Source organism: Scatophagus argus, chromosome 18 (genome assembly GCF_020382885.2).
Source record: "Scatophagus argus isolate fScaArg1 chromosome 18, fScaArg1.pri, whole genome shotgun sequence".
NCBI lineage: Eukaryota > Metazoa > Chordata > Actinopteri > Scatophagidae > Scatophagus > Scatophagus argus.
In genome coordinates this window covers 8,708,572-8,842,784 of record NC_058510.1, presented here as the reverse complement: position 1 = coordinate 8,842,784, position 134,213 = coordinate 8,708,572, and the positions used below count along the sequence as shown (strand labels likewise).

General features: G+C 41.0%; 8 protein-coding genes across 15 annotated transcripts; 4 read left to right on the top strand and 4 right to left on the bottom strand.

The window, feature by feature from the left end:
- Window positions 1-37,585: 37,585 nt before the first annotated feature.
- On the bottom strand, window positions 37,586-43,562 carry adcyap1a (adenylate cyclase activating polypeptide 1a). Of its 5 annotated transcripts, XM_046372056.1 has the most exons (7): window positions 43,099-43,548; window positions 42,791-42,895; window positions 42,024-42,158; window positions 41,224-41,328; window positions 40,284-40,418; window positions 39,629-39,749; window positions 37,586-38,048 (listed from the first exon to the last, which is right to left on the bottom strand). In XM_046372056.1, the coding sequence occupies exons 2-7, from the start codon at window positions 42,886-42,888 to the stop codon at window positions 38,040-38,042; spliced, it is 603 nt and encodes a 200-aa protein (XP_046228012.1). In that variant the 5' UTR covers window positions 42,889-42,895; window positions 43,099-43,548; the 3' UTR covers window positions 37,586-38,039. The 5 variants fall into 5 exon arrangements, with proteins under 5 accessions (XP_046228012.1, XP_046228011.1, XP_046228013.1 ...); XM_046372055.1 differs by lacking the exon at window positions 37,586-38,048 and having other exon boundaries at window positions 38,720-39,749; window positions 43,099-43,553; XM_046372057.1 differs by lacking the exons at window positions 37,586-38,048; window positions 41,224-41,328 and having other exon boundaries at window positions 38,720-39,749; window positions 43,099-43,558.
- A 6,069-nt stretch (window positions 43,563-49,631) lies between these two features.
- LOC124049365 (tyrosine-protein kinase yes-like) lies at window positions 49,632-69,149 on the top strand. 2 transcript variants are annotated; one of them, XM_046370898.1, is made up of 12 exons: window positions 49,632-50,166; window positions 58,502-58,812; window positions 60,473-60,572; window positions 61,083-61,181; window positions 61,387-61,490; window positions 62,163-62,312; window positions 62,849-63,004; window positions 63,491-63,670; window positions 64,506-64,582; window positions 64,850-65,003; window positions 66,228-66,359; window positions 67,499-69,149. In XM_046370898.1, exons 2-12 carry the CDS (start codon window positions 58,515-58,517, stop codon window positions 67,705-67,707), a joined length of 1,659 nt encoding a protein of 552 aa, XP_046226854.1. In that variant the 5' UTR covers window positions 49,632-50,166; window positions 58,502-58,514; the 3' UTR covers window positions 67,708-69,149. The 2 variants fall into 2 exon arrangements, with proteins under 2 accessions (XP_046226854.1, XP_046226852.1); XM_046370896.1 differs by having other exon boundaries at window positions 49,633-50,166; window positions 58,506-58,812.
- Window positions 69,150-69,237: 88 nt separating this feature from the next.
- enosf1 (enolase superfamily member 1) lies at window positions 69,238-74,845 on the top strand. Of its 3 annotated transcripts, XM_046370900.1 has the most exons (16): window positions 69,238-69,412; window positions 69,515-69,617; window positions 70,168-70,283; window positions 70,774-70,860; window positions 70,951-70,977; window positions 71,075-71,147; window positions 71,261-71,299; window positions 71,492-71,574; window positions 71,659-71,781; window positions 71,859-71,993; window positions 72,380-72,421; window positions 72,499-72,628; window positions 73,100-73,199; window positions 73,288-73,369; window positions 73,500-73,606; window positions 74,008-74,845. In XM_046370900.1, exons 1-15 carry the CDS (start codon window positions 69,332-69,334, stop codon window positions 73,590-73,592), a joined length of 1,314 nt encoding a protein of 437 aa, XP_046226856.1. In that variant the 5' UTR covers window positions 69,238-69,331; the 3' UTR covers window positions 73,593-73,606; window positions 74,008-74,845. The 3 variants fall into 3 exon arrangements, with proteins under 3 accessions (XP_046226856.1, XP_046226855.1, XP_046226857.1); XM_046370899.1 differs by lacking the exon at window positions 74,008-74,845 and having other exon boundaries at window positions 73,500-73,915; XM_046370901.1 differs by lacking the exons at window positions 69,515-69,617; window positions 74,008-74,845 and having other exon boundaries at window positions 69,272-69,412; window positions 73,500-73,915.
- On the bottom strand, window positions 73,679-77,201 carry tyms (thymidylate synthetase). The gene is made up of 7 exons (XM_046370902.1): window positions 76,867-77,201; window positions 75,967-76,040; window positions 75,412-75,586; window positions 74,697-74,798; window positions 74,397-74,572; window positions 74,219-74,290; window positions 73,679-74,137 (listed from the first exon to the last, which is right to left on the bottom strand). The coding sequence occupies exons 1-7, from the start codon at window positions 77,102-77,104 to the stop codon at window positions 74,000-74,002; spliced, it is 975 nt and encodes a 324-aa protein (XP_046226858.1). The 5' UTR covers window positions 77,105-77,201; the 3' UTR covers window positions 73,679-73,999.
- A 1,373-nt stretch (window positions 77,202-78,574) lies between these two features.
- On the bottom strand, window positions 78,575-81,747 carry LOC124049983 (clusterin-like protein 1). Its single transcript, XM_046372145.1, has 7 exons — window positions 81,654-81,747; window positions 81,403-81,551; window positions 80,684-80,854; window positions 80,119-80,566; window positions 79,900-80,028; window positions 79,189-79,403; window positions 78,575-78,784 (listed from the first exon to the last, which is right to left on the bottom strand). The coding sequence occupies exons 1-7, from the start codon at window positions 81,742-81,744 to the stop codon at window positions 78,575-78,577; spliced, it is 1,413 nt and encodes a 470-aa protein (XP_046228101.1). The 5' UTR covers window positions 81,745-81,747.
- Window positions 81,748-86,384: 4,637 nt separating this feature from the next.
- On the top strand, window positions 86,385-120,146 carry LOC124049563 (collectin-12-like). The gene is made up of 10 exons (XM_046371351.1): window positions 86,385-86,717; window positions 87,729-87,779; window positions 110,711-110,833; window positions 115,594-115,680; window positions 115,788-116,831; window positions 117,221-117,718; window positions 118,059-118,195; window positions 118,322-118,431; window positions 118,996-119,141; window positions 119,238-120,146. The coding sequence occupies exons 1-10, from the start codon at window positions 86,711-86,713 to the stop codon at window positions 119,255-119,257; spliced, it is 2,223 nt and encodes a 740-aa protein (XP_046227307.1). The 5' UTR covers window positions 86,385-86,710; the 3' UTR covers window positions 119,258-120,146.
- A 135-nt stretch (window positions 120,147-120,281) lies between these two features.
- On the bottom strand, window positions 120,282-128,476 carry hacd1 (3-hydroxyacyl-CoA dehydratase 1). Its single transcript, XM_046371352.1, has 7 exons — window positions 128,148-128,476; window positions 125,068-125,185; window positions 124,524-124,542; window positions 124,322-124,410; window positions 123,977-124,098; window positions 121,912-122,090; window positions 120,282-121,690 (listed from the first exon to the last, which is right to left on the bottom strand). Exons 1-7 carry the CDS (start codon window positions 128,264-128,266, stop codon window positions 121,608-121,610), a joined length of 729 nt encoding a protein of 242 aa, XP_046227308.1. The 5' UTR covers window positions 128,267-128,476; the 3' UTR covers window positions 120,282-121,607.
- Window positions 128,477-129,908: 1,432 nt separating this feature from the next.
- On the top strand, window positions 129,909-133,911 carry LOC124049565 (transmembrane protein 236-like). Its single transcript, XM_046371353.1, has 4 exons — window positions 129,909-130,390; window positions 130,650-130,722; window positions 131,442-131,565; window positions 132,254-133,911. The coding sequence occupies exons 1-4, from the start codon at window positions 130,119-130,121 to the stop codon at window positions 132,958-132,960; spliced, it is 1,176 nt and encodes a 391-aa protein (XP_046227309.1). The 5' UTR covers window positions 129,909-130,118; the 3' UTR covers window positions 132,961-133,911.
- Window positions 133,912-134,213: the final 302 nt, after the last annotated feature.

The window sequence follows — 134,213 nt, the reverse complement described above, 5'->3', positions numbered from 1 at the left end:
AGCAGATGTGGTGAGAGATATTGCTTTTCATAGTAGGTTCTGACTTGTCATCCGAAGATTAGTGACATTAGCTGTTATTATGTGGTGTTTGAGATATTCTTGTCTTACCTGGGGCCATCTAGTGTAATATCACAGGTCTGTCATTAAACTAAGATGTGCCGGCACTGCAGTCTCTGAGATTACATGGTAAAAACATGGTCTTAAGTGAACAACAGCCACATCTCAATTTCAAGACCAGCAAAAAGTGACTTTGAGAACTACTAGTGAACATACTACTACTACCTATTAGCATCAGCATGTTAGTAAGGGTTTTTTTCCCAGTATTTTCTCATGCTTTGAGTAATATGAGAAACCGTAAAACCATAAGAGCTTCACAGGACATAGCAAAGATCAGAAGGTCAGGCAAAATGTCACTCACTGCTAGGAGACTGAATCAGGCATCATGGCGCACAAAAGCTTAAAATGTTGGACAAAATATTCTTAAAAGTTCCTGCTCTTTATATGCTAACATTATCAATATTGTTGACTCTTGCTACAGGTGTTTTCAGCTAGCAGTTACTGCTGCTGCTTCCAGTTGCTTTTAATGTAAAAGCAGCGACAATCGCATCATATTGCTGCCCATTTCCTCTATATTAATTCACTCAATTCAAATCCATAGCAGAAGAATTTTCTATAAAGAACCTCTTCAAAGAAAATTCTCCTTTTGCATTTTGGTTGAATAAAAACTTCTGAACTGAGTATAATTTAAAACTTTTTCACTCAAGCAAATACAAAGTAAAGACGCCACAAACATTTTCTTATCATTGGTGTCAAGAGGGCTTAGCTTAAATTTCTTTTATTATAAAAGAGGGCAAAAGGAAGGAAAAGGCACTTTATTTGATTTATTTCACAATAAGCCCTCCATTAAAAAAGGATGGATGTGTTTTAAAAAAAAAACAACTCCTTGATTGGTGCAACAATTGTGCTATTAACTCTGATTATGAAGATATTTATAATGACAATGGAGTAGAATAACAAATGATTACACTGTATCAGAGGGAAAGATAAAAGCAATGTATTTATGTAAGCATGTAATTTGGTTGTAGGGAGTTTCAGAGTAAAAGGATTTCACTGCAACTCTGATCTGGATAATTGAATAAAAGGTAGCTAGATAGATCGTTGGGATTCATATGTTGCTATTGCGCAACACTGCTTTATTGTCAGTGCAAAAGCTGAGTGCAAAACCTTAAATTAGCTAAAAATAATGGAAGTCATTTTTTAGACAAATATCTTAAATATGATGATTCTCGCAAGTATACTTTTCCACAGTATATATTTTCCTCAGTCAGAATACTTCCTTATTAATGTTATCAACTGGGGTTAAGGTAGCATGTGTGTAAAAATGGAGTATGAAAGTTTAAAGATGAATGCTAAACATGTCTAAAACATCAGCATCCTGAAACACCCCACAACCTTCCTTCCTGGTGAACACTTAATTAGCATTTAATATTTTGTTTCTTCATTCATCATTTTGTACACAGTAGATGCTTATAATCCATACGTGCCTACTCTTGCTTGTCTAAAGCTTGCGGTATTTGCACCTCTGCTGCAAAGCATCAGCAAGGAATCAAGAAAGTTTATCTAATTCATAATACAGCAGTTTGTGACAGTTGAATATTTTGAAAAGACATGCTGTGATGGATTATAGCTTCTCTTTTTTGATGTAATGCTCTGAATTCAGTCCCTCCTTACAGAAGTTCCCTCCCTAACACCCTCTCCTAACCAGAAATGTGCTGAGTTACACATGAGCTTCCCAACACCATTAGAGGAACTAATGGTGTTGGGCAGGCACTTCTGCACTGGCTTCGGCACTCAACTGCTGTGGCTGCTCCTTGGCTTCAAGCCTGCAGCGTCCAGCTCTGTGTGAAGGCGTGGATTTGAAGCAAGCACTGAGAGGAAAGTGGGAGGAGTATTGCTGGAGTCATGTTTGTTTTGGGACAGTACAAATAATCGTGAGTTACCTGCCTTGCGAGCCATGATGTTACCTGGATTGACCTTTTCCCCTGCAGGTGACAGGATGCAGGTCAGCGGGGGAGCACAGCGGTGGGTCCGTGATTAGACCAGATCAGAACTGCAGGGTTTGGTGTTCTCTGTACTGCTGTCACACACATCAAACAGTCAGGTGTCCCCATCAGGTATGAAGGAGCAGCATGACGCAGTGAGACTGGAGGTGGAGAGTGACTCAAAGCTTCACCCCTCCATTTCTCCTGTGTCTCCACTGCCCCTTTGACCTCTAGGCTTGTTTACATCCTATACTGTGTGTGTGTGTGTGTAGGTGAGTAGGCGTGTAGGCAGATACAGGTGTATGTGACAACCAGGGGAAGGTGCTGGTGAAAAGTGAATCAGTGTAAATGAATTAACCCTGAGCAGCTCTCACACTAGCAGAAAAACAAATTTACACCTCTTTCACAATGACCCGGTTGCATAATTCAACTTCTGAAAGACTTGGGGATAGCGAATCGCGATAGTGGAGAATTTTCAGCAGCACTTTCACTGCTGCAATTTACATAACTCCAGACACTTTCTACAGAATGTACTATTAATATTACAGGCGAGATTCATGAAGCATAATTAAAATCTGAACAGGAAGCTTTTACACATCTTATTCAATACTGGAGGACAGGAAAGGCTTTACTGTTACACAATGAAGAGAATCCCATTAAAAAACAACATCAGTACACTACTTACTATTGAGCTTCCAAACAATGCGTCATTAGAGCAAATTATGTTGAAATTTATGTTGAAATGGACCAATGGCAGACAAAATGCTAAAAACAAAAATGTTGCTCCAGTGAAGGTACTGAACATAACATAAAACACAGAAGGTGGTGTCCATGCTAATTCAATGTCATCTGCATGTGAAGACACAGGAGCACATCTAAAACAGACTTATTCATACATAGCGTTTGACCACATCTAAAGCAAAGACCTTTAAAGTGGAAACAGAAAACTTTTTTTACATAATCATATTGCTATAAAGTCAAGACTGATCACACAGTCAGTCTGAGAAAACAAAGCACACTGAAGCATGTCTGGCATTATGCAACCAAAACAGGAGTATGATTTGTTTACCGCAGCAGATGGCCCAGATAACAGCGGAACGACTGGAGTATCTGTAGAAACTCTATGGTGCAAAAGTAAAAGAACCACACTCACAGCAGGCAGTGAAGGTGAAAAAGGACAGGAAGTAAAACAAGAGTAAAAAGGCTGGGATTTAACTGCTCTGCAAGCGGTTAGTTTTGCACTAAGTCTATAATCAGCCATAATTTTCTGGTGTTTCCTTCAACAGTCACCAACCCTGATTTGGCGCAAAGACCAAATAGCGTTTTCTACTTCTGCATCCTATTTGGGTATCTCAGTACTATGAGGTGTGTGCAGGAGGTGATGATCAAGTAAGTGGGGAGCATCAGGAAAGGCTGAGGAAGGACTACTGCTGCTCTGGAATGAGAGGAGGTGTTAGACCTGTCAGGCAGGAATAATGTGCAGACAATGAGGAGGAACCCATGACAGAATGTCCGATATTCCCTTGAGAGTTTTTCTCAAAGCACAAAGTCTGGGACTACAATAAAAAAACTAAAATATTACATTCAACTCTCACACACAGAAAGAATATCCTGCAAAGAGTCTCGGAGCCAGGCGAGTCCATTTTCTGTCTGAATCAATATTGTAATGATAGTCTCACCCAGGTCCCAAAAGGAAGATGTTCTCTCTCTGAACGGTCTAACTTCAGTCTGCCCTCATGTTACAAGCCAGGGTGTTTTCTGGCTCTTTTTTTTATCTTTTGTTTAATATGATTATGGGAGGGAGGGAGAGTATGCCTTTTTTGTATAACAATAATCTCGCAGAGGGTGAAAAGAATGAAAATACAATATTATTGACTATTCAGATGGCATTTGAATGGAAATCTCAGCACATTGTGTTCTGCAGGCGGAGTGAAGGGAGTTTCATTTTCATTCCCTTCAAGAGTCCATCAGGAGTTTTCCTCTGCTTGTGTGCATGTGTGGGTGTGTCCCCGAGTGTGTCTCAGCATCTTCTGGCCAGCAGAGAGCTCATGTGTTGCACTGCAATCGTGAGACGGTCACTGGAACATCTGCTCTCACAGTGTTAAGTCGTGAGGTTTTAAGCCTCCGGTCTCTTGCTGCATCATCGTGGGCTGCAGCCGTGCCAGATAATGAGAATATGTTGTTTTCAACTAGCTGAGATAAATGACTTAATGCTCCATCTAATGCTGAATAAAAAATGAACATTTGTCAGAGGTCCGCTGGCCGAGAGGTGCGGGGAGGTGATTAAAGACGTCATCTGGGAGGGGCAAAACACATCGGGTGGCTCAGACAGTGTTCACAGAAAGGCTCGTCCAAGCTGCTGTCAGGTGAGAAACAACTGATTGATTCTCTATTATAGAGAAAAATGATAGCATTTACAGAGAAGTGAGTTTGATATGTTGCTCTGACTCACTGGCACTAGAGAAATGGATAAAAATAACAACAGATAGATAGATAGATATTTTGTTATTTTAACATATTTAACAGTCAAAGGAGGAAGTAATCCAAAATACACACACTTGTGGAAGTGAGCATCAACATACTGAATATATAAGATGTAGAGTTCACTCACTGCAAACTTTATACTTTGAGTATAATGCCAGTAATGCTAACCCACAATGACATTTGCGTTGTTTGGTATTTACCCTGTAACGGATACAAATTGAAAGGTAGCAAAGCACAATAAAATTAAATTAAATTAAAACTACTGATTTAAAAAAAAAACACTCAAAAAAGTACAAGTACACTAAAAGCAATGAATAAACAGTAATATGAATGAATGTAATCCATTACTTCCACTTCCGCTGGAACAGCCCATCTGCGCTTGAAGTATACCTCTTGGTAGCTCTGCTCACATGCGTCCACCTGAGGCCCTGAGTCTATATGACATGGGTGAGGGGATGACATGACGAGATGGTAGTCCAGACAAGCATGCTGCCCGGTGATGTGTGGTACACCCTCTCCCTGTTCTCATTATCCTCTCTCTGGGTGTTAAGGAGGAGTGGAGATGGGAGGGGGGAAGGGGGGAGGGTGGTGGTGGTGGTGGTGGTGGTGGAGACTGGCTAGCTAACCCAACATCCCCCGTGGACAGGGAACAGATGGGACCCAACTCCCTCCACACAAATCACTGCCAAAGAAGCTTCGGCCTGCTCCTGTGACCATTTCAAAATGACATCCACTGTTTACTCAAACAAGAGGAGAGTCCAGGGATGAGGGAGTGCAGGGAGTATTGAGAGGTTGCAATTAGCTAATTAAGGTGTTAAAAAGAAAACTGAATTCTTCTCACTTTAAATGACAGGAAATATATGCTATAATGATTTCCAAAAGAGGCCAAAATTTGACACATTTGTGGAAACAGTGTCTAAACTCTGGGTGGGTGTTTCCCATGGCAAGGCTTCACTGACATTTGAGAATCTGCAAGCAGATGCACAATATCTGTGGTGCGCTGCAAACTGGAGCAAGTCATAGTCCCATAACTTTGGTATAACTAGATGCTACTTTTGCTTTTTTATATATTTACAACAGTTTTTCAGGCAGTTTTTTTTCCTTTTTCCAAAGCCCACATAACACACAGCTGTAATTTAAACAGTCTGACATTAAACACATATTGGGGAGGACACATATTGTGATGTTAAGTTTGCATTCCACTTATTAAATGGAAGCTAGCATGGCAGGCTAACTGGCTTGAACTCTGAATGTGGAAGCCAGCCTAGCTTGATTGTGATGATTTTCATTGTGTTTATTTCATAATTTTATTTTTGTTATTTTTATTGCTTGAAAAGTAAAGGAAGGAGAGGGTGGTGATTGGTGAATAAGTGTACTATCCTACCACCAGTCCGTCACTTGTAAAACACTTTGAACTGAAATTTGAAAAGCTGCTATATAAATAAAGTTTGTTTTATTGATTAATTCAGGTGTTACTTTTTATTCTTGTCTCAACACCTGCTGAGTCATTGGCACTAGGCAATACTGTGTTCTTCCTACATTATAAAAAAGAGGAGCCTTTAGCTAGCATTAGCTTGTCTCTCTTTCATACGTCTCAGTGTGGTGATGATGATGGACTGTGAAAACTCACAGCAACAGGTAGTCCTTTTATTGCGGAAGTCCCATCACTGATTTCAGTTCTTTTGCCCTGAGACAAAAAAATGTAGGCCTTGGCATTCTGATGAATATTTGATAGTAATTATCAGTGGGGAAAAAAACAAAAGCCCACACCCTAATGGAAAACAGAAGTGATTAAGATTGTCATTCATCCAGGTGATGGTCCTTCTTGATATCACCCACCCTCCTGCCAGAGGCCTGGGATACCTGGGTAATGTAGTCATCCACGAGGGACATAATTAGAGAGCTGCCACCTATACTTCCTCTCCTCTGTACTCCTCCAGATCTAGACAGGCCTCATTAGAGAGAGCCTGTCTGTGTGTGGGAAAAAGAAGTAAATTAATCTACAGTGGAAATCTGACACTAATTAGTATTTTTGGCCAAAACGCTTTAAAGGTCCACAGAGACAATAGCAATGAATCACAGAATACATTTTAATTGTGCTCGTTAAATGCAGAAAACAAAAACACATCAAAACATAGCAATTGGATTTTAATGAACATCTATTAACAGGACAAAATAGCCACAACAGTGAAACACTCCCAGTCTCTTGGGGATTCAGGGGAAGACGAAGAGGTGAGTGTAAGTGTGTCTGCTTTGTCCATCACTAATACCTCAAACGTGTGTTTTCTCTGTATGTGTGTGCGTGTGTGTGTGTGTGTGTGTGTGTGTGTGTGTGTGTGTGTGGAGGCTGGAGGAGGAAGGATGTTTACTTGTACCTGTACCTGTACAAATTAGTTGATGCAATGACAACGGCAATAACATCAAAGAGGCGGATATTTTAATACTTTTCTAATTATTTTTGGAGGATATCTAATCTGAAGCTTCTTGCAGTAGGTTTGCATTAAAACAATAAATCTCAGTGAGAGTGAGAACAGTGAGATTAATAAACAAAAAAAAAAATCATAAACTGAACAAAGCAATCAACGGAACATACAGTACTGTGCAAAGATGCTGTAAACTAAGAATGCTGTCAAAAATATAAATAATAATTGTCTATTTTTATCAATTTACAAAATGCAAAGTGAGCAAACAAAAAAGAAGAAGAAAATCTAAATCAAATCAATATTTGTTGTTAGTACCATTTGTCTTTGACTTTACTGTAAAGCTATATTGAATTTGATAAATATGCATTAAATTTCAGACATTCAGATGTTTAAATGCACCACATGGTCAGGAGGGAGCACAAAGGAGAAATCAAGAGCAAACTATAAGAACAACCGGAGCAGGAATGAGAGCCTGGTTAATTAACACTCTAAATTTAGCTTCAGCTCACACTGCAATTGTCAGTAACATAAACGCTCGAACAACGTGAATGAACCATAAACTCATTGAAGAAGAAGAAAAAGTGCACTAAAAAAGTGGTCTTGAATGTTGTGAAGTGCTTAATGGCACATTCACCTTTTTTTTTTTCCTACGAACAAGAACAGCTGTTTCTTTCTGTTGTGGCATCTGGAGGATTAGGAGGTGACACAGAGAAAGCACTCATCATGCCGAAGAGAGCGGAGAAGTATGACAGGGTTTGAGAAAGAGATGAAGACATTCGCATTTGACCTGACAGCATGTTCAAATGGGGTTGATTGTGGTCAATCTGAGAGACAGCTACATCTGAAAATTTGTATGTGACAAGATTTTCAGTTAAAGGTTTCTGTCCACACTGATATTTGCGACCAATTATTTAGCTTTTTTGTCTTGGTTTGAAAACAGCAACGTTGCGCATCACAAGCAACATCTGGTAAGGAGTAGGACGGACAGAGCCAGATGTTGTCCCCTTCTGACCACTGAGAGTTCGTCTCTGCATCTTGACAGAAAAATGTCACAAAATAGTGATTAGCACTATGCTGATCAAACCACAACCTAAGGACAGAATGGTTTGCCCCTGATTCATATCAGGCCTTTGTTGCTTCATTATTATTCCTCTTTTTCTCCATTATTGTCTCTATGGGGCTCCGCCTCCCCAAATATAACTACTCTGTGATTCTGAAGTCGTCTGACAAAATCATCATACACATTAATCGTATGCTGTCTTAACTTTATTTTGAAAAAGCCTGGTTCCCTTGTTCATGACAAAACATGATGTTGGTGTTCACAGAGTCATCTGCTCTTTTAATCCTTTAACCAGACAAGAATGCTGATATTTTTTGGAAAAAAATAATGGACTGTTGGACTGTGATTATGGAAAACGAGCTACAGTTTAAGTATGGTTAAGGACTGACTAATAAAACACTCGTGGTTATGATCAGTAACCAGGCAAATAATAACTACTGGTGTGTGACAACTCCAACAATATTCCAAGTACTTCCAAAGGATTCTTGGGTTGAATCTGCAGAATGTTATCCAAAAGCTGAGTTTTTGTGGTTGCATGTGCTTTAAAACTGCATGGAGCACAGCAATACATCAAAGAACATATGAACAACGTTCAGCTGAATGGGGAGCATTTTCATTGTAAAAGTAAGCAAACAGTGTGTCTTTTCTGCCACACTTTTGTTGTTTGCCATTCAGTATGTGTTATATCACAGCATATGTATGTAAGCTCCTGTGTGTGTGCGTGCAGTGCTATCTAAGCTACACCATATTGCTTGCGACATTTGCGTTTTCCACCTACTCACCACCACATGGAGAGAAAGGCAACAAATGCATGCAGGAGTGTGAATGTTGATATGAGCAATTAAACACGTTAGGCTTACAAGACTTCTCCACATCAAGCAGGATGAATGGGAAACAAAGTGTAAATGTGAACTCTCTTTGGGGGGTTGGGGCTGTAAAGCTAAAGAGTAGTTATTTGAACATGATTAGAAGGAACATGGAGTATTTGGAGAGGTTAATATAAGTATAATTCTCTCTTTACAATTGAAAATAAATAGCAGAATCTGAAATCAAATAAATGAAAAAATCTTCCCGCGCATGATTCACACCCAAAGACTTAATTTTTAAATTCTAGTTGACATCCTGAGGTTGTAAAAGATAACAATCATATCACCATCTTTGGATGTGAATATGAGTGTGATATAACTTCATTGAACATTTGGAATAAGCACATATGCATCATTATGAAGTGTTGGAACATGAGGTGTTTTTTCTCCATTAAGATCTTTTTGAAATGTCTTTTTGAAATGAAAGGAAAACAAATGTGAAAATAAGAAAAACAGACCCACTCAGTGCAGACTCATTTATTTCAAGTTTTTCAAGTTTTGTGTCTCACTGGCCATAATCAACATGCTCAGGTCATTCAGCACGGAGTCTTCTGCTTGTTAACGACAGACTGGAACATGACAAAAAACAACAAATAAGTTTCTTTGGATGGTAGAAACTGAGACTACCTACAAATTGCTGATAAAGCAGCACATATGATATTAACAGCTTTGTTTTGCAACACAGAGATGCATTTATTTTATTTTATTTTTTATTTATTTATTTTATGTCAAGATCTTTATTGCATTGACTGGCGACCAGTCCAGGGTGAACCCCGCCTCTCGCCCGTAGTCAGCTGGGATAGGGTCCAGCTCCCCCGCGACCCTGACGGATAAGCGGTATAAGAAATGGATAGATGGATGGATTTTTATTGCTAGATTTTCTCAGATATAATGAATGAATGTAATAAACATGCTAAATTAGATTGGAAGTAAGTGGAGAACCAGTTTGAGCATCCTCTGACCTGATGGCACCATCTGCACAACAGCATTTGATTGCAAAAGAATTCATATGACTGTTTCCTAATCTGCAGCCACTGTGGCAAATATTGGTCAAGCTAACTGAAACTGCACAGGTGAAGGGCAGTTTTTGTCGGTGCTTTTTGGTTAAATTTGGTTGGCTGTGATAAGAGGTGTGCTCTGTTGCTGGTCCCGTAAACACACCCAACAGTACTGTCCTGGTGTACAGTGCTGTTTAACCACAGGAAGTCGGCAGATACAATAGAGTTTTATGTGCCATTAAGTAATCTGTAATTCTGTAAAAAAAATGTGTTGGGCTTTAGAAACTAAATATTTAAATTGACATTGATGGTCAGTGGAGATAACAAAACTCTAGTTCCTTATGAGTTAATGGCCCACTCTGTGTTGTATGGACATGGCTGTCTTTTATTCCCTACAGGTCTTGAAGGCTTCTAAGATGGTGATTTAGTCAATGACCTTAAATGTTCAGTCATGCAAGTTCTGCTTTTCCTCCCCTCATAGAGATGGAAGGAAAGCTCCGTCTCGCTGTTCTCACGCTTTATGGTGGACTTTGATTTATAGTGTACTTTTAGTTTTTTGAATCTTATTAATGAAACCATCAGCATCTTTGGGGGCAACACCCTGCAGTAAGTTATGGATTTCAGCTGGTCTGGCATGAAACTGTGCTACTGAAATGAATAGCATTTTTGAAAAGGGAGTCAACACAGCGAACAAACTACAGAGACGGCTGCCTGCTGTGTTGCTTTTCAACAGGATGTGATGAAAAGCTCATCTTGAACAACAATTATCTACAGATTTTTAATCCCCACGCTTTCGTGAATCACAATTCAATCTCTTTTAATCAAATCCTCATATTTCTTGCTTCTCGATACACTTCAGTCATCACGTGCCCAAGTATCAAAACACTAAATTGCTTTTTCTTTGAGAGACTCGTATGGACAATCAACGAGGTCTGGCGAGCGCTGCCTCTCACAGGCTTGACCGGGGGGCATGCTCATACATGCATACGGTGGGATTATGAAATTTGAGATGGTCCATCTTTGGAGCACACACTGGAGAGGCTTGTAAGAGGGATATTCACGCACATGCACGGGCTGCCACATGGTCAGTGAGTGAATGTTTATGAATCAGAGCCATGAGCATTTTTAAGAAAAGAAAGTAGCGAGTCTGTGTCAACACATGCTCCCACTCCTATACGGTATGCATCGCTGTTGAGAGTTAACTTGGCCATTTGCTGAGTGTTTTTATTCACAAGGCTGAGAAGAGGACCCAATCTTTATTTAAAACTACATGAAAGCATTGAGTATACAGTATCTTGTAATCCAACAGCTTCCTAAAAGATGAAGCAGCAAATCAGCACATTGAGCTACACAGTAGAGTCATTAAAACGTCATCATGGTGGTGAGTGTAATTAAAAACAGCCAGGCTTAATCACGTCCCTGTGTGGGTCCTGACATCCCGTCCCATTCAAAGCTGCAAACAACTCAAAAGATTTGCAATTTAGCGTTACAAAAATCTTTAAAAAGTTGTCGCTACACTAAAATTGGACAAGTTTTGCTGGGGTTTTTTTGGAGTTTTTTAGAGATCCGAATATACCGTAATTTCCGGACTATTGAGCGCACCTGAACATAAGCCGCACCCACTAAATTTAAAAAGAGAAAAGAACTTGTACATATATAGGCCACAATTGTCTATAAGCCGAAGGTGTCCAAGTTGTCAGTTGCTCTCAATGTCACTTTCGTCTTGAGGCAAAATCCATAAATTAGCCGCATAATTGCTTAAACCGCAGGGTTCAAAGCGTGTGAAAAAAGTAGTGGCTTATAGTCTGGAAATTACGGTAATTCACCTGCATGTAAGTTCTCATACATCTATTACAAAGGCTCCTTTTCTGAAATTCTGTAGGGGCTGCTATCAAACCAATCTACCACACTCTAACCTGAGACCCATATCAGACATGTGTGCCAGTTGTCGAAAATTTCTCACTATAGCAAGGGTGTCAACGAGGCCAAAAGTCTTTAGGGGGCACTACAGACCCAGCATACCAAGCCCAATTATGGGTGCATGGTTTTGTGAAAGGCTTCAAACACGTGTGGAGATTTCTAATTAATGGAGAAAATCCAACATGGCAACTAATTTCATGAACATCAAAGCTACATCAAATCACTTTTTCCCAATCACTGCAGAACTTTGCAAGCTAGTTGCGATGTGTGCCAGTATTCTTAAGTTTTCGATTATGCAGTGATGAAAAAGTCAAAAAGTAATAATCTCTACGAATACACGAGGTTCCTTGCACCCCCTGTGCCATGGACCTTTGGGTGCTGGCACCCTCTGTGCTCAGACCCTAATAAAACTCCCTTCAGCCTCCCAGCTGCTACCAGGTACTCAAACAAAGAGCTGCAGAGGCTGCTTCACTTTCTCTGCAGGTTTCCCCACTAGAAGGTCAGCTGCGTTCACTTTCAGCCTGTACTCAGACTACAGCTCAGCTTCTTATCCTTTGGCCTGACTCTGTCCTCTGCTTCCACAACGTGTCAGCAATCAATGACAGCTCTGATACTCTCCACACTCTCATACATTCATTATGACTACGGCGAGCCAGGAGAATAAAAATCTTTCTCCCTGCTTACAAAACACCAGTGACAATATTTGAAATACCTTGTGGGTGCAGTAGTGTTACTGACCTAACAGAAACATATCGGATCTCGGAGACAGGAAAGTGGTTGACAAAAACAAGTGTACATTTGTTTAAAGCTGCTGTCATGATATTTCAATACTAACAACAGATCAAACAACAATGCCATGTGAAAGAGCTCGCCTACAGTGACGAACCCACTAATTATCACCCAATTCAACAGTTCCCCTCAGCTCTACTGAGTGTTTCAGCATCTCTCTATTCACTGTTTTCTAGCTGTTTTCTTTCTAGCTTGCAGCTTAACTGTTTTTGATTCACTCTCAGCACTCAGAACAGTCTTGTGGACACAGCTGTTTTAAACAAAAGGCTCTGACAGAGGAAAAATATGGCCGACAGGGGGGCCGACTGCAGTGGATTAAGAAAAATTATGATTATGTGTAGGCTTATGAAACAATTAATCAACTTTTCACTTGGTTTATTACTTCAGAAAAGAGTTTCCTAATGAGTTTGTGGTCTCAGTTGCTAGTTTCAAGCATGTTTACAGCATGACATGTTCTCAGATTCTCAGTCAGATCCAGACAGGATAGAGGTGTAGCAGTGCATATCCTCCTCAGCTCCACCCTAACATCCAAACATGGTCACCTCATGGCTCCAAAATCCAAGAGGCAATGGCCATAATGGCAAACAGGCTTACACTTGATTTGAATATTAAACGAAGGAGACTGTTCAAGCTCTTTAAGATAATGTGGTTAATTGATGTAAATTAACATGATTACATATATATATTCTGTTTTCTCTCTATTTTCAAGTTTATCACATTTACAGCATAATTTAATAGAGATGTAATTGCTTTAGAGGACCACAGAAAAAAAGCAAAACAAAAAAAATTAAAAAAAAACAGATAAGAAGAGACGAGAAACTAGAGAAGAGAGCATACACTAAAAGTAGCAGAAAGACTAATAAAATCAACACATGGGAAGACACATATGATTTCATTAGAACACTGAGCAAAGTAAAGATTTTAATCAATAAAAGTGTATTATGTATTTGATGTTCGAACTATTCCAAATAAATCAGAGAGAAAAATCCAATAAAGGCTTTGCAGAAAGAATTACTTTAATAAAGGCTTTAAAGGACTGACAGTGTGTGAGTTAGCATCCACTCCCAGTGAGACATTTGGAACTTACTATGCACTTTAATATGAGTCAATACTTCCATCCCCAATTACTTTTAGCTGGAGGTATTGGATAAAACAATTACTCTTTTGACAGCATCTGAACATCACTCAGCCCACAAGACCAGCAGAAATCAATGCTGTGACGCTCATGTTTCATGACACATGGTAAATAAGTCACTCACCCCACTTATTAAGCATTTATAAAGCTTTCTCTAAGTGACCACACACGATTATATTGAGCTGAGCACGACTGACAACCATTTCCAGTGACAGATATTTAATTGTCTACTGAAAAAGTCGTTATGTTATCATGAGGCACCAATTACAATCTTTTGGACAACTTCATGAAGATGATAATGAACAGGGACTTGCACTCATTGTTGAGTTCTAAAACTGTGAATTAAGTCAAAAGAATATGAAAAACAAGTCTTTACCACTAAATTATACCAAAACCACATCCTTGAAGAAGGAAAATGGCTTCAGACCTCCTGAATGACAAGGAAATATATTTGCGTCGATGTAAAGTGAGAGGCACGTGTGAGCCCTAATGCATTAAGTTTAATAGAAAAGCGTTTCATAGCCTCGCAGCACAGTTTTACAGGATGTCACATGTTGGAGGTGAAGTGACGACAACAGGGTTTGAATTTATTCACGTCATCACAGCATAATCACACTGCATATCATATCATGCAGAAAGAACACAAAGACCCCACCCAAGTCCTGAGCAGTGAAACGATGGCTTTTGATATGGAAATCAAACTGCTAATTTGGTCATACATTTTACTCCTGAGAGATTATTCCCTCTCCATGACTATTCAGTGGTCACGTCAAATGGATGAAATATTTAATGAATATTGACATTTCTGGCATGAAACTCTTTCATCTCCTTCTATGTAAATGCCAGAGGCAGCAATGACAAGGTGCTCTTTTATCATTAGTATTATTATTATTACAGAGTATTACCATATATGTGGATGTGGGTGATGGACTTGTTTTAGATCAGATAAAGTGTTTAAATCAAGAAATGTCAGCCAAAGTGCTCGTAGAAATGTACCTTCCTAATATGGAAACTGTCAACACGCCCTGTAGTCAGTATATTTCACTGTGACACTAATAGCAGCAATTAAATTTATATCACAGCTGTTATCCGCACTTTGTTTGCCTAATTTAGCTCTAAAGAATATTCTACAAACATGAGGACACTTTCAAATTTCCTGTTTGTAATAAATGAACAATATGCAGCATGTGTGCCTTGTTTGAGAGTCACCGAAGACCCAATAAACTTTGAGGATGTGTTTGCATATTTGATCACCTCGACAAACACACGGCTTTCCCAGCAATGGAAATTATGTTGGTACATTATTCACATGCTGTACCTAAAGCTGCTCCGATCAACATTTTTTCATATTAACAATGACGTTCAGTCTCATTATTCCCGTCAACCGGCAGTTGAAGATAGTGGAGCTTATAGCCGCATAAGAGTGAGATCTTTCACTGATGAGCCGGTAGAGCAAACACAGACCTGAAAGGAGAGTTAAAGTTGTACATAAATTCCTTTAGGCGTCTGAATAATGATCCTTAACGAATGCCAACATTGTTATGTATTTGCTGTAAATAAGCAGCAAGTAGCTAATCCATTATTCTCTCTCAAAAACAATTTTATAAAGAGCTGCTGTCCAGATGTCTGATCTGTAGCTTCTGTTTGTCTAACTTCTCAATGCAATGTTGCATGTAGGGAACTACTGTAGCAACATTTCATAAAGACTTACTGCTGCAGTTAAGGCTCTGAGTATCATTTTCATCCACTACTGTGCAGCTGTTTTCACACTCATTAATGAAAGTGGAAATTTCCTCTGCGATCACTGAAAGTCTCATTTCGAGAGGCGAAGCCTGTGATCGTGATCTGTGACTTTACAACTAATTTGGAAGTCAATCCTGGTCACATATTTATTTGTTGACATGTGTGATGTGGAAAGCTGAAGACTCCAGTGCACAAACACTGGGAGTGGACATTACAGTGAAGTAGGAGACATCTTAGGTCCAACAGTTAAACTTGTGAAATGAAAAATGTTTCATTTTTAAGGTGCCATTTTTAAGGATTTTAATATGATAATGACACTTATTTTATGCAAAAACCAAAATACCCACATTAGTGAATTTTTGCACGCCTTAGCATATGTGTGGAGGGGATCTTTATTCATGATAAATTACAGGGAACGTGTTTCACTCACTCATCTGAAAAGAATCATTAGGAAGACATTCGTGTGTGGAGTTTCTTCTTCTAACCGCTGTGGTCTAACAGTGACCACTGCACCAAGTCGCTGATGGACTGGTGATTGTCATTAGCTGTGTGAGTGCTCCCTCGCTGCACAGAGAGTGCCTCTGTAGTGCGCCCATACTTAACCTTTTTGGAGTCATTATAGGCAAATAGAGACTAATTTTGATCTCATAGCTAATGTCTCATATGAAATATTCAAGGTGCTGAGGCGTTGCCAATTAGCCAAGCTGTGGGCGGTCAATGATGCTGCTAAGACTGCATTCAGTGTGGATATGTGACCACCGTACTGTCATGGCCAACTGTAAGGCCGGTGTGTGTCCCTGTCAGGGTGGTGGGAAGGAGCACATGGGAAGTACATGATCAAAGGTGCTGTTATTCAGTTAATTTAATAACATGTCGGTTCCATTTTGTCCTGTGGTACTGAAGGATGCAGCAAAGTGTTTAGGATCATAAAAAGTTTATATTTTCTTTTAGGTACAGTCCAGTATGAAAAAAGGAGATTTTAGCAGTTGAGAAAATAATTTTATCACAGAGATTTTATCTTTATTAAATAAAATGAAAAAGTTAGCTAGTCCCCAACTGTACTAACTATAAACCAACCAGTGTTCTGGTTGGTTTATCTATAAACTGGTGTACTGTTGCCCCTCTTTTGCGGTTTAGGCAGTTACTGTGTGAGCATTTTATTACATATTTGTTTAAATTTACACTCCATCTCCATAACATCGACCAACATATTAAAGAGATTAATATTAGATATAACAGAATTTAAAGATAAGCTACAAGTGTAACAACAACCTCAGGGCACTTACCATTTCAGTTTTTATTGTGTTTGAGTGGCGCACATTACCAAACAAACATGTAACTGATTACTGCACCACACTGACAGGAGGAGAGCCTTGGGTCAACAAATAACAAAATGTTAGATAAATAATTATGATAGAGAGCATTTGCTTTCAATTATAACACATTTCAGAAAAGGTGCGTGAAGCTGCAGGTTTTCATGTCCCTACAATAAGGACACTTCGGCTCTGATGCCACGGTCAAAAGGAGTAACAATGTCCTTCTGAATTCCACAGAAGTCTCACTTGTCGTTGATTAAGAAAAGTGTCTCATCTTCCCACCGCATCCCTGAACTCTCCTCAGCTGGCGGAGGGTGGAGCAGGTAACTCTTCGTGACAGCTGAGGCTGAGGGAGTAGTAACGGTGACTTTGACGTGAGGAAATATCGTGCCACTGCTGAGATTAAACAGCAGCTTAATCAACGGGGAGCTGGTCTCATGAATTAGGTATGAGGGGCGTTCTCCCAACAACTCCCTTCAAAGCACTCAAGGAGGAGCACAAACAAGTTTAAAATATGCAGGTGGAGGTCAGATTATCGGAGGGATTGGAGACAACGTCATCAAGATTTAGTCTACAAGCTGTAGCTGTAACGTGATGTGGGCACTCATTGCTAAGAGGCTGGGGAAACTGTAAAAATTAATACATTTTAGTTGAATAAAGACGTTTTCTTCTTTCTTCCAAGTTCAAGGCAACGTTATGAATTGTGCTTCCCATTTTACCGGTAGGATTTCAGAATTTTTCTTTTTAATGGACCGACCTGCAAAATCTGAATATAATCAACAATCAAGCCAAACAGTGCACAATAAAGGCATATCTGAAGACGACATTTTTTTTTTTTCCTCAGCAATTAAGCTGCTGCATGTAAAAAGGTGGGGTGAGAAAACAGTTTGGTCCATGGCAGCTTTTGGGTCTGAATCTCCTGCTTTGTGACAGAATATCTGCATTACTGGTTTCACAGAGGCGGGCTGAGGTCGGAGATGTGTGTGAGAACACAGGCTTTAGAGATCTGTGAAGATAATGAAAGCGAGTATGTATTTGATCCCCATTTAGAGTACTGCCTAAGCTGTTAAGTCATTCAATAATAGGCGTCACACATGGGTGTTACGGGTGTCAGAGAAACATGAGTCCATCACCCACACTTTTTCCTGAGGTCATCTATATATATATACACCATTTGATGAAATGAAACTGAGTTGACCTTTTTGGTGAAGTTAGATCGATTGAATGGCCGTCCAACCAATCACAGCCATCTGTGTCAGAGTTATCATAAAAAGGAATGATTAGACAACATTTAATAAAATAATAACTTGTATTTTAATTATTACTTAATGTATTTTGTAATTTGTTGATTAATCGGTGTATTGTACACGTTTAATGTGACCCACTTCCCACTGGCACCTCTCCTGTCCCGGCAAGATGAAAACAGAAATCCAATCGAGGCGTTTAAAAAATAAATAAATAAAAAGGTGATAAAGTCTTAAGCCTGACAGCCATAGTTTAAGGGTGTGGGGGAAAATCCAGATAAGAGTTTCAATCTTTCTGCTAGTGTGTCTAAATGTATCTCCACGGTTCAGTTGAAGAGGAAGAGTCCTTAAACCTTTGCAAGCCTTTTAAATTCTTTTTGTGTCATATTAAGGATTTACTAATATTTCGTGTATGTTCTCAAAAATGCTTTCATTTTGGTGAAAAGTAGCTCAGCGTTTCCATGGAAACGCTTCAACACTGATGCTGAGGGAGGTTGTGTGTTTCTTCTTCTCAGCACACAACAGGTTCATTGTGACAAAAACTAACAAGAAGAATGTTCATTATCAACTACAAATTGAAGAGCTTGGACATGAAATGAGACATCCTCTTTTAAAAAATAAAATGTAACATGTAAACATTTATTTTCCTAAATTCTCAGATTTTTATTTGTTTCCTTTCTTACTTCTATTCTATAATGGCACACATGTGTTTGATGGATAAACTGGCACATTGTTTCTGGATAAAGCTATGTTTTGCGGTCTGCGAGCATCGGAAGCAAAGTTCATTTTACCTTCACTGTATTTACAGTAGAAGTCTCAAAAGGACTTTAAAAGGCTTTAAAAGAATCAAGTTAGCACAAACATTTTTGTAATCTAGATGAAATAAACCTTTAATTTCCCCCTGAAATGCAGCCTCCTTAAAGATGTGTCCAACAATACTGGCAACAGTATGGAAATTGAAAATTGAAAAGAAATTATTATTATTATTACTACTATACCATGTACATATCAGATGACAGCCCACTCTACCTCCCAAGCCACTGCAACAATAATTTGTGTATCCACCCCCAGATGTGCTCCAAAATATGATGAGTTCTTCTTTGGACCATGCTGATCCCCTTACACCAAGTTTCAGAAAAACACCAAGCCAACAGGACTCCAAAATACATAGATATACATATATAATACATCCAAAACTGCCTTTCTTTCCAAGATCAAGAATGATCAAGAAAAGACCTACAGCAAGTATAGGGTCTGCAGTTCTGACGTTTTTTTTGGTCTTATTTTAAAAATGATTAAAATCCATTATATATTAAATATTAAGTTTAAAACACTTGCTCTGTTATTGACCTACATAAAAAGATAATATCTTGTCTTTTCAGTAAATCAGTGTCCAACTCTTCTTGAATTCTCAATGTGTTGGAAGATGCTTGTTCTCCCAAAATGAATCTGTAGATTTGTTTTAGTTTTCCGTTTCCACTTCCTGAGATGCATCCTGTTCATTTTTACTTTCTCAGCCTTTGATCCAATGCACTGATTTTGTAACGGAAATGCAGGGGTGCCAGCTGTGGTGCAGGAAGCATCAAAGGCCCCTCAGAGGAACAGGACTTTCGAGTCACCTGTCCACATCTGAGGTTATATCCTCCAGGTCCATCTCGCTGCAGCACCTGGATCGTCCTGCTCAGTCCGACCTGGGGGTCTGTCGCTGTGTGATGTACTTCAGTGATCCATTCATATCTGCTGAGAACCTTGTTTCTGAATCACACAGTGCATGCACATCGACTTTTCTCATTCACTACAATACTCAGCAAAGGGCTGACCTTGAGTTTCTATTGATTTGGGCTGAATCATATTTATATACAATTTCAGTTGTGCTTGGTTCATTCTTTTGCTGCTGTTGGTATTCAGAGTTTAATGAATAGTGTTTCATTATAAGGAAGACGGATAGCACCAACAGCAGCAGCATGGAAGTTCAGACTTTAAATAAGTCTGTGGTTTGCTATCAACAGTCGGGCCTCTAGGTTTCTGGATTTTTTCTTGTTATTTAATTATGGATGTTCTCCTGTGGAAATATCAGGTGTTATTTATCTGGCAGGTAGGTGCGCTCTCTGTTGATGTTGATCAGATTGGGAACAGAACAACGAGGGAATTCACTGCAGCTCCAGCCTTGATCAGAGAGCTCAGCTGTTGCTTTTTAATCACCACTAAACAAACCAGAGCTCCATCTCAGTGATCGCCCAACTTAATTTAAAGGCTCTGGATGCCACCAGTTTGTTTATAATCAGTCCCTCCTGCTCACATTAATTACTTCTACTCCAAAGTCTCTTCGCATTGTTCTCTGCCACCTAATTTTCTCTTGCATGGTTTGGCAAGCATGAAGTTGACTCAAGATGTCCCGTTTTTATATTTTATCCGGTCTGTCCACATTTGTTCCGATAACTCATGAAGCAGTGTCTGTACTAGGGTACCCAGTGCCGACTCCTCATGGAAAATATTTCTGACAGAAGTAAAGGACACGCAGCCCAAGTTTCAGGTGTGATGTAGAAAATTAACAGGGGATGAACAAATGAGCAAGAACGAAAAAGAAAATTCATTCCCAACTATTTTGATAATCAGTCATTTTTCAAGCCAAGTTACCCTTCTATTGTATAACGATTTTTAAAGTATTAAACCAAACAAAAGGTACAATTCACGCATTAATTTTGACCAAATATATACTGCACCTGTACTTTAAGCTACTTTATCCATTTTAAAGCAGTTGTCTGTGTCTTCAAGCCCTGCAGTCACAGATAGACAAACCTCATCGCCACCTCCCACACACACCTTTTCATTTTATACTGCCACAGTGTTTTCAGTAGTTGTTGCCTCAATACATCCATTCAGCTGAGATGAATAATAGTGAAAGCACAGTGCTATAAAGCACAACATTCTTCAGTGGTCAGATCAATAGAGGGTGGTCGGCCTTGACTGAATGAATGAGCATGTGTGGGTTTAGCGCGATGATGCTGTCATTACATCAGTAAATGGATGTTAATTGACTGTGCAGCGTCTTCTGTTCTTTTAAAGACCGGTCTTGATTGAAATCATTGCAATCTACTTCTGCACTAATTGGTAGTTTCTAATGTCTTCTTTGTGTTACATGTTGTATCTCATGGCCACAAAGAAGAGGTTAGCAAACTTGGAAAAAGACAGGAATAGTAATAATGGATATTAAAAATGTATGAGCAGATAGGTTTACTTCTAAACTCTAGTGAGATGCTCTTTAACACAAATATTAATATTTATCCCTTAAAGACACTCGAGTTATTTCACATTATGTGATGTCTCTATATATATAATTTATATATATATACATATATATATAATTTATTTTGCAGTTCATTACTATGTTGGCTCATGCTGCAGATTTTAAATGAAAAGATTATAGCTATATGCTAATTGGCATTCATCCGTAAGCAACAGCACATCCTTTGTAGAGCCGGACTGGTCACCTATTCTCCCATGAGGCCATTGTGCTACGCTCGCTGCAAGATTAAGTAGCAGGATGAAGTAGCGAGCTGCTAATGAGCTGGAAAATGTGGCAGGTGGACACAGCTTAATGAAACAAAATACTTGACCATCGAAGGCATTAATGATCACGAGGGAAATGTTTTGTTGCATTTTAATGTGACTGCTAATGATGTTTAACTGTTTCTGTCAGTTTACATTCCAAATATTCAAAGAAATTATATTTTCTTGTTTGTTCTCAGTGTTTATCTTCATTGAAAATTTTAGTCAAACTGGGGGATATGATCTACTGATTGTAACACTAAGTGTGACTGTTAATGTAACAATCAGAAATCAATCAAAGTAGACAAATGGCTCTTAAAAAACACTGAATGTTTCAACAGAATCTCTATTGGGAGGCTGGTTTCTTCATTAACTGCTAAATCAAGCTTTTTAAAACAAGTTTAATGGTAAGATGTAGGGCAGTTTTTGTATTTTATCTCCAGGCTCGAGTACAAGAATCTGAAGAAACATGATGATGATCTATTAATTAAAGATGGTGACGTTTGAACTTTTGTGAACAGACCAGGCTGACATCCAACAAGTATTCCTCTTCACACATAACGAGACACCATGCATCTTCCAGCAGAGCCTTTTTTAAGACCAAATAAAATAATTTGTGCCTCAAGAAAAGTTATGCATCAACAGGATTCATATTGGCATCTTACAGCACTAAAGAAACTCATTATGATGTTTTTTATTCTTATCTGCTGTTTTTCATGTAAAACTAAAACAGAAAAGACAAATAATTTGCAGCCCTTATGTCTTCTTGAGCTTAGTTTTTGTTAATAATTACACATTTGCATGAAAAAGCTGCAAACAAAATGCAGTCATAAGATTATCTGGTGTCTTGTCATCTCTGGGAATTACAAGTTCAGTCTAAACTGGCAATCCTGTCTCATAGTGACTGAGTGTGTTTGGGATAAATGATGAAATAATGCAAAAGTGAGGTTTTAAGGAAGAAACAGCCTTAGCAGATTTATTGATTGTGATGAAATAAGGCTACACTAGATGAAATACGGTACAAGGATTAAAGTAACATCAGATTTCATGACTTAAAAATCAATACTTTTCCACCTTAATAGGAGGAATTTAAGAAGATATGTAAAAATTGAGAAAAATGCCCTGAGACACCAGAGGGTTAAAGAGCAAAAGAAAACTGAGCATATTCCATGGAAAATGTATGAAGCATTAAATCGTAATACATTCTCTCGCCATACAATGTAACAGTGCATACATGATGCAAGACTTGAGAATATCACATCCGTGGTTGTGCGTCTACAGTGTGAGGAGTTGTGCACAGCCTGAGAGCTGCACATACAGAGGGCATAATATTGTTCTCATAACGGTTTTCCTGTCAGGTTTTTATTATATCCTGCATGTATTGCTGCATAGTCGATATTAGAGGTTTGAGGTTACTCATCCAGAGAGGCTTTGCATTTTTAAATCTTATCTGAAAGCAGAGAAAATATGTAATTTTTCCCCTTTATAATTTGTCATGTAGAGTAGCATCACTACAGTTTGTTTCCTGATCTTTGGCTTCTTGCAGTTACCAAACATTTAATGATCTCAGTCACAGTGAGTTGATTGAGGATGACAGGCTCTGTGGAAACTGGTGACAATGAGGGAAACTACAGACTTCAAACACACACACACACACACACACATACACACATGACTCAGTGAGATCCTTGTTGCCCAGCAGGGAGGCTGTAGGGAGAGTTGATCTGTTCTGCTCTGCCTCCAGAAAATGCCAGCAGGTCAAAGCCGAACAGCTCTGAAAGCTCATGTGTGCTGTGTGCATTGCAAAAGAATGTACGTTACATACTTGTAGTGACAGTGCAGACGTGAATACAGGCTGCAGCCGAGCGCTGTGGACAGATTGCTGTGATTTCGATGTGTGGAAATGCTGCCTTCCCTCTCGCTGATCTCTGCACTTTCATGCAATCCCGGGAGTCAAAGCACATCGGGTAACGTGTCCATTCAGCTTGGTCGACAATGTGCTAAATGACAAAGACCATTTAGCCTCCCGTGGCCATCACAGCGGGGGCTTCCACCAACAGAGCCTTAATTCCAATCAAGCTCAGCCTCAAGGCCTCAGCAGCTCTATAGCATGTATTACATGTTGTCAAACCTAACATTAATGGAGTGTTTTTCCCAGTGTTTTGCTGCTGTGTTCTTAACATTTGCTAGTTAAGACTAAAAAATGTAGCACAACTGAGAATGAAACCATATTATTGGACAGCAAGCTGTCACGTAGGCTGCTGTGGTTAGACCTGTCACAGTTTTTGTTGGACAATATATTGTCGCAGAAGTAACTGGGCGATAGCGATGTTATTGTCATTTTGAGATAATTTTATGCCACTAATATATTGATAGCTTAATAATAATAATAATAAGAAAAGCGCACCCTTTCCAAAGGGGCTTTTAAGTCTTATGAATATTCAGATACTGGTGTTGGAAAGTGAGCTTTCAGGTTAATTGTATTGCCACACTTTATCATCACTGCTTTTATACTAAATTCACACTGCGGCCCATTCATGTTCTTCTCTCTCGTTTCACCAATGGCATCAAAATGGGTTTAGGCGGTGCGTTGTTACAGCCCTAACGTTAGCATGTTAGCACTGTCACTGCGAGCATGAGGAAAATCATAAAAAGGATGCACAAAATCCAAAATCTTGGTTTTCTGCGATTTCACAAGAGGGAGACATTATGCACTGACTGAGTTCTCAATCGTTCAGAGAGTCATTTTACGTAACCTGATTACGCCATTGATAAAGTAATGAAAGTTAACTTCGAAAGCACACGTGTAAGGGGCTAGAAGTAGGTTTTAGAGATTGTGAGGGAAATACAGATCATAATAATTTTCATCTAGCAAGTTAAAAATGTTACGTATGCAAGTGATTCACCAGACAAAAGAGATAGAGGCGAGACCAGTATGTCCAATGATTCACAATGGAATCTGATTGGAAGCTGGAGAGTAATTGAGTGTCCTATCATTGCCTTGATTGACAGAATAAATCAGACAGTGAGCATGTGTCTTTCCCTCAAACTTTAATGAAGGTAATAAATGGACATGAGCAAATTACCCCTGCACCACTCACTGTCATGGCTCTCCTCACACACTCACCCTCCCTCCCTCCCTCCCTCCTCCATCTCCATCAGGGAAATTCACCGTAGCACGTCAGGCTCCACGAGCACCTGATCCATACAGCAAGCGATACCAAGGCATCGCCGGGGGTCGCCATGAACACATCGAGCGTGTGAACAGATATGTTGCTCATAAAAGTGTCAGTGTGTCACAAAGATTAACAGACACAGGGAGATGTACGGCTCTGCCTCTCCGGATTTGCATTTTCAGCACTCAATACGCATGATTCTCACATTGTTTATTTAATTGTGTCACTTTTGCCTTTGCAACAAATAGCTCACAATCTCAAAAGGGTACTTATTTAAACATCTTTCTAAACATCAATTTGTTTTTTAATTTTAAATCATGTCTAGAAGGTGAACCTGTTATTTTTTCTGGAGTAAGAGGAGTTTAATAAGGCGAGATGTTTGTCCAATTAGCTGTATCTCTAATTAAATCTCTTGAAAATCAGAGGCTTCTATTAGCATAATTTCAGCTAATTACCCTCGAGAACAACACTGCAGCATAATTTGATGTCACATTTAGACAATTAGCAAATCTGGTATTTGCAAAATCTTTGACCTTCTCGGATTCAAACATTTTAAACAAGTTTTTGAACATTTAACAATGAGACATTAACTAATGAGCTGAGGCTCAGTATCATTGTTTCCTCCACACTGAGTGCTGTGTCTCCAGCATGTGCCCGCTGTCTGTGGTTAGCATTACAAAAATAACTTTTTTTGGCACAAAGGAGCCTGCCAAAACTGTGGAACAGAGCTGTCAGACAAAGAAATGAGCGATGCAAATGTTTCTGGCTTTTACATGTAATCCATGTAATTTACAACTCTAATTCCAAACAAAAGTTACTGCACTGTGAAAGAAACATGAAAAACACAAAATGTGATCATTTACAAATCCTTTTTAACACGTACTCAGTGCAGTGCAAAACAGTGCAGACACAATATACTTCATGTTTTTGTGTAATTGTTCTTTGTAAATATTTGCTTATTCTGAATTTGTTTTACACAAAGCTCACAATTGTATGGGATCAGGGATGCAGCTAAGTTTATCGAGGACTAACTGGGAGCCTGTTAAATGGTAAGGATGCTTATACGTTTATTCCTTTAAAGCTAAGTCCTTAAAGTTTGCAGGACAGAATAAAAAGTCATGAATGCCTTTCAGCAGGTCATACAAAGTCCAGTATTAAAATGTCTGCTCAGCAAGCTTTGCCACAGTTTATGTGCTTTTGAAATGTAAATAAAAGCAAGTCATTTGCGAAGCTCACGCCTCCAGTTGAAGCTTTACTGTACTGTTTCTACAGTGCAGCAAGATCATACTGAAGGTGAACTTCATTGTGAAAAGTGAGCCAAATTATTTCACACAGAGAAGGGCGCACGTCATAAAGACAGGAACATTTTTATCGCTAAATCATTTATGACATTTTTATTCAAATCCTACCCTTAAGCTAAAAATTTGTGAGGCATGTATAACCAGGACACTGCTAGCAGACAGTGAAGGACTCGGATCTGAGCCAAGGCCATCAATATACCATGAGGACTTGTATCCTCTGTGGCCCGTAGCCAGGTGAGCGACAGATTCCTATCTCACTCTATACAAACCTGAGCTACATACAAAAAGGGAATCTATTGTAAGCGGTATGAGGATAAACATTTTCAGGACCAAATGACTAAAACTGTCCAAGAAAAAAAACAGCATTCAGCAAATCCCCAAAAATGATATACGTACATACAAGTTCAAATGACAAAGCCCTCTAGTGGCCATAGCAATTATGACTCTTGACTCTCTCTTCAGGTGCAAATAAAGAAGTAGTGTGATGTTCTTATAGAGTGAAAATCTGCACAGAGAAAGTGAGTCGGGGTCAGTGGTCTGACCGTGCCTTGGGAGTCAAATGTTCACTTCCTGTTTCTCGCTGACAGTCAACTGAAGTTTAACCACAGCTGTGATCAGTCGTTCCCTTAACCTTAGCCAAGTGTTTATTACTGTCATCATGCTGGGACCCTAAACTTAACAAAGCACGATTCAAGTTGTTCTTAACCAAATCTTTATCACTGTCAAACTTATTCTGGAAGGTATGAAAACACTGTCAACCTCCTATCAGATGATCAGAAAATGTTTAGCTATTCTAAAGGACTGGGACAATCGAAGGATTTTTTTTAATTTTTTTTTTTTTATAATTTTTAAGTGAAAGAATTGTCAGCAACAAGAGGAACATTGTGTGAGAGTTCTTGGAAAGATAACTTAACAAGAAAATCAACTAATTTAAAAACCTCTGAATCCAAGAGGCTTCTTTAACTGTCCAAAACAACAACTAACTGTGGTTTTAAGAAAATCAAACCGTGTGATCACACCCTCAGTTGCACCATTTAACCATTTCCTCACTTTTACAGACAAGCAAACTTGCCATCTGGAAAGGAAAGACATTTTTTTAAAGAACTGTGTCAGAAATCCTGCTCCTCTGCCCAGCATACACTGCAAGTCATGTTTTTGTTGCTGTATACTAACGTCCTAAAGCCAAAGTCCCTTAGAGGAAACCATTACTAAGGAAACATTAGTCAGCTATAACTTATTTTGGAACTATCTGATCTAAACATCCAAACTGCAATTTCGAGCTGAAAAAAAAAATCCCTGAGAATAAGTCTAATAATTATAAATAATCCCCAGTTTCCCCTCTGTGTCAAACCCACAAACCCGCTACTTCCGCATAGACTTTTCCCAGCTATCTGTTAGCACACGAATTTCAATATATTTTTTCTTAAAAATGTTATGCCTAAATATAACAACTGACAAGAAAAAACAAGAAAGCCAAATACTTCAGATCATATAACAGTTAAATAGTTTCAAAGTTTTGGCAGGTTTTTTTTTCTTTGCAGACAATAGGAGACAAAAATGTCGTTTTATTTTTGGGTTCAAATATTATACGACTTCATGATTGACTTTAATAACCCCAACTGGTGATTAATACCAATCTGCCAGACAAAGACAAACTGCATAATGCACTCAGGGTTTGAGCTTTTAATATTTCTCATATGAATGGCAAGACTCACATCAGCTCATCAGTATACAGTGAGGTGATTCAAGTAGGCTCTGTGGAGGGAAAAAAAGAGTCACAGCACTGGATTATTAAAATGTCTGTGCGCATGCATTATCCATAGTGCTGCGAGCTGGTCTTATGAACACAATATAGCTGTTAAATGAGATTGGGAGATCATTCACCTTCATTGTTTATCACCAAGAGGCTGAGATGTGGTTTAAGGAGTTTCACAGATACAAACTTGCCAAACTTTCAAAGGGAGATAATATCCTGGCAGCAAGCATTTGAAAGAAGCATAAATCCTCTCATAACTTCATCAAATATTTACCACGCTAATTTTCGCACAGTCTCCTCATGTGTCTGCAAGCATTCTTGTCAACAAAATCACAGGATTTCTGTAATTTCCCCAAAAGGTATTTACCAACAAGACGCCAGCACAGATGAGAGTTGGAGTTATGTGGATTGTGGATCATCGTCTCCTCAGCTGCAGGGGCTCCACACTCGTGTTGCCCATAACAGTAGTGAGCCAGACAGGAGCAATTATTCACCATAAAGCAACGTAGCACTGGCTGAGAGTAAATTACAGAGAGAGCCTCGACCAATTACGTCTTCTAATGGTGGGACAAATCTCATTTGACACTATAACACCCTTGCATTGAACGGGACCAGTAATGAGCAAGTCGTCATTCCTGCAAAACAGAATGCAGAGAAAAGAGGAAAACATTCATCATGGGTGATGCCTCCTCTCAATTAAACATGAAGAAAGGTTTCTGACATAATTACACCAAGCTCACTGAGACTTTTATCACAACCTTTTAATGGTATAAATCAGCTGCTGGTAAAAACATTGTGTAAGGGGAATACTTTTGTTTAACTGGATACCCTTGGGTATAAGCATAAGCTATATAAGCTGAGGAAACTCAGGGTCAGGTGAGCACCCATTGTCATTAGAAAGACATCACTTTGCATAAATGAAAATGTCTCCCTAAGAACACACAGACCATAAGGGGCACCATTAATAATGCTCCCACCTCTCGTGTCGTAGCAAATCACCTCGGGGTCACATGCCGGTAGGAACTTTGACAGTATGTTATAATTATTTGCAGGAAACTACAACACAATGTTAAATGGAGTCAGTTTCTATTGTAAATGAAATGACGCTTGCATCTTGTTAACACCGTCTCATATTCTTCAGAGGCAGAAGGCAGAATACATTTTTAATGATATTCCAGCTGTCTGAGGAAGAGCTTTCACTTGAGACGTACCTAATGTGAATGTTTTTTAGCCATCATCATATTATTTTTAAGTGCATCTTACATGTGCGCTATAAAAATAATTAAACCAAAAGGTAACCTCTGTTTTTTTATTCAATCTGAACCCTATTTTCCCCATTGTTTTAAATTCTCTAAAGGAGATCTTTGAAACTGGTCCAAGTCTCTACACAGTGACTGATGTGTTAGCTATTCCTACTATGTTAATATAAAAAGCAAATGATCCCAGAGAGAGGACAAGGCCAGGGTGTGTTTCAAGATCTGACATGTTTATAAATATCTGAAGCACAAATTAGATTTACTGGTTGGGACTTTTATTGTAGCTGTGTGACTGTTCAATGTGAGTTTTAGTAGTAGTGTGTGTTCCAGCAGATGTTACCATTGTCATTATTCACTCTGGACTGAACGTGCTGAACGAGAGAAACAGGAATGTCTTCTCTTCATATTTCATATTATCATAAGACACACTTTATGATCAGTATGAGACTAAAGTCAGTTATAGTGCAGATAGTGTTTTTTCTCTTACAATGCGGTCAAAATATGGCTCTTTTGCGAGTCTCTGTAAGCCACTGTGGCACTCGGCCATGTTGTCGGATAAATATATGACATAATTAAGTAGGTTCAAATGGAGCCCCATGACGTGAGGAGGAGCACAGAATACATAGGATGACACCCATGAGTGCTACCACATGTTTCCAAACACACAGAAACAATCTTTACTCAATGATTCAGGGTTGTCAGCAGATATGGTGTGCTCCATCTTTTTTAATAAGCTCCGAGCTTTACTGTCAGACAATAATGCTGCTGATTCTGACATAAAGGGGTTGTTTGTTGCTCAGCTGTGATTTTTCAGGGGATGCAGGGGGACAAATAGACGAGCATCATGTATTTTTCAGTACTTTACGCTTCAAGGAAACCATACGTTGTTTTTTTTTTTGTGAAAGGAATACATCTTTTCCATCTTTACATCCTTAGAGTCTCCAGCTGCTGAGTCGCTTGCGGTTTCTTTTTGTGCTTGTATTTCGATCACACCTCTGATATCTTATTTTGGCATTATCAGCTACAAAACGATGATGTCAATGCTTTTCAGTTGCTGAAAATGTTCTGGTTTTTCAGTCATTCGCTCCCTGCTGCTTCATCAACACTTCCGCCCAGCAGCATTACCTCAGGAGAAATCTGAGAAGACAAGAGGCTTTATTTCAGGAGCAGTCACTGTCTGCTAAGATGAACTGTGAACAGCTAAAGATAGAGGCTCTATTTTAGTAAGTGAAGATATTAAAGATACATATGAAACAGGCAGAGGCAGAAGATGAATGATAGCACACTCATTCAGATCCTGGCCGACTACAAAGCTGCTTTTGTCAAACATCCAAAGGTTATCTGCAGTCAGCGAGAACCAGTGTAATTATGGATGTTTAATTGACAAAGGTTAGTTAGCTGCTAATTAGCGGTCGTGCTGCAAATTAGTTTGACATCTGAGAAACAAAGCTGCTCCTATTTTTGGTCATTAACCCACTGACTCTTTACTTAAATCATTACAGTTAGTGCACGTTGGTATTTTAGGGGCACCTGCCAACAGAAAAACAAGAAAATTTGCTAACTGTTTGCTAATAGTAGCTCTAAAATGAGCATCAAAGAATGAGGCTGTTTAATAGTTGGCTGTGGGAGTAGTTACACAATCAGAATGTGCTTATGATGCCATAGGCTCAGTCATACTTTTAGTTACTGTTGCCTTTACTCCATTGCTACCATAGCACCAGTATTGTGGGAACTGGCAAGGGTTCAAATTTAATGGACGTCATTGGTATGTAAAAGTCCTGCACTTCACTTTACAGTTTTGAAGCATTTGTACTTTACTTATTCCGTTTTAGGCCAGATGTTAAAATTAGCACTTATTTTTTACTCAGCCTACAACATTTAAGTACAGCTCGCACGTTAGCATACATTAAAAATACTGAACCAATAGTACTATAACACTGACAGTAGTAGTATGGTTGAAATTTTGAATGCAGGACTTTTACTTGTACAGTAGTGAAGATCCAGTGACTCATTTACTTCACCACAGATTGGTTAATATTCAGAACAAGCTGTCTAATCATGTATGACAGGAAATTAATTGTAATGGTCATGCAGTTATTGCTCAGCTAATTTAGAACTATCTCTCAGCTTGAGTCATATCCAATTACTTTTCTTATTTGTCTCCTGCTTATTTGTGTGTCATCACAAAGGTGGCCACTTAAAAGGGTTAAAAGAATCCATGAAATCTTATTAGGTTCCACCTCACTTTGGCAACTGGAAAGACTGATGGAGGAAACCTCAATGAAGATGAATAAGTGGAGCCTTTCTTGAAATGCCAGCCCAGTGCGACTGCTGAATTGATGTGGAGCAAGAGGAATGAATGGATGCTTTACAGAGTCAGTGTAGAGTTGGTCGTGCTCAGTTAGGGTGCAAAACTTTTTGTTTTGAAAGAAGGTGCGGTCTTTGCCTACCCTTAAAGCCGCCCTAATCAAAAGAGATGTATCATATAACAGTGGACAAAATGATGATGTAAAAGATGTTGCTCCTGGTGATGAACCCATTGAGCCTCAATTCATGTCCATGTGTTCAAGAAAAATGATATGATGGACATGTTTTTTCCAACTGTGTTCGAAATGTACGAATTTAACTCGTGTATGGTTTGCAGAAATGTTAAATGGTGACTGGGTGTGGAGCAATCATAAACATTTTAATAAGACTCTAGAAATAATATTCAAATAATGAAAGCATGCCTCAGGCTCAAAATGAATGTGGCCCCACTCACCTTGACTGGACCTCGGGTTATGTTATTGAATAAACTTTTAGTCCATTTTGTGCTAATATACCCTATAAATGTTAAAAATAAACATTTACTGTAGCATATGTACATAATAAAAGATTTCCTAAAAAAAACTAGAACTATTTTCTCTTTAATCCATACCTTTAATATGTTTTTCAACAGGCTGTAAAGGAACAAAAGACGGCTAAAAAAAAGTATGATGCTCTATTTTAAGAGATGAATGAATGCTCTATTCTGGCAGCATTGGTATCTGATTTATCCCTGCTTGCGGTATACCTCCTGAAACAACAGAAGACAGGTATATCCACATCAGCACGAGTGTGATAAATTAATTCGCCCTCTATTTTTAGCAGGATTTAGAGCAAGCAGCTCCACTGATTTATCACCACCACCTCACTGGTGTCAGATGAATGATGAACGTCTAGATATGAAAACTACCACAACAAGACACTTTATGGCCTTGTTTTTCTTTGCTTCTGTGACCTCCCGACACACTGGGCAAGAGCGTGCATGTAATGTGCTGAGAAGTGCGTGATTTGATTGTGTACATATCTGCCAAATGTGTCTGTGACCTTCTTCATCGTCTACACTTGCGGGGTTACAGCCACTGTCTCTCCTCAGTGATGATTTTCATGAGGTAATTCTTTGTGCTAACGGAGGGATCGATTAGCATGACGTCAGTAGATGCATATTAATGGCACCGTGGCCTGTGTGAGTGCTCAGTTTTGCCTCGAGACCTACAGTAGCTCTAATGATGTGAGGAAAATGACATCAGGGGTCAGCTGACAGCCCAATAATGAGTACAGCATTCAGTCTAAATCCAGGTACATGTTCCCCCAGCTCTGGCCTCTGAACCCAGACTGCCCATGACGTCTGAGCCCAGAGAATGCTAATTGGGCTCTGATGTACTGTATGGTGTCCACAGAGAGACAGAAGGTGGAGGAGGAGTGTGAGAGATGGATTGGGTGTATGCTGTAGATGTGCAGGCTATTAAATATTAATTTATTATTTAGATATTGGGTCTTTGTTCAGATTCAGACTACAGCACATTACACTTCAGCCAGAAAGGTGGGATGAAGAGTTGACATCTCTCTCCACTTAACAAGGTGTGCTGTGAACTGCTGTCAGCTCTCTCTATTCCCTATACACTCACAGCTCAGAAACAAACACACACACACTCACACACACACACATCTCTGTAACTGAGACTACTGCAAACAAATTGCCAGCTGCTTGGCCTTTTCTAAATGCCACATATCCTCTCTGTGGCCCACTATACATATACAGACCGGATACAAATCTGTTAAATCTGCAATTAAATTTTATTTAATTGATCCAGTGATGTTTTTGCAATTGAATGACCGTTTGAGTCATTCTTCCTCAAAGTGAGCCTGTGCAGCTATTGTGGCCACAAGTGACATGTATGGAAAAATGATGAATTCATAACTGCAACATGCTGCTCGTATACAACACGGATCAACACACCCACATTCATACATTTCGCTGGGATAAGCCACTGCTATCCCAGCCTTATGCTGACTAATCCCTCTGACTGTAGGCTGCACCTTACCTGTGGAGTGATGCATTCTAAGGGAAGTCAGAGGCCAGCAAACTGGCGTTGTAGAAAAGTCCATTAATACCTTATGTTCGGTACTGATCACAGTTTGGAGCTGAGACTGAAACTTGTATTGAACTGAGCAACTTTTTGTTGCTGTGAATTTTGAGTTTTGTTCATAAGATGAAGAATTTTGTAATTCCAAAGCCAAGGACATCAGAAGCTTTTTCAATTTGATATGAATCAGATTCTTTTTCAGGTATGAATATGGTCAAAATTATACAAACCGAAAACTGGTGCAAAATGTTTCCGTAGATTTTGTGCCAGTACATAAGCATTATATTTCTTTTTGTTGCCCATCCTTAACCACACCTTAAGCATAGTTTATTGCTTAAGGTGTCTTTCCCAAGACTAGCTATGAATGTTAGTTACACAGAGTTATCCTCTTCCGTTTTCTAGCATGCACTATGCATTTATTTGAGGAAGTTGCATTTTGCTGCCATTTAGTTGGTACAAAAACAAGTCAGACTATTCGGGCTATTCTTTGTAAACACTGCTCAAAACCTCATACCAAACATCTCAGACCCCGTTAACACTCATGAAAAAATGTCTCCTCGTTTCAAAGGTGTCAGCTGAGAGACCCAAAGCCAGAGTCTATCTACTCCTTTAACAAATTTCTCTTTTCTGCCATTAAAGAAATGACAGATCTCACCGGTGTAAATACAGCAGTAGCTTTCCATATTGGCTGAACTTTTGCACTGTGCTGCAGTCAAGCGGGGCCAGGGGGTGACACTGATGAAAAGGCTTCATGTGGATTCACCCTCCAGAAAGCTGTCACTCAGACAACCCCCAAAGGAGAAGGATGGATCCTGGGTTGAAGCTCAGAGTTTTGGTTGTGGGAGTAGGGTTTGAATATGGAAGAGAAAGAACTGGAGTATTTTAAGCCGCTGCTGGCTAACAGCAAAGTTGGATTTGGCAGAAAGAGAGAATAATTTGAACAATGATCTTATCATATATTTATTCTGAAGGTCATGTAAGAAATTCAATTAGGCTTTTCATCAGGTTTCATTCACTGTCCAATGATGTTTATGACCCAGTGCCTGCATGACACAACATTGTCAGCTACTCAGGTTAGAACTAATTAGCAAGCAAGGATACTACTGCAGATGGTGAACATTAAACTCAACATAGGCATGTTATTATTGTCAGTGTAAGCATGTTAGCAAGCTGATGTTACCATTTAGCACACTGTGCCTGAGTACAGTCAACCGCTAGCATGACTGTAGCCTCTTAGTCTCTCCCTCCCTCTTCAGGCTTCTTAAGCCTTCAAACAAGACAAAGTGAGAGGGGCAAAATTACTGTTTGGCTCAGAACTGTAGAATTTTAGTCTGTTTGCCAACATCTGTCTTTGAATTTTTGTTGATTTTCTTCCAATGAGTTGCTCAAATGTATAATTCACATTTCCCCCAGTACTGCTGAATTGTTTGTGCTTTTAGTACATTTTCTATCTGTCTCTCTTGCTGGGCTATATGAAAGCTTCGGTCTTATTGTGTGAGCCTGTCTGTGTCGTTCTTTATGTCTGTGCACGTTTATGAATCACCAGGTATTACTCAAGCCCATTTTCCTCTATCAGCCCCTCCCTGCAACTTGCCTTTGCAGCCAGTAAAAGACACCATATCTGAGACTGAAGCCATTTGAATGAAATATATCAACGGTGATCTTTGGGTGCCCAGGAAGGCCACCGGCGCCCCGCCCAATCCCAACACATCCTCCTGGGACTGGTTTCCTGGCAACACTGACTGATTGGGTTAGCAAGGTTAGGAAAGGGTCTGGCATAGGCCGGAGGAATCAGATCACTCCATTGATCATCTTGTCCTTGCACTCCTCTGAGAGCTAAAGCCACAGCCACAAAACCAAAGCCCTACCATCACGTCTGAGAGGGGGTTATTACACATACAAAGACACACACAAGGGGGAGCAGAGGGAGACATGGCAGGCTTTGTGCGGTTGCTTGGTCTAACATCCCATCACATCGCGGTCACAAGCGATGTGATTGTAATAAAAGCACCGCCCTACAGAGAACAGTGAGGCGGGTGTAGACACAACCCTTAGATGTCCAGAAGAGGTTCCGCTCTGTGGTGACCTATTATCAGATATTATGGGATATGGGGGATCTGTGTGAGGTAGCTGCAATTTGGCTTGACTCACAAGTATAAAGAAAAGTGTCAGATGTGGAGGAACAGGGTGGAGGGCTGTAGAGTGGGTGGTGGTATCCCCCTGAGGTCTGAACAGGAGGGAGATTTAGCCTTTTTAATCTTTTACAGCTATCACTTTGTGTATTTAACATCCTGAAAGTAACTATATGAGCTTGAACTTGGGCTAATGTTTTCCATCCAAATCAGACTTCATTGCTTTGCTTGTTTGATCTTGTCATTTGACACTGAAGCAGGGTTGCAACTAGCAAGTTTACAGAGAAAAACAATGATATTTATACAAAGATAACATACTTTTTTCACAGAAGTCATTTTTACATGTCATGGAAGGAAAGTAAGACCCATGACAAACAATAATAATAAATCCAGTGAGCACAGAAGCCCTGGGATTAGTTCACTTAAATGTAATGTAATGTCATTATCAATATCATTCACCTGTGCTTGTCCTGCTTTGACCTGTCAAATTGTCTGGTAAAAAAAAAAAAGTCTGTTTGGTGGTTAAATGACTGACTAAGGCAGTAATAATGCACAAGTTGTTATAAAAATATTCATACATGACAGACAAGATTCCCACTGTATGAAATTAGGTTTCTTCGCCTGTATAGCAGCTAGCAGCTAGCAGACACCGGTCTTGTGTGTGTTTGTGTGTATGTGTGTGTGAAACACCCAAACTGATTTGTTTAAGTTTGCGCAAGGAATTTCAATCCAAATTCAAAAATATATTGTATATATAATTTCACAGAAGACTACAAAGACAGAATATTATTACATTTTCACATGCAGATTATCATAATAGCTGCTGGTTCTTTTTCTGTCAAGTGAGTAACCAATTAGTTGACTAATTGTTCACTAAAATAAATGTGTACAGGACATTTCCAACAAACTGAATGATGCAAAAGTGCTGCTGCATCGCAGCCTGCATCTATTAGGAGTCTGTCTTGGATTCGCCATATGAAAACGTGTCCATTTAATGTTAAACATTCAATAACCCAAAAAGTTTATTATAAAGGAGTGTTCTGCCATAGAATTAAACTGCATTATTCAGTTTATTTTGTGATATGGTTCATGCTTTAGAGGCCTGCTGGGGAAAACTGATTTCTCCCACCAGATTATTTTAGGAGCATGGCCATCAAAGAAAGGTATATTTCTATTTTAACACATGTAAATGTATTCCCTCATTTCTGTGCATGCTTAGTCGAAACCACCTCCCACCTCCAACCCCAACCCCCCCCCCGGGTCTTTTGCTTCACGAGTCAACATTGTTGTTTTTGGCACAAAATGAATGCACCCGTGTTGAGACAGGCCAACTGTTCCACCAGTACTGCAGGCCTTTGGTGGCGCCTGCTGTAGTCCTGGAGAGGTGTAAAGTGCAGCGAGGCAGTGTGCGTTGTGGGCTGGGTGATCCCTCCCACGTCTCTTTACTCATGATATCCCGGGGGGAGGCAGGCAGACACCCAGCCAACTGGTGTCACTGTTCCTCCGCCAAAGCCACTGAGTCGCCATGAAAATGGGGCACAGATTTGGATCAGTTGTTCTCCTCTTCACCAGCTTCATTATTGTGGTTTATAGGTTTATTTTTCAACACCTTGTAGTTGTTCACCATCCGCATGGCTACAACACATGATACCCACACTGAGAAAAAGAGGAAACTGATGGACACTTGTTATTTCAGCATGAATATGTTGTTTTGTCTCATTCGATTGTGTGTGGTCATTTCGATGCCTCATATTGCTAATGTCTCCCCCGGAGATGTCCACAAGGTGACAAGCTGATTTTTCTCTTTATGTCTTTCATAGCTCCTTCCTTATAACTTCACATACTGTTAAAACTGTGCAGGGAGGGTCTATCTCCATTATAGGAGTATAATGAATTTGGTCTTTACTCTTCATTTTCCCCCTCTTCAATGCTTAAATGTGTCTTAAGTTGAAGACTTATGGTGATATTGGCTTCAAAGATTAGACGAAATTTTTGTTGTTTACAAAAATTTATTCATACAAATCTTACAACACTTTTTTTTTAAACATTTATTGACCCTTGCAGATCACCATTTGAAGTAGTAATCTAATCACTTTCTACACAGTAAAGATATATGTCTTTGAAGATTATTTCATTTTAGTAAGGCTGTTGGCGCTTTCATTATCATACACATAATGTTTCATGGAGAGCGGGAAAATGATCTTTCCCTCTAGTTTCACAAAAATCTACACCTACTGAACAAAGTGCAAAAGAAAGCAGTGCAAGCAAGAACGCTTGATGTCTAACGTGGATGCTACTAAAGATCCTATCAAACGTCTGTGAAACACAAAAACAACAACAACAAAAAAGTGAAATGTAAGCTGATGATGTGCAGCATTGTAGGGCCACTAAATAGCCATCTGTGATTCATGGCGATTTTAAAGTCGATGCAAGGCACCACAGCCGCAAACTGCTTCCTGCGTCACAAAGCCTAGAGGAGAATGCAAAATTAAAGAAAGATTGATACAGTAAACACAGATCGAATAACTTTTTTTCCCCCTGTTGTTTTAAAACTAACTAGCTTTTTCTGCAAATATGTGGATTCTTTCCTCAAATTTGGTGAGAAGTGTGCACATGGGGGTCGAACCAGTAAGACTGACATTCACTGCAACTTTTGAAATGCGATTTATTTAGTGTTCGGTCTGAGATCAGCATGTTCTTCTTGTTCATTCGGCCTTGGCTTCCTTTATTCCTTTTCTCTTAATATCTGCACGTGTTTTCTTCTTGTGTACTTATATCTTATCCTCCCTCATTGTTTAATATAATCATGTCATAGAGTCAGTTATGGTGGCCTTTGTGCCATGTTGCAGGTAGATAATAGAAAGAGACCGCTTTAAATGTCCAATCGCAGCTGTTTCTTCATGTGCAGTTTAACATTTGGTTACAAAATGGTTTAGTCACAGGGCCTAGAAGATAAAGCATGACATTAGACTGAGAGATTCTTGCCAGCAGTAAAATACATTCAGATAATTCTCCAGAGGACAAAGTTTCAACATACAGCTTGTGTAGAAATGTCAGTGAGGCGATCAGAACACAAAACAACATCCAGAAATGACAAGTATGTATGTTTGCAGTATTCAGAAAGCAAGCAAAACCATCTAGTTGGAGTTGTCTGCACAGACTCGGTGGCTAGTGCAATTACTTTAATCATGCAGTCTACTTAGTTTTTTTTTTTTTTTTTTTTTTACATTAGTTCACATGACAGAAAAGGGAAGCACAATAGACCCAGAAGGCTCAAACACGAAAGTTCAAACTGTACTCGTATGTCTCTCACAAAAAGAACAAGTCGATGGATAAGTTACCATGTAACAAGTATCATTTCTTGCCGTTTTATATTTTTGATATTTTTTTTCTTTTTTCTTTTCTTTTTTGGACATGTTAGCTTGATTCAGATGTTAGTGATACTTATTATATGGACAGAGAGACATGAGAAAACCTTCAGCAGAATAAGAGGTTTCCAAACACACAGAAACCAGTTGATAGAAACACAAGATTGGCACTTTTACATGAGTCAAAGGTGTAAGCTCAATCTGTAAACGCTGCGGAAGAATAGGACAAGAACAACCTCAGAAGTACTCTGGTCCTCATCTCAGATTTGGGATTTTTGACTTTAAAAAAATGGATAACTGGCATTTTGAAAACTTCTAAGGCCAACAGGGCTCTCATCTGGTCTAACCCAGATCTGCTAAAATAATTTCTTATCATCATAGCATCATCCTTGCATCCACAAACAGGACACAGATAAATCTTTTGTGTCAATCAACAGTGATATGTATGACATATCGGTCTAAGCAAAGTCACTCCACATTGTGCGATTGGGTGGGATTCAAAGTGAAACTGTGTGAGACTCTAGAGAGACAGGAGCACAAATGAGGTGGAAGGAGAAGAAGAAGTCGGGTTTGAGTGTTTGGAGCAAGATCACAAGGTTGAGAGTTAAAGGTGAGAAGAAAAGGGAGGGGACATGAGACGCCCCCGCGAGGACACGGCCTCAGCAAAGAGCCTGAAACTCACCGGAAATTCAGGAGAGAACTGTTTCAGCCAGTCTCCCAAAAAAGCCTCAAACTCATCCCCGTCCGGGAGGGCATCAAAGTCTATGTCTTGTAGGATTTGGTGAAAACCTATGTCTTCAAGGCTGTTGTGAATAAAGACAACTAAACTCTTAATGTCACTTTACAAAAAGCAGCATTCAGTACATTGATTGTCTTTTAAACTATTTATTTTCCTCACAATCATATCTTTTCACTGAATGTTTAAAAGACAGGGCTGTATATATATATCGTCATGTCAACAATTGTCTCCCCTCAATAAATAGGTCTAAAAAAAATAAATCAATGAATACATAAATAGAGGCTATTTTTTTTTAAATGAACAAAAATTGGTCCACAAAGTATATGTCCTCAAGTGCTTTAAGTAAAAAATAAAAACAATATTATTATCAAAATATTCATTTTAATGGCTTACTTCATACATAAATACATGTTTAGGAACACAAAAGCAATCCACTGATTGTTCAGATCTCAAAATGACTTCATCTGGGGCTGCACACATTTAAGTTTGTTTTTTTTGTTTGTTTGTTTGTTTGTTTTTTTTGTATTTCAGGAAGGGGAGGGGAGGATGCTACAAATATGCCAGCCGGCGTCCTTTGTTTCTAATTCTCTGTCTATACCTTTTCCCAAGGACTGCCGCCAGGTATTTCTTGACTGCCATTTGCTTTCGGTAGCGGCTGTAGCTGTCTGTGAAGATCCCGTCTGAGTGTCGCTTGGACAGAGGCTCTGGGCTGTCCTCCAGTGTTTTTCCCCCGCTGTGTGTGAGAGAGACAGGGACAAGAGGCAGGATTCACTACCTTCACACTGATGCATTTATATTCACATGCCCCCCCCCCCAAACTCCCCGTATGTACAGCCTGTGGTGCTGAACTGAAGAGCACGTGAATTAATGCTGGGGGGATCTTTATATCACCTCAGAGTTATAATAGTTTGATCATCCCCATTTTGTTCAGAAGAATGCAGCCTGGAAAGCTACAGGGACCCAAAGTGTGCCTTCATTTGGGAGCATATTAGTCACCATTTAGCTGATTCCAGAGCAAAGCCTTTATTGTCTTACACAAATAATCTGTGCAAAATGAACTCACAGATGTCTAAACTCATATTCTGTCTTTGTTTAACCTTTAACCCATCCCAGGACGTTTTCACATTTATTTTCCACCTACATAAGGCTGAAATAATTGCCCCACCCTGCACCCCACCCTAACCCTTTTCATCAGGAACCACTGGGACTCCATGTTATAAATTATTCATATGGAAATAAATTTAAGACCCAGCAGCGGGCTCAGAAAATGACACTTCCCGAATCAATCAAGTGCCCATTTGTGCTCTCCATGACGATCCCATGGCATTAATATCGGCTGATTGAGGGGTGGGGGGCGGCGAGGGCGCCAGCTTTGGCTGCACGCTGGGAGATAATGGGACCACAGACATATACAGTACATATAACAGCGTGAATTATGAGCATTTAAAGGGATCAGTCCAAAAGAAACACATAGAAGCACATAGGACAGGAAACATTAAGTATAAAAGAAGAGGTGACAACCAAGAAGATGCTCTTACCCTACGCGTTTTGCCATCAGAGAATGCAGATATTTCCTTGCTGATAACTGACCCAGCGCTTTCCTGTAGGCTTTATTAAACATGCCGTCTGCATGCCTTTCCGTTCTGGGATGATAGATAGCCACACAGTAAAATCACCACACACCAAGTAGCTGCACTGCAAAAAATCTTAAAAGTCAATTATAGATAATATTTTTTTTTCTTTGTTTTTTTTTAAACTGGAGGAAGCGACAATTATAATAAAAGTGGGTTTAAGTGTGTTTCACTTGTGTCTTTGGGGTGTTTTCTCAAAATAATAAGCCCTGCCCTGTTTCGAAATTTCTGCTGAAAACGGCCATCTTGGCAGGAAATTTCACTTATTTTAATATATATAAAAAAAGATTTTAAAACTACAATACAGATGTTTTACAGCTTAGCTTTTACAGCGCTTCGTTTTGGAGCAATTGGAAGATGTTAATTCACGCCCGTCTTTTTAAAGAACTTGTTAATTTATTCGTCTAAGCTCCCCTGGGATTTCAGACAAAACAAAGACTAATTTCGGTGAAATAAAAATAATAATAATAATAAAACAAAACAAATAAAACCTTCGTATCCCTTTTCATCGCGTTAAAAGTTACTGACAACATTTCGACGGTACGTTACACTGATCACACAAAACGCACAACATAACTGGACAGAAATAGGACTACAGAGATGAGATGTTCAACATGAAAGTGTCCAACGTTGCGGGAAGGGAGGGAGGGGGGAGGAGGAGGAGGAGGGGGGGAGAGAAAAGTTTAAAAACTGGTGATGATAGTCACCTTTTCTCTGCTGGGTAATACAAAGAGTAGACATCGTCAGCGACAGACGAAGGGCTTCTCACGTCCATTTGGTCTCTGTCATAATCCAGGGACGGTAAGGAGTGTCCCCCCTCATCATAGAGCTCACTGTCAAGTCTGAAAGAAGCACACACGTTTTCACTTTCAGCTGTTCTCCAGTGTGTGAGGCGTGACACCACCTTAAAACATCTTCCCGTTTCCAAGGAAAGATCACCCAACACGTTTAACGAATTCCCGTGGAGACTTCACATGTTCTGACTTTTAAACACAAATGCATCATTGCATAGACTTACCCACCATAAATGTTAACTTGCCGCCACAGTTTATATGTACACATCCTTTTTATTCGATGTTGTACAAAACATTTCTGCGAAAGTCAGGACTCTCAGCCTTATCTTTGCACAAAAACATTTTCTATTAATTATCTAACCACAAAAATTGGTGGATTAATGGCCGCGGGACACATTTAGAGGCTGTACTTCGCTGCCTCAGTAGTCTAAATTACATTACCGCCGCTCCCTGGTGAATGTTTCTGCGCAATTATTTCTGCGTGAGCAGCTTTATGGATTGGCTGTCAGATGATTTTATCCAGTAATCCAATAGGCTCTTATAGCGACAGACATAAACTGTGAAGGAGACCCGGTCTTTTAGCCTGTAGCCTACCCTGCAGCTGATGCTCAAGTTCCCCTTTCAAAGTGAAATCAGCACCTGGAAAGCGACACTTAAGCGACAGGTAAAAGTGTACATACCTAACACTGGGGAAGCTAAGCCCCACAGGTGAGGAGCTGACGCTGTGATGCATTATGATTCCATAGATGAGTAAGGCTAAAGTCGCTTTACTAGACATTGTCCTGCTGCAAAAGAAAAAAAAACGACATTAAATGAGTGTATGAGCACAATTCAATACAAGATTCTGTTGTTCCCTGAAATAATTAGTTACTTTCACGCAAAACCCGTGAGTTTCTAAAAGAAAAAAAACAGCCATACCCGACTTCACCCCAAACTCCCTCTACTTTTACGCTGCGTAAAAACCCCACCGAAAAGAGCCTCCTCTTACCAGTTGAGAGACGCTGGACGCGATCCGCTGAAGACCTCAACTGGGAGAGTGAGATAGGATCTCTATCTCAGTCTCTCTCTCTCTCTCTCTCTCTCTCTCTCTCTCTCGCTCTCTCTCTCTCTCTTCTCTTCCTCTGTTCCCTGTTCTTCCTCAGTCTTCTTCTCGGAGTGTGCAGTCCTCCGTGCGCCCGCAGCTCAGTTCTCCGGGATTTCTACGTGTACTCGGTCATGGGCGGAATGAAGAGCGTCGAACATCTGTCTGCGGAGAACTTTCCTGCGTCCTAGGAACTTAACTCCCCTTGGTGTTTTATTCATGAATCCGAAAGGCATGCCTTTTTCACTTGTCACGTAGGTGTAAGGGGGGGTGGGGGGCGCTGCGTCATCCCCCTTCCCATTGGAGTGCATCCTCCTTCCGCGTCAATGAAAGACCCTGGCCACATAAAAAAAAAAGAAAAAAGTAGAAAAAAATAATAAATAAATGAAAAACAACAATGGCCCTTGATTTCAAATATGATCATTAATTATACAGTGAGTTAATGTCAATATCCGACGTCACGCCATTAAGAGGAGCACGTGGGGATGGGATGGAGGGAGCTGTCCGGTGCTGAACCACGACCGACGGCCCCCCCTCTGCAAAGACCTTCCCCCAACTAAGGCGCCAAAGAGAAGTCTCGGAGGCCGCTCTTGATTCCCCAGCATTGTTTTAAATTATTTTTCCCCATGTGCCACCTTGTAAAGGTCAGAGATCAGTTACACAACCAGACATTTAAGTGTTTTTCTTAGGTTTTCAGTTAAAGGAGCTTTTAATCCCAAATAAGGCAATGCATGACGTTCACTGGACAGTGACGAAAAGCTGACGTATTATTAGCATATTTATATATTTAATTATTGTCCTTTGTAGCTCTCCAGTGCTGAAATGTGACTGGCAGCTACTCTGGGGAGCCAGAGATGCTTCTGAGGCTTCATTTATAGTAAGTATATTTATAAATGTCTTTCCACCTCTGTTAAGGTCTGAGGTCAGCCTCAGTTACACAGCCAGATACTTAATGGTTCGAACCTGAGTCATTCAGTTTAACCACTTCAGTTTCCCCTTTCAGTCACTTGACTGTCGTACAACACATACAATTCAAGTAATCGATGAACAGCCTCAATCCAGTGGTGGAAAAGTACTCAGCTCCTACATTAGTATAAGCACCAACATGACAATTTAAACACACTCGATTACAAGTGAAAGCGCTGCGTTCAAACTCCGCTACTATCAGCAAAATGTACCAAGAAGGATCTGATCTGTTGTCAGTGATCTGTTATTACTTGATGAGCTTGTTCATAATGCTGCACCAGATGCTAAGCAGCACTTTACTGCTGTAGTTGGCTGAGGTGGAGCTAACATAAGAAGTTCAGCACTTTAATCTACTGGTTCCACACAAACTTACAATCTTCCTATGGACTTTATTCTAAACTTGGCTTTTTGAGAGATGATGGGAAAATAATCAAAGTTTACAGGGGAAGTGTCTCTGCTGACAGCTCACAGACATCTGAAACATGTCTGATGTCTCAACTAGACAAACAGTTTGGAAACCACTGGTTTAATCTTGAACAATATTTATAGTGCAACTCATCAGGGGTTTGTTTTTTTTTTACATAAAATATTAATCTAGAAAGCAATAATTACAGCAGAATATTGAAGTTGAACTGAACTATAAAGAGCATTAGATGGAAGAACTTAAGTACAGTACTTGGTTACTTGAAATAGCTTTGTGTTTTCGTGCTTTTACTTTTTTCTCGTTTGCAGGCTCTCATTTGCTTTCTTTACGGCCTTCATTTACAGTCAGCTGTGTCCTCTTCCCACAGAGGCGTCGGGACCATGTGGTGAATGTTTAGTGGATTGATTCAGGACGGTCGATTCTCTTCTTCCTCTGACGTCATGTGACGGACGAAGGACTTTACTTTGAATTCTTAAGACGTAGAGGAAAAAGACCCCTCAACCCCCCCTAGCTGGAGCACTTTCTTCTCACTGAGAGAACACTGCACCCTAGTGGCTATGAGAAGAAAGTGCAGTGAAGTGCGTCCCAGGTCCAAGAAAGACTTTCTGAGTAGGCTGCCATCACCTCATACACGCTCGCCTAACTGTACCAATCCAGCTGAAACTGTGAAGAGAGCAAAGTTATCGTATCACAGCCTTTAATTGTTTTTTCTCAAAAAAGGAGGATCAGGCTCTAAATAAACTCTAAATGACATAACAACACTGAAATACTGTCCTTAAGCACTAATTTAAGGTGCTTAGGTAGTATGGAACTGGGAAGCTTACCAAACAAATTGTCTGTTGGGATTTTCCAGACAGTTCGTCTTTGGCACGGGAGCCTGAAAAAAACATTTGGCAAGACAAATGAAATCTTGTAGTGTTTGTCAAATTCTAACAATACTATTTGAAGATTGTAAACAGAAATTGTCAGGTTAATTTTTGCACAAATCAAAACCGAGGTCTGTCTGTGCCCAGTTCAGGTCTGTCTGGCCTCTGGTGGGGTGAAAACTGGTCGCTTTCACTCAATTCCAGAGGAGAACAGAAACCGTGTGATGTGGGGGAGTTGGAAAATGAAATGCACATTTTGCTCTATCGGCCGTCAAATCAGTCTTTAAGTCTTTAAAACATCTACAGGCTCTCTGGATTCATTTTCGTTGTTTGATGAATGAAGACCTTGTAGATCTTGTTTACAGACAAAGTGTTAAATGCCGACCGACAATGTAAGCATGTGTGTGTGATGTGGTTATGTCTGTTGTGTCACCTTCTCGTCTACAACATCTTAGAAGGTAAATTACTACTACCAAGATGGCTGCAACGCTGCATGATGATGACACAGAATATGTTGCATCGCTGTAGATCAAACGACCCAACAGTATACGAGTTAGTTCAACCTTTAACATCTACAGCACTGTAAATGCAACACACACAATAAAACAGCACTAATATTAATCCAAAAACATCATACGTAATAGTAAAATACTGACAGGAATCGTTTTACTGCACAATGAGGACTTTTCCTCTTGATAATACTGTCATATGTTTAGCCGAGTGAGCGTTTAAATGCAGAACTTCTGTGTAATGAACTTGTGTGGTATTTTATCCTCCTCCACTGCTGCTTTAACTGAGTGGAAATTAATTAAGCATAACACATGTGAATCATAATAGAGTCCTCAACATCTTACTGGAATTAATCAGTAATCTCAGTAAAACGCTGATTACTCTTAATCATGTTTAAAAAATATTTGAGCTGATGTTAAAAGGATATCACTTTTTTTTTATCATTTAATTAGATGTGCAGAGCTGAGAACTGATAAGAATATTGATCCAGCAATCACCTGATGCTTGACTCACCGTACCAGATAAGTGTCTTCCTGTAATCAGTGGAACATTAATAAACTTGCAGCCCCGAGCAACCATTTGTAGAAGCATTTTAATCTCCCATTAAAAGTCGCTTGAAATGTCTGTTGCCCCAGTGGTCGCACTGGGGCCGCGATGAATGCCTGATAACGTCTGGATTTCTTGATTTATTTATTTTCAATGAAACTGACAAACAACGTGGTATATGGTAAGTCTTAAAAATGGCTCGTTACAGTAACTCATCAAGGCCACGGGGGTCAACATGCACGGTAAAAGGAGACATGTTCCTGTTTGGTCAGATGGGTCTGCAAACAGCAGCTGCATTAAATTCACACTGTCTCATGTCTTTTATTTGGAAAGACAGCAGTGAGTAATCGTACAGTGTGTGACCGAGCTTTATCACACCAAACAAGACAGGTGAAGAACATATGACTCACTCTAATTTTAGCACTGTTAGCTTTTTCATAGCGGCCGCCGCCTACAGGTGTTGACATGTCGTGTTTGAAGAGTTTTATTGAACTTACAGCCCCATGACTTTTACAACAAAGGATGTTGACAGAGACGGGCTTTTTAAATCTAATTTGTAAGGTGTGTGTGTGTGTGTGTGTGTGTGTGTGTGTGGGTGCATGTCTGGAGATGCTAAGAAAAAAATGAAGAAGAGATGCACAAACATGTAAATTTGACACATCGGACCAAAAAATCAAACTATAAAAGTTCATTGTTACTGTTATCATTATTATTTGAGCTTATTTCTGTTTCATTTTGTCAGGGCTTTTGCACTTTTCTACCAATTTGATTTGTTCTTGGTGAACATTTAATTTATTTATGAATTCTCTTAACCATATAAGCTTATGTGAAACATCCCAAATCATCACATTTGGAGACACACGGTCCTCACTGGACAACAATAAATCCCACCTTCACGGCCGTACACCCATCAGCCACAACGTGAACACCACTGACAGGTGGAGTGAATGACATTAAACATCTGACTGTAATGCAGCGTTCTGCGGGGGAACCCTCGGGTTCTCACAGTCATGTAGATGTTCTTTAACACCACAAAGGGCAGCACACAGGGGACCTACAAAATGTCAAGCAGGTGGTTTTAACGTTACGGCTGATGGGTGTCATTAAAGTAGGCTAATGTTTCTCGTCAAACCATACGAATCATAATGGGGCAACAACAAAACTGTCACAGCAGCACAAAAACCTTTGTTCCATTACTAAAGGAAAATGTTGTATGTTTGGCTACGGTACTGAGTGGTAAATATAGGAGCTATAGTTGCAATTTCTGTTTTTGTTTTTCTCTTTCTATTAATTTTCAATACACACATCTGACACAAACTCACATGAACGTCAACTTCAGAGAAATAAAGGGCTTTGTTTGCCTCAAAACCTTTCTATAGGTTAGATTTATGATGTCTGATGCAGTAAGTTGACTTTTGACTTTCAGTAGCGGGAGCAGAAGAAAGTTTTTAAAGTATAAATAAAACATATACATCAGCCTCCATCATAATGTGGAGCCGTAACAGAGAATTACTCCAAAACTAAAACTCCATTCTGTTGTTTTCTTTCTCTTTGGTATAAAAGATCACTGGCAGGCTACTATTTTACATTCAAATCATCACCCTTTTTTTTAATGCTGTGTCTTCGCTGTCGTACCTTTCAAACTTGAGTGGTTGAGTGTTAGCTGTTTAAGGCAGGTTTTTGTCAACCATGCTGGCTTTAACAAACTCCTCCTCCTCCTCCTCCTCCTGCTCCTCCTCCTCCTCCATCATAGCAGTGCAACATGGACCACTATCTGATTAACACTCATCTTACTGACAGACCAATAAACTGCTGAGCTAATAACCATCTGTCCTTTGTTCACTAACCTTAGCCAGTGCGGACTGTAAAAACTTGGACGCCTTGGCAGCATTACCACATTCATAAAATGGTCACAGCAATAATAAAACTGTTTTTCATGTGTTGTATTCACTTCCTGCTGAGGAAAAAAATGGCTGAAAGACCAGCAAACCCGAAAGTAATCTCATTTGGAACGACCTGATAATCTTAAAATCACAAAGCAACAACAATCTAATGCTGCAATCTTGAAAACTACATGAGGAACAAGTAACAAACACATTTGAGTCATGAGAGACTTCATCCTGAATGAATGAATGATGTTTTCACTGCCATGTGTCTAATAAGGATGAGAAGTCATTGACCCCACTGCGACAACACTGAATGTGATGAAGGCAGTAAAACGACAGCTGACAGCGGCAGAAAAAACATTTTATTTTTGAAAATCTTTTATTTATGATTTTATTTTTGACCTCTAAAATCAATCAGCCAATCAAATTAACAAACAACATAAATAAATGTATAAAATCACTTCAATACCACACTCTAGTTGCAGTAACTCTGTTGTATCTTTGGCCTGAATTTCAAATAATAATACATCAACTTTTACATTCACACATTTCTACCACAGCTCTGTGAAATTATGAGGTGGCCTTCATAACAGCAAGCAGTAGTGGAAGAAGTATTCAGATATTTTTACTTTCATAAGAGTACTACAGTAATACCTAAAAATACTCCACTACGAGTAAAAACCTTCAAAACAATCCTAAAGAAAACCTATGTATAAATGTATTTAAAATATCAAAAATACTCAGAGCTCAGAAAAACAGACCTGCTTTCAACTTTCAGCTAATCCAATGTGTGTGTTTTTTTTAATTCAACCTAAGAAGTAGGATAATTTTGTCAAGCTATAAAGGAACACTTAATCCTTCCATTTATTAAAAAAGTTGCCTTCACTGTACGGGAAGGATGTGAAAAATTATAATCTGAAAAGCAATTAAAGCTGTCCAACATATGTCTGTACAACACAATAGTACTAGAAGAGAAGTATAAAGCTGCATAGCATGGAAATACTCAAGTAAAGTACCTCACTCTTGTACTTCAGTGCAGTGCTTGAGTATACAGCACATTATACAGTAGTTATATTCCACCACCATCTGTAGTGAGATCACCCTGAGCTGCAGATGTGCAGCTGCAGTACCAGCACCACCGCCAGCAGGGGGCGGTAGAGCTCCGTACTCTGAAAAACGGTACACGCTGAGGACGCTTTGAGTCCTTCTTTTTTCTTACACGAGACCATCCTCCTTTCCGCTCTTGTTGTTGTTTTTCTCCTTATAAACGTCTTTACTCCCGCCGTCTTCTCCTCCGCCTTGACCGTCTCGTCTCCCGGCTGCTCTCACATCAGCAGGACCGGACGGATGTGTAATCTCCAGCTGTGTGGCTCCCGTCCCGCAGGCAGGGTCGGCCATGTTGTTGTGTGGGGGTTGATGTAAGTTTGGTAGTAGGAAGTACAGGCGACAAAGAGCTGGGACACTTGAGGATCTCACTTTTTTTCCCCCTTAAATCCCCCGTCATGCTGCTGCTGGATTCATCCTGTCTTGACAACAATGACTGTCGCCTCCGCCGGCCTGAAAGACGGGAACACTGATCTGATTTAACTTCCAGCACTAATAATTCACCACAGTTGCTCTGCTGGATGGATGAAGTGAGGATGAAGGCGGTTCGGTCCCGGCTGGAATAACTCAATTATTATTATTATTTCCCCCCGCTGGACCTGATTCAAGGTGGGCAAGAGGGGGGGCGGGGGAAGAGAGGAACAGACAGAAAACGGGACGCGGATTTGTGAAGGTAAAAATCAAATTAAACGTGTCTTTGTGAGAGCAGCCGGATTAGATAAAGGATGGGCCGAAACGCAGCCCGTCTGACCTGTCATTAACAAAGGAATGAAGCTGTCTTATGATCAGAGAGATGCACACACCTGACTGTAGGTTGTAGTCTGTGCTGCAAACCAAGAGTCCTGTGTTAATCATCAGGATCCCTTTTAAATAGGTGGAAATATGAGTGAATATAGCCTACAGCATGTGCTTTAAGTCCCACAGGAATATTAATGCAAACGTATCGGATAGCATACAAACACTTTAAAGTAGTCTCTGTTACAGATATTTTACAGTATAAAAGCTATTTACCGTGAATATGTGATATAGTTCATAACAGATGGTTTCATTTACCTCTAATCGAAGGAATTTGGTTTTAAATAAAAAAGGTTAAAAGTTAAAACTCCATTTAAAAATAAGGTAGAATTTATGTTGTCAGTCTTTTTTTCCTCATCACTGCTGTGTGGATGTTTTCCACTCATTCATTTTAAGTTATCGTGTCTCCGGCTGTGCTGTAAGACACATGAGGAAAAAAAGTGCCACCTCATCATTTCAAATATCAAACCCAATCTTTTGACTCATGCCCATTCAGATTTATTGTCCGAGGGTTAAGGAGGTGGAGGAGGAGGTTCGGGTCCTTTTGGTGATGCTGTCTGTGTGCATTCAGACTTACTGACTGGGCATCTGAGTCACAGTTTGTGTGTCTTCTGGTTCCACTTTGACGACAAAGTAAACTGAGTGTTCTGTTTAACCTGGCTGGAGAACATGTTGTGCAAAGGCTACAGCTCATCCTGAACAGCTCTGCACTTTTGCACCACCGTGACTCAATCATTGCTTGTGTAAATCCATATAAGGCCTGGTGAAGATGGTGTGAAGGAAGTTAAAGGGGGATACCACCATTTCTAAGATATGTGCTATTAAGAGTAGTCACTGTAGTCACTGAATGGGCTGTGAATTTGCTGCGCTGTAGGACTTCTTGGGATTCGTCTTCATGTACTTCATTGATTAAGATTAAGATTAAGATTAAAGTGACATATTTTGTCATTGGAGGGAACTCACTCCAACGAAATTTGTTCTCTGCATTTAACCCACCCAAGTGACGTGCACACACACACAGCAAACCCGGGGCAGTGGGCGACCGCGTGCAGCGCCCGTCATTATTTATCTGAAAAAGAAAGGTTTAAATTCCTGTTCCTGTCACTCACTGGTACCAGTACAAAGTTATGATGTTTATTTAAAAGATATTGCTCAACTCAGGATGCTCTGATCCAACTTTCTCACTCCAGATTCTTAAAAGTCCATTAAGGATATCCGCTGATACTGAGTAACAGCATGATTTAATCTCAAATTTAAAGTCATAATTCTTATTCAAAGTGCCATGTTGCAGAGAACGCTGAAAGGACGTAACTGGATTTTATAATGACACTGACAAAAAGCCTATTACCTAATTGCAGATCCCCAAACAGCTTAATAAGGTCAGTGACAGACTGACACCAATCTGTTGCAACAAAGTTACCACGCCATTTAATCTGTAATTCAGACCAGTTCATAGCTGCCGACTAAAATTAACATTTGTAAATTCTTAAAATGCCTTTTTCCCGACAGGAGAAGTCTGCTCAGAGCAATTTTGAGCAAAGCAGCAAACCCTCAAGTAGAAAGGAGGTTTCCAGCACTGAGTGGACTTAAAACAGTCGAAAAACCTCCCTTAAGTGTGCTGCTGCAGGAGGAAAAACCCACTGAATTCGCGTGTGAGGATTGGGCTTATGATTTTTTGTCACATTAAACATTTTCTGATTATGAGCAGTTCATTTACTCACAAAAATTTAGTTTAAAAATGATGTTTTTTGAGCAAATATGTTCAGATGATCTTGCCAGCAGTTGGTATGTGTTAGTGGGAGGTTTGGGTGTAATTCTTTCAGAGAAAACAGCCTAATCCAGGCTAATCACAGTCGGACTTTTGCTGTCACTCTGTTAGATGTTGACAGTCCAAACACCCAGCCCTGTTATGTGCTGACAAATGGATGGTTGTAGACACACTCTGATTCCCAAAATAGCTCACACTTGGCCAAGACTCAGGTGCCAGTATTCAGGTATTCCCATAAGACCTGTGTGGTGTCTGTTCTCTGGCAGCACAGCAACTCGAGCACAACAGAAAGCTCAAAATTTGTGATGATGTAGACTCAGATTTCAAGGAGCTGAGGAATTGGGCTGCTGTATATCTAATAGTCAAGCACTCTGCCCCCATTGTAAATTTCATAATGAGCCATTTATTGACGTTTCTGTGGACTATTTGAGACTTCACATCACACGACATTCCTCAGGACCCAGTTTTAAACCTTTGGCATCAGAGGAATGTACTAGATGGTGGCAGACAGCATCTGTTGCAGGTCTGAAGCCCAGTAAAGCTCCAGAGATCCTCCCCGTGCTGCAGCTGCAGCGTCAGCCGCTGACAGCTGCCCCGACCAGACGCTGGGCAGGGTTTCACTCAGACCCGATGACTGATTGATGGAGAAACTATACCGTTGTACCCCTTAGCTCGGCTGCATGACTGTCAACCCTCCAAATGTCAGCTAGATAATCTAAACTTTAAGGGAGTGCAGGCTGTGGCAGCTGAAATGCAAGTGAGATGCTAAAAGGACCAGAAGAAGTTTGAGAATCGGGGTTTGCTTTATTTATAATGCATGATATGCAAAGGAGAGATTTAAAATGCATCTGTTCAGTCTTCAGATGCATATATTTGTCAGTTTGCAAGTTTCTGGATGAGAAAATGCATAAAGTTTCCTTTGATCCAAGGATGAATCCTTTACTAATACATTTGGACAAAGCTTATTTTGTCCATTTAACAAAAACCAAAACAAATCAATGAAATGAAACAAATAAAAGCATAAGATCCTGGCATTTTTGCCCGATAAATAACTGTTGGCGATTTGTGTCAATCCATGATTAATCAACCAACAAGTTCTTTATTTTGCAGATCAACTTTAGTAATGTATATTAAAGTGAAAGACATCAAAACTGTAAAAGTCATTAATAAATAATTCTGTCTTATCAGTGTACTCAGCTAAACTTTGTCTCTGCAGTCTTCTTTATACTTCTGAACCATGACCGCTTCAAGTTCCCGTACTTCATCATCATTCTGGCTATCAGCGAGTGCGAGGGAGAAAAAAACAAAACAGAACTGAGCCCTCGTCCATCTTATCAGCATTTCTGTGAAGCTCGTGTGGAATTCTCACACTGTGGTCGGAGTTGGGGGAAGGAAAGCGTGGGCAGGTCGCTGATAAGAGCTGTGCAGATTAGAGTTATCACTGTAACAGGAGAATATGTAAAGATTTCTTAGCTTCACAACACAGAGGGCTCAGTTAAATGTTTTTCTCCCACAGATGATGATGGAAAACAGTCTGCTTTTAGGTTCGGTGTGTCTCCCTCTTTTCCAAGCCTACATGGCGGTATTGACCGAATTAAGGGCTGTATGAGCATACACATGATGAGAGTGTGATTCTCTAAGAGGCCTTAAAACTCTATAGGTGTGCGTTCTACATGAAAACAAGCAGGGACAAGAAGGGTCAGGAGTCACAAGGGACCTCAGATGCTTGTGGATGACTTCAGGGGGAACATCTGGAGCCTCCTCAAGCATCAGCTGATACATTAAGTTTACTCTTATGTACATATTCCCTGCAGTACCTCGTGGCTGTTGCTTTGGCTCTTGCAGGAAATGTGTTATGATGGTAGCTTTGATAATTCATAAAAGCAAAGCTTTTACAAAATGATTTGCTTTTTTGATTGACAGAAAATTATTCTGCAAATATTCCAGTTCTTGAATCGCATTTTTTTAAGCAAAGATGTGAAATATTTGCTGTTTTCAGGTTCTCAGGTGTAAGGATCCGATGCTTTTCTTTGTCACAAATTTGAGTGAGCTGAGTGTCTTTTGAAATCCAAATCTTGGTCATACAAAACAAGACATTTGAAGATGTCACCTTGGCCTGTGGGGATTTTTCCACAACTTTCTTACATTGTACACACAAAGCAGATCATCAGCTGATCACGTAAATATTTGTTAGTTGCAGCTCTCTTCCAAAGGTTTTCATTTGCTGTCACAGCTTGCTTTGTGTTAACCAATTCCAAAAGATAAAATACACTTTTTTCAAGTGTCCCTGAGCCTGAGGCCATAGTTATTATGTTCCAAGCATGTGAGTTGGCTTGCATTTGCCCTCGAGTGTCCTTGAGCAAGACTCTGAACGCCTTCCAGTTATCATTTCTACTGTAGCTGATGAAACAGTCTGACCTGCCTGGAGGAGGAATATTTCACAGATATGCCAATAGATTTAAACTACAGAAAGTTTATTTCAGGATCTTTTGCACAGTTTTTTGTGTGCAGTCTTGTTCAGAAAATGTTTTCATTCATTTTTCTGTAGTTGACACTAAAGAAATGACTTCTGACAGCACTGAATTAAAGGATGCCCGTCTTTGAATCCATGTTGAAAGAAAGAAATATTTGTCAGTAGCGGATCATTTCAGTCTGTTCCAATGCTTTGAGTGAAGCTGAATGAAAAGTTGAGCTTAGTTTGTCCTCATTTTCTGTCCTTGACAATGGCACCACGCCTTTCCAATCAGATAGAGGAAGGAGCCTCAGTGTATACATGTTTGTATTTTGCGATCACATGTAAACTTCCTCATTCAAACTCCTCACCTTCCTCTCTCATTGTTTCTGTGTGTGACTCTTTAACTGGTCCAACTGGGAGCCCTCTCGGGGTTTGCGTGCGATGTGCAGTTGTAGGTCATGTTGTCATCCTGGAGGCAGTGGGATGTTGTCGGCAATAAGAATAAGTTGCTATAATTAGCAGCTAGGCAAATTTTCCTTGAGGTTGCACGGCTGTGGTGTTGGACTGAATAGACTTGGACGTAAAAGACGGCCACGTCTGACATCGAAGATCCACTCGTGCTGAGTCTGTCTGCGCAGTTTTGGATGTATTTGTAAGATGAGCGGGGACAATTTTTTGTTGTCTTTGTGATGATAAATTCACACATTGTTCACCTCATCAAGGACTGCTGCATTCTCTCTTTGGTGTTACAGTAGGAAAGGTGGATGAAGCCAGTGGTCTCATCATGTGATGGCTGGCTGGTGTATCTAATATGGCACTGGGGTCAGCTGAGCTTCATTCAGAAGCCGCATTGTATCATCGCAGCCAAGAGTCTGTAAGAGCCCACCAGCAGAGGACCCTGTCAGCCCTGAAACACATCTCACTGTTTGTGCTTTTTTATACAATTGCAATAAATATTGAAGGTCACTGCAGGCCAAAATGACCATTTGCAGGTGGTGTCTGGAGTCAACATTGTTTTGGCTCCAGGCTCTGGTGGTCAGTGCTTTTTTTGTTTTCTGTTATTATCCTCTCAGGGTAAATCCTCCATCCTCATAATCCTCCAAGTAGCTCAAGCTGGTAGAGTTGGCACTGGCTGCCTGGTTGCCTCCCTCATTCAACCAACCTGCTGTTTCTCTCTGCAGTTCTCTCTTCTGCTACAATCTCAATCATTTTCTTTATGCCCGCACAGCCACTAACAGGAATTTTATCAGACTTATTCTATAGCTTTGCAGTGCTCTGCTTATTACCTTGGATTTCTCAAGGCAATGACTTCTCATACATGTATGCTTCTCCAGTAGAGGTCATTCTATCTGTGTCTTATAGGGCACGCTTAGTTCAGCTCTCAGTAAAGATGGGAGATCATATAAATCATATTTCATGCTTCTCTTAATACAAATATGACCAGGAGACATTTCTGTATGTACACACGTCTGATGAATGAGCGCTGAATTGTTCTTATGTTCTTTTGTAATGTAACCACTATCCTCTAACACATTGATCTGTTTTCTATTTACTTGCTTAATTAATTGATCATTTGCTCTATAAAAGGCACTTAGCTTTCTTCATAATAAAAAAAAAGCACCAGTGTCAACCGAATTTATCCCTGTCTGGATTGCCATATAACCACAGTATGGTTTTAAATAAAAGACTTTTTGCAACGCTTTGGCCGTTAAAGATTTTACTATTTTTACAAGGTAAATGACTGAAAGTGTTGATTTTCTGTTTTAATTATTTTTTGAGGGACATGTTTATGCCTTTATTAGCTAGCTGGATGTGAACCTCACCAGCAGGGTTCCTCACAAGGGCTGAATTTTCCACACTTGCAATTAATTGCGTAAAAATTAACTCTTACCAGAAAAAGAAATATAATGCATGATTATTAAGCAAGGCTTCTTGCATAGCATGAATGTAAATTACAATACACCAGGTGGTATTTTACTTTGACATCCAAAGACTTGATTTCTCTTCCAAAGGCTCCATAAGTGCAGCTTCAGTATTAGTGCGGTTAATTTTCATAATGTAGAAAGAATGATGTCACTTTTATGAAATGGCTGATGTCTCAGTTTTGAAAGGGAAACACATCCGCACTTTAATTTGAAAATATTCCTGGGACACAGTCCAGTGTTTTCTAGTGTGTTAACTTCAGTGCTGAGCCGAAGAGCCAGGATCTCATCTGTCTGATGATGAAACACAAGCCCACCATAGTTGACTAAGCCACTGAGTGAAGATCTCTGCTTTCCATGACTCTGATTTTTTCTTGAGGTTAAAGGAAAGTTTGGCTTGGAAAATGTATTTTTTTCCATGCCAACATTCTCAGCATATTGGCTCTCAATCTGACATCTGAGATTAGATTTATTGGCGTTCCTTTTAAAGAAATCTCTTTCATTTTGACACGTCTCCAGTGACTGACCACTCATTTTATGGTTTTGTATAAGTTGTCCAGTGCGCGCGGTACGAGCTATAACCTGCAATTTAACTGGTTGTATGGTTTTACTTGAGCAAAGGGTTCTGAATCTTTGGAAGCTTTCTGTGGTTTGTCCCCGTTTTGTTGATTTCCTTGGCAGTTCAGCCGGAGAACTCGATGAACTCTCAATCGTGCTGCTCCTTCCCTGATGACGAAAAATCTTGAAAGGTGTATTGCTGTACCACCAGGTGCTCTTCTGTTTCACGACTGATACATGACTGTGACCCTGTAATTCAGTGAGCTGCGGCCCTTTTCGCTCGTGCCACCAACTGTGCCACGGTGCTGCTCAGTAGCACCAAGTCTTTCATACTCAATACTGTCATACTGCACTGAATAAAAGCTCCTATTTCGCTTCAGTCTTCTGTTGTTTTACTGTGTTGTAATGTGTCAACGCTAATTAACCAAGTCCAATTCCTCGAGCAGCTGTTGTTCTTGGCCAATGGCAGCGTTCTGATCTGCCCGAGCTCAGACTTCTCTGCAAGCGTGTCTGATCGTCTCCACATTTTCCAGGCCTTCACCTCACAAAGAAATGCCTCAGTATGACCTCAGCCAAATTATGTTAGGAGGAATGACAACCACGCAGACTGTTGCACATCGATGTTTGAAATCTTGCAGCGTGGTCAGGTTGTGGTTGTTTCACCTCTTAGTCTGGTCATTTTGTCTCTCTTTGTGGTCTTTTGCGTCTCTGTTTTAATTTTTGTGTCTGTAGTTGTCTCGAATCTCTTTGTCTTTTGTGAGTTTTTCTTTTCTTTGCAAACATTTTTGCCTATCTTTGTTGATGTTGTGTCTCTTCATAGTTGTTTTTGGTCTCTTTGTGGTCATTTTGCATCGTATTTGATTGACTTTCCAGCAAAAAATATTCATAGAGAAGCTCTGGCCCAGGGACCCCCTGGCCCCTCGGGGCCCCTGGTAGGCTGGTTTAGTAATTCCTCTGTGGAGTGAGGGCCTGAAAGAGGTTTATTTGAATCGAAACAAGGAAGAAATGTAGAACACAGCACTGACGTTACAAAGAGTTATTATTTTTCTCTATTCCAAGGATATGGAATGGCTTTAGATTGGCTTTAGTCGGTCATTTGTGGCAACATTAAATGTTCTCTTTGTTTTGTCAATATAAAATCACCATCACCTTTTTATCTCCTCTTTTTGCACGTCATGCCTCAAAACATGCCTGCACCATTGAATCCACATGTGTGAGATGAGCGCAATTCAAAGCGGATTTAACAATGCCCATATGTCCCAGATACTACATGGCTTAAAGTCTTAGTGTTTGCGACAACAACAAAATGATGTGCATTATTGTAGTATCAGGTCATTAAATTTTCGTTTCATAACGCATGTTCCTCTAGGCCTTATGATGCAATTGTCAATCCTGCACCTCCCTTGGCCCATCGCTTTATTTATGTTTCATCAAGGCGAGTCATGATTTGGATGCTGTACTTTTCATTCTTGTGGTATTAAATTGATGGTTTTGTGTTGTGTCTGTCGAGGCAGGAAGAGACGATGGGCTGCATAAAGAGCAAAGAGGAAAAAGGCCCTACGATGAAGTATCGGCCAGAAAACTCCACAGTGTCGGACCCCAGCACCACAACCACCACACCTCATGTAGGTCACTATGGACCAGAACCCACCCAGCTGCAGCAGAATCAGCCTAACTCCTCTTCATCGGGCGCAGGGGCCGTAAACTTCAACCACACCCTCACGCCGTTCGGTGGCTCCTCGTCTGCCATGACTCCCTTCGGAGGGGCGTCGTCCTCTTTCTCCGGTCCTGTGTCCAACTCCTTCTCTGGTGCTGTCTCAAGTGAGTAGAGTTTTATTGTAAGATATCGTTGCGGTGCTGATAATGGTCTTCACAGTGAGCTTCTCCCTCTTGATATTCAGGTTCAGTATTATAGTATTTCATTTACTGCTGACCACAGTTTTCAAAGCGTTACATCAGATGGATTTCCTTTATCTTTCAGGCAGCCGCTATCTTTTTATTCGTCAGTCTTTCCACAGTGCTGGTAGAGACTCGGCTCACTGCTGATGTGTAATCTTTCATATTTGTCATCATTTTGAGTCATGCTTGTGACTTGGCTCCAGACATAGTGATCTGCTGGTCCCCAGGAAGTGAATTTACCACCACCAAGCCAGACTTTATCATGGCCCCAAATTCTTTACACTGTATTTTGTATATATGCTAATGAAACAGATGATCCACTAACTTTTCCCCTACCTCCATCTTGACATTTGTGGCTTTGAGTGAAGTGTCTTGATAATTTTTTGGCTTTTTATTGAGCGCCATCGCTTTATCCGAAAAACGAAAAATCAGCTTGTTGGCTTTGTCTTGTGAGAATGTTAGCGCGTTGATGTTAGCATTTAACTCAAAGGTTGTAGACTGCTGTTTAAAGTTTGGTCATTTTTGTTAGGTGGCACATAACTTTTCTGACCAGTCTTCACTGCATGGCCACACTACAGTAAGGACAGAAATGTCCAAACTAAAGACATAATGCTAACTATAAGTATAAAACACAGTATCAAGACGAGACTTTTGTGTATTTATTAAACAGTAGATGAGCTGAAACATGCAAACATGCTTAACGTTGAGCCTAACTCGATCTGTATGCTGATGGGACATGTTGGTGTCACGGCTAAGGCCCCTGTCATTGTTATTTTAACTAGCTTTTGATTGTTAGATTTGACACGGGTCCTGCCATCAACTCTGATCGCTCTAAATGTGTCCAAGCAGCTTACAGCGATCCTGAGAGCAAAGAGATGAGACTGAACCGTCCTGTTTCGATGGGATTTAGATTGTAATCCTCCTCCATGTTAGATTATCTGCTCTCTGGGGGGGAGGGGGGAGGGCGGTAAAGGTGGCACTGCCGTGGTATTTGCTTTCTACAGGAGATAATGGGATTACTGTTGACGGCATTGTTGTGAATGTCATCTGTCTGAGTGTGGCTGCACAGTGGGCACAATGTTTTACAGGATGTTGGCATGGGACAGAAAGTGTTTAATATGAGCTCATGTTAAGATTTTGTGCCAATGTCATCTCTCATGTTTCTGTATTATGACAGTTAGGGAGATGATTCTGTTAAAAACTGGTTTGATATATTTATTTTCCTTTGGCTTTGCCTCTGAGCGTCATTGTCTGTCTTTCATGCAGTCTAGTCATGAAAGTGATATTTCCATGCAGACTAAGTACTCATCCTTGAGAAATATAAATCAGAGAAAATCAATACAGTACGAGTGCTCAGACCTTGGCTAGACGCATTTATCTTCTTTAATTTTGGCCATTTAACGGTCACACACACAAACAAAAACGGCTGTGTCCTGACATGGTCCCTCTACAGCCTCATAATGGCCCTGCATCATTGTCTGCTATTGCATCTCTATAGTACTCACTTTCACAAGCTCACAAGGTTACTTATTCGTTACATGTGGATGTATGTGTGTGTGTGTTTTGGGTTTTTTTTTTTTAGGTGGTGTTACCTTTTTTGTGGCCTTGTATGACTATGAAGCTCGTACATCAGATGATCTTTCATTTAAAAAAGGAGACCGCTTCCAGATCATCAACAACACGTAAGCATCCTCCTAGTTTCCCTCTCAGTTCATGTGGCACGATGAGATGATTCGCTTTCGTACTGTGACCCTGAACTGCACCTGTTCCTTCTGTATCTGTATTCATGAATGAGTTTGATTGCAACTTGTTTCCTGATTCTATCTTTCTGCACAATGAATCTTTTATTTAAATTCATGCTGTGGCATAGATGTCGCCTGATTTTATGGCATTGTAATGTAAAGTAGATTAGTCCCATTCATTCCCCATTGTGGTGACATTCTCCAGTCCTGCTTCTCACGTTGGAGAGAGTTCACAGTATTTTTGCATCAAATCTAGAGGTTTAAAAGACTGTAGAACAGATGAATTAAAGTGAGCGTAATTTTAAACTCTTAAATCATTAACCATTAATCATAATTAACCAGATTTCCAGACTAACAGTCAAAGCAGGGTGTATGAGCATCGGGCTTTGGTTGGCTGTTGAATGCGCGAGTCATTTGTGTCATCTCTCCTGTGTCATTGTCTTTCTGCAGAGAAGGAGACTGGTGGGAGGCTCGCTCCATCAACACGGGGAGGAAAGGCTACATCCCGAGCAATTATGTGGCCCCTGCTGACTCCATCCAGGCTGAAGAGTAAGGCCTTGTTTCCCCTTCTTATAACCTCATTACTCCATCTACTGCACCAGGAGACTAATAGCACTACCATGATTCGATCTCACACAGCTTGCAACAAGCTTGAAGTAGTTCCTATATCAGATGAAGCTTCATAATGTTTCTGAGTCACCACTGATGGTTTGGGTTGGCCTGTTTTTTTTATGTTTATGCTTTCTCTTGATAGGTGGTACTTTGGTAAAATGGGACGCAAAGATGCTGAGAGGTTGCTGCTGAATCCTGGGAACCATCGAGGAACTTTCCTGGTGCGAGAAAGTGAAACTACTAAAGGTGATGATCGCTTCTTCAAATCCAGAGTAGTAAAGTGTCAGGACTGATTCAGAAATCTGCAAGTAAGAGTACTGCCTGGACATATGATATGTCTTATTTCTGCATTAAGACGTCTAAAAAACTTGATCAAAAAAGTTAAAACTGTGTGCAACATGTAAAGAACAACATCCATTACAACTTCGAATGAGTTTTCATATGAAACATCCAATCAGAACTGTGTTGCTAACATCGCTAACGGTGAGCTACAGGTACAGATTGTGCTGGTAACACATGCACCATTTTTGTTCAGCTCATTCAGTGGCTGCTTCTTCATAGCAGCGACAGCAGAGGATCATGGGTGTTGAAGTATTTAGACTACAAGCCGGGCAAACAAGCAAGCTTTACTAATATGGTAGGAAAATTTGAGATAAAAGAAATAAAGATGGTGTATAACAAGACTAAGACCTTACAGCCAGTTTGGATTCTATGGAGTATTTAAACTGATACATAACGTCAAACTGATAAAGAAAAATGTTGCAGAGAATAGAAGATAATATATCACTGAAAAATAACTGGAAATTTCCAGTGACACAGGGTTTCATCCCACTTTGCAATTTCTTGCGGGCACCAAACACTCCAATTGTTAGTATGTTAGTTTAGATGGATGAAGAACATTTCCTTTGTCTCCTCCAGGTGCTTATTCTCTCTCAATACGAGACTGGGATGAAGCCAAAGGAGACAATGTGAAACACTACAAGATTCGCAAGCTTGACAACGGGGGATACTACATCACCACGCGGGCACAGTTTGACACATTACAGAAGCTTGTCAAACACTACTCAGGTATGAAGTGTGTTCAGTGTTTCCCGCTCGCTCTCGTTTTCTGCTTGCTTCTTGAGTCCTCATCATTCATTCTTCATCGCAGTCTTTCATCACACCTGAAAATTCACACTCACAAGCTGCTCCGTGACACTGTGCGGTTTCCTGTGCCATCTACAATAGGCCCCAGAGCGTTGCCATGGGAGATGAATGGCCTGTAATTTTAATAACAATTGACGGTGCAGTTATGATTTGGAGCCCCCGTCCTCGTCCTCAGTCTGAGGAGGTTTGAGGTTAGGAATCGGTGATCGCACTTCATTTCAGTCTGTCCCCGAGGAGGGCTCTGGTGTGTTAAAAAGGCACTTCATCTCATTTATATTTCATTTAATTTCACAGTGAGCACAAGAGTGTAAATTTATCCACATCAAATAGAATGAATCGATGCATGAAAGAGACTGGCTTTAAAACCTGCTGGTTCAAAGATTCCTGTGGGTGTGTGTGTGTGTGACACTGCTGGGTTTAGTGTCGCGTTTTGATCTCAATGTCTCACTTAATCACAGAGCATGCAGACGGGCTTTGCCACAGGCTGACCACGGTGTGCCCTACAGTCAAACCTCAGACCCAGGGACTTGCTAAAGATGCCTGGGAGATTCCCCGGGAGTCCCTGCGACTGGAGCTCAAACTGGGCCAGGGCTGCTTTGGCGAGGTCTGGATGGGTAAGAGCAAGATAAACAAGACATGCGGCGATTTGTTCATAAATTCTTTCTGGTGTCTTGCATTTGTTTAGTGTTCAGCCATAATTATGTAGATGTGAAAACACAAGATCAGTTCAGATTAATGGGAAATGCAGACATAAATCGAACACACACAAACAAGCCAAGCAAGCCTATATTTATTGTGTCTATTTTTGTCCAAACGGAGGAATTATCCACTTCCTGCAGTTGCTTCCTCTGTTTGTTTCTAGCTCCAGAGATCATCTGACTCAGGAGTGCAGCTCCAGACAAATTTATTTATTTCTTTCTGAACTGCGAGCTCATATCCACTCATCCCAGGGATATTTTTGCAAGGAATGCATGCATGACAGCACATGTCTGAGCAATTACAAGAACTAATTAATGATGTCGTCCTGATCCTACCCCATTAACAACACTGATTACCCCTGCGGCCTGCGGGCTTTTCTTTCTCTGTCTTTGTCTCTGCAGGCACATGGAATGGCACCACCAAGGTGGCCATAAAGACGCTGAAACCGGGCACCATGTCGCCCGAGGCCTTCCTCCAAGAGGCTCAGATCATGAAGAAGCTCAGACACGACAAGCTTGTGCCTCTTTATGCTGTGGTGTCTGAGGAACCCATTTACATCGTGACAGAGTACATGGCCAAAGGTACGTGCAGATACAAGAAACATACCCGCTATTACAAGCTCCATGTTGACACATTTGATTAGCAGCTAAACTTATTTTCTGTGGACTCTCATCCCTGGAGAATAACAAGACTCAGCTGTTTCCTGTTACATGGCACTGAGGAGGTCTAGGTTTAAAGAAAAGCAAAACAAAATCCAACCTCAGCTTGTAGACTTTTCAGGAATAAAATTGTTCACGCAGAATTGGTTTTTCTGGCACAGCACTGATGTCAGCTGTGTGCTTGGTGATTTCCTTAAAGCAAAAACGTACGTTTTATGGAGGTTTTAATTAATATGCTGTACATATTCAAGGTTCTTGAAAGTCCCTTGTGGTTCCCTTAGGCTTGAAACTGGAATGTTTAATTGAAAACTGCAGTAGTTTTGTGGGAGACTTTCATAGCTTCAGCTGCAATGTTTTTTTTTTGGGGTTTTTTTATTCGGGATTTTATGAGTAATTAGATTTATGTGTGTGTGTGTGTAAATGTTAGCTCTACAACATAAGCCTCTGTGTGTGCATGCATGTCTAAATGCCTCAGATTGGCCACAGATCCACTGTGATCTCACAGAACACCTGCCGCAGTGTGTGCTGCACTTCTGCTCATTTTCATGTACAAGATACTTCTGATAGGCACTTAATGAGCACTAGTGATTAGATGCTGCTTACCAGTCTAATATTCTGTTTAATTTTCCAGCCAGGTACAATAAGGACCAACTGAAATATTTGACATTTTATATAGCAGTACATTATTATGTAGGTGGAGTCATGGTCATTTTGACTGTCCCGCACTTATGGCTTCTCACTGTTTCTATTTTTATAGGAAGCTTGCTTGACTTCCTCAAAGAGGGTGACGGCAAATTCCTGAAGCTCCCCTTGTTGGTGGACATGGCTGCACAGGTGAGACAAACCACAAAATTCCTGTATCTCTTCCATTCTCGAAAGCAGTATTTGTGCCAGTGAATCATCCTTTAAAGTTCTATTTTAAGCCTCTGATTTTAAAAAAAGAACGACAGCCTCAGGTAAACATGCACGCTTTGCTTTTGTTCTCTCGTTATTAGCTTCCCCTCTCTGTCTGACAGAGGCCGTGGTGTTGTGAGCGTGAGAAGCTAAAAATGATTTGGCGAAGCTGCCGTCATGAGATGCTGTCAAATGTTTTGTTTGTAGATCGCTGACGGCATGGCTTTCATCGAGAGGATGAACTACATCCACAGGGACCTGCGTGCTGCCAACATTCTCGTTGGAGACAACCTGGTGTGCAAGATCGCCGACTTTGGTCTGGCCAGGTTGATAGAGGACAATGAGTACACTGCGAGGCAAGGTGGGTGCATTCGTTCACATGGACTGCGTGAGTCACAGGTGAACGAGGTGTCAGGGTACAAATGGATCGAGCAGTGACCTCACAGCAAGGATGACTCCCTGTTGTCTCCTATCATGGCGAATTAGGGTAATAGTGGAAACCAGATGCTTCTGTTCCCTCTGATTAGTTACGCATTTCACTTGCTGGGAGAATTCAGCCCCACTCCCGAAAGGACTGGTTCACCCAACTTACAGTCTTAGAAGTTGTGACCTAATTGTGGTTTTGTTTAATCCGGGTTTTGAGACTTCTGCCTCCAGTCTTATACAGTGGAGGTCTCCTGTAGTCACATTATGTGTGGGGGAACATCTGTGAGATGAGCTGAACAAACTGGCAGTAATCGTTAAAGATAGAAGTTAGCCTTTGAAGCTAGGAGGCTGAGGCTTATGTGAATGTCATTAGTTTTGCAGGTAAACTGGTAAAATACTGGTAAACCACCCAAATATTTTAACCTGATGTTGGCTTTATTCATTTTCATGGCAGTCCATCCAATAGCTGTTGAGACATTTCACTCAAAGTCACTGAGGAAGGAAAATTGTGTTGCATCCGTTGGCTGAGAGGATCGTTTACACACCAAAATGCAAAACACAGGATCAGGTTTAAAAATACCAGTTTATTCCCTTTAATGTAAGCATAAACAGTGTTTCACTGACTCCACAGCACTGGAGTGGTGGCAGAAATAACCATAAATAGTTTGAAATCTAAGCAGAAAAACCAAAACTTCCCACATGGTTAGATAGATTTTTCCCCTCAGATGACTTCTGAGGGGAAAACAACTGTTAACTGTTTTATAGATGTGGTATTTTGGTGCTTGTATTTTCCTTTAGTGATCTGTTGCTTTTAGATGATGACAAAGAAGCATTTTTTTCAACAAATGTAATGTCATGCTTGAGCATGTGGGGAAATGAAGTGACCTTGTTTAAATGTGGGAGAAGTCAATCCTTTACTCACAAGATCCTCAAAATCATTGTATGTCTTCGATCTTAAATTTGAGTTGTAAGACTTTTCTTTGAGGTGCATTTACAAGCTTGTATGAACCCGAATACTAAAAAATGATGTGATGTTACTGATGTCATTGTGGGCCATCATGGCCGTTGTGATTTCCTGGAAACAAGCGCTGAAATGAAAGCTTGCGCCCTCTAGTGGAATCACCTCAACCCCTCCTCCTGTCCTCTCCATCACACACAGGAGCCAAATTCCCTATTAAATGGACGGCCCCAGAGGCTGCTCTGTACGGCCGCTTCACCATCAAGTCAGACGTCTGGTCCTTTGGGATTTTACTCATTGAGCTCGTCACCAAAGGCAGAGTGCCATACCCAGGTAAGTGTCAGTGACAACACAGGCGCCCATCACCGCACCGGAAAACGTTCGAGGTGGTGTCGGAGAGGAGAGATTCACGGACGCGGCTACCAGCTTTCAGTCTGTCAGTGGACGTCAAGCCGGCGTGCTTGTTAACGTCTGAGGATGAAGTGAAGCTGTCTGACATTGTCTGTGCCGGTTGTTTATGCCTCTGCAGGGGAACTGTGACATCCACACACACACATACACACACACGCACATTTGGGATTAGATGAGACCATCTGGTGGAGGACGATCAGGAGATTGAACACCACTCTTGTTTATAACCATCTGCCAGACTGATATTGCCCTGGGGAGGAGCGCCTGCAGTGTTTTGCACCACCTTCACACGGCTCCACTTTCTGTCTGATGTAGCACTGAAACTACTAATATACTACTAGCCCATGTTTTTGATGAATGATTTAAGGAATAACTTTACATTTTGGGAAATAAACATGTTAATTTTCTTGCTGAAAGTTAGATGAGAAGATCAGTATACTCTCATGTCTGTGCGTTAACTGTGAAGCTACACAGATAGTTTGGCTCTGCCCCCAAGGTAGTAATCGACACAAAACTGAAGTGTTGGTGGTTTTAGGGGGTTATGTGCTGGACTGCTTCTTTCAGGGTGTAGTGGCTTTCTAGAGTCATGAGATTGCCAGGGTAAAAGCAGGGATCTCTTACACTTTTGTTCAGATACAACAATGTGATAATCAGCGAGCTTTAGCGATGCTGGCAGCTGGCTTTTGCTACCTTCTTTGTGCTAAATTAAGATAACCATCTGCTGGCTGTAATCAGATCAATTCAAATTTAGTGAACAGGTCTGACAGTGGCATCCCTCCTCTCTAACTCTTGGCAAGAAACCAACATGTAATTCACAACACACAACAAAAAAATTAATGGTTTTAACAGATAATCTTGAGAAAATCAATAAACAAAATGTTATTAGTTGCAGCTCTAATGCTTATCAGCAGTCTGTGAAACATACCCATGAGCCCCTTCCAGTTTCTTTGTCTTGCTTGTGTCATTAGTATTCCTCTTTGTTGGATTTTAGAAACCTAAGAAAGGCTGAATAGTGATGGAAGCGCTAAGAGTTCCTTTCTGTCTCACATCTCGCACCTCAGGCATGGTGAACCGTGAGGTACTGGAGCAGGTGGAGCGAGGCTACCGCATGCCCTGCCCCCAGGGGTGCCCCGAGTCCCTGCACGAGATGATGAAACTGTGCTGGAAGAAGGACCCAGACGAGAGGCCCACTTTCGAGTACCTCCAGTCTTTCCTGGAGGACTATTTCACGGCCACAGAGCCACAGTACCAGCCTGGAGAGAACCTATAGCCTGCCTGGGCTCAAGCTGCGTATCCCTACGCCTGGGTGCAGACGTGAGCTCGTAATTATTCGACCCTATAAAAAGTCGACTGGAAAACAGGCTGACCAGTTGCATAAACCACTACTTGCTCTACCCATTCTTGATTTTTGTTTGCTTTCAGCCACCATTTTGTTTGATTTTCATATTCTTTTGTTTTTATTCATGGTACTTGCCAAGTCTTACCTGTGTGAAATGTTTGGTTTTTAATGTGGATTTTATGACCCTGTACAATAATGACTGTGGGGAGAAGAAACAAATTTATTTCAGTTCCATTTTAAATACACTACGGTGTCTTGCTGTGAAGTGAGCTGCGATAACCTTGCTGTTGAAACCCATATTGTTGAGAATGGCCATCCAACTGTAGGTCTTTAATGTGGTTTAATGTTCTGATCTCTGCTCCTACATGGTATTCTTTTGTGGTCAGTTGATAGATTGGAGTTCAAAATGATTAATTATTGACAGATAGTAATATATTAAACTAAAAAGGAGGAAGCTCTCAGGGCACTGAAGGTCATTATCACAGTGATTATTTAAAAATAAATCCCACACAGCTCAACTTCAGTTACAGTTCATCAGCTACAGTGCAGTTTTTTCTTTTTTTTTTTTTTACGAATGGGTGACTAGAGACTGTGACATAATCTTTTTATGCCTTTCTGAAAAAATGTTACGATGCATTTTAACGTTATGTTCCATTGTTATTATAAGAAGTTAATATTATCACAGTGTATTCATATCACATGGACCTGGTTTTTGTTTGAAGACTTTCCCAACAGTTCATCGTCATGCAGAAACGTCTGCTCACACTGCTCAGTCATAATTATTTCTGTCCTTCACTGTCTGGGTTGTGTGATGTCACTGTGATCACTGCAGGGACGTGCCGAAACACAGGTGGTGCATTTAATGGGTCAGTGAGTTAAACAGTGATGAAACTCGTGGACTTATGGCTTCTTTACAAGCCAGAATGACACTTCACAATCTCACCTAACCAAACCGAGGATACAGGAAGATTTGGCCGGGTATAAAACTCCTTCTGAAAGTGGAAGTCATCGTCTGAGCTGCCGAATAAGTTGGAAACAAGCACTTCGTTTTATCTTCTAAAATGTGACTGAACAAGAGCTTGTTTTTCTTTTGTGTTCATGCAACTGAGGTGGCTCTGCAAAGACTGCTTGTTCTGCATTGAGTACAGTTTTTTTTAGTGATTTTACAGCAGCATTTTGCTCACTGAGACAGTATTATCACTAATAACACTAACTGACGCCTGAGCTTGTTAAGAAGGGCTTTGTATCTTATAAAATCCTCATTTTATAAAATTATTAGTAAAATGGGCAAGTTTGCAAAATGTATTTGGGCGGGAAGTAGTGGGTGGAGACTCACGAGTGAATTTGTACAATAAAGACGTGATTTTACATAGGCCATGAGTCTTTTTAATATATAAATCACACATTTTGATTTGTCTCTTTAAATGTCCCAAGTGTAAAATGTTTAAACCAATGATAGGCTGAGGTGGGTGGGATCAACTTGTACAGGTCATGCCAAGAGGTACTACTGCAAGCAGACGCTCAAGAGGAAGCCTGCTGTAGTTTCACTGTCAAAATGCTGCACAAAATTATTAACCTGACAGTCAGAGATGTGAGATTCCCGACGTCGTTGGAGCAACATGGCTCAGATGCGATGGTAAGGCAGCTACTACCGCTGCAGCAATAATTTGAATACAGGTATGAGTAACCAGACTCAAAACCATGAGACCTTACTCCATTGTAATTTCCCACACTGCAGCACACAGACCCAGATTATTCGGTCGCATATGTCGTCATCGACACGGACAGCGCGTTGAGAGGCTTCGGCCTCACCTTCACGCTGGGAAAAGGCACGGAGATCGGTAAAGTTTGGAGCCAGTGCACTGACGTACACAAACACACCATCTGACCGTGCTGTGTTCAAAAACCTCTGACAAGCGAATTTCCACTTCCTGGATCGGACTTCTGGCGCAAAATATACAACAGCCAATTAAATGCCAAAACTTAAGTGCCACACACAATATTTAACATAAATAACTAACTTGTACTTAGCTCGTACGACTAAAGCAAAAACAGTTAATCTAAAAAACAAACAACAAACATAAGTCCACACAGACACGCAACGGGATGTCAAAATGTTAAACTATTTAATAATGAAATGTCACATTTGGTTATCAAACATGTAAAGTTATCTTGACTCTGATTGTCCTTAAACATAACGCGTATTTTCCATACGTATAGTTCAGCCACGCAGCGCCATCTTGTGGCGCAGTTTAAGAGACGACTGTTAGAGTTTCACATCTCTTCAAAGACTGTTACAGTGACAGAAAAAAATGTAAAACTGTGGGCTGATCTCAAGCGGCTTGCAAACTTGTGGATTTTGTTGATTTTTGGCCGATTGTGACCCTGCAGTGGTGTGTGCTGTGAAGGCCCTGGCACGACTGGTTGTTGGCAGATCCTTGCAGGAGGTCGTGAGCGACTTCCGTGGATTTTACCGCCTCCTCACCAGCGACAGCCAGATGAGATGGGTACGAACCACACAGGAAATATAGTAATGCTAAGAATGAGTTTTATTCTCCAGCCTCGTCTCTGCTCTAATAACATTAACGTTATCCTTATTGTTAAATAAGTGTGTGTCTACTATAGTGAACTGTTTCCTGATAATACTGGCACTGGTCCTAAACAAGTTTCTGCTGATTCCTGATTAGACATGCAGGCAGGGCCAAGGCAAATAAATGTGGTTATTTCAGGATTTTCAGGTAGTGCCAGGTGTGTGCAAAAGATGCTGTGCACATAAGGGAAGATGTTTCTTGAGAGCCCAAAGATGTGGTTAATGGTTGCCAAATTGTTCCTTTTAGAACTTTGCCCACAGTTTTAACTCGTTTTCTTTCCTTTCTTGCCCATCTGGTTTTAATTTTGGTGTCGTTTTTTTGTGTACTCCAGTTGAGATTTTTTCCAGTGTTATTTTGTGTAATGTTGAACTAAAGGTGATGTTATTTAAACTCTTATCTGAGCCAGCTTGGCCCAGAGAAAGGAGTGATCCACCTGGCCACTGCTGCTGTCCTGAATGCTGTGTGGGACCTGTGGGCGAGAGCAGAGGGCAAGGTGGGACTGGCATTATTAGAGAAACAACATTTTCTTACACAAAAATGACACTTCATGACTCAGGACATGCTGTCGTCTTTCTCCTTGTAGCCGCTGTGGAAGCTCCTGGTTGACATGGTGAGTCAGGTGAAACGTACATGTTTGATTTATGTCCAGGATGTGGTCACAAAGGAAATGGCGTGTCTCAGGTGTGTGTGTGTGTCATTCAATCCAGGATCCCAAACAGATTGTCTCATGCATTGACTTCAGATACATCACTGACGTGCTCACAGAGGAGGAGGCTCTAGGTGAGAGCAGTTTACAGTGCATGTCCAGCACAGTTTGGGGAACAAAATCCCTTTTTTCCGACAGGAGTGTCGGCAAAGCAACAGACCCTTTGAACGTCTCTCTTTTCATTCAGACATACTTGTGAAAGCACGGGAGGGCAAGCAGAAGAGAGGTGAGCACAATAAAGAGAGTCATTAATTATGTGGCCTGAATGAGATTGCGCTGATCGAAATCGCCTCTTTAGAAACTCGCATGAGTGCTTTTAACCTGCTTAACAAGCGCCAGCTCGCCACGATTGCTCTATTAAACCACACTTCTCCTTGAGTGTTTATTATCCGTGTGGTCTGCTTCTTTTGCGTGCCAGAGGATCAGATGCTGAAACAGGGTTATCCTGCCTACACCACTTCCTGTGCGTGGCTCGGCTACTCAGACCAGCGGCTCAGACAGGTGTGCGTCAAGAAAACACATGTCGTTTCTCAGGTTGGATAAGTCACGTTAAAGTAATCAGTCAGCTTAACCGGTTTTCTGCAGCTCTGCACAGATGCACTTAAGAGCGGCTGGACCAAATTCAAGGTGAAAGTTGGCGCTGATCTAGAGGACGACATACGCAGGTGTCGGCTCATAAGGCAAATGATTGGACCCAATAACACTTTGGTGAGGTGTTTTTTTTTTTTTGCCCGCATTTTATTTGCATTAAGAAATAACAGTACGCTAAAGTGTTTGTGTGTTAGATGATCGATGCTAACCAGCGATGGGACGTAGCCGAGGCCATCAGTTGGGTGTCCAGTCTGGCTGAGTTCAAGCCTCTTTGGATTGAGGAGCCCACATCTCCAGATGACATCCTGGGTCACGCTGCCATCTCCAAGGTGAGACATAAGTTTGTCTCTCCAGCTTGCTCATGTGTTTGTGTGTTGAAGACACAAATGGCCCCTGAGCCCAGACATATAAAAAGTCCCCCAGGCTTTTGTGTCTTTCTGGTTGTTTTTGTCTCTCTGGTCCCTTTGTTGGCATTTTGCAGTCATTTTTGCATCCCTTTGGTGGTCATTTTTGGGTCTTTGTGTTCATTTTGCATCTCTTAAAAGTTAGCTTTCAGTTTGACTCTCATAGTGGTCATTTGTGTCCCTTTGTATGTCTGTGTGTTTTGAACTTTTGGGCCTGTTTTCCTGGAGGGCCCCTGGGCCTGTGCCTGGTAGACTCATTCAGTAATCCACCCACAGTTCGAGACTGATAAAAGATGACTTTGATGTTGCAGGCTTTGGCTCCACTCGGGATTGGAGTCGCAACTGGAGAGCAGGTCAGAGCTGAACTTTGTTCTAGCATACATATGACTGTCTGATAATTGTCGTATTGTCCTAACTGTTCCCTCTCCAGTGTCACAACAGGGTGATGTTTAAGCAGTTCCTCCAGGCCTCGGCCCTGCAGTTTGTCCAGATAGACAGCTGTCGGCTGGGCAGCGTCAACGAGAACCTGGCCGTGCTGCTGATGGCCCACAAGTTCCAGGGTAAAACCGATTCACACAACGGAGCTCCAAAAGTGACAAAAGGGAGTAAAGATAAAGATTTCCCCCCATCATTTGGTTGAAAAAAGATTATTTTTGTCCCCTACCTCATAATCATAATAATTTATTTATCTTTTCCTGGTTCATTTTATGTTTCACTGTGAGGTTATTTTTTTGTTTCTTGCTCTTAGCATAAGAACACTCATATAATTATTTTCCCTAAAGCAACATCGCCATGTTTTAGGACCAATGACTGAATTTCATGGAAAAATAGAGAAGATACAAATGGTAAAAGTTGCGCTAAGAAAGATAATTCAGAAGAACTTTTTTTTTTATTACCAACTGATTGTAAGTCAGTTATATTTTTGATGCCTTTTTATTGCATTTTTCCAGTTTCAAATCTCAATAGTGGTATAGTATTTGTATCCAAAACAGGGCTACAATACATGTACTTTCTGTGTCTTTTCCTCCCAGTTCCTGTTTGTCCTCACACTGGAGGAGTCGCTCTCTGTGAGCTGGTCCAGCATCTGATTCTGTTTGACTACATCTGTGTGTCTGGAAGTCTCAACAATCGGTACAAACGGGATTTGCTTTTTTTTTGTCAGCAGGCGCAGCTCTTGACCGTAAACGGCATAATTTTCTCTTTGCATTTTTCTTTCCAGAATGTGCGAATATGTAGATCACTTGCATGAACACTTCACCAGTCCCGTGGTGATTCGTGACGCCCACTACTTGCCCCCCAAGGTGAGATGAACTGCAGAGACCAGCTGTAACTTGAGTCTCTGCGGTGCTCTTAAAACAAATGTTTCTCCTGCACAGCCACGCTTGTTGTTTTAGTCTGCTAGCTTGAGTACACTGGGCTTATTGTTCTCAGGATCCAGGATATTCTTGTGAGATGCTGGAGTCGTCAGTGCAAAGACACCAGTACCCTGAAGGAGATGTTTGGAAGGAGCACATGAATCAATGAGGATTGAAACTCAAGTCTGTATTATTATTTTTTTTATTTTTTTACTTTAGTTCCTGTCAGCAATAATTCTGTACACATCAAGCTGACACGAATTTAAATTCTTTATTTACAAATGAGATATTAATCATTTTTAAAACAAGGAAAATGACACAAACCTAAATTTGCCAACTTCACACATCAGTAGTTGGGCTACAGAAAACCCAACATCAGAGTAGATTAGTGTGTTACTCTTGTAGTAACAGATTTTTGTGTAAGAACTTAATGTGGTGTCACTTCACCATAATTAACTTGCCCACATGTTTTTTTTTTGTGAAACTGAACCTCTGAAGCAACTTCCTTTGCTACACAATATAGTTATCCTTCAACCCCATTAAAAATGGTGTTGAAATTTCTTTTCTTTTGTTTTTTTACACAGCCATCTGCATTTTAATGGTGGGATGAGGGTTGTAGTCGCAGATCTCAAAGTCCTCTGCGCGGAAATCATCGATGCTCTCCACTTTTCTCAGGATCTTTAGTTTGGGGAAGGGGCGGATCTCCCTCTGTAGCTGCAAACGTAGACAGGTGAGCTTGTGTTAGTTTGTAATCGGAGAGAAAACCAGAGAGAAAAGTGACTTTAAATGACCCACCTGCACTTCGAGAGGTTCTATGTGGTTGACGTAGATGTGAGCGTCTCCCAGAGTGTGAACAAAGTCACCAGGCTGATGGGACAGAACGACGAAGCGATAAATGAAGCACACGACGACACTCGAGAAAAAAAAAATAATGAAAGAAATAACAGTTTTGCCAAAAGCCCAGAGCTCTTACCTTGAGTCCTGTGATGTGTGCGATCATGTAGGTAAGAAGTGCGTAGCTGGCAATGTTGAAGGGCACCCCGAGGCCCATGTCACCTGAGCGCTGGTACAGCTGGCAGGACAGCTCGCCGTCACACACGTAGAACTGACACAAGGCGTGGCAGGGAGGCAGAGCCATGAGGGGCAGGTCTGCGCACCAACATATGACAAGATACAGATTTAAACTCGCAGAACGTCACAATAAACAGATTTAAAAAGGGACATCAGCGGCAGTTCACTTCGGAAGTCATTTTTAATTTTGTACACGTTTCACCTTTGGGATTCCAAGCGCACATGATGATCCGTCTGTCCTCTGGATTCTTTTTGATCGTGTCTATGATCTTCTGCAGCTGGTCAACACCTTGTCCTGTATAATCTGTTGATTAATTAAAAAAAAAAAAAATTAAACATTTAAAATCTGGAGTACAGCAAAGTGTGCTTATGCGTATGTCAAATTTAAATAATGTGAAAAGTTCTACATTTAGCTTGTGAAAGAATTTGAGCCTAATAGTTTAATAAAAGTAATTTCCTGCACCAAACCAGGGAACAGTCAGACACATAACCTCCCACATATAACATGTTTAGTGACCCCTCCGTCCCCCGTTTGTTATACTAATAGAGTCAGGAGTGAACTGTTATGATCAGTTTGATAAACATGAATGCATCTCATTAAGATTGCTGGTAATATCAAGCAAGTATGCTGGTCTCATCAGTCCACATTCATGAAGCCAATCAATCACAAATGCTTCCAGTTTCCATTTGAGAACATGAGAAAAAAAATTGTCATAAGGGAAAACTGGATTGTTGTCTGTAACGAATTGCGGCGGCTTCATGTCAAAAATAAAAACAACACAGAAGACGATTCAAACTGGACTGAACGTGAAACGTGTGATTCTAAATATTGACCTTGAGTAGATACTATTTGCACGCAGACACGCAAACAAAGGAAGCTGTTTTGCTGCACAGATAACTATGGAGTCGTACTGTACCTGCATGCATGTTTGTGTATTCTGCACCAAAGTGCCTCCACTGGAAACCATAGACAGGTCCCAGGTCGCCTTCCTCTCTGTCCGTGAAGCCAAGATTGTCCAGGAAGTCCCGGGACCCGTTGGCGTCCCAAATCTTCACTCCTTTCGCGGACAGTTCCTTGGCATTTGTTGAACCCTGTGAACACACAAATGTAGAAATCTCAAACATCACTTCAGGGCTCGTTACCACAAAACCTTGATGCATGTGAACTTACGAGGTTCTTCTTCTTCAAAAAAAAACTCGGCTAATTTGTGAGGTTTGTAGCCACGCGGATGCGTTCTGGTTTAGGTTCTGAGATATTCATGTCTGGGAGTACGACATGTGATCCACAGATGGAGTGAATTAAACTAGAAATTCAAGAGCACGTCATGTCAGCAGTTTTCAGTTTCTGGAAACCCAAGTTTTTCTTTTTTTTATCGTGTGTTCGTTTTGGTATGCATAGACCAAAGCCTTGGCAATCAAACTCAAATTCAAAACTCAAAACAAAACAATAAATCTTGTTATATCATCCTCACCTTGATAAACCATAGCAGCTCTTCAAGGATCCCTTTCCAAAACACTCTCTTGGTTGTCAGCAGGGGAAACTGATCTGTGAACAGGAACCAGTTATTTCACATTACTGACAACATGTGTGCAAGTTAGCAAGTTGTCTGCCATGCAAAGTACATGATAGAGCCTGGCAGAGGTTGATATCTGAGAGCTGGAGGGATAAGGAAATAGATCAGCTCTCGTTTTCCCCCCTTTTTTCTTTTTAAAGACGTGAAAATAATTACAAAGATCCACTAAATTTGGTCATGAGCATGTAGGGAAAACCTTCAAGTGAAAAAAATAACCAGCAGATGAACTTACTACTGCTCCCTGGTGGACAAAATATGTTACGGTGAAACACTTTGTAAACTACCACACACATGCTCGATATTTCTGTACTGCAGTGTCTTGTGGCCCATCTGCCGACATACTTTATGTTACAAATGCATCTGCGCCTGTTAACTTGACTTGAGTGTTTTCATTTCCGGTTATTGCAAACGGCACTGAACTTCTTATTCCACGACATTTGTTTAATTGTTACTTTGCAGGTTGATTTTACTAACAAAACTTATTTAATTTAAAAAAATGGTGCGCTGTTGACTGATTTAACTACTCAGCAACAAAAATCTGTTAAAATGATCTCTTCCCCATTAGTGCATTATTATAAAACAGTATTTACGGCAGTCTGAAAAGGGCCATTCTGTATAATATACATTTTAAGTTTATTTTGCAGATACTGCTGTAGTCTTTCTCCTTGATATTTGAATGCAGGACTTTCATTAAGAGTATATTTACATTTTACTTGAGTAAAGGATGTGCACCACTGAACGCACCAGCCTTCTTAACATTTGCAGTAAATATCCCACACAGTGTGAAAACTATCAGACCTCGTAGACTGTATCTGGCCTGAACACCGAACACAGAGATGACTCCCGTCCCGGTTCGGTCTCCCTTCCTGCGGCCGTGCTGCATGATGTACTCGACCTGATCCAAATATCCACGTTCATCACAGAAAATCCCAAAGTTCTTCTTCTCCGGAGCCACCATCGTGTGAGTTTCTTCCCCTTTTTTACATCCACCCTCTCTGTGCATCTCCTCGGTATGCATTTCTGAAGTGGCGGGCATTTTTCTAGATAAAAATGGAGACTTTCGAGGGAATCCAGACAGTGAAGTTGTTGTTAAGTGCCACCAATTTTTCCCGGGTGAATTTTTACATGCCGATACGCCCCGTCAGGAACAGCCAATAGCGGGCCGGGGACTGCTTCCGGGGTTCCCAGAAATCTCGCGAGAGGACTGAAAAAAGCGCGCAGTACGAGACATACCTTGTTTTCTTCTTCTTCTTTTTATTTTACACAAAAATGCAACCCCAAAACATTTCTTGTAGGACACCGTTTTGAGCTGGATAAGCTTACCAAAAGAAACGGAAAAATAGTATAGTATAGTAACAAATAGATTAAAAATAAACATAATAAGGAAAAAAAAGCAAAGTTGATCATGTACAACTTGTAAAAAGTGGGATGGAAGTATTAAGAGCTTTTACTAAAGTAAAAGGAGCAATGCTAAAATTTTAAAATACATATAAAACTCCTTCATTTAAAATCTTACTTAAGCAAAAGTACATAAATATTATCAAGAAAATGTAGGCCTGCTTACAGCATAAAAATAAAAGCGTTCACTATGCAGCCAAAACGGGCTCTGTTGCTGTTGAATTTTTATACTGTAAAAGTTATTATACTATTAAATTATTATTGATGGAGTAGATGCATTTTAATACTCATTTTCATATTATAACAAAACAAAATTATACAATACAATAAACTACCAATTAACAAAATTAATAAAAATACTGAATAAATATAAAATAACAAATAGTCATCACAAAAGAGTACTGAACTAAGTATGCCATTACGACGTTCAAAATGACGGTTAAAGTTAGAGAAGCCATTACATGGATTTGATGGCCTGTGACAAAAATAAAAGAAAAATATTAAAAAACAATAAAATAATGTCTGTAGCACAGCGTAGCCTTCACATTTTTTATTGCAGAGTCATTTAAAACCCTAAGAATTAACACTGATAACATAACATGAATAGAAATAATATAAACTGTTAAGGTTTAGAGGTCTATACAGAATTTTACAAAACTCTGCTTAATTGTTCAAGAGAACTGGTCCTGGTTTATTCAGCGTTCAGAGTCAGATGTTGACATCAGTCTGTTCCTGCATAGAGAAAAAAAAATTAAAGGAAATTAATCACACATTAAACCTATAAGTATAAAAAAGAAGTGTACAGAAGCAAGTCAGTCAACTTAAATATTGCAGTGGCTACCAGTACCAGCGTTACGTTGCATATGGATCCATTTAACCTTAGAATACAAAGTCAATGAAGGGTGAACTTTAGGACTGTTCCATAGTTACCTCATAATTTTGGATCATAACATCATAATCCCATTTTCAGTGTCTCTCTGAACACAATTAAATCTGAAGAAATGCACAGGGATTTGGTGTAAAGTTGATGGTTTCAAATCATCACAATTAATTTAGCTCAAATTCAATTTGTAGGCACGCCAGGTGATGCTGGGAGCCACATAATTAACTAAATCGCAGCACTGCAAGGATCAGTACCTCTTATCTGCTGTTTATGGAGAGCCAGAGCCTCCTGCGCTACATATTGGATAAAAGCAGGGTCATCCACCTCCAGCTCTGCTGGGACTGAGACAGTTATTGGGGCAGAGTCCAATAAGGTAACAGCCACGCTGCTGTCAGCTTTAGGTCTGACATTCTTCATCTGTTGCTGTGAATTCATCTGAAAAATGAGATTGAGTGAATCAATCCTTGTGATGGCAATACAACAAATCATCTTCCGGCTCCTTTGCCATAGGCTGGTATGCTAAATTAACCTAACAAGATTCTTGCCAGCTAAAATAATTATTTTAGCCTGTATTACGTACAGAGGCAGATAAACTTTCACTAAAGAGGATGGGGTTTGGCTCTGTAGTTTTAATTTAAACCCTGTTTAGAATGTATGACAGAATTCAAGTAACAGGATTGTTTTTGAAAATTCATACGTATATTCATGTGTCAGATCAGTGGTAATTCTTGCGGATTTATCAGCCAAAGAGAAATGGATTTGGGACTCAGCAACCATCTTAACATCACAAATTAAATGTGATAAAAATAAATTTAGTCAGAAAAATACTAGAAACATACTGTAATCACACTGAAGATGCTGTGTGGGCCCGCGGTGCTGATGGACAGCTTGCTGACCCAGCCGTACTTGTCATCCATGTTGTTGAGCCATCTCCGCGTGTCCTCTGTGTGTCTGTGAATCAGCTGCAGCCTGTCGTCATACTGCTGACGGGAGGCATTGAGCAGCATGTACATCTCCTCCACCTCAGAGTGTAACTGCTGGACACTGGGACACTCTGCAAGCACACAGGGACAAGTGAGCATGAATCCAAGTGTGTTCGGTGAAGTCATGAACAGAAAAAGTTGTACCTGCACCAATTGTTCTATTGCAAAAGTGCTTTGAGTTATATCCAGTATTTCCAGCAGTTATAATCGAAAAAGTGGAAGAAATGATTAGTTGATTAACTCATTTGTCAAGCAACATAAAATTAAGGTCAGGTGTGAGTGTGTGATGAGAGTGTGATGAGAATTTGTTTTATTATTTTTATTTATTTATATGCTTTTTTACATTTTATAAAGTAAAAGCTTTATCAAATATTCAAATTAAATTATCAAAATATTAGTTACAAAATATTACTCTTGCAGAATGTTTCATTCATGATGCCACTCATTGCTGCAGTTTGTTTAAGACAGTTTTTAATTGTCCCACTGCTTGTTTGGGGCAAGCAGCTAAACAGATCAGGAACCATTAGGGTTCACTAAGAAAAATACATTACTCTGCCAGTTATTTACCTTCTAACAGATACTCTTCACATGTCTCGCACAAACTTTGGAGCTGCCAACACTCTGATGCTTGTCTGCGGAGTCGCCTGCACATGTATCTGTTCTGGGACTGTCGCAAGGCAGAAAGTGATCCCGTATCTTTGTAGACAGACATACAAAAACAGATGCTCCTGTGGTTATCCTTATTTTTTATAGGAGTGGATAAATGCAAATGCATTGCTCAGATACCTCTGCTTGGTTGCCGAAAGTACTCCTCAGCTTCTTGTACGTCTTCCAACGCATCAGCCACCGTGGAGCGGAATTCCTCCAGCACATTCCTCCCAAAGTCATACACTGAATCAACAATGTGATCCAGACTAACTGTCCCAAAGAGGCCAGCGCTTGAGCCGCCCTGCATGGCTGACACCGGGCTCGGTTGGAGCTCTGTGTTGAAGGCTGCCAGGAAGGTATGCCCAAACACATGTTGCATCTTTTTTACAAGAGTGACACTGTGGTTGTGCAGGAGGCTGATGTTTGACAACAACTGGCTGAATGAAGCATCTGCTTGCAGAAGCTCCTGATCTCCGTCATCTTCTGTGGCCTGGCGAGGTGAGCCGGTGCGACCCACATTCTCCTCGGTCTGATCATAAATCGTAGCTTCCAGCTGGGAGGCCATTTTCCGGAAAAACTCCTCCACCTGCAGAGGAAGATTCATAGAGGAACCATCATGTTTGGAGCCTGTTACAGATCGCTCTTAACATTTATGATTTTGAAGGTCTGAGACAGTTATGATAGGAATATGTTGAGGTCAAACCTTGAATGAAAAAGAGGCAAAGCCACGTCGACATGTGGAGGTGTAGAAGGCCTTGCACGTATCCTCAAGACAAGGTCGACATTCCTCTAAGGAAGCTCTGGTTAAATCTTGACATTGCTGCTCGGCCTCCTCTAGTTTCTTCTCTGTTTCCCGGGCCAGCTGCGTCGCCCCCTGAAGAAACCCCCCAAAAACACAAAATCTTGCCACAGATATATTACCTCTTAATAACCCAGACAGGATAAGATACAGTTTGGGCCCCTAAACACAAAGCCTCCTTCTTTAATTTTTAACTGTCATTGAAGAAAGAAACAGATTCGTCAACAGACAGTTCATTTATCATGACTGCAGTAAAATTACACCCCGACTCCCTAAACCAGCCAGACTCCCACATGTATTATTCACTGTCTGCTTTGAGGTTTCTCAGTGAGGCTTTGTGTGGCTTTGGTTTTATGAGGCAGAAAATATGTGACGGGCTTCAGAGTAATGGACAGACATTGGCATGAAACTGCTCAGCTACAATGGATATGTTGAGAAGCTATTGTGTTTAATGCAGCCTGATTTTGTTTTATTTTGTTTGTAGGTTTCTTACATCAGGAAGGATTATTGCAAATGTAATTTCAGATGCGATTTAAAGGAGCGTGTTGGGGATTTAGCATGTGAGTTAGTGAGAGATTTTTGTCGTTGGCACTTCATGGCAGGAACAGAAACACAGTTCATACCTTCTTCTTATCACTGCTGTGCCTCAGGGCGTCCATAAGATGCCTGTGCCTTTCCTCTTTTTTCTCCATCATTTCCTTCACCCGCTTCACCCCCAGTAACGCCCGCTTTATCTCCTCATCAACATACTGCTCTCCTGCTGCAGACAGCTCTACACACATCAACGAAACAGGCTGTAATTCAGGTCTGCAACCGGCACCAGTAAGACCGAGTACAGAACTAAAGTAACGTTTTCTGTCAATGAAGGCCTCACTTCTCAGCGTGTCCTCGCTTAGAGGTGGAGAGTCAGCAGCACAAAGTAGGACTTCAATGACGCAAAGAATTTGAACAAGCAGACTCCTCATCTCGTCCTGAGCTGTGTCTTATTTCTCTGTTAGGAAGCAACAGGTATAAATGATATAAATATATATAAATGAAAGACATGCTTTTCACTTCCGTGCCTGACACGTAAGTGGCCACAAGGTGGTGCCATTTCTCAACCATTTTAGCAGCCCTTCAAAAATAAATACAACATTATTACAGTAACAAATGTGTCTTTCAGCATGAAATATCACATTGGTGTCAAATAAAAAAAAAACAATAAACAAAAGAGAGCCCCATTAAGTAATTCTATTGCAGTTAACTAATCTTTCTAGGGCTGAAATATCTCATTACATAACAAGGATAATAAACACAATACAGTGCAGCTTACTTATATATCATAAATTAACACAATAACAAAAGCTCAATTTAGTGCTAAGCTGGAATACTCTACAGAACAATACAACAGAAAACTGAAATACTACAGCTGTGTGCATGAATTGATCCGGCAAGAGCAAAACATGAATGAAAGTCAGCACAAATTGGTGCTGAACCTGCCAACATTTCATAAAAATATCATATCGTAATGCCTTTGCAGTGCTGATTGTTTAAACTTTAACTGAAAGCACATATCATCACTGTGTATATCCCAGTGTCTTGCTGCAAGATTATTGATGCCCCCTGTGAGGAACTTGTCCATGTCATCTATTGAATTGCATGACGAATTGCAGTCATCCTATATGCAAATAAGAAAAGAAACAAAGTGTAAAATAAATTAAAGAAGTATAGCATATTTACCTTGGCAACTGTATGCAAACATCAGACTGCAGAACCCAAGCAGCAGGTTGTGCTGTTGGAGAGATGAGAGTGAGGCGCCTGCCACCTCGAAGGGTTGTTCTATTTTTATGGATCTACTCACCAGCGCAGATCCTATTAGTGTGTTTGCATTATTAAGCCTTACGCGCACAGCATAACTACAGATCAGCTTAAGACGGGCTTTAGTGCGCAGTTAACATTACATGCTCAATTGTTTGCAGGTCCGTCTCACATAATTGTCTCTAACGTACTCCAGAGCCCCTCTCAGGTAAAACACGCTGCTCTAATCTCCATCAGACCGACAGTAAGCCTGAGCTCCCCGCAGAGACCTGGCACACATTTGCATGGTCTTGGCTATGTTCTGTATTGTAAGGGAGCAGAAGGCCTGCAAGTGCAAATATGCATGCTGATACAAAAAACATTGAAGAGGAAACCGGGGTGTTCACGACTTTTGGTTTTAACTACAAATTATGTGTTGTATATCTCACCTTTTCTGAATGCGTGCTGTATAGTTTTAGATGTTTGGATGTATCTTTTTTTTCTACCATTCCAGGCATCCAAACATTCACTTGTCTAAAACACAGACTGTTTTGTAGGTTAGCTGTGATTTAAAGGGGTATTTCAGTGATTAAAGGTCAAAAGTGAAGCAGCACAGGCTGAGATACTGTCACTTGTGGATAGAAAACGAGTCTCCCTGTCTCCTAAATCTCTTCCAGACTCCACACTTCCGATTTCATAACTCTCATCGCAGATAAAAAGATAACCTAGATGACATGGAACTTTGGAAAGCTTCCTCCAAAGTCACAGAGAACATTATATTATTAAAAATATATGTAATTTGTACAGAAAAAGGCAAAATAACAAACTGTGTGGTTGCCAAGCCATGACTGAACTCTTGAGAGACTTTTCAGGTAACAAATGAGAGAAAAATTTAAATATGCACGTGTCTTAATAAGCCAAAAGCTTCACTGCTCCAAGGCAGCTGAGCTCTGGTGACCTGTTACGCTCATAAAACCCCTGAGTCACCCCTCATGAACTGTTTAAAAGCATCTGCACCTGTTTGTATATCATATGAATAAGCCAGTCCATAGCAAGTCTACAGTGGACCTGATGGACAAAACAGAACAACACACTCTTTGTCATTTTCTGTTTCTTTTGTGCACTAATCTCACCAGTGTCCTTGAGTTTAAAACTAACAAAGTGATGTCTCACTCTTCCCCCTTAAATCTTTGATTAAATGCTCAGTTACCGTCAGGGAAAATCACATTAGAAATTGCTAATCTTAGCAATATTTGATTATTTTAGACTTTCTTGCAAGTACTTAGCTAACATAATCTAAAATACCCATCACATCATGACAGCACTGTGTGAGAAAAACTCATTTTGCTTCTTGTCTTTCTGGATTGTACCAACTCTGCAACTCTGTCCAGTGTGAGTCGCTCTTATCGCGACGTGAACATGGCAGAAGCGTGGTAAATGTGGAATTCCTGTGTGCCTTCTGTTAATCTGAGCAGCTGAAAGCCTTGACCCAGCAAATGAGCTCCCAACCTCTGAATGAAGACCAGCAGGAGCAGGGCTGTAATATATCTGACCCTCAGCTGCTTTTTATCAGCCCACTGCGATCCCTATTTGAGCCCTAATACCAGCCTGCTGCTCCAATTATAGCCGACAGTAAAATAACAGTTTTGAAGCCTTTAGGAAAACAAGTAATTAGTCCCTTTATCATCTCAGGATGGTCTGGAATCTAGTATGTGGTGGACCGGGTCAATCTCAAGCTATTAGCACTGAGCCTGGGTTTGAAGGCTTTATTAAGAAAGAAGGAAAACAGATCTGAGTTTGATGTTTGTGTTGTGAGGATTTAAGAGCTGAGACGGTTTGTGTTATCTCTATCTTTGTCCTATAAATCAACTGGTTTGAACTGAGCGAGTGCAAATGTAACCCAGTGACACTGGGGTCTGTTTGACGCAGATGTTTTGTGCCTTTGATCAGTGATCTGCATCTGCAGGCTGCAGAGATTACGAACACAGGAACTGTTGAAATTATCACTGCACCTGGAAGAGTCAAGGGGAACTGGCCGCCAGTTAACCTACAGTATGATTAAGTTACACCACGGTCAGTCTCAGCTGCCTTTGGGACTGTTTTATGTGACAGAAATTACTGTCAAGGAAATGTAAATGAATGCAGTTCTAGCAAATCAGTCTTGTTTTGTATATCAAATGCACATAGTTTGGAAGATAAAATAGCCTACTGTAAAGCACAAAGTAAACCTGTTGAGCTTTGCTCACATTTAAAACTAAAATGCAACACTCTGCATGCTCCACAGATGGTATAGTCTCAAATTATGTGCAAGAGATTTTATTTTCTTTGAACAAGTTTTAATTGTAATTAATTGTAGTAGGGCTACTTAATTCAATCAGTTAAAGACAAGAACTCAGTAGGCATTAGTCTTGGTGTTCTGGAGAAATTGTTTGCCCTAAGGTTTAAATAATTTTACTGCATCAGGCTTTTTTATGGGAATAATTGGAAAAAAATGACTTGAAATTATGTGGATTTTGCAGTATTACTGGAATGTGAGGTTGTTGAGATAAATCAGTTGATAAAATACCCCAAACCACATGATTAACCTATCACTGAGAACCACAGAGAGGCCAAATGGTGCTAAAGGAATATCGTATGAATATGAAAGTGACTTTTCATCCTAAAAGGAAATGAGATGTGAAGATGTAAAAACACACGGATTGCAGTGAAATGTCGCCGGTTCTGCTGTCGCTCCACCTCCCCAAACCTTTGAAATTATCTTTAATGGGTACCAGCTTTTCAGCCGGGGACGCGATTGCCATCAACCGCCAGTAACTTAATCTGATCTCCGGCTGGATTACTGCAGCGCCGCACGACGTCCCGGGGTCTGTGGTGTTGAAAGCGGCCAACACCTCCGCTCTCCCTACCGGCGGACACATGGCAGGAGAGAGTGTGGACACTAACTGGTTTCACTTCAAAAGACTGAGTGGGAATGTGCAGTTGTGGCCAAGGGTAACTGGTGACGATGTAAAGTTACAAAGAGGAAGCGTTGAAGAAGGCTAAGGAAAACCGGAAACGTGGCTCATAGGCCTACAAAATAAGTTTTTTGTAGATTGCCCTACAGAAACGTGTAAAACGTGTAGAACAAGTCGAACAATAGGGACCTGTACAAAACCTAAGTAAGAAAAATTAAACTAAATCAATAAAGAAAACAAAAATCCAATCAATTGCACTCTACATAATGAACAGCACTGGCCATAAAGAAAGGCGTGCGAGAATAGTTAGAAATTTTGGTCATTAGTGGTTCCAAGAGTTGAAACTACAAACAACAGATTGCTGATTTGCAGATACAGTTAACGCTAATGTTCAACAAACCTAAATATCTTTTTTAAGGTTTGAAAACAGCAAAATAATAGGTGAAACAAGACATAGTTGATGCTAACTTGTTTCTTTAAGTGCAAAAAACAACAATAATAAGTCTGTTTATTTTGGCACCAGTTGTTACTAGCAGAGACTTAAATGTCCAGTAGGCTACATAGCTATAGGCTAACCCCTTGTAGTGAACTGGTGTTCTTTGATTTTTGTATGAATTCTTCTTGAATGAAAGCTTTACAGACGCTGGTGGGCTAAATTTCTTTCCTCTGAACATAGCCAGGTTTGCTTTTTTTTTGCCTGTTTCCAAACCTTATGCTAAGCTAAGGTAAACAGTCGCTGGCCAAAGCTTCAACGGATGGATTTAGCAAATTAGCAAATGATTTATTATTACATTTATTCTGGTAAATAATAAATAAATAGTCTAATCCTCCTCCACATTAATACGGGACAAAAACGATTTAACTCTGAAAGCGACACCGGAAATACGCTTTGTCGTTCAGTGTAACTTTACGCTGGCAGTAGCCGACTAAAACCCCTTCCTCCTTCAGCGCAGCACCGCCGCTTAAGGCTGAACATCACACAACTCCTGCTAAAGACTCATCTGGAGCTACGGGAGAGAACAGAGACGATGGGATTTTAAACTGGAGACTCGACATGAAGCCATACTTCTAGTTTCATTATTGCTTTTGTTAGCGTGTGTCGCTCTGCGTGGGACAAGTTTACACCTTTGCACTGGATGCTGAGATGCGCAGAAAGTGACAGAGGTCCTCATCTCTTCTACAGTACTTAACGAATAACGCCATGAAAGGTATGTTGCCTTTACGTGCAGCTGTGCGTGTTTTAAATCCATATTCCGCATTCCGCACTTTAATTTGCTCCTTTTAATTCGGCCTCTGCGCATTTCTTTGTGGTGCGCGGTTCACATCTGGATGACATTACGGTACTGCGGTACAGAAGTTGTGAAAGTCTTTTTCTTCTCTTCCATCGCTTAGTTGCATCCCATTGAAGGATATAAAGAAGAAAACACTGTTTGTGCCATTAGCCTGTGTGTGTCTGTCTCAAATGCCACTTAATGCATGCAAAATCCCACATTCTTGTTCTTGTTGAATTTTGTGATATTTCAGAAAGAGATCGAGATGCTTCTTCTAAAAACAAAACTTAATCACTGCAAAGATTGCCTGACTGATGATAACCAGTGAACGCTGCTTCATCACTAACTCTTACTTTCTAGCCAGTAGCCATTTAAAGCAACATATATTGTTATCAACAATTATAATATTTTGTTAATTTCACCAAGAGAAGCTGAGGGGAAATATCCTATTAATTTGGCTCTTTATTGAGTCTAACCCCCTTTGACCCTCCACCAACAAACACACAAGCAGCTCATCTCTTCCTGTCTCCCCTGTTGCCCCCCTTCAGTCTGTCATCTGTTTACCATTACCAGTGATGTTCTCTGAGCTCCCCTCAGTCCTCAGTGTAGTGCAGCAGAGTGTAATTAGAGTTTACTGTCAACAACCCAGAGAAACCACAGCCTGTGGTTTTTACAGTTCCCTGGACCTCCTATCTCAGACTAGACGCGGACTAGAGATGATGCTCCGCTATCTGCAGCCCAGCGCCTTGCTGGCTGCCTCCACTCTCCCTAAACAGATATCCCTGGATGCAAAGACAATATTATGCATTTATGGCTTTCTGCTGCTCCTCTGTCATGTTTCCTTCACTTTAATTTTGTTTGTGGACCCCCACCAACTATACTTTATACACAATGTAGCCCCCCCATAGCGTGAGTATGACCTGCCATGTTTCTGATTATGTCTCACAGACGACTTTGCAGACGAGGAGGAAGTTCAGTCTTTTGGATACAAGAGGTTCGGTGAGTGAAAAGTCCTATTCCATAAGGTGGAAGAGAGAAAAGCCGACCCACTTGGAGCTCTGCTCATAAAACTAAGTGTGTGGGCTTGACTCTTCTCCTCTTTTCTGCTGATACTTACCTTGAATTACCTTGATATTTACGGGCTTTTTGCACTAATTTGAAATTGCCAGCCAGTGCCAAAGTTTTTCATGTCAGGATTGTCCTCGTTTGATATTTGGCTCAGTCGTTAATGGTTCTGCGGGGTTTGGGTTGAACATAAATGTGGCTGACAGTCTGTGAGGTCCAGCTTACCACAGGCCCGACGACTGCTGACAGAGCACACCAGATCAAGGAGCTTCACAAACTCTCTTCTGTTTTTTATCCACTCAAACTGAGCCACTTAAACATGTTGACTCACTCAAACATGCCCTTAGACCTCAAAAGAGTAAAGTTAGTCAAACTTCAAATTTTAGTCAACATATTTCTTTTTTCTATTTCGACGTCTTTCCTTTGTGGTGCGACACATGCAGACACATGTGTGTTTGGTTTGTGTACATGCAGCCTTGTTGTAGCTTGAAAAATGATGCAGCCTCGCACCTTTTCAGCCCCATTTTCAGAAGTTTTAACACTGGATTTTCACACTGGTAGTAAACCACACAAGACCAGAATGATAAGGATAAAAACAGCAACAACAAAAAATGTTTAAGGGTCAGTTCACCCAGTTTACAAACACTCAAGCCATGCAGGTAGTGTTGGTTGCATTTGTTTATCAATACAATGAAAGTGATTTTTTTAGTCTTAAAGACAACAATAATATGACCCCGTTACTCTGGCTAAGACCTCACCATCAATAAGTTGTCTGTTGAGCAAATAGACTTTATATCAAGTGGAAAAATATGTCTTTTTGTAGTTTGGGTGAACTGACCCTTTAAAACTATAATATGATTCAAACTGGCCTTCCATTTTCTCTGTTAATGCCACACACTTTTATATTATAACTTCACATTTCTCACTCTTACACGCTTCGTCAATGATGCACGATCTGACCATAACAACTATTAGTTTCACTACTCCTCTAATTGCTGCCGCTGGGTTTTCTGAGGCATTATGTTTCCATCAAGTGCTTTTGGATGAATATGAAAACACTGGCAGCAAAGGGCAAATGCTGTCTCACACATGCACACACTCAAACACATCATTATTACTGTCCTTGGAGGCAGAGCGCATGCTCCATCACAGTTGATTTAGCACTGATTTGAGGTCAGGAGCCTCCTAGTCTTTGAATTCGGGGCGTAGCTGCAGTACGACTCATTCACACACGGTTCGGCCGAGGTCCACTAGAGTGGATGTGAGGCAGCGGAGTACCAGCAGAGACGAGTTCAAACTGCGTTTCATCCGAGTCACCCGAGTAGAGGCATCCTGTTTGTCTTTCTCTGCGAGCGCGTGCGAGTCCTGCTCATGGATTAGATTAGAGAGCTACAGGGATGGGAGCCAAATCCAGCTCACTTTCAACTTTATTTGAATGAACTCTTGACATTCGGAGGAGTCGGAAGAGAGAGAGAGTAAGAGCTGCTGAACTCCGAGCCGAGTGCCGTTGGCCCTCTCGGGGACATGGCAGCTGTTTGGAGGGGTCGGCCCAGAGGGTCCGCCTCACCACTCCAGAGCCTTTGTTGTGCAATAGACTTGCATTGTTGGAACCATCACAGACGCTCATTCTTCCACTGTTAGCATTATAATGTCAGTACTCGGGGGGGAAAACAAGCAGTTATTTCCTCTCTGCATGTATTGCTTAAGTTCATTGTCGTCTCCCAGGAGGCTGATGATGTTGTGATGGGACAAAGCTGTGACTGGGGAGCAAAATCTGAGCTCACGGCAGGATGACTTGACACGGAAACAGAGAACACTTAATCCTGCTGGGTTAAGAAGTGAACATTGGCAAAAACAAAAAAACAAAAAACAAAAAAAAACTGCATATACAATACCAGCAGCCTTTATGTTTGGTTTGGTTTGTTTGTTTGTCCCAGCCTTGTTTACATGTACAATCCACATTCTTTGCATCACTGCTGATTTTCCAAAGTGTTTCCAGGAAGCCATTGACTTCCACCAATTCCAGGGCAAAATAAAAACCATCTTGCAGTGGTTTGAAACATGCATACATAGTCCATCAGCGACTGTGTAGCCACTTTTATTTTTCAGTCACAGTCACTTCGTTGTATGATTGCTTTGAAGACAGTCCCTTGTTGTTGTTTGAACGTCCAGTACGTAGAACGGTGTCACGTAAATCAAGAAAGTTGTCAAGAAATCAGTGACTGTTTCTGAGCAGACACAGTCTGATCGCACGCTTGGTAGTTCAGTCCCTGCATCATTAGGCTTTTGGATCTTAGAATTTCATATAAGCACATGAACGCATCGCAGAGAAACTGCCTCACTGCAACTGCATGACCTCAGGAAAATATGAAGGTGACTAATAAGATCAGGCCCGATGTGCTTTGGAAAACTGACTCCTACGCTGTAAAGATTACATGGATTGTTGTTGTTAAAATGTAGCAAAATGTGCAAAAACACTGTGATCCTCGGAACAAGGTGCTTCAGATTTGAGGATTAAAGAATTGGGAGGCTGGTGGCGGCTTGGCTGCTTTAAACCTGATTCATAAAAATAAGGTTAATAAAAGATAAGGAGCAATGAAATAGCATATGGTCCTGGTCAGGTCCTACAGGATGGCCTCCAGCCTCTTAGAGAAACATTTTGGAAAGGTTTGCATTAAAAAGTACAAAGTGTAACATAAACATACCTGTACAGGAAACACACTGTGACCACGTACTTGTCATATCTCGAAATAGCTTTAGGGGTGTTTGTGCATTTGCTGATGTGAAAAGTGACAAGTCAGCTTACCTAAGGGCAGAGGAGAGCAGAAGAGAAGGAGACACACACACACACACACACAATTTAAACAGAGTAAAAGTAATGTAAATCTCTGATTCTCTATCACACACAAATGTCACCAAGAAGGCATGCGTACATCATGTATATATTTACACAAATACACATTTTTCCACTCATCTGCAGTGGAAATATTCAACACGCACACACACACACACACACACACATGCACACTGACTGAATTCATATGGTAATCCCATCTCTCTTCCTGCCAAACTGAAACCAGGCCGGAATCGCTTCCACAGTGCTCAAGGTTTAAACATATTTATTTTTCTGTGGGGGGTTGACATAAGAAGGACATCAGAATAAAACAGAAGTCTACCTGAGCTTTGGCTGACCTCTCACAGCTCCTTTAGTGCTGGAATAATCATCGGTCATTGTCCTGATTCATCATTCATTCAGTCATTGAACCTTGCAGTCACAAAAGCTTTGCAGAAAGCTTACTTCACATCTTGGTTAAACCTCTGAGATGCTGCATATGAAGAGCAGGAAGAGCTCAGACTGCAGGTACCTCTCTAAAGGAAAAAATCTGAGACGATGCAAAGAACGATCACGTGTAGCTTTTAGCTAATCTTTTTTTGAACACGCAAACTTCTCTTGTTGACCAGTTGCGTATAGTGTGGAAAGTGCTGATCTCTGAGGAAGATCTATAGAATCCCAAAATGGAGGACATTATCATCTTAGCTGTGTCTCATTATCCCACTTTCATTCTACCCTGCTCTGCCAAACTATAAACTGCTCCCCAGAAGAGATGTGCTGTGGTCTGCAGATTTTGTGAGAACGCACAGTTGAATTTCACTGTGCGTTTGTCTGGTTTGACTACACACTTAAGAAGCAGCTGTCGGGTTGACTTGTACCCCTCAACGCATCGGTGTACTTTTCTTTAACAGCAGAGAATACTGTATTTCATCTACAGGTACAAATCAGGTTGGGGTCTCATTTATTCAAACAGAAATAAATCTATTGTGCAAGCCATGCTGTCTCTACAAACAGCAGCTTCAGCTGGATAAAAAGTAACCACAAGGCACTTTGTGTTCAGGGTTAGGGTTAGGGTTAGGGTTAGGGTTAGGCCAAGTGCGATCAGCAGTTCTGAACTGCTCCGGATGATGTACGTGGCACAGTTGCGGTTGCAGTGTAGAGGTTTGGAGGTTTGGAGTTGTCTTAACTGTGTTTCTTGTTGTATTAATGATGGTGACGCGAAATTCCTCTCTCTCTCTAATGCCACGCCTTGTCATTTTGCACTTTGGGTAGTATTCATTTTTTTTATAATTGCGATATGATAGGCTCCAGCTCCCCCGCAACCCTGATGGATAAGCGGTACAGAAAATGGATGGATGGATGGAATTGCGACATGATAGTGGTTGTAATAAGAGGTGGACTAACTCAGGTATGTCCCCACTGAAGGCCCAGGTACCAACCTCTCTCTCACTACATCTACTGAACTAGCAGCTAAATGTTCAGTCACATGCACAGTGAAAAGCAGGATGTAATGGTAACATGGTAACAACGTGTTGTTAGATGTTGTGCACTCGCTGTACTTTAAGCTCTTTTTACTGGAGGACTTGAAAGTTGGCCTGCGGAGTCAGGGCCATTCATGTAATAATGAAGGCCTCTGATTACTACATGATGCTGGTCCTCCTGGGATCTGCACTGATGTCTGGATGGGGGTCTTACTCCCTCTGCTGCTCCGTCTCCTGTTCCCACACATGTGGGTTTGGAGAGGCCGGGCTCAGGAGGTTTGTGGCCGGTGTGGAACCCAGAGTGCACTAATCTATTTCCTGCACTTGTTATGGTTTCTCCAGCAAGGCCCGGAACATTCCTGGAGCAGAGTATGGTGTTGGGCCGTCTGTGCCTGGAACCAGCTGTGTCAGCACACCCGGGGGGCTCGGTTCGGTCCGGTGGGTTTCTCTGGCAAAGGGCATTCCCTGGCCTCACAGCCACTTTCAGCTGCAGTCATAATGACACCTCAAGCACCACCTCATCCATCCTGGTTAACATGGAATCACACATGTTTATGTTAACATAGCCAGCTTTTGTCAGACCCTGACACGTTTAATACATGCTGTCATGTGATACTTTGCAGTGTGTTTGTCAGAATGTCTGATGAGGATTTTTATGCACTTTGCTGTGGTTTCTCAGTCATTTTTACAGTGTTGTGTTGTGGTTTGCTCAAATTCTGCCTCTCAGTTCTTTCTTAAAATCGCGTGGTAGACTTTGAGCGCTTAATACTTCTGTGAAGCGTACAAAGCTTTCTGCGCTCTCTGCCATACCGCTGTCAAAAAATGTTGCTGTGGCTTTGAGTCTTCACAGTCAGCATGTCTTCACAAACATATTCATTCTGTGTGCGAGCACACGAGTATTTATCTTATCCAGACTGTGCTCCTCTTTGCTGCTGATGCTTGACTGTTCTCTCATGCAATTCTCAATGTCAATCACTTTACATTTCCAGTTACGTAAATTGCATCTCATCATTACAGTTGGTACAATTAAAAGTTTAATGTTAATAAATTATCAAACGATTAGGTGTATTATGAAGGTGTTGCACAACCCGCAGAAAATTATCGTTCAACTCTGCGGTTTGTCTCAGTTTTATGGAGATTTATAACATCTTTCAGCTCGCAGTCCAAAACTTTGCTGTTTCAGCATCCAAAGAAACAAATGAGCTCCTTAAAACCTGCTGTGTGCTGCCTGCTTCGCACCCACTGACAGACAATGTGAGCGACTCGCCGATGAACACAGTGGAGCATTTAGCAGTAGATGCTTCTCTCTGGAGTTGTTTGAGACCAAAACAGAGCTAAAAGAAGAGTGGAAACTGGACTTAAACTCATCAGATGGACATAAATAAATGCTAATGTTGCTCTGAATCAATCATTATGTTTGCTTGCATGTGGCTATGTCAATTTGAAAGGTGATAATAGGTCAATGTTTTGTTTATAGCTTGTATCTGCTTCCCCCAAGTGGCTAAACACAGTTATCACAGGTTTACATTTTGTTAGCGTGCTTCACTGTGTTGAAGCGAGCTCTTGCAGAAGCACCAGACGCAGATGTGTCTGACCTGAGCATGCAGCAGGTTAGACACCTGCTGTAGAGAGCAGACAGAGATGGGAAAACACTTAACTGAAGTCACCTGTTAAAATGCAGAGCAGACCAGCAATAAAACAAGAGTTGACTTTCAAGCTCTTGTCTGGTAAAAACCAGGAAGTAAAAATCATTACTCAGGTCTTTATTTTACTCATAACCTTTGTGACAAAATCATTTATTTTAAAAATCCATCAGTCCTCTACATGTGAAGTTTGCCTCTTTAACACCTGTTCTTGATTGTCCGTGATCTGCTGCCACACACCTGTTGCCTGTTGATGAATTAATCCTCACTCAGTATAAACAGGAGTGTGTGCAGGTTCTCTGTTTGGCTCTGATTACCAAGAGGGTCACAATGTCTGCAGCACTTCTCAGTACACAACCTTTCTGGCACAAATGTCCTGGCTTCTCCGTGTCATGTGCAGGAGATTCTCGATTGTGTTGTTGCCTCTGTGCACATTTGAGTCCTACATTGTCTCAAAAGTGTTGACGCCCACAAGAAATGTAGATATTTTAAAAGCAAAAGGGAGGACTGAAACCATCTCAAAGTGTGCTTGGGAAAGACTGAGAGGTTAATGTGGTGACAAGCGGGGGAGGTGGAATTAACTCGGCATGTTTGTTTGCGTTAGAGAAAGAAATGTACAGACTACAAAATATAAATTTCCCAGTGAGGCAATCTTAAGTCTTAACAAAGGTTCAAGTCTATTAAGTTTCTCTGTGCAGGCAGAGGAAGGTTCACCCAGAGACCTGGGACCAAGCTGCTAACACTGAAACCTGGAGCTATAAACAAATAGAATAAGTACAGACCAGGAATTAGAGATTTCCTTGTGTCTGGTTTTGGGAGAATCTCACACCACAGGACAGGACAGGAGGAGAGATAACACAAAGATGCTGAATGGGCAAGAGGAGGAGGGGGTGCTGGACAAGAGGGTATTTTATCCCCAGAGATGGGAAAGGGAGTGAAAGGGAAGTGGGAGAAGGCGGAGGAGACACAGCTGGTTGTAAGAGAAGAGCAGGAAGTGGATGGATGGTTTGGAGACGCATGCGGAGATAAGGATGTGTGCGTGTGCGAGCGTGATGGCAGTAGATAAAGAGAGGATGTAACAGTATAAGATCCAGCTGGAACGGTTTACACAACACACCTTTTATCACATAAGATCGTATTCACTCGCATATACAATTTAAAAAATCATTAGTTCAGTCCAGCAGTTTTTCAGACATCATTACTCTCACTCTCAGACATTTAGACACCGTCTTATCTCTCAAACCACACAACTGTCTGAATGTGAAGAAAGGCAGCAATCACGGAGGAATTTTACGGACGCATCAATTTTCTTTTTTTTCTTTGAGTTCAAAATGGGATGACTGAAGCAGTAGTGGGCAGCCAATGTGCAAAAAAGTGAAATTATAAATCCATATGCTACTTTACTTGCATATAAAGTAACCCCACCCTCGCCCCCGCGTCCAATTACAATAAATTTGACGAACAAGCTGATTTTGTTACGTCACAAATTTGAAAGCATGTCCTTCAGACTCCGTGCACCCGCACGTTGTAATGCAGTCTTTTTGTTAAGAAAAAATACTTCAAAAAGCGACACCTGAATGACTTTAGAAAGCTCCTCCCGAGCCACAGCAGACTTAATCCACCTGCTATTACTGCTTGCTGAATCCTGCTGGTCTTTAAATGGCTTGGACTTGTAAAAATCAGAAGACTGAAGCTCTCAGTAAATCATATGAGCACATCTTTCAGTACTGATCATCCAGTAGAAATAGTAGTAAATTACCACACAATAGATGGTTTTAACATTAAACTCAGTTCCCACAGACCCTGTAAACTTTTGTCCAAGCTTTCCACCTCCCCCTCCTTTTTCTCGTCTTCATTAGGCTGGATGAAACAGCGGTAACGTGACTCCGGGTGCTAGATGCGAAGAGCAGGCGTCGATCTGTGATGTTTTTGCCAGCACAACACATGTGCTGGTGGTTAGCTGCTGTTTTTAAATCTGGCCTGTGATCATCCGAGTGTCAGTGACTTTTCTGACTCACCTTTAAGAGCGAGGAAAAGCAGAAAACGCAGTCGCTGTCCCCCTCCGGCTCTCTTACACCATAATAACCCCCAGTGTCCTTGATGTGACCCACATGCAGATGTCATTGGAGGGTTTCTGGAGTTCAGTATGGTCTCTATTTAAGTGCCTTTCAGAGGGTGGGGAGTGTGGGGTGTTTAAACATGGAGTCACTGGTTAAATGACAGAATAAAAGAATAGCAGAGCAGAGAGAAGGCGCTCCAAGTAACCTGCATTCCTCCTGTGAAAAGAAGGCCTGTGTTCAATTTGGCAGCTCTTTGTTCTGCAGGGAACACGGTTGCGCATTAGACCGTACATTTGTGTTCCCTCTGGTGTGTGCTTTTTGTGTGTGAGCTTTACAATAACACACAACATAACACTTTTGTAAAACAAGCTATTAACTTTTACGCGTGTGAGCCTCTTGTGTCCATGAACACCTCCAGCAGCAGAACACGCAGACACACTTTTAACAATGAATGTGAGGTTTCTAATTTCTCCTCCTTTGGTATAAGGAATAATACCTCCTAAATCTGTTACTCGCAGTCCAAAATGTTAATTAAGGTGGGGAAAAAGTGACTGTGACTGTTGCCAAGATCAACCTACAGGTTCCTGGTTTGCAGAAGGGAGTTGAAGCGGAGAGGAACAGCTCCAGAACTCTGTCAGATTCATAATGACTATCACATTTTCCATGTGTGGCTCAGACTGCAGACAGAGGGAATTCACTAAGACTCATTTTCTGGCACGTCATGGCACGGCGCTCTGCACAGGGCTTGTCATGCGTACATATGGTTGATTAACAAATTAAAGCTACAGTATGTCTCTGTTCGTCCTCCAAAGATCACACACCTGATTGAATTTAGCTGCACCACCTTGGGTTGAAAAGAACATGCTGAGCTTGTGCGAATGGAGTTCACAATAGGCCACCCACACGAGATGCTTTTCTTGTGTTTTTTGTACAAGCATTTGATTTTTTTGGTTGCTGTTGGGATGTTAACAGATGTTCAACAAATATAATAAAATATGCTTCTGAAATACATAACCAACCCCACCTTTAGTATCATCACTAATGAGGTAGCTGACATTATGTTGTGGAATATGATGTATTAAACAGGCAGAGTGAGTCTGTAGGACATACAGTATGTTGTAATACACATATTTCACTGTAGTGTCCCTGTATATCACTTATTCGCCAGTTTTTTTCAAGAGTCTTGTTGACATTAGAGATACTTGTTAGCATCTACATCGAAGCAGTTAGATATGTGACATGTAGGAGTGCCAAGTCAAAGGCAACCAGACTTACTAACAGTAGATTATTGACGAGTCTTTGACTTCCTAGATATATTATGACCTGAATGACTGAGAATCTTGCCAGACATAGAAATGTGTTGTATTGCATAAACTGTACAGCTCTTTATATCATGAGATGAATAGCATGGAAGCATTGCTGAGAGTCCCATTCACGACTTCTCTGCAGAGACTAATAAATTCTTCTAATTCACTGATTTATGTTTGCACGGAAACTTCGTTTTTTTAAGGTCACATTTTTCTTAAACTCTCACAAGTATCTGTAATCAGAATGTATTATTTTGCTTACTTAAAACAGGATGATATATACATGATCAGCTCTACAGTATTCTGTTACCCATCTTTGCATAGCCCACGTTCCTGAAGCTGTAAGAAAAGACATTCCAGTTTGATTGTATACTGTTTTTGGTAACGAGATCTGTTTTCGGCACAGATTCAGTCCTTCCATCATTCAGAGAAGAGTTTCCCTTCCCAGCACTTCTTCTAAATTGCTCTAAACAAACAGTGGAGTCATTTAAAGCCATTGTCTGGTGTTGATTACAGCTTTCAGTAAGTGGTATTGCTGCCATTGGATTTGCTGCCCGGATGTCAGGCAGCTCTTCCTGCGTCCTGGTGCTTCGTCGGGACTGCAAGCTGCTCTGCGGTGGAAGAGCTTGCCACCCGCATGTCTGGAGCGCGTCTGTCTGAACAGATTTTGGCAGAAAAAACTTCTCCTTCCTGACCAGCAGCAGGAGAAGATGACTTGTTGTCATTCAGCCTGACTGACCCCCCCGGCATCCGACCACAGACGTGGTGAGCCCACCCAGAAGGATTAACCTAAGATGCCACTTAACAAAATGCGTTTCCATTGTTGCGCCAGCGTCAGAGAGCATCCCATCGATTGAATTTCTTTCTTGCTGACTTTGGAGAAAAAGTGCATGATTTTGTAATTTGTGGTTTGCTTTCACTCTCAGTGATGAATTGTTGTGCTAGGCCGTTCATCCAAGTGAAGTTCTGAGAGTTCCACCTTCTGCACATTTCTCTCAGAACAATCTCCCCTTCTCACATTCATGAAATACTACTTCACTGACACCATCTGAAATAATGGAGTATAAAAAGGACAAAGTGCATGTGACATCCACCACTTACCCATTTACATTTCTCTAAATTTACACCAATTTTCACCTCACGTGTAGCTGAACTAATTCTGAGCCCCTCTGAGGCGGTCTAACCACCTGACAACACACACAGACCACAGTCTCATTCACATTTCACAGCCGACCATGTTCTCTAAAAGCCACTGTCAAATGATAGAGCTTCTTATTACGAGCAACCCTGAAATCACAGAGCGGCTCACTCCGCGATGACCATAATGTTATACCGACTTTCCCCGAGCGACACCAGAGTACAAACCACCTCGTCAGATGACAAAATGTCAGTCCACTGTTGAAAAGAAGCCCATGCTTTGGTTTCCTCCATCCATATGGCAGAATCAGTTACGGATGTGGTCAACATGGTGATGAGTTTGGCTGATGTGGACACGGCCTGCAAGAGAACTGTCCCATGGAGACGTATCCCAGCTGACTTTCCTTCAGGTATCCCAAAAATCTGCACAGCTCTTTAAAGCTGTCCTGGTTTTATCTGGCAGCACCTCAGCGGAGCAGGTAGTTCATTACAGTAACATTTCAGACACTGTTTTAGTTGGACGTGAAGTGTGACAGCAGACTCAGCTTGACATCCAGCTGGATATTTTTAATTTTTGATGTTTGAAGAACACTGAGAGGTTTTGTCTGGACAACAGATTGTCCTCAGCATCATTCTGCTGCTGTCATTTTTGTTCATCTGTTTCAAATCATGTTCATCAGGACTTTGATGGACACTCAAGTAATAACACAATCAAACTTACCTGTTTTGTTTGTGTTAACTCAGCAGCTACAATCCTGACAGTGAGCTGAGAACAAACTCTTGTTCATGATTTTATTTACATTTTTAACACGACACACATCAGACTAAATTTCTTGGAGATCTAAACTTCACAAAGAGCTGCCGGAGAAATCTATTAACTATTTAGTCTTGAGGCAAATGTGAGGTTCTTTTCTTATTCATTTCATTGCAATCAGAGTTGTCTTGGAACAACCAGTAATTATTGGAACTGCATCATTAGTTTCCAGTATTTAGTTGCGGTTGCAGCTTGGTTTAACAGCACACACTTTTTCTGCTTTGAAACATCCATCTCCTCATTAAAGGGAAAGACCTCAACCCTCAGTGCTGTCATTTTGCATGCAGGACAACAGGACACACGCTGCCACTTTCTTTCCCACAGCTAGGATGCTGTTTATGGTGACTTAGCAGGTAGATAAAGCATTTTGGACACCATATGCAACCACAACCAAAAGAGGCAGATTTGAATGCCTCAAATACTACTTTGTGGTTTATTATCCCAGCTGCTGATCAGAGGAAAAATGTTACATTATTTATTTTATTTTTGGTTTTCCCTGACTAGCGATATTTAGATGTTTGTTTTTCTTTGAAGTACTTGCCAGTCCTCCACTGGCACTGGGAAGTCTTTGTAGTGGTTTTCAAATTTTTGACTGGCATCTGAAGCAACCAGCGGGAGACCTGACCTGAGATGGCAGACATCGATCAGATGAGGTTTCGGAGGCTGAAACTCAGATCCAGATTGACTCTGCAGGAGGATTGCGGATCCCTGAAGAAGCAGACTGAAACTGTGTTGCAATTTTATTTGAAAGGGAATAAGATTTAAATTCAAGTGCTGTATGGTTATGCTGTGAAGTGCTGCACTTTGTGATCATTTCTCACAGTTGAATGGCAGCTGACTGACGAGAAACAGCCTTTGAATCTTGTTTTTCATTGGATAAAGTGTTTCTTCTGTTTTTCTTGTCCTGCTTTCCTGCATTCTCACTTTGAACTCACTGCTTCTTTTTTGCCGATGGTGTTGTATTTCCTTCATAGTTGAGCATAGGCAGGCTATCAAATTTTGGATGCTAATGTGATGGTCATTAACTAGTGGGCCACACACACATAGACAAAAAGAAACACGCACACACTTACTAGAGAGCTGCAATGCTTGGGGTGCTTAAGCTCTGATGTTTTGCTTTGTAACTAAAACCCAAGTCGCTCCGTGGGCCCCAAATCCCTTCGCTGAGTAAGTCCATTCCCACTCCCCGCTCCACTGTTGATGCAGTTTTTTGGAAAGACGACCTGTTTGTGTAACTGCAGCGAGCGTTGAGTCTGTGCAGAGCCAAGCGGGGGCCTCTGTGCTCGTGGGAGGGGGCAGGGCTGCAGGGCGGGATAGGCCGCGGATGCTGCTGCTGCAGCCAGCATGCCTGTCTGACCACAGCTCATATGAAAACCATTTTGAAAGTGTTTATTTCTCTACCTTTACTATCAGTTGGTGAGACGTCATTATGGCAGAGCGGAGTGAGGGCTGCGCAGTGGGTTGCTCAAGATTCTTTCTGTTCATGAAAATGATCAAACGCTGTTTGGACAACCCTTTTGCATTGAAGTTTCAGATCAGAAAAAAAAATTAAAGAAATTAAATATACAATAACTCAATAAATATATGACTTCTATACAGTGAATAATCATGAACCTGTTTTCACATTAAAGCTGCTCTAATCAGTGTGTTTGTATTTTCAGTGAATCAAATGACTGAGTTTTTAATGTGAAAGGTGTTGCCTGTAGTTACAAAGCCACACAAAATTATCACAATCCCCCTCAGGTCTGCAGTGAGTTTTAGTATCCTCATAGCTCATTGTTTGGTTTTTAGAGCACATCAAACTTTGATCTCTCATCAGCTTTGCTTCCAACTGCAGCAGGAAGCAGTTTGTCGATTAACCCTCTATACATGTCCAGCACATTGACATATAGATGGACAACACATCTCCACTTCTGTACAAAAGTGAAGCCAACATATCACAGATGCAAGGGCTGCCATATTGCGCTGATGATGTCATTCAAAGTGTGAGACTGTGCAGTAGTGATCAGGCAGTGGAGTCTGAACCAGTTGCAAGCAGAGTCCAACTTTCAATCACGTCAACCCAATTTCCCCCAGAGATCAGGGATTTCTGATTCTGATGACGTTTCATCCCCTTTTTATAGTGCTGAATAACCAATTAAAACTAGAGTTATCAGAAAAACTTTGGGAAAAATTTGTTTGATGTGTATTTTGAGTTTACGACCTGTACTGGAGCCAGCCACCAGGGGGCAATCAGTATGTTTTGGCTTCACTTTTGGGAGCGTTCATGTTGTTCATCTTTATACACAGTAAATGACTACATTAACAACTAAGTGGTGAACCAAGTTGAGCAGGTAAAGAAAAAAATGCTTTCTTATGGTGTTGGTGGAGACCAAAAACAGAGCTAAAAACAAAGGTGAGAAGTAAATATTGGACATGGCACCTAATGAATGCTAATGTTGAATGTGGAAATACGTGTAAAAACGTGATAGTGTTACTGTTGTCAGCTGCCCCTTAGTGACCAAAAATATCAACTAATGCAGCTTTAAAGACATCCTGAATCTGTTTTCAGCAGGTGAAAATAAGCAGACATTTTCAAAAACAATCAAAATTGTACTGGCTCATATATGGGTTTATCCACTCAGTAAGACGCAATATACACTAACGTATTAACAAAAAGCCAGTTTTTTATTTCTTGCCTTTCCTTTTTAATTTAATATGTGTCTTATGTAACCCCATAAACCTGTCACTGGATCAAAGAAAATCTGACACATGAATTAGAAATTCTTAATGTGGAAAAATAGAGTTGTGCCTCTCTCCCCCACAGCAAGGCGGCAGACACTTGGAGCCTGGGCGAGCTGCTGGATGCTGCAGTGTCGGTTGCCTCACAATTTGACAATGCCTTTTGTTGGCCGTGAGACAAAGCTCAGTCAGAGATATCCTGTCAGAAAGGCACCACTTTTCTTCTCTCCTTCCCACGTCTACATGGAGAACCTGGCCCATGTCACGGTCGCTGAGAGTTTCTTGGCTCGCTGTCCACGATGTGACAGAGGTTACTGACTCTTAAAGTTCATCCGTCACAGCTTTCTCTCCACCTTTCAGATCTTTAAATGATTTTGTGTTCCCACTCTCCCTCATATTTTCTCACATTCAGTTTTTTTTCCCTCTGAAGTCATCCATTTTGCAACTGTGGACTGGCCTTGTCCTGCCTGTCTTCACGTCTCCTCTCACCCTTCCTTTATTCGCTTATGACCACGAGCATCATGCTCGCTTGTCTCATGTGCTGGAGACGTATGGTTTGCATCACGTTATAAAAGAGATGGAGCCTGAATCAGGCCACACATGGAGCTGGGATGGTATCAGTTTCCTGCAGGGCCCCAGAGCCATATCATGAACCCAGAGCCCTAATTCTGCACTTCCTCTTATTGCGTCATTGGCAGGTAAGACCTCGAAGTGAGCACACTGGGCATGCTGTAGGATGGAGTATTGTTGCCAAGCTCATAAAGAGTCAGTTATTAGGTGGGGTAACCATGCAGCCAGTACCTCCACTGCAAGAGAGATGCATGTCTTGGCCATGGGTCCTCTTCAGTGTGTCAGCACAGCATCTCTTTACATAATTGTTTCGAGGGAGGTCAAACCAAAGGTATAGTTACAAGAGCTGCTAGTGATGTTATTTGATTTGTTTTTTTGTTTGGTTGTTCCAGACTTTTACATTTAGTGATCAAAATCACATTGTCTTTACAGGAAGATGTTGATCTCCTTTCCAGCTGCGAAGTTGAATATAAAAAATTTTCTTCTGACGCCTTAGAAACTTTACAGTAAGAAATCCCCTACTGAGACAGATTTCACCAATAGAGGTTGAGGAAAAGTACAAACATCAAACATCACAGCTCCCGAAGTTCTACCTCTCTTTTTATTTAAATCAAGAAAACATTTGAAAGTCAAACCAACCCCAAAAATCATGCACCACTGTGTTCATTCTCTCACACACAAACACTCACACACACACACACACACACACACACACACACACCACTGCAGCACATGATTCAGTGCAGGCCACCTCAGCATGTCACCGAGAGAGCTGAGCGGTGTATGACTCATTCGTGGAGCCATCATCTCCCTCCTGATTGTAAAACATCCTGGCTTAGATTACAGTGTGTCACAGGTCTTGTAAAAGGTATTATTTCTAATGAAAGACAGATGGCATGAAAGAAAAATGACAAAAAAAACAACTGAGAATAAACAAATAAAAAAACATATTTCACAATCAGCTGTCTGGGTCAAGATGTATTTACTCAACAACTGGAGCTGAGTAAAAGTTTGAGGCATCTGCACTGGAAGCCACTTTGTTTAGCACTTTGTTTATGTGATTACAGCTTTGTTCTTGTTTGAAACAGTATTAGACAGTGAAAATTGTGGCTTTAAGTACTTTTTACTCCGTTTTATCTGGTAGCTGCTGCTCTGCTGGGTTAGGATTTGCTGTTATCAGGTGGAAATCTCCACATGAGTTCAAGTGACAAAGTCCTTTAGCGAGGAGCTTGAAGTGGTTGAATGAAATGTCAGATTTCAGTGAGGGAGACAGCTGCCTGCTTTGCGTTTCTGTGCTGACAGTCAGTGTGTTCTTTCAATTGTGACCAGTTCATTTCCCCACCATAACCAAGTGTTCTTTTAACCATGATGACAAACTGGCAAATGTATTCCTAACCAAGAGGTTTCCCTAACTTTAACTAAGTACTTAATTGAACCCAAATCATGATCTTTTTGAGCATAAACAAATATTTACCTGTAATGTCACTTTATCAAACACAGTTAAATTTTGTTGATAGTGTCATTGTGGAGGGCAAGGACATGTTTGTCATTTCATTTATTTATTTATTTATGTTTTTGTCTCTTTCTTTATTTCTTCTTTCCATCCCTCTTTGATCATTCTTTGCTTATTTTCCATCTTCCTTCTTCAGATCCTTTTATCTGTAGTACTGTATAATTTTCAATACAGGACTTTTACTGAAAGAGAATTATCCCATTCTGATGTACTTTCACTTAAGTCAGGACTTGGGGGACCTCTTCCCCCACTGTGCCTTTTCTTTAACTCTTCTCTTTGTCTTTGGTGCCAGTTGCAATTCGCTGATTGCCCTCTTAAAGCAATCTGCACTCTGATTCCTGGAAAGGGCTTGAGTGTGTGTTAGGCAAGGCAGGAGTCCAAATCACAGTCTGTGTGACCTCAGCTCACAGCTTTGTGTTCTCATCCGTTACTATAGCATCCCTTCTGCTATTTACAGTAAATAAACATTGTCTTATAATGAGCGAGGCCCGTCTATGGGCTGCGCTTTGCTTTGGACATCTTTGTGGCATGTCAGGGGCAGATTAATGGCCATGTTGAGCTGAAAAAATGGATGTTTGGGTAATCCTTTGTTGCAGGAAATGAGGCATGTGAAAGACACAGACTTGGAGACACTTAATTATCTCTAAGGTGGACACTGTCCGGATATTTTTTCAACATTTTGCAGGAACAATGGGTGATTTTATTCAGCCAAAACACACAGTGACAAGGGAATCCATTCAAACCCACTGGTTGTTCTTGTTTTGGAAAGGGTCTTTGTCTTTAGAGCATCATTTCTGTTTTTGCTTTGAGCTGTAAAAGCGTTGTTGTCAGCTTGTGGTCAGAGCATCCTGGACGACGGTTGTTTTTGCGGTTGTGGTCGGTCAGATCCGACTCTGACTGTGTAGGCGAAGGGGAAAGATGACGAATCGGTGTCTGATTTAATGACGAGCAGCCAAACTAAAGGAAACTGAATCTCTGATGTTAAACTGTGAACAAGGAAGTCAGTGTTCACGTATGTTTTTCTACAGTTCTCTTCTTTCTAATTTTGAATAATCATTAATAATTGTGTCACTAGAAGTCAGTCTTTTTTTATCAGTAGGTCTGAACCTTTTACACAAAACTGAAGCCAAGTGTAACGTTACAACCTCAGGTTACTTTATCCATGCGTAAGGATTTGTGCATCTGGGCCCTGTTAGTGTGGCAGGTATTTGAGAATGTGTGAAAGATGTTTGTCCCGACTGTCTGTCATCTGTCTGGCCATTCGTCATGTAAACACACAGTTAGGGAATGTGGAGCGATGCCATAGGTGTCCCTGTGGTACGTTGGTTTGGTTTTCTTATTTCAATTAAATTGGAATTGGCTTGTTTGTGGAGTTCACAATATCACTTTTTTGGCATTTATTTATTTATCTTATTTTGATGCAAACTGTGTCAAATCTAGCTTTAATTTACTCCCTCTCCCTGGAAGCCAAAAACAGCCCGTGTATGAAGACTTGAATGTGATAATATACAAAGCCACATCCCATGTAAGCATAGTTTTTTGTAATTTGCAGGTTAAAAGACACTTTGGCGTCTGAGCTGAAACTGGGCTAAATTTGGTTGAAAAGTCAGCTTAGTTACATATAAACATCAGTGCTTCACAGTGAAATGTTATCATTTAAATTCTGTTGACAGATCAGTTATGAGTAATCTAGAATGTTACTTTTGAATCTAATTCAGCCCAGTGTAAAGGAGGTTCTGTTCTCTCTCTCTGTGTTTGACGACTGACAGGAAGCAGAATCCAGGAACCCAGGAACTAAAGCTAGTAATTGAACTTCAGTAATTTTTTGGTACTGACTAAAATTATTGCTTTATTTTCAAGTCACAACAGCTGGCATCAGTTGGTTGATCTGATTCAAACTTCTTTACTTTTTCTCCGATCAAACAGTTTCTGTTTTAATTAATAATTTAAAACCAAGACTTTATTAATTTACATTCAAAGTATCCGTGTGGTTCTCTCACATCATTTAACCTTAAAGGCACAATTTGTAAAATATGCCCACAATTTTTTAGTTGAAAAAATGTCAAAAATAAAGTAACAATTTCACCAGAATGTGAAGAAATGACTGTGTTGACATTATGTTAAAGACGTTATGTTAAAGTGTATTGTAGCTTTTGACATTGGCATCCTAAGCAGCTAGTCGCTGACTGGCCCTTTCTTGTAATGCCAGTTTGTACCTCTAGCGATATAAGTAAACAAAACAAACTCAAAAAAGTCACCAAAGTAAATATTCTATGCCTGTTTCCTTTACTAAACAGAAAAATTCAACCTTATACCTTTACTGTATTGTTAACTCTTCATTCAGTTGAGACATAAATGAAATTAAACTCAACTCATCTAAACAAACCAAACCATCTTTGTTTGTCTTTCCACATTATTCTCTACTTTGGTACAAATAAAAGTTCAGTTCACTGAGGAAGATGTGAAAATATTTTGGCTCCATATGCCGTTTTCAGACAGATATTAGCTTATTGCAGATATATCAGTATATATGTTGGCCTATACGTTGCAAGAAATTTCAGTAGAGAAATACAGAGTGGGTTTGAATTCATTTAGCAGCTCTTGACTTTTCTACTATGAAATGTCCAAGTCAGTATGTCTCCTGGTCACAGTTCTTTAAAAGTTAAATCTAAGAGATCCGTGATTGAAGATTGTTTGTTAATATTCTCTACTTGAAATTAAAATGAAAAATTGACTGATCACAATGTAGCTTCTGACATTAACTTACTCAGCGCAAATCAATCAAAGTACAATTTCTGGAGATTATTTGTCAATAAATGAAGTGCAGACAGCTTCTTGAAGGGAAGAAAACAGGCTCTGATATCTTCATATATGCTGATGATGTACATGTATAGAGACATCACAAGAACCGATGTAAAACAGACAGGAAATGCAGGCGATTTACTCAAATTTAAAACAAAAAACACCAATATTATCCTAGAGCCTAATTCAGCAGTCCAGTCCAGCATCTGTCTTCTTATTTGTCCTGCTCGTCCAGGAAGTGACCCACTGGGAAATGAACAGCAAGCAGGTCGCAACCCCTGACAGATCCACAGACGGCCCACCGGTGCGTCGACACTCGGGGGTTGAGAAGATTGCAGCTGATCCGTCTCATGTCCGTCCTCCCCCGTGTCCTCACAGAGGAGCTGTGAAACAGAAATCTCTCCTTTGTTGTTGTTGTGTTGCCAGCCATGTGTTTTGTGTTATGCCAGGTGTCCTCCATATTTGACAGCCAACTTAAAATCCTCCGCCGAGCATCTGAAGCTCATCAGTCAAGTGTCGCGGTGAAATGGAAAAGCCTTTCGCCTGTGTAATAGTTTATACCCTCACAAAGTGTTTAGGTATCATTTCAGCACAACAGATTTGTAAACACTGTCAGTGTGTTTGGATTGGAGCAGTAAAACTGGGCAGCAAGGCTTTGATTACTGTGAACTAATGAACTGATGTGTTTGCTCTATTGTGGAAGCATGCATGAGCTGACACTTCAAACATGTCAGCAGTTATGAATGATTCCGAAATGCAATCAGTTATCGTGGCCATATTCCCAGAGTGCACTTTCTCTGCTTACAGTTAAACCAGTGGCGAGGGAACACTTTGGTTAACTCCTGTTGTTTCACACACACACACACACACACACACACAGCTGTATTTGTAAGCCACTTTGTGATTCGTGACTCACTCCACACCCAAAGCTGGAGCTGTGCTTTCAGAGAGACAAATGTCTTTCAGGCATTTTCACTTGTTCGTACATTTTAAGGAGACCATTGTGGCTCCTTAAATGATTTTGGCCTCTTAAAAACTGCTGTCATTTTCAGGTGTTTAGTACAATATATGATCAGAGAACAGCACACTGCAAAAATTGTTTTATGCTCTTGCGTGGTTAACAGCAGTGGCGTTCTGGTTGTTGTTGTGATTGTATGGATCTTCTATGATGTGTGTGAAACATCTGTATTTTGGAATTCATAGCTTTTTTTGCTGCCACATCCATATTTGACTCATTGTACTGTGCATGCTTATTGGTTGGTTCAGTCCACTGTAGTAAAAATAGTACCTAAATGAAGATAGCATGTTTTTCACTGGAAATGATTCACTGGGATTATACATGTCAATATAGTGACAGTGTTGGGAGTAATGATTTTGCAACTTTCATTACATTTACTGACAGTAACACGTTGCCACCCACTCATCATGTATTGTCAATGACGTCTCATGCATCATCAGAGTATGTCACATATGACGTATTAAATACACTCTGCGAAGCTACATGTTAGTGAGTCACTTTTTTTGCCTACATGGACAGCGTTGTGTCAGTGAGGCCTCCTCTGCGATCACATCCCTTCCAGAAATTTTGCATCCCATCCTTGAAATGCAGTGTCTTTTTGGAGACTTTGTTAAACAAGTAATGTCAAATCCAACGCTGAATTTGTTAGCCTTATTCTTAGCTGTCCACTGGCAATCCCATCATCCGCGGATTAAGTCTGTCGACCAATCAGGGGCCGAGTTTCGAACAGAGCGCCTTCATAAGGCTATACAATATCGCCTACTACTGGATTTGTAGTGAACTGCAACAAACTTGAAACATCACCCTGTTACATTTTAAAATGCCTGTGGTTGTGTTTCTCTTGCTGAAAGTAAAAAAGGTAGTGTTTTCAGTAACACATTACTCTACACAGGCAGAAGTAGCTTATTAGTTTCCAATTAACTAATAATATGTAATACAACTTACCCAATTCTGTGTAGTACCCAACTCACCAAGAACTACACTTAATACCTTTGATTAAATTCCTTCAGAGTCTTCACTCCATATATTATTTGACTCTGGGCAGACATGGATGTGAACTTCAGCTTAACTGGTTGGCGGAGGCCTACAACCACAAGGCCATAATTCTAGTTTGTCCTTTTTTTAATTCTCATCAGGCCTCTCAGCTATTTCCTCCTTCTCTCCATCCCTCTGTTAAAACGTTTTTCCCCAGATAACGACCTGCTTGCTTTGAAGATGTGAAGATTTTGGCAAGAAATCGACAAATGTCACCAATAGCTGATTTGGTTTATGTAAAGATGTCGTGCTTTGGAACAGTTTGGCGAAATACATGGACTTGTCATTCTTGGGAACACGTGTTTAAGATTTATTGACAGATTTTTCAGTGCAGCTTTAAGGAAAAAAAAAACAGATAAAGTAGGACTGTTATTTGGTCTGAGGGGTGGTGATTTAATTTTATTATTCTGCTGTGAAGATGATGTGAAGATGATTTTGTTTGTCTAGACTGGCTGACAATGGATTTTCGATAATGATGTTATTGTTTTGGAATGTAAAAAAAACAAGCAAAAACAATAACAATATATTTGCCAGATGTATTTTTTCACATAGACAAGTAACAAAACAATTTCAGTTCCTTTGACTTCTTTCTAATGGACAAACTATATAATTGTGACAGTGTTTCTAGATGACATGGGTGCTTGATGTGAACCTATACAGTCATTTCTGACTGCAGCTTTGGACAGATGAATTAAAATAGGTCTGTTTTTTGGCCTTTGAGGTGGTGTTGTTATTGGCAAAGAATCAAAATCACAATAGTATTATGTTTAAAACCCTTTTATACTTTTTTGCAGCACTTGCCAGCGCTCTTTACGGAAAATCTCATGTTCTCTCAGGTCCGCCACCCTTCCAGCTGGACTTAGTGTTTAACTGAGGTCTAAGCACTTTGGTGGTCATTAAGGATCCCTTCACACCTATAAGAAAGAGTCAAGTTGTTAACTTTGGAATCTAAACTCCCATTGAGACCCAGACCAGCCAATCGATGCTGCGTTTTTTATTTAACAAATTATTACCTCACCTACCACAGTGCAATTGTACTCGATGTGTGGTAAAATCTCTGGCATTAAATGGTCCTTGCACATTACAGGTTGATGAATAATGATCATGTGACTGACTGGCTTTCAGATGGTGATGTACCACTCTGTTCGTCTTACCATGTTGAATAAGAGTTATTCCTTCATATTGTAAATGTGAAGCAAGCTTCATTCCAGGTGCATGAAAACCAGAACCCCCCATACTGCACCCCGAACGTTTACACACACACACACACACACACACACACACACACACATGCACACACACCCACACTCATAAGCAGACACACACTTCCTGAATTGGAAATGAAACACAGCTGTGTTCCCGTCAGCACCGTGGATCTCGCCGCTCATCTGTCATGAAAGATATCCTTGGAAACGAATATACCACAAGTGTCCCCACTAGCTTTTTTAGGTTGCCTCCAAAGTCAACTGAAACTGCACAAAGAGGACTAAAAGGTGCAGATTCACAGAGAGGCAGCATTCAATGTCACACCAAAGAATAAATGAACAGAACAAACTTTCAGTGTGTAAAACTCATGAAGTCTGTTTGAGCTTCTGTGGGAATGAATCTGTGTGCACATTAGAGACGTTGACTGAAAAAGACGAAGTTTTGCTGAGTGAAGGCTGAGTTCAGGAAAATAAGCATGTCACTGAGTGTAAACAAGTCAGCGGGGGGGATTGTTTTTGTGTTCCCTGCCCCTTCACCACCGGGGCCCTGAGGGAACTGCTGGACTCTTTAATGTAGACTCCAGGGCTATTTGTGCAGATGTGGGACTCTTGGATGTGGAGAGTCCCTGGCTAACACCAAAGCTAGACCTTTGTTCTCCAGACAAATGTACAATAGGCAGAAAAAATGTATTGAATCATGTGGTATTCTCCATTCTTTTTGCTCAGGGATCCAGGAGGGCACCCAGTGCACCAAGTGTAAGAATGAATGGGCATTGAAGACCTCCATAGCTCTGCTCTATGTGCTGTGTACTCTCCTGACCATCGCTGTTGCTGTGCTTGGGTATAAAGGTAAGCCGAAGCTCCGTTTGGTCTGCTAAACTACACTCTACACTCCCACTGTGATCTGATGGGTACAATTATAGGGGCCCGAGATGACAAACATTTCTAAACATCACCTCACTGATGCAATTTGTTTTCTAAAATGTTAAAATGATTTGCTTACACTGTGCTGAGACAGCGGGCGTGCAAACACATCATTTGGTTTCTTTTAGGGCTGCCAAAACATAAGAGCATTGGCTGTTTGATGAACGTATGAGTACACTGAGACCTCTTGTGTGTGCTTGTGTGAGAGCAAGAAGGAGTGCCTTGAGACCAGAGTGCATGTCCAAGTCTGGCATGAATGTTCTTTGGCAAGGTTTTATTGTCATTATTTAAGGGCAATGGATTTGTAATGGAAAATACGTGGAGAGGACCCACCACACCTATCAGAAATAATCTACAGTTTTTCTCTCAGGAGTCACTAGCACATACTGATAACGGGTCAGTTAATAGAGTTAGATGAAAAAGACTGATACTACGCTCTGTGGCCTGTTGGTGGTTAACTTAGCACAACTGCTGAGGGAATCAACTGGGCTGGTTCTGTTGGAAGGTAGTAAAATTCATTGGTTGTCTGGTAACTGCATGGAGAGAGACAGGAAGTTGCTACGCCTGACCAGGAATCATCACGTAAAGCCACACTTAAGTCACGTTAAATCGTGAGCTTTAAAGGTGGTGGTTAACACATTTTGTTATCTTTGTGAGCTGCTCTCCCCTGTTTCCACTCTTTGCTAAGCTAACAGTCTCTTTAGTGTATTTTTAGTGTACAGACATGAGAGTGGTATTGATAAACCTGTCTAATTCTCAGCCAAAAAGTGAATAAATGTATTTTCCAGTGCAGCCGTGCAGAAACCATAGTTCTGGCACTCTCTCCTGCTGCCTCAATTCAATAGAGTCGAATGGGATTATGTTTGCAACACACAGAGCATTTAAAAAGTGCATTTGAAGAATTTATCGACATCATCCCCATTAATAAAGTTCCCATTAGTTTCTATAAATCTCAATGTCAACATTTTTATAGGGACTGTTGATCCAATGACAACTGTTCACGGTACACTGATTTTGGGAAAGAAAGGTTGCTGTCAAGTTTATTAAATGTGCTTTCCAATCCTGGGAGCCCTGCAAATTAAAAGTCATTGACCCCCATTGTATTGAGCTGGAGCCAGAAAACACAGCATGTTTCTTTGTCATGTGGGTAAACAGATCTTTTAAGTTTAAACTCTGTGCTTCAGCTTTTCTGTCTCCACCTTCTCTCAGTTTATTTTACCAAAACCCCCAAAGCTCACACCTCCAGGGAGGGCCCTCAGTCTTTGTGGAGCTGAACTTCCTGGTTGGCTTTTCAGTTTTTTTCCAGGTTGGGAAATGTCTTTCGTAGAACTGAACTCTGAATGTTCCTGCCATAATTATGCTAAAGACTCCCATATGTAACTGTGTTTCTCCTTCTTTTTCTCAGTTTGTTAAAATGGCAACATTAACATGTTTGGGGGTTATCTGTGTGTCTTGAGTATATTAACAATGATGTCCTCTTACTCTCTGAGCTCAGCTTAGTCCTACTTGTTCAATAGTGCATGTTTTCATGCGGACCTAATTGATCCCAGATGAGCAGTGAGTGAACTCAGTGCAACTCCAGCAGAACCCACTGAAATTGGGTTTTTACTGGCACTGGAGCACTGCTCTGTCCAGGGAACTACAGCTCAGCCTAAACACACTCCCATCTCCAGATGGTTATGTTGTGAGACCCAGAGTGCTCTATGCACTTAACATGTGTGCTTCTCTTTGTCCTCCATAAATGACCCACAGGAGCGTCCTCTGTGTGGCTGTTTTGATGCAATTTAACCTCAGAAGTCTGGCAGGGATTCAGTGACCTCCTGTCATCTCCCGTTCAGCCTGTTGTCTTGATTGACGTGACTAAAGGCAATATGAGGTAATCCTCTGGACTATGGAGGATTTAAATCCCAATAATTTTCCTCAGAGAGAAAAAGGAAAGTGACTGGATGAGGACATAACCTGTGCATTTCATCACACTCCCGAGACCAACTGGTTTTAAATGTGCACAAAAAATATCATAGAAGCTAAACATCTTTCACACGTCATCAGTGTTACAAAGAGGAGACTGAATCTGTGTCTTTAACATCTTAAAATGTAAATAAAGAGTAAACAAGTCCTGTCCACATCCAGGAGTAGCTCAGTAGCTCAGTAGCTCAGTTCAGTTCACTCTGGGATTTTCCCCCTACAGCCTCATTTGATCTGCTGTGATGACCTATAGTCGCTAATGTTGGCCAACGCAAGCGGGCTTAAGCTTGAAGATGATACAGTCGGTTTGGCGACTGTATGACTTGTTTACTTGTGCTACTGTCATGGCCACAGTTAAACTTTTGAATGGTTTTGAATCTGTTTTCTCTGACAATGAAACAAGATGTAAACACACCATCACTCACTCAGACACAATTTGTTGCTCACACTGTCAGACTGATGATGTTTGAATTGCAATTACCTGCCAAAGTCCTGACATCAGCTCCATTACAACATGCTCCTTTTATTTGCATATATTTACATTGTTTACATACATGTTCATATTCTGAGTATTTACAGCATTGGCTGTTAGAAGCTGAAACTGTCAGGACTTTAAATGACAGTTAGATCGCATGTGCTTTAGCACTAATAAAATGCAGTAGTGCCTGCAGTCTGCTTTTCAGGCCACCAGAACCATCTTTTTAGCCTCACAGACATCATTAGACTTATTACAATTGTCATGAAAACAGATAAAATATAAGATAATAATCAAAAGCACACTGGATGAGCATGTTAATCAGCTCCTTTTCTTTCTAGTGGGTAAATCAAGAATCTCATCTCACAGACAGTTTCAGCTGTGCAGTGGGTATTGAGATTCCTGCCCTGAGGCTCGTAGAAATTTTAAAATAACCAAAGCGTGGAGTTTACAGTTTACTCACTTCATAACTATTTTTACTATTTCTTACTGATTATATACATATATGAGGAAGTTGGATTTTACAAGACCATGCAGACTGTTATAAGAACCACCCACGCAATTCTGGCAAGCAGTCACACTGGGTACAAAACAGCTCATTTTTACAACATTCGGACCCAGAAAGTCTTTGCTGAAAAATGTTTTCCTCTGCACCCCTGTTGCAACTTCTTTGCACGTGTGTTTTATGCTGAATTTTTTCATGTTGTGATGCAGTGAGTCTCTCTGGAGGCCAGTACATGGACAGATCATGTGTAAAAAGCTCCAGAAAGTGTGTGTGGGACTCTGCTTGTGTTAGCTTCAGTTTCCAGGCTGAAGTTTGTGTAAGTGTTGGTGAAAGAAACAATGTGCCCTGGGTGCAGCCTGTGGTTCGGCCTGTGGACTTGAAGTCAAAGTGTCTTTTGTGCTCCGCAGTGAGCTCTGTAGTGCTCAACTGTGTGATCTTTGTCTGGAAATTTGTCCTGTTTAGTTTGATGTGTGGAACATTTCCTGTCCAGCTGACCATTTTCTCTCATAACTAAAAATAATGTGGCAATCCCTGGATCATTTTATTGGTTCGTGTGGTTTTAAATGCGTTTATTTGTTCCATGAGATGACTTTAGGTGCATTTGTAGGACGTCTAACAGGGTGAAGAAAGGAAACAAAAAACAGCTTTGACCACGTTGGTTAAACATTCATTTTCAATTTGAAGTTTCCCAAACATTTCAGTGTCAATTACTCAGAGGAAACTGAGAGACCTTTTTTGCCATAACTGTAAAAGCTCTTCTCTATTTGCAGTCTGGAACCTAAAAAATAATTTTCTTTTCATTTTTGAAGTCTTAAATTTAAAGGAGTTGTTTCACATTTTGGGACTAAAGCTTGCTTTGCTTACTTGCAGAGATGTCAGTACCGTTTTCATATTCTTCTCATCCACTCTTGGCAGCAAATCAAATGAAGTTTTGCTTTAAATGTAACGCACATTGGATATAAACCAGTGGATGACTATTATCCCACAGAATAAAAGCCACTATTGGAGTTAATCAGGCCATGGATAAAAAGCTTTATCTGTGTCCTCATTTTAAATTGGCTCGTCGCGTCTCTCTGGTGATTTGACCTCTGAAGGTGAAAGCTGGGATGCAGCTTTCCAGCAGAGGAGCCCCTGCAGTTCCCAGTTAGAGGATGTGTCCCCCTGGTGAGGCTGGTGGTAGAAGTGGGCTCATTCCCTGGAATCCCAGACACATTCCAGAGGAAATGAATGCTGGTGTCGCCTGTGGGGGCGTGAAGAGTGTCCCTGCCACAGCATCTGTCTCTGAGCTGTCTTTGATCCGCCTGTTTACTGAAGACCCCCCCCTAACACACACACAGGTCACTTCCTGTCCCCGAAGCCCTCGTCAGTGTCTCCCCACGCACCTACTAGGTTCATTCAGTATTTGACCACCCACTCCATCTTTGCTGAATCTTCCTTTCTGCCTCCCTTCCCAACCTCAATTTAATTGCAGTCCGCTTTTTCCACATCTCTCCACCTGTGTTGCACTAAATGATCTGGCCTAATCCCAAGAGATTACATTAATCAAGTCTACCGTTATTACATGCCCACAAGATACGTAGACACATCTCTTATAGTATCTGTAAGTGAATTTCATTGGTTTCCTCTCTGATCCCTTTCATATATGATGTCTGTGGTTGCAGGCAATTTTAGTCTGTTAATAAAGATCAGAGCCTGTGAAGGCACCAACCTTTGTCCTACCTGTCCTATTTTTTCTTTCAGTGGTGCAGAGAGTTGACAGTGTGTCCGAAGGTATTGCAAACTATGGAGGAAAGATAATGGCCGTTGAGACTGATTTGAAAAAGCTAGGTAAGTTTCTTTGGTGTGTGAGTTTAAACTGGAACAAGCGCTGGAGTTGGATGGAGGATGATTTTTTTTTTCCTTTTGTGATTTATTGTAAAAATCTCTGCACTCAGATGATCAAGCAGGAGAGAAGTCAGAGAATACCACCACAGAGATCCAGGCTTTTAAGAACAACATCTGGACTCTTCAGAGGCAGCTGTCTGCGGTGGAGGAACGCATCCACAACGATCAAGCTAAGCTGAGTCGGCTGGAGAGCATTGGCTCAGACATCCAAAGCAACCAGGGCTCCTTTCAGGGACTTCTGGATAGCAACACGGCCACCTTGCACTCTGTAAATGGCACCCTACAGTCTTATGGCAACATCATTGGGGGTCTGCAAGATGACACAGCCAGGCTGCAGAGAGAACTCCAGCAGCAGATGAAATTTCAGGACCACGTGCTGCTCAGCATCAGCCGCCTCAACTTCACCCAGGCCCAGCAGAGAGACCTCATCGCTGTTCTGCAGCGCTCGGTCGATGACACCAGCCAGGCCATCCAGAAAATGCGCAATGACTTTCAGAGCCTCGAGCAGACAGCCCGACAGACACGCTCTGATGCTGACTGGCTTCGTAGTAAGGTGGAAAACCTTCAGGTCATGGCCAGTAATGCCTCAGCTCTTGCAAAGGCCAACAATGACAGCCTGGAAGACGTGGGATCGCAGCTTGCTTATATGGCCAACGAGCTCCAGAACACCAGCGGCCTGGCTGAAGCTCATGACCAGACCCTGAGGGAGATTTTGGACCAGCAGAGGGATTTTGGCAACATCACATCCACCAAGTTTGACCGGCTGGAGGTGCGGCTGGATGAGTCAGAGCAGAGTATGGACTTTGTGACTGGCAACATCAGCTTCACTACGCAGCTCCTGGGTGCCATCAACCTTAAGTTGAATGAGTTACGCACTTGTTCCGAGACCGTCGGCCGTCACTCAGACTTCTTGCTAAACCTCAACAGCAGCGTCGCAGATGTCAGGACTGATGCAGTCAGCTTGAGGTCCCAGCAGGAAGAGCTGGCTGCGCGTCTGGACAAGGAAGTCACCAACCTCACTATTGTCATGGAGGAGATGAAGCTGGTGGACACAAGGCACTCACAACTAATAACCAACTTCACTATTTTAAAGGGTGAGATTTGTGTGCTGCAGTGTGTTTTACTAAAGAAAAAGTTTTAATTAAAGGTAAAGGACATTGACACCGCATCTTTACATTAAATATGAGGCTACAGTCAGCAGCTGGTTATCTTAGCTCAGCACAAAGCCTGGAAGTAGGGAAATAGCTAGGCTGACAGAACAAAATCCACCTATCAGTACTGTAAAACTCATTAACAATTCTTTGTTTGTTTATTCTGTTGTTTACTCTGCACCAAAACCAAAGTGCAAAAACAAAAGTGTTTTTTTCTTGGAATTATGTGCCAGACTACTAAGCTAAGTTAACCAACTACTGTGAGTAGCTTCATATCAAACTCCTCATTTAACCATTAGTTTCACTATTTTGTACCATGTCTCATTTTTTAGGTCCTCCGGGTCCCAGAGGGCCAAAAGGGGACAAAGGACCTCAGGGACCATCTGGTCAGTCTGGCCAGAAAGGAGAGAAAGGAGAAAAGGGTGCTCCAGGTATACGAGGACCCCGAGGAGAACAGGGTGTCCCAGGACCCCCAGGTTTGCCAGGGTTAAAAGGACTGCCAGGTGTACCTGGTAGCCCTGGTTCCAAGGGCTCCCGAGGGTCAGGAGGGAGGGCCGGACCTCCTGGGGCTAAAGGGGAGCCAGGTTCTGCTGGTCTGCCTGGAAGAGATGGACAACCTGGTCCTCAGGGGGCACAGGGCCCACCAGGTATCAGAGGTTCGATGGGACCAGCTGGGGAGCAGGGCCCAAGGGGACTGCCAGGACCAGTGGGGCCACCGGGGCCACCAGGCCCGCCGGGACATCCAGGGGTTCCGTTCCGAGCTCCAGTAATTCCTTTAGGCCCTGTGTCCATGCAGGATGAGGCAGTAGCTCCCACACTATGGGCTCCAGGTATAACTTTACTCATTAAGTTTCTGTCGAGGTATCACATTTCAACATGGCTGTGGAGGGTTTATTTGGGAGGACAGGCTGATTTTGTTGCCTTTGGATGCAACCAGTCCAGCTTTTTCACTCTTTATACTAAACACAACTAACCAGCCATTTACTGTACAAATATGCCAGTGGTATCGGTCTTCCCTGTTTTTATCGCAAGAAAGCAAGTAAGCACATTTCGCAAAATGCCTTTTTTTTGTTTTATAATTAACGGTTTTAAGGTATACTGATTTGATAATCCATCACCATTGATAGCGTGGTTTTGACTGATTAAATGAAATAACTCAATGTTTTACAGGATGCCCTTCTGAGTGGGTAAACTACAGAGACAAGTGCTACTTTTTCTCCAAAGACCTGCACAGTTTTGATGACGCGAAGGCAACCTGTGAATCAACGTCTGCTTCATTGCTGATCATCAATGATATGGAAGAACAGGTAACTAATCGTGGTTGTGTGTTTTGCTCTTAAATTGTTATGTAATGGAAGGAAAACATGTCATTGCTGTGTAATGTGTGAAGTAACTTGTGACTCAGACTTTACTCTGTCCTTGTGTGACCTCAGAAATGGCTGAAGAAGCAGACCTATGGCAAGGGTTACTTCTGGATGGGTCTGACTGACAGGGAGGAGGAGAACGTTTGGCGTTGGCTGGATGGAACTGAACCTGCTTTCACGTCAGTATCAAATCAGAAATTACCTCTATCACAAGGAAGATTTTACCCTGGATAAATACTTTATTTCAGAGCTGTGCAAAAAATACTGCTTTCCAGTAATAATGACAAGTGAGCATGCAAAGGCTTGCGAAAAGCTCAACCTTCTGTTTGCTCTGAGATATATGCTGCCCAAACAAAACAAATACTTTGACATTCAATAAAACTTTATTTAGGGTTGACCTATCAGAACAGCTCATGGTCTTTTACTTGTGTGCACAAGACAACAAAAGGCAATAATCCAAGATTTAGACAAACACGAAAGCTCTTGAAAATGTAAATTGAGGATAAGCTGATAAAGTCTGCACAGCAACACTGGATAGAATCCTTGATAACCTCAAAGATCTACACCGGTGGTCTCAGTTGCAATTTCAAAACCTGGCAAAGTAATCTGATCCAGCTTCAGTTCCTGCAACAGTTTATTCACTTTTATTCTCCCTCCCACTGGTGTGGTTTTCCACTAGGCTGTTCGACGAAATGAAATACTGTAAATCTTATGTGTGATCGCCCCCGGTTGTTTGCCTGCAGAAAGTGGAAGCCTGGTCAGCCTGACAACTGGGGCCACGGACATGAAATAGGAGAAGACTGCGCGGGGCTCATCCACGAAGGGTTATGGAATGATTTCTTCTGTGAAGACCTCATAAGCTACATCTGTGAGAAGGAAATGGAGACCTGTATGTCTATTTCTGTCTTTTTCTTCCTGCTCCAAAGTATCTTGAGGGTGATATTCTCCAACGTGTCCTAACATAGTTCTGTATCTCCTTCTGCAGCCAGACCGCATGGATCGTAGCGACGTCTTGAAAGGGAGCTTGCAGTGAGCAGCTAGACTTCCCCCATGTGACCCCGGTCCACTGACACAGCACATGGAGAGTCCGTACGGAGAGAGCAAAGGGACAATTTTGAAATCAGCCCAGGGCTGCAGCAACAAACGTCTCTCCAATGCTGAAGGAAATAATTTCTCCTCCAAAGTGAACCCAGTCCAACTTTACCCGCAAGTGCAATACAGCAGGGCAATCGAAGAAGGGGGACTTTTATTTTTTAAAGTACCAAATTACCAATTGATTTATATATATAAAAATGTTTTTTATGGTTATTTGAAATACATTATATAAAACTGTATTCTATGTGCAACTGAATATCTGAATGTATATTTCATCATGCAACTTTGTAGGAAATTATGAATTCTATGAAGCCAAGTGGACTTACCATAGTGCTTTACGTAATAAGAAATTGTCTTAAAAAGGTGCAAAATGATGCGCAAAAAACATAATGCCGCTGATATGCTATCTTTGAGGAGCCTGTTATCTAACCTCATGAATGTCTATATAGCATTTTCATTTATTTGAGTAGAAACAAATGAAGTAGTTACACATAAATACAGAAGAATGTCACAATCAGCTTCAGTTTTTGTTCAAGACTGCAAGTTTACAATTTGATACTCTTTTATGAGACAGCATTTTGTGATTATGAGATTTATTTTTCACTATTACAGACACACATATATGTTTATGAATATGAATCTGTGGATCCTGCCTACAAATTTAAAATGTGCCATTTTCTGCACTCAGGTACCGTTTCCTGTTATACAAAAAAACAAAACAAAACAAAAAAAACACTTCGGTTTAAACAACACTACAAAAAAATGAAGGAAACATTCACAAATAAATGTGTAAAATCCCTGAGGTGTTTGCATCTTTTGGCTTATTTCTCCTTTTTTAAATGCAAATCAGATCAACTGATCTAGTATCTGATTATCTGTCAATTATCTGTTGACGTGATTCAGTGTGAGGGTCATCACAAAACTCTGCACAATATTGTAGAATTTAGTTTATTGATTTTGCACAAAAAATGTATTTTCACATTTCTATTGTTCTGTTCTTGAAAAATAACTTTTCCAGTGACTTGGCTTTTACTGTTTTATCTCCTCGAACCCAGATTATTAACAAAAGTTGACTGTCTTAAATAACCGTGGGCTATGCAGTTCATTGATTAACATTTCCTCTCCATCATTTCACATCCTGGTTTCCTACTTTAGGTCAAATCCAATCACAGTCTCTTCTTCAGCTGCACAGAAGGTTGAAATGATCTTACAATAGCACCTTTCGTAGGAGGGAATCTAACTAGCTTTTTATCAACACGGACATGAGATTCTTTATGTTACAAAAACAAACACAACAGCGACTGAAGACTGTGAGTGCTCACAAAAATCTAAACCGTCGTCTGCGACTTTTCGAAGACTCAAATTTGTTTCAAGATGCACTCTTGTAAATTAATCTGACATAGTAAACATCAAAGCAGCATACAAGAATGCAGGAGTGGAGCCAAGCAGAGAAAATGTTAAGTGTGAGCTGAGCTTGCTCAGTTTGTGAATAAATTATCTTTAAGAAATATGCTTATTATTAATAATCAACTGCTCATTTCACATTGCGTCATTTACACATAAGGTAAAACAAACATACACAAAAGAAGCAGCATATTGTCTAAATGTAGATTTATTGTTGAGGTATGATAGAACTACGAATATTCTCTTTTGAAACCTGACCTCTTGTTACAGCCACACTAAGTCTGTATGAAATCACTGCGGTGGAAAACACTTAAAAGATAATAAAACTGCCAACTGGGAAGGTTGAGGATGAAGTGGGGACGACTCAGGAGTCACAACTTACAACCTTCCTCCCATGTTTCGTTTCACATTTCCATAGAAGCGTCTCATTTGACCTTTTTCTCTTTCGGACAGGCGGGCGCAGCGTTGTGGCTCATGATTTTCAGTGTAACAATTTGCAGAGAGGCTGGTGGGTGAATAAAGGACTCAGGATCTCTCTGTGCTGAGACACAACGTCAGGCTTTTGTCTCAAAGCTCCAGCAACACTGGGACTGTAAACATGTGTCCAATATGACCACTCGGATAGGAATTAATGCTGCAGAGAAACACTTCAGCACTGATAAACTCCTTTCCTCCTGATTATCACTGGCTAAAGCTCTCATCAGATCAGGTCGTCATGCGTGCGGCTCTTCCGGTCCCACGCGTTGAAGAATGTGTTGGCCGATGGTGCTAAAGATGAGGCGGACATGATGTGGGGGACGTGAGGGTGATATGGAGGCGGGGCTGGCTCAAACGAAGGCATGAGGTGGTGGCTCGTCTAGTCATCCTTCTCCACTATGACCTCCCCGTGAAGCACCCTTCTCCTCTGCCGCAGCATGTGGAAGTAGAGCTGAGGAAACACTGGGCGAAAAAGACAGAAAAACAGGATCAGTCACAGAATACTTTCCCAACTTACTGTCCTGTGTGTTACAATAAGAGATTTAGTCTCCAAATAGCTCCGGAAGATAATTATAATACTAAACAGGCTTTGCTATGTTAACGATTGATCTTGTTTTAGACATTTTTCACCCTAAATTACAAGTTTCAGGTTCTCTCTCTTAAGGCACACAAACACTCCTTACGTGGGATGTAGGATAACATGACGATGATGAGGCAGTAGTAGTAGTCGAACGACACGTTATACATGTTGGGGAGCCTCATGGAGTACATTCCAGATCTGCGCACGAATGGCAGAGCAGCATAAATGGTCATCAGTTCCCCGACGACTCCCAGGGGGTACAAGACGATGAAGAGGTTGTATCTGGCAAGAAAAAGATTGATTGACGTCACACGCCTGCAACACACACTCCTGAAATTAATGTTTGAGGATGTGAAAACACACACATGCTCAGTTGTCCAAAGGCAGGAAACGCATTTGGCACACACAAGCTGCACTGAAACGTCTCAAGGATGAGTTCAACACACAACACACTTAATTGACTAAGCATAAGCAGTTCAATGCATGTGGACACATCAATGTTCATGGTGATCACAAATCCTTCAGTGGCTGTTCGTAACTACAGAAGGATCCAGAGCTTATTCTGAAGATGAGAAATCCTCGCTCAGCTTCTACAAAACTAACCAGTCGATCAAGAAGAATCTGAAGTACCGACGATGGGCCGATGACTACATGTTAGAGCTGGGCATCCTCAGTGATTTGACTGGATTTGGGAGATGCTGTAGTGGGAAAAGCTGCATGATCAGGTTGCGGCTGTAGTTTGGACCATTGCGAGGTTCATGACTACAGTGACAATGTGACAGCTATGATCACTTGCAAAACAAACACAGCAAATGCAGCAGAAAGTCTCTCAACTTGAATCATAACTGGTATTTTGGTGGGTAAAAGACAATGACCAAATTTTTCATAAAATCATTTAATAATCCAAGCAGAGCTACTCTTCATAAAATTCCTCACAAACTCTTATCTTCTTGGCTTTCTGCATGACACTTCACACGTGTGACATGACCTGCCAACTTCAGTGATGGCACACGGCGTCTCAAGTACAGCGCATGTTGTGACTCAGGGCTACAGAGATCCTGCATTCAGCTACGATCCACAGCAAATGCTCGGGGGGGGGGGCGTCTCAGCGGATGTGAGAGAAATGTCGGGCTAACATTCCATGACCAAAACAGATGGCCTTAAAAACAGGAGCAGCTGAACATGAGCCCCTCTCCCAGGGGCCTTGCATCTCCTCCCTGCTTAAAGAAAGATGGGGGGGGGGTTGAGTGGCATTCAGTGCACGAGTCAACACTCAAGACAAAAGAGTGATTGGCAACGATCACACGCCACAATGAATCAGCAGAAAAATCTGTATTTCGCTGGCGAACGTCTGCCTGTGCTAACCAGGAGGTGGAACAATTTCTCACTTTGTAAATGAGCCGATGTAATATGTAACCTACGGCATTATGAAGTGAGATCTCTGGGGCCGTAAGGTGCCCAGCCTCTGTGTTGGACAGCTATCAGTGTGTACAGCTGACGTTCCTCCTGACGACTCCAATTTCAGCTGAGCTACTGTAGCAGAGAGACACGCAAAGGCCAGACTTCCACGTCACAAGTACTCTTCATACAGTAGTAGGCAGGCATTATGGCACTGTAGGACTCAGAAATGTGTTGACTGTCAGCATGTTTCACTGATAACCAGTGCAGTTGTTTCAACTGGATGTTTTTGTGTGCTGATAATACAGACTTTGGGTTTAAAACGATACCTTTCTGATTGCTAACTTTGTCAGAAATTCTAGTTGTTGTGAATCTGCATGTTATGAAAAAAAAACATTTTTGAGTGAAATATAAGCCATATTTCACTCAAAAATAGCCCTAAATATCAGCCTGGCTTCTGTAACTTCTCTTCAGGATTACAGGAGCACAATGTTAGCGGTTAGCTTGGCTTGCCCATAATTGACACAGAATGGCTAATGAGGTGCTAATCAATAAACACACACACATGCTTCTCTTCTCTATGTGAGCCAGGTGACACTTAATACACAAACGGTTGCACTACGTCCGGATGTAAAGCCAGTCTAGGCCCAGGGAGGGAAGCATGCCAGGGGTGCAACTGACAGATCAACGACGACATGCTCAAACACAAAGTCCCGACACGGTAAAGACAATTCAAGCTGATCCCGGCCACGGTGTAATGGCATCTCCACCTGGCCCATTTGATGAAGTACGGCAGGTGGTGGAGCAGGCTGAATGTGTAGTAGGAATATCTGGTTATCTCTGTCACCGTCCACACAACCAGGAATAGGATTACACTTTCTTCACTCTGGATCTTCATTTGAATCAGAAAAAAAAAAAAGTGAAAAGTTGTTTACATGAGTCACACCTGCAAAACATGTGGGAGCACTGATGATACATACAAGCAAAAGATGCTACACAGATGCTACAATAAGCATACAAAAGATGCCTCGCTTGATTAGGTTTGTCCCAGGAAACACTGAACTAAACAAAACCCTACAGCAGCAGCAGAATCTGAGCTGTGCTCTGACAGTCACCTGTCTGATGCTGTTGGTGATGAACCAAACCATGAAAATGCGTGAAAACACTTGAACCCCGGTGACAATCACAGAAGTCCTCACGATTCCTTCAGCCGAGCAGGAGAAAAAAAATACAGTTTACAGCCGAGAAAATGTTTGCACACAAACAAATTTGACATCTGACTCCATTCATAAGCCATAAACAAAATACATCACATACCGATTGCACAGTGTCCCACCTGCAAGACAAGATACATACAAATCAGTACAACAGAGTACCCAGTACTTTAAGTTCCAGGAACTACTTTTCAGGGAACTACAAGTCTATTGCTGTCTGTATTTCCTCCGCAGTCTAAAGACCCAGACAGATTAGGCAAATTAGCTTGCTGATGTATAACTGATGATCATTTCTTCCTGGAAGGCCCATCTGTCATTTGCTCTCTTCTACAACTCCAAACAAAACATAAAACAAAGTGGTTTGCAACTGCAGACTTTTAAAAATAATAGCTGAAATAAAATGCGGTGATTACTCAACCAATTATAACCATTTAGTGCTAAAAGCCCCGCCTCCAGAGTTCCTGTGTTTTTAGAAAGTACTATTCCCTGAGCAGGGACTTTTTGGGGGTAAAATAATTCATCTTAATTTAGACCCTGGTCCCTGCGGTAAAACCTCTTCCAAAGGCTCTGTGTCCCTGGGGAAAGTTCCTCCAGTGGAAACGTAGCTTTTAACTACAAGTGACAGCAAACCCAATTCAAATTCTTACCTCAACTAAGGCAAAGGTCTGGAAAAACTTGAGCGTCCTTGCTATACTTCTGTACAGACCCTTGTGCGTGCCTTTCTGGATGTAGAAGCGTATCATCGCCATGGCCAAAACTAGCCACCTGCAGGAAATAAAAACAGTTATATTAGGTAAAGGCTCAATTCAGTGTGAACCGTCAGATCTTTATGGGATGGACGGTGGGAGGGTTTGTTCAGAGTTTCCTGCGTGCCAGTTTCCTACATGCACTTTTCATCTCCATGTTCTACTGCAAATATTAGCAAATATTATTATAAGTCCTAATCAATCAAAATCAGATTCCCATAGACACTTTATATGATTATGCTTTAAGATACTCTGAGCGCCACTCTGTTTTAAAACTATCGTGCTGCTTCCTAATGGTGTAAAACAATAATGAGACAGTAGACAATAGATATTTGCTGGTGCTGACTGACCCGATAAAACACAAACGAAATGATTATACTGACGAACTCATAGGTGACATGTTAGTGTATCCAAGACCAAGTGGTATTTGTTTTGCACAATTCCTAATTTCAGCTGCTTCTAGTTTAAAAACATTCTTTGATAAAATCCACTTCCTTTCCATTTGTCCTTTGTGACAAGTTGACGATCACCTGAGGATCACATTTTTTCCATTTGATCAAATGACTAGGAAACCCCTATACATCTACAATCCCCAGACAAGCTGGGACAGGAGCTACAAAGTCAGTGAACGTTGTGGGATGAAAAAAAACACCTGTTTGGAACAACCCACAGGTAAACAGGTCAATACAAAAATCTGTATATCCCTTCACTTGGACTTGAACAATTCTGGGTAAATGTGACCAAACTAACTCTTATAATCCAGGTGTTAAGTTCAAAAGCAGTCTTCTCAGTCTGTCCTCTTTGAAACTGAGTCAACAACATCATAAAAGTCAAACTGAAACTTCTTCAGAGCAGATTATGACTTGGAAAAATTATCTCACAGAACTGTTAGCAGGATCAGCTGAACTGGCTAACGGCTGGATTAAATATTGGGCTGCAATTTATGCTTATTCTGATTGTTGTGTTTTCAATTAATCATTTTGATTTGAAAATATTACAAAAAAAGGATACAATAAAATGCCCATTAACCTTTCTTTGAGTCTCCAGTCCTATAGTCGAAAACCCAAAGATGTTTAGTTGCATTCTTGCATTTGAGATGCTAAAACCGATCAAAGTGTGGTATCATTGTTTACAAAAAACAAACAAACATTTTTTCACTTCTAATGAGATACTTTAAATTTTCCCAGCTATAAGGCAAAAAAACCCCTCTTCTTATACATTTTGTATTGTATTCTAAATGATGACATTTGTTTGGAAAGTATGAGAAATGACAGCGTGAGCGCAGCCTGCGTGTCACAGTAATCGAACGTCAAAGTATAAACTTCAGCAACCTTTGATGCAGAAGCAGACAAAGTTAAAAAACCAAAGTGTACCACATAAACAAATAAAGCCCATGATATGATGGATGATTAACAGTAAATACTGAGTAGGGGTTAGCTGATGATAGTAAGTTTGTATGACTGGAGTGTAGTGACCCTTTCATTTCAGTGAATCTCGGTGATGTTATGCAGAAAACATTCTTCAGAGGGTCCAGACTGGCTGTAAACAAACATGTAATCAGTGGTGGAAAGTAACTGAACGCTTTAACTCAAGTACTGCACTTAATCACTGTTCTCCAGTTACTCGAACTTCACTTGAGTATTTCCATTTTCTGCTGCTTAGTTTCTACTTATGATGTGAAGATTAAACAAAAAAGATTCTCAAACTACACAGCAGATAAACTATTTGAAGTAGTTAAATGACCTTAACCAGTTTTTACATTAAAGTCATGAACACATGAATGCATCAATAACTTTAATCCATTATTATACAGTATTACAAAATAAGTCATTCTTTAGTGAATTCTTTTACTTTTGGTACTTTAAGTATATTTTGATAACATCTTTCTACTTCTACATAAGTAAAAAAAAAAGTCCAATATGTCACTAAAAATCAACGAGTAAAGTCCAAAATATTGATCTCCCATTAATCATCTCCAGACGCCTCAGATTTATTGTGTGAGAGGCCTAAACTACGGTTACCTCAGTACTTCACTGAGGTACAATTGTGATGTACTCAGACTTTACTTCAATATTTCCCTTTTCTGCTACGTGACACTTTCACTTCACTACATTTTAGAGGGAAATGTACTTTTTAATTCCACAACATCTATTTGATAACTTTACTTACTATCAGATTCACATCGAAATAAATAAAAATGGGCTCCACTTTAACCAGCTGCAACAAAGCACATGTAATCCATCAGTAATAATAATATGATGAGATTATATTTTCTCATAATGAGTTTGTACATTTCCACGGTTAATGCCTTTGTAGACCTACCTAACATTTTCACGCAAGACCTTTTCTTGTGATGGAGTATTTCTACACATTACAAACTAAGTTCTGAGTACTTCCACCACTGATCTGACAGCTCTGTCATGTTTTCATGCCTGGAGAGACACGAGCTGACGATTCCCATATGTGTGCCCTGCTAGTTTATCACAGAAAGAAAAACAACTAAATAAATAAACAAATAAAACGCGCTCTGATTGCACATTCACAAATGTTATGGTGTTATTAAAAAATCTGCCCATTGAGCACTTCGCTGGCCCAGACCTGAGCTATACTTATCACTGCAACTGTCGGACGCGCTGTGGGCCTTGACGCTGACACCGTGCAGTCAGCCCTATTTGGACACGGCTGCAGCGCCAGCCTGTCACTGTCGCCAAACGCCATTCATTCATTGTTTTAAACACTCACATAAACACCGCTGGCATTTTCATCTTTTTCTTTTAATCTTTTACTTTCAAATTCACGGCACTTTACCCCCCCAACCCCAACCCCCTTGAACTCCAGTGAGCTGAACAGGCACTTTGGACGCGACTCAGAGACGCACGCACAGTCCTATAAACAGCAACAGTTTTTTAAGGGTGCAGCTATCTTACAGGCTTATTTTTTTTCCTATTTAACAGGCGACGGTGGCGGAGTTAGGCGCTTACCCGGCGGTCATGGCGATGTTGTAGAAAGTGAGCCATGCGGTAGCGAGGGCGCTTTTCGTTCTCTTCTTGTTGTTGTTTTCCTTCTCCTCAACCGTGCCGTCCTCCTCGCTGGACGCCATGGTACCGGGGGCAGGGTGGGGAAGTCAGGAAGGGAGCTGACAGCTGGGGCTGGTAGGGAGGGGAAGCAGCGGGGTCATCCATCCATCTATACGCCCACGGCTCCACTCTCTCTCTCTCGCGGGACTGCGTAAAGTGCGTGGCCTGCCGGTGGACCTCAGCTCAGGCGGTTTTCACAAAGTCCCTGTGCCACTGTCCTGTGTTGGAGACCTTGTACCCCTGTGATGCACTGATGTAATGTAACTAAGTACATTTACTCAAGTAGGCCTACTGCACTTGAGTACAAATTTGAGGTAAGCCTGCTTGTATTTTACTGGAGTATTTCCATTTTCTGCCGCTTTCTACAATTCAGAGGGCAGCATGAGAAGAGCTTGTAAAATCCATCAGTAATTATAATATGATGGGCTTATATTTTCTCAAATGGGCCATTCTGCATAATGAGTATTTTTACTTTTTGTACACTTCCATGGTTAATGTCTTTGTAGACCTACCTTAACATTTCCACACAAGACTTTTACTTAACAGAGTATTTCTGAGTACTTCCACCACTGATCTGACAGCTCTGTCATGTTTTCATGGCTGGAGAGACACGAGCACACGGTCCCATCTGTGTGTCCTGTTAGTTTATCATATAAAAAACAAAAAAAAGCACACACTGATTGCACATTCACAAATATTATGGTGTTATTAAAAGAGCTTGTAAAATGTGACTTGTTGTATATTAAACTACCCTGCAGAATTTGACAACTGCAGCTTGAAGTCTTGTCTTGTCAAGACTACATTATAATGAAATCGAGGGAGTAGAAATCTGTAGAGTTATTGATATTCAGAGATTACTCAATTATAGGAAAATTGCCACTTTCCTTTCCTTTTTTCTTTAACTTGTGTCCTGAGGTATGCTGGTGTTTGGTTTAGGAGGACCACAACTCCAGGCAGAGTAGTTGTGCTTCCGATATTGAGGTTCCAGGCACAAGGACATAACATATCTACAGGTGTTAAACTGTATTGGTCTGAGAAACTCCATCAAAGCAGAATCTAAAAATAGCTCCTCTAACGGTGACTTGTAGAAATATGAATGTAATGTAAACTAAAGACGGCAACCCAGATGACTTAATTCAGCTGTTGTTTCGGTTATCTGCACAAGTCAACAAGATTGACTGGAAACTGCATGAACAGAGAAGGTCATAGCATGAAAGCTGCCGCGTGTGGATGGTATTTGGGCTAAAGAGACGAGTGATATTCATTCATCATATCAGCTCCTGCTTTCACTTGGCCAGAATGAAGGCCTGTTGCTGGCTTTTCTTGCCACTAGATGGTGATGTATTAATGTGAGAGGAACCACAAGTGCCCTGGGGGGTTCTGTGGCATCATGTGGCATCATGGTTTAAGTTAACTGTCCATAGATGTTGCCTTGACTGTAGGTGTTATTAAATCCACCTCTGTCTGCTGGTTTTGGAGAATGAAGTAGAATAACGGCTGTAACTAATGCAAAGCTACATAATGTAGGTAATCTACTATATGCCTTTGATAAGACAGGATTGAAGTAACACTTTCAAGACGAAATCATCTCATTGAGATGCCTGAAGTACACACATATCCTTCAGTTAGGCAAACTTTGTTTGTATTGTGTACAGAGAGTAAAGGGCCAGTCACATCAAGGTACACAATGCCTAGTGCAGTGTAAGCAGTTGGGCGACCAGAGAGCCAGGGCTGTGGTGTGTGGAAAATGCTAGTGGGGGCAGACAATGCACTGTTCCGAGGCCTGACCAGCCCTCAGAGGGACAGGGGTTTGCCTCACTGCGACAACACCCCCCGTCTCCCTCCCTTCTTTTTCTTTTTTTGAGCTACCACAGCATGGGCTCGGGGAGGACGCTGAAGTTCGCCCTGTGCGAGGTGCTGCAGTTTGCAGGCCTGTGCGTGCCGCTTTTCATCGTCATGCAGAGGTTTGCCATCATTGTAGCAAAGGTGAAAACCTCGGCGCAGCCCCCTGGTGATGGCAGCACGGCCTACTGGTTGATTGTGGCCTCTTCCATTGCCTATGTCACCTCCACCGCCCTGCTGGTCTGGGTGCCCCTGAAGTATATGGTCTTCATGAAGAAGAAGTTCCTCATTGGGAGGAAGAAGTGGTGAGTTTCTCCTGCCTTTGTCCTGGTGCCAGGCACCTGGGGAGCCAGGAATGGAGGTCGAGTGTTCCTCTTAGCTGTGTATAGTCAGCAGCTGTGCGCTCAGTGCAGCATTGACCTGACACCTGACCAGCTGGTTTGAGTCTGAACAGGCCTGTAGCTGGTTTGGCCTGGGAATACCATGAGTTAGCAAGTCCTGTGACTGCTTTTGTCTTCCTTCCTTATTTTTTTTTGTCTTTCCCTTCCTTTGTCTTTGTATCAGGAGGCCTGTAGCCCTCGTATATGTGATCCTGTCCACATTACCCTGCTTTGCCTTTCTCATCGCCAGCTCTGAGGTACAACATGCTGTGGCTTATGTGGCATTGGTTTCATTTGCTTTATTTATCAATTTATCTGTATTCTGAGAATCTGAACTTTGACCTGTATTGTTGCCAGGCCAGTCTGTAACTGTAGAATCTTTGTAGTTATTTGGGATGTTAAAAATATTCATTACACTTTACATGTGGGGTTAAAAATATTTAAAATTTGAAAGGTATGAGTGGGATAAAGGTGATGTTTTGTGAGGAACCTTTTGGTTCTAAGAGGAGGAATATCAAGTCTTATAGACAAGGAGCGACTGATAAGCAGCTTGGTTCCTCTTCCTGTCCAGGCTGCCCTTGTCAAATCATCTGTCCACAAGGCACATTTTCACTTCCTCACTGGCTGCAGCCCAGGTCCTATTTGCTGTTTTATGTGGTCCTTTCTAGAGCCCAAGCTGACCTTTTGGCCCTTGCTTATCTGGTGTCTTTTACATAAGAGCCATAAATTCTGCTAAGACGACCAGCTAGGCTGCTTTGTTCTGTGTGCTGTTGGCATGAAGTCCTGACTCAGGCAAATGTCAGAGCAGCAAGTAATTTGGCCCACAAACCCAGTATTAGAGGAAGTCAGCAATGTAGAGGAAAATGCTTGGTGCAAAGGTTCATTTTTATTGAGGTAAACTGATTGGAAGTGAGTAAGGAATTAGTTCAAATGGTTTGGTCAAAACTAATGATTTATTGGCTGTTTTTGGGCCCAGGTTCAGATAAATAACAACCTGAAAGATGATACATTCACGGAGCTCCCTGTATCACTAGTCCTCTTCTCGCTCATCTGTATTGACGTTGTGGAGAGGATTCGCCACTGCAGACTGACCGGACAGGGTGAGCGCAGCTCTCTGAACACATTACACAAATCACTCACTTAGTGCTATAGATCCTGAACTTTCCTCTGCCACCCTGTGTGGTGATATCAGCCCAGCTTTACATTGCAGGAGCTCAGGGGCAACAAATACAACAGTTCTTTATGTCATTTATCCAGAACAATTTAGAGAATCAATTTGAACTTCTTACTCTTTGGCTCTGTGCCTGCAGTTGAAAAATATTGGCGCGACTGAGGAAATGAGCAGGAAATTTGTACGCCAGTTCTTGTAACAGTGCTGAATTGACAAAACTTCAGTGATGTTTTTCTAAAAGGAGGCATTGAGGCTGTTTGTGTATAATGCTGTTCATGTAGTGTTCACTTGAAAAAACACAATCCTTTTCCCCAATTTTTAACGTCAGCTGTCTCGTGAACCCTTTGGCTCCAACTACACAGCAGATTAATGGTTGCATTTTTCCGATCACATTTCTGATCTGGTGGTGGCATGTTTTATCGTATTTTCTCACAACAACCTTGAGAAAACAATGTTCAAGATAAAATGATGCTGAACATTGTGCTTCTTGTCATGTTTGCTTAATTCTTCACAATACAAAAACAAGATACGACATGAATTTAAGCAACTTGTGCAAATGGGATTTCGGACATAATTTGTTTTGACTTGACTGAAAATCTTTCCTTTTCTCTCCCCAGCTAATGACATGGAGAGAGATGCTGACATCCCTTCCACTGTCCTCACACATGTAGAACAGGTAACACCAGTAACACCAGTAACACCTATCACTCCAGCTGTGCCGGGGCCAGCTGTGCCCGGGCAAGCTGTGCCGACTCCTATGCAACCGGGCGCAAGCCAGCTCAACGACAGGAACCAGAACGGAGCTGGGGCTCGACCAGAGACCAACGGGACAGTCCCAGGGATACCAGGTAATACTGGAAGACCTTTTAGTATCTCTGGATTGAGTTCACGATCGGCGAGCACCACAGCCTATCGCATACCTCCATATGCCTACACGGGTCCACTGAGATTCCTGTGTGCCAGCGATGCCCGAGCAGATGTGTTTGTGGACAGCTTTATGTTCTGGATGGATACAGTGGAGATGGTGAGGGTGGCAGGACACCCCCTGGTCTACTACTCAGGCTGGGTGTTTCCCATCTACATCTTCAGCTACCTGTCTTGCCTGCGTGTGGTGGTCATGCCCCACAGCCCCCTGCTTTCCTCACTAGGAGTGGCTGTGCAGGACTTTCCCTTCTTCTTTGTGCGTGTTGGCCTTATTGCCTTCTTTGGCTTTGTCACACCCCTCCTATATCTGATGAAGAACCTGTTGGTGTGCCTGGCCTTTGTCTATTTTAACTTCATGACCAAGCTGAGGGTCTTCAACACAGAGAGGATGTTTTTTTGAGACCAACACTTCAGGCAAAGTCAGTGAAGCATTAAAACATACAGTGGGAGTAATAGGTTGGTACAATCAGGAAGGGCAGGGAGCTAGTTTATGAAAAGCTGTTGCAACCAAACCAAAGTATGAATTTGTGCGCACGACCCAGAAGAGATAATTTGTTAAAATGCACGATGGTACTTTTCACAGGCCAAAAGGGAGCTTTTAGGCAATGTTTTCCCATGCAGGACATTATGTGTCAAATGACTGTTGTGCGATGTATTATTTATTACCTTCATGTTCAAAACATCCTTTTTTTTAAACCACAAAATCCCTCCCCCGTCACCATGCATGGATACTTTTGGAATGTACCTGTAATGTCATGAGATTTTTTTGACTTTTTTCTACCACCATAAAGTGCAGTGAATATGTAAAAGCATAAATACATGTTGTTCATATTAGGTTTTTCTTTGCTAAGTTATATTCACAGAAGGAAAACACAGTGTGAGTTTGTATCATTGATAGCATATACATATATATTTTGGTAAGATTAATAAAGAAAATCATCCAAATATATGTTTTAAGTTTCACTAGTGTGGTTCATCATGTGCGCAGAGTATACTGACATGACCTGAACTAACATGCGTATGTGGGCTTGTGTTTTTGACCTCCATGCAGACTTTTTACATTGGAATTCATCTGCTTTCTTCACAGTCACTACCCAAGAGAGCAGGTTTCCTGTCATTATTGTACAAAACATTCGCATCACATTCTTTCCCGCAATCCTGCACGGTCCGGAGAACAAGAGCAATGACAGCTAGAAGATACTGTGTCATTACACACGTACAATCTGATCTAGTACAACACAACAGCCCTTAAAATACATACAGTGCTGCTACTTTTGTGGAGATAAACATTCTCAGGGCAGGATAAAATGGCACAAACAAAATAATGCAAACAATTACATTTAGCAGGTGAAAAAGCATTAAATGGTGCATCTGTTCAAGATATTACGTTCACTTTCCGCTGTGTGATTTGTCTTGATACTGACCCTTGTTGTCATTGCATTGCACTACTGTGAGAAGATCAGTTTGCTAATTCAATATTGTCACAAATCTGTCTTTAACCCACCAGAACCCACCTATATCTAGTTTTGGATGATTAGTGTTTAACTGATTATTAATTTCTGATAAAGTGTACCTCTGTTGCCAGCTTAACAACAGATCAGATTACTATGTATAAAGTGAAAGTTGTCACTCACTGGGCCAAACCCACAGGGA

Coding starts and splice junctions, on each gene's coding strand:
- adcyap1a (XM_046372055.1), bottom strand. CDS start 42,888: ATGTCTAGTAAAGCGACTTTAGCCTTACTCATCTATGGAATCATAATG. Junction 42,159..42,790: donor CTTAGCTTCCCCAGTGTTAG/GTATGTACACTT, acceptor TGCTTCTTTCAG/ACTTGACAGTGAGCTCTATG. Junction 41,329..42,023: donor TATTACCCAGCAGAGAAAAG/GTGACTATCATC, acceptor CTATCATCCCAG/AACGGAAAGGCATGCAGACG.
- LOC124049365 (XM_046370898.1), top strand. CDS start 58,515: ATGGGCTGCATAAAGAGCAAAGAGGAAAAAGGCCCTACGATGAAGTAT. Junction 61,491..62,162: donor AGAAAGTGAAACTACTAAAG/GTGATGATCGCT, acceptor TGTCTCCTCCAG/GTGCTTATTCTCTCTCAATA. Junction 63,671..64,505: donor GACAGAGTACATGGCCAAAG/GTACGTGCAGAT, acceptor CTATTTTTATAG/GAAGCTTGCTTGACTTCCTC.
- enosf1 (XM_046370900.1), top strand. CDS start 69,332: ATGCTGCACAAAATTATTAACCTGACAGTCAGAGATGTGAGATTCCCG. Junction 69,413..69,514: donor AACATGGCTCAGATGCGATG/GTAAGGCAGCTA, acceptor CCCACACTGCAG/CACACAGACCCAGATTATTC. Junction 70,978..71,074: donor GGAAGCTCCTGGTTGACATG/GTGAGTCAGGTG, acceptor CATTCAATCCAG/GATCCCAAACAGATTGTCTC.
- tyms (XM_046370902.1), bottom strand. CDS start 77,104: ATGCCCGCCACTTCAGAAATGCATACCGAGGAGATGCACAGAGAGGGT. Junction 74,291..74,396: donor CACACATCACAGGACTCAAG/GTAAGAGCTCTG, acceptor CTGTCCCATCAG/CCTGGTGACTTTGTTCACAC. Junction 74,138..74,218: donor TAGAACCTCTCGAAGTGCAG/GTGGGTCATTTA, acceptor CTACGTTTGCAG/CTACAGAGGGAGATCCGCCC.
- LOC124049983 (XM_046372145.1), bottom strand. CDS start 81,744: ATGAGGAGTCTGCTTGTTCAAATTCTTTGCGTCATTGAAGTCCTACTT. Junction 80,567..80,683: donor TTGCCTCTTTTTCATTCAAG/GTTTGACCTCAA, acceptor CTTCCTCTGCAG/GTGGAGGAGTTTTTCCGGAA. Junction 79,404..79,899: donor TGAAGAGTATCTGTTAGAAG/GTAAATAACTGG, acceptor GTGTGCTTGCAG/AGTGTCCCAGTGTCCAGCAG.
- LOC124049563 (XM_046371351.1), top strand. Junction 110,834..115,593: donor TGCTGTGCTTGGGTATAAAG/GTAAGCCGAAGC, acceptor TTTTTCTTTCAG/TGGTGCAGAGAGTTGACAGT. Junction 119,142..119,237: donor TGAGAAGGAAATGGAGACCT/GTATGTCTATTT, acceptor CTCCTTCTGCAG/CCAGACCGCATGGATCGTAG.
- hacd1 (XM_046371352.1), bottom strand. CDS start 128,266: ATGGCGTCCAGCGAGGAGGACGGCACGGTTGAGGAGAAGGAAAACAAC. Junction 124,099..124,321: donor TCACCAACAGCATCAGACAG/GTGACTGTCAGA, acceptor ATTCAAATGAAG/ATCCAGAGTGAAGAAAGTGT. Junction 122,091..123,976: donor TACTTCATCAAATGGGCCAG/GTGGAGATGCCA, acceptor TTTTCTTGCCAG/ATACAACCTCTTCATCGTCT.
- LOC124049565 (XM_046371353.1), top strand. CDS start 130,119: ATGGGCTCGGGGAGGACGCTGAAGTTCGCCCTGTGCGAGGTGCTGCAG. Junction 130,723..131,441: donor TTCTCATCGCCAGCTCTGAG/GTACAACATGCT, acceptor TTTTGGGCCCAG/GTTCAGATAAATAACAACCT. Junction 131,566..132,253: donor CTGCAGACTGACCGGACAGG/GTGAGCGCAGCT, acceptor TTCTCTCCCCAG/CTAATGACATGGAGAGAGAT.